This window comes from Nycticebus coucang, chromosome 7 (genome assembly GCF_027406575.1).
Source record: "Nycticebus coucang isolate mNycCou1 chromosome 7, mNycCou1.pri, whole genome shotgun sequence".
NCBI lineage: Eukaryota > Metazoa > Chordata > Mammalia > Primates > Lorisidae > Nycticebus > Nycticebus coucang.
This window is the reverse complement of record NC_069786.1, coordinates 131,564,454-131,708,632: the sequence shown is the minus strand read 5'-3', so window position 1 is coordinate 131,708,632 and position 144,179 is coordinate 131,564,454. Positions and strand designations below refer to the sequence as shown.

Below are 144,179 nucleotides of genomic sequence, written 5' to 3'. Positions count from 1 at the left end.
CCATGGGGCAGGGACGGGGCAGGGTGGGTGGGGAGGGCATGTGGGGAGGGCTGTGTGTATAGGAGGGGCACTGGTCAGGGCAGGGCAGGGCAGATCAGGGCTGAGACCTGTGGTGGAGGCCCCGGGGGGAGGAGGAGAAGGGGCAGAGGAGGGTGTGCCCAGGATGAGATTTCAGAACAAATGCTCCAGAAGGAGCTGGAGGTACCAGTTTGTAGCCTTGGGTGAGGAGCAGCCTCACAACAACCAGACTTGACCTTTTAGAGGTTTTCAGGAAAGTAAATCCATGAACACCTTGGGCTCACTTTGCCTCCTGGAGCTCAGAGCCCGTGGAGGGGAAGCCACAGGGTGGGCCTGAGCGGGTGCAGGGAGCCTCTGGCCATGGCTGCCTGGCAGGGGAGCCTAGGAGGCAAGTGGCTGCTAGATGTGCCCTTTTGGAAGACACGGTACTGTTCTTGTCCCAGGGTTTTGAAGAAAGGCAGGTAGAGAGGGACAGTTGGGTCTATGGCTTTCCCTGAAAACGAGAAGATGTGTCCATGTGAATGCAGATAGGTTTGTAAGATGCACCGTAGGGGGACACGGTGGACGTCTTAGCTCGACACCAGACACTCAATGTCTCTCTTATCTGAGACAACGCCTGGTCAGGCCGTAACCAGCAGAGACAAACTCCTAGGCTAGCAGCTGTGCCTCCCTCCCTCATGCAGAAGGAGAGGAAGTTTGCTCTGAAGAGGGAAGCTCATCTGGCCCTGAGTCACACTCCCTCTGGCTTCCTCACCGGCCAGTCTTGAAATTCTCCCTGCTCCCTGGGCATCTGTCTCCTGGCTATTGTGTTGTTTCCACTAGCAAATAAACCACACACGCACACGCACACACAAGCGACGGCACATACACGCTGAGCGGGCACTCCTCCGGCCACAGCCCTTACTTTCCTCTCTTTGTGCAGCTCAGCTCCCCACCTTCCCCACCCCTGCTCTCTCCCTCCATCAGACTCTCACTTTCTCAGCTCCGTTGGGTCTCACGGCCCCAGAGCTGGATCATCCAGTGTTGCTTCCAGAACTGCCCTGGAACAGCCCAAATTTGCTTTTTTACCTACTTAGTTATTTTTAACAGCAAGAAAAGTCTCTGTGGGAAACAAAATCTTGAACTTTGACAGTGACCTCTGTGTGTCCAGATGGCTCTCCTCCCCCTGAACCTTCCTGCCTCCTTCCCCCTGAGCCAGTTGTCACCTGAATCCTTCATTCCCTTGCTTGCCTCTGTAAACCGTTTTGTCACCTGGACGTGTGATAATGGTCATTTGCAGACTCTGTCTTTGCCCAGCGTGAGGCCATTGCCATGTTTTCACTCACGGCCACAGGGAACATTCTTCTGCGCGTCTCCTGTTGTGCCCAAAAGTGACATCTCCTAGGGTTCTCTCTCTTCTTTTTGAATTACTTTATCTGGAACCATTTTCAATGCACGTATGTTGAGTTTTTTTCAGGGAATACATATCACGGCATTTCTGACACTTCTCCTGTTTCTCTGCAGTGGTTTCCAGGGGTCACGTGCTCCATGACGTGGACGTAGCCACCTACCTGGGCCTTCACAGTATGAGTCATGGCTGGTGCAAAAGGTCCCACCAGGAGCATTGTCATGATGGATCTTCCTGCATTTGATTCATTTTTCCTTTCTTTCTATGTCATCACAGATAACTTACAACCAGAGTAAGTGAGGCCAACGGCTGAACGTGGATCCTCCGCCCACCTTCACTGTCTGTGCCCCTGTGGTTCTCTGGTTGGCAACTTTGTACAGACCTGCAGATGACGCATTATTGTTAAGAAACAATAAAAGATGCTTCTTTGGCTTTTCTAGAAGTGACTGGAGGAGGAGTTTAGAATTTCCCCCAACATAAAGAATCAGGTGAAAGAGAAGGAAAGATGAAAAATATTTTCCATCTGTGCAGAGGCCAAGGAGCAGAGCTTCCAAGCAGCGTTCTAGTTATTTTTTGCCACAGAACAGAATTCCCCAAAACTTTGAGGTGGAAAACAACAACCAGTCTATTATGCTCAAGGATTCTGTGAGTTGGGAACCAGGGCAAGGCACTGTCGAGACGGCTTGTCTCTGTTCCACAGTGTGGGAAATTTGCATGGCTGCTCACAAATCTGGGGTGTCTCCAAGGCTGGGCTAAGCTGGGGCTGCTGACCAGAGTGTTTCCTCATGGCCTCCCCGCATGGCTTGGGCTTCCTCACAGCATGGCTGCCTCAGAGTAATTGGACGTCTCAGATGGCAGTCAAGACTTCAAGAGCAACTGTTCCAGGGAATAATCAGAAGCCGCACGTGGCTTTTGTCCTGGCCTCAGAAGTCACATAGCATTACAGTTGGCCTGGAGGCTCCGACAGCTTGGTGCCCACAGTCTCGTCCCCACAGATCATGAGAGTGGGATTCTGCACCTCTAACCCAGCCGCACGTGGAGAATTGCTAAGTGGTGCGATGTTCTCTTTGCTCTCCCTCACTGACAGTCATCTGGGCTTGGCAGCTCCTCCTTGAGGAAGGGAAACTGATTTGGGAGGCACCTGGAATCCATTCTGATGGCTGACTATGATAAACGGTGCTTGGGACCCACTGGCTCCTTGGTTGGAGAGATGATAACAGCTTGGGGAGCTGGCAGAGGGTAGGCCAGAGTTGGGGGAGGCAGGAGGCCTTGACCAAGCTGTGGGACTGGGGGAGAGAGGAACTGGTGGTTTTTTAATCGCAAAAATAGGAACACAACAGCCTCTACAATGCTATTCCAAAAATAAAAATATTATGTGCATGATTAGCAGGAGAATGCTATCTTCTTCATTCTGCTCCCTTTTTAAGGTACAAACATTTCCTTTAGGGACCTTTCTGAGCAAGGTGTCTGGGATCCATGGCAGAGACAAAATTCTAGCTTGACAGCATTCCAATGTCACCGTTACCCCCCGCAGCACACATGCCTGGCGAAGCAGCTGTGATCAGGGACCTACCTAGCTGCAGGTTGTCCCTGGCCACTCAGCAGATGAAGAGGAACTGTGTGTGGGAATTCTCCTCAAATCCACAAATGACAAAATCTTATCAAAGACCACACCAAACTCTAAGAGGCGTCCCTGATCACTTCTTGCCCTAAGGGAGTCTCTGGGGAAGCCCTGCCAGGCCCCAGGAGGGCTGCAGGACAGATCCCCCCAGCTGCTCCAGTCTTTCTGCTCACATAATTCCTAACAGGATTTTCGACATATTCCGTGGAGACGGATACCAGGATTACTAACAAAATGTAAATATTTAAATATATATATATTGAAAGAATACTCCTTTGGTAGCACACTGTCCATACATCTCTGAAGGTTCAGACCTTGGTGACTTGCACAGTTTGGTCAGGGGCAGGGTTCCCCTGGGGGGCTCTCCTGCACTTGCAGTGTTCAGGTGGATCTGGGCAGGACTTTGTTGCTGGTCTGTAAGGCCTCTGGGCTGCCCCGACCAACCACACACTTGCTGAGCACCTTCCTGGGAAATAACTCACCCTGAGAGGGAGAGTAGCTGGGCACAGGGAGGCCGTGAGCCCGCTTTGATTATAGACAGTGCCGGCCTCTCCAGCTGCTCTGTGGCCCAGCACACACAGAGCCACACCCATGTCTTGGGAAGAGGTTCAGAGTGAGACAGAGTAAGGAAAGACTTCTCAGCAGGGAGCAGGAATCCAGGTCTGACATCACGCACTTCCCGTAGCTGGAATGTGAGCACAGCCCCTAGGAGCCGTGTACAGATGCTTTCTGCTTCAGACGGTCCACAGGCTGGCGGAGCTGGGCAAGCCAAGGACAGACACTGAAGGAGACCCAGCATGGAGGCCTGACCCCCAGGCAGTAAGCTGGATTATGGAGGGATCTCCAGGTGACAAGGACCTCGCAGACATTTACCGGCCAAAACAAATAAGCCCCACTTTCCAGCTATCAGGTTGGCAAAGATACTTTTAAATTATAAACCCAATGGACAGCTAAAAGCATTAGATGGGAAGTTGATGGGAAACTTCATAAGGCTGACAACATCTGCTTTCTCTCATCTATCTTGACGTCCCCCAAAGTGGGACAATGGGCATCATGTCCTTCTGACGCTCTGCACTGAAAAGTTCCCAGAGCTGCCTGGGAAGTATTGTCTAAAAATTGAACCTGAGCCTAATTAAGGCTGTAGCTCTGACTCTCCATACACAGGAAATGTGAGGGTTGGAAGAGAGCCCAAAGCGATTCCTCAATGACCCAGCTGGCTGGGTCCAGAGCGAGACATTCTGTAGGACGAATGACCTGGAAAACGAGCAGAGTGTTTCCAACAAATAACTGGCATGAAAAGTCCAGAGTGGGAGGTGGGACTGTCAGATTACAAGAGAATTAAGAGACATGCCTGCTAAAAGCAGTGACTGGAGCAATGAACTGTGAAAAGACACTTTTGAGAGACAATCAGGAGAAGTTGAAGGTAGATTGGTTATTCAACAATATTAAGACATTATTGCTACTCTTTTGGGTGTAATAATGGTATTGCATATGTGTTGAGCTATACTCACTTACTTGTTAGAGACAAATACTAGGATATTTATGAGTGAAATGATATTTGGGATTGGCATTTTAACGTTTTTTTTTAGAGACAGCCTCTTGCTCTGTTGCCCACGCTGGAGTACAGTGGAATGATCACAGCTCACTGCAGCCTCAAACTCCTGGGCTCAAGTGATCCTCCTGCCTCAGCCTCCCGAAGTGCTGCGCTCACAGGTGTGAGCCATGCTCTGGCCTGGATTGGTCCTAAGGGCTTCAGAAGAAAACCAAGACAGTTTCTAGAAGACAGAGGATACATGAACGGAGCCTGGGTAATTCACGGTTGGGGTGGGCGATGGTACTCACAGTTCATTACACTATTCTCTATACTTTTGTGTAGGCTTTAATTTTTTTGTAATAAATGTTTAAAGAATTGTCCCCTGGTTTGACAGAGTTATGGAAGGATTCATCTTCATTCAGTTGGGTGCAGCTCTTGCAGGTGGTGAGAAGCAGAGTCATGTGGGGTGGGGCATCAGGACGTGCCCCTAAAAGGGCTGGTGGGGGAGGGGAAGCAGGACCAGGGACAAGGGGCAGGTATCCAGAAAAGTCCCCCAAGGGGAATTTTGGCTCCCCACAGGAGAACCCTGGGGACAGGAGCACGCACACCTTTGAGTGGCCTCCGGCAGGGGCAGGGAGCTAGAGAGTGTATTTTTAATGGCTGCTGGTCAAGGTCATGCAGGTGCTAACACCACCAGGAAGTGCACTCCCTGGTGACCTGTCCTCTCTCAGTAAGGGAGGCACAGGTGGCTTTAAATTTTTATCTGTATACGTTTGCAAATTCTCTACAATTAAAGAAAAATAATGAAAGATACATGGTAGGGAATTTTTAAATTTCACAGAATGCCCCGCAAGCTGAGAGCAGGTGTGCCCGTGAAGCCACCCGTCCCCGACATGTGCACACACACCAGCTGCTTGGGCTGGAAGATGATATGTGACACAAGCTGAGCTATCAGATTCTCTTTCCTGGGAGTTTTAAGCGGCTCTGGGCACTGACTCCTGGGCTCCTGGAGTTTTTAAGTGGCTCCATTCAAGCATGGAGGTGGGTACCACCATGTAAGAGAGAAGATACCAGAAGCTCGTCCTGGTTGTGGTTTGGGCCCTTGGGTGAGTCCCGAGGCCCCTAATGTAAATGGGGGGCCCAAGGAGAAAAACAGATTTTAGAAGAAAAAAGTTCCATTTTGGACATAGATCCTTTAAAATGCCTATGAGTCTTCAAAACCACAAAGAGATACCACTTCACACCCAATAGGATGGCTAGAATAAAAGAGTCAGATAACAACAAGTGTTGGCAAGGATGTGGAGAAATAGAGCCCTGTGCACGGTCGGTGGGAATCTAAAATAGCAACAGGTGCTGTAGAAAACGGAACGGCAGCCAACAAAGCTGAAAACAGAATCACCATGTGGCTCAGTAATTCCACTTCTGAGTACATACCCCAAAGAACAGAATGCAGGGTCTCCCAAAGATATCTGCATGCCCAAGTTCATAGCAATAATAGCCAAAGGGTGGAAGCACCCAACCGTCCATCCAAGGATGAATGAATCAAGAAAGTGTAGTATATTGGGCGGCGCCTGTGGCTCAAGGAGTTGGGCGTCAACCCCATATGCTGGGAGTGGAGGGTTCAGGCCCAGCCCCGGCCAAAAACTGTGAAAGAAAGAAAGAAAGGGAGGGAGGGAGCGAGGGAGGGAGGGTAGTATTCAGCGTGGACATAAAGTTCGTGTGGAATTTAGAATAGTTTAACATAGTAAAGTGCACATGAACTTTATGTCCACCTTGAGTATGTACAACAGAGGGAATATTACTCAGCCTTAACTAGGGATGAAGAGCTGGCTCATCCTGCAACCTGGGTGACTCTCAGAAGCAAACATTATGCCAAGAGAGAGATGCCACTGACAGAAACTAAACCACACAGGACACGATTCCATTTAGATGAACCGTCCAGAGTATTTCTGTAGAGACCAAAAGCAGATTAGAGGTTGCCCAGGACAGTGGGGAGGGTGCTGGGAAGGCAGGTGTGATGGCTAAAGCTTACAGGGTTTCTCATTCAAGTGATGAAAAGTGTTCTAAAATTGACGATAGTGATAATTGTGCATATCTGTGCATGTACTAAAAATCACCTAATTGCTCACGTTAATGCATCTATTTTGTGATGATGCATAATAAACTGTTAAAAATATACATGATGAATAAACGGAAATGTTCTATGAGTCTCTCAGGAGGCAATGGAAATTCAGGATCAGACTGTGACGCGAATGTCAGTCCAGGACTTAGAAAGGCTTTACTCACCTCTCTGTCTTCAGAGACAGGGGCTTAATGCCCCGTGCGTGCACTTTTAGTGACATTAAATTTGAATTGCTCATTTTTCAGTAGTTAAGTATTTGCATAATCAATTGCACCATTAATGACCCAAACCACCAGCAGGGGCACGGTGGCGGCCAGTGACCCAACAGAGGCTGCCAGCAGCTGATGACATAGTGCAGGTACAAGGGAGGTAAACGAGAAATGCCCCTCGTCCTGCATGTTCCAAGCCCCCCCTCCCACACTCATTCTTGGAGAAACTGCCTTGCTGCGGCCCATTTGGACAAAACTCCATGTCCCCTGAAGCCACCCCCCTCCCACACACACCCCAGCTAACTGAACTAGATGGTGATACCTCATGCAAGCTGAACTTACCGGCTTCTCTTTCCTGGGATTTTTAAACTTGTGGCACCAAGACTAAACTATCAATTGGGGAACAAAGCAGAGATCTCCTGTTGACTTGGAGGTGGGTTGTGAATTTGAGGATGGCCACGGCAGCCACGTGCCAGTGAAGGGAAAACGAGAGGGATGGGCTCACGGGCAGCTGCTGTGGCTCCTGAGGCTTCCTACCTCCCGAGTCCTGACTTGCTTCTTGCTATAAGCCTCCCTCATAGTATGCCTGTGTGTGTGTTGTAAGCCTCCCTGACTAAGCTGCTCAGATGGGTTTCTCACTGGGGAAACCACATGCATTGCCGTGAAACACACATTCGGTCTTCCTCCCACCTTTCTGACACATGGCTCCCATATCCTGGGAGTTTCTGGAGTGACAAGAGTGTCCCTTGTATGCTAATGAGATGACTGGGTGGCTTCTTGATGGGGCTGGTCCCAAGAAAGAACACATGGGATTAGAGGCCTGAGATTCTCAGCCTCACCCCCAAACATCCGGGGTGCAGAGAGGGCCGAAGGTGGAGTTGATCACCAGGGGCCAGAGGTTTAATCATTCATGCCTAAGTAATAAAGTTTCCATTACAACTCAAAACGGACTGAGTTCAGGGAGCTTCCTGACAGCTGAGCACATTCCTGGAGAGTGGCGCACCACGGCGTGCTTGGACTCACACACACCTCGCCCTCCGAGTCTCTTCATTTGGCGACTCTCAGCATCCTATGTAATCATACGGTCACCTTTCATCATATGGTCACCAGGCACACAGCAAGGTTTCAGGCTGTGGTAGTCCACATACACAGCTGTGGCTCTGCGTGATGTTTGAACAGTGTCAAAATCTCCTGAAGATGAATTTCCCAGAACGTCTCCCCAGCCTATTCAATCAACAGGCAACTGTTTACTAGGAACCTTTCTGGTTGATGAAATTATTATTCTTCATGACTTGAAGCAAGAGTCCAAGTTATCATTTCTTAAAGAAGAGTCATTTCAATCAGGTGTTCCTCTGAGTTCTGTAAGCTGCTGCAGCAAATTAATTAAACCAGAGGAGGGAAATGCAGAAACCTCAATTAATAGTCAGTAGGTCTGAAGTACAAGTCATTACCTGGCCTTGCAATTGGCTTCAGAAGTGAGGGGTTGTCCTGTGGGATCGAGCCCTTGACCCGTGGGACTGACGCTATCTCCAGGTAGTGTTGGGACTGAACTGCAGCTGGTGTTCACTGCAGAACTGGACTCTGGTAGGATGAAAGTCCCACACATTTTAGTGGCTAAGGGTCTCAGCAGTATTCTGGGCCAATAGTGTGGTGGTGAGTGGATAGCAGGAGAGTCTGTGCTGTCCAGATCCCCACCAAGTGCCTCATGACGGAGACTGACCTGACTGTGGGGCTAACACACTCCAGGCAGACTGTGCTAGGCCCACAAGCCACTGTTTGGACAATCAGGAGAGGAAAGTGAGAATGAAAAAGAGCCTGGAACAAAACCCACACCATCCAGCAACCCCACTCCTGGGTATTTACCCAAGAAAGATGAACACATGTGTCCACGCAAAGACTTCCAGAAGCACTCACAGTAGCTTTGTTTGTGATAACCTCAAGACGGGTCTATTGGCCAGTAAGCAGATAAACAAATTGTAGTATTATCTGTGCAGAAAGATGAATAAAGAGGAATAAATAGGAAGGAATCAATAAAAAGGAATAAAAAGGAAAGAATGTGTCACATTCTGACACATGTGGCAACATGTATGAAGCTCAAAACCTTTATTCTGAGCAAAAATAATGATTCCTTTTCTATAAAATTTTAGAATGAGAATACTAAACCAAGTGGTGGCCTGGGTCTGGAGCTGGGAATTAACATTGATTTGGGGGGCTCTAAGGAAACTTTCTGGATGATGAAATTATTATTCTTCATGGCTTGAAGGGAAAATCCAACTTTATCATTTCTTTAAAAAAAAAAAAAAATACCAGGCAAAGAGCTTCTAGTAAATGAGCCAAAGCAGAAACGAAGTCTGACAAAAATTGAATCAGTGTTTTTCAGGCTGCATGAGGAATACCTCAGGGAAGAAATGACAATTACTCATTCTATTGTCTTATTTCTTTAGTGGTTATCTTTACAGGAAGAAAAACATGGAAAAATAGAAGGAAAGAAATAAACAATAAACAACAATAGGAAAGAGAATGAGTTTCTATCAGTTGGAGAGATTTTAAAGGAAATGCAATGTTTGGAGTGAATAATGAGCAAGTTAACTGACAAAAGAAAGCTAAAGCATCCTTCCTCCCTGTCCCTCCCAACAGTGACACTGGCGACATGGTCTGCCACCCACAAAGAGTCACGTCTGGATTCAGCACCTTGTACAACTGCGTCACTCATGATGTGCACGGCAGCCTTTGAATTTTCTCTAGGGTACTTGAGTGGAAAGGTGTTGGCATGAAACCACTTTTCAGAGTGTGACCTCAAAACAAATTAGCCTGTTCAAGAGCAGTGAACAGAGACAGCAAGGAGGGACAGCAAAATCCCAGATGCTTGTTTTTAGGAAACTTCTCGTCAGCTTTCTCTCTGAGCCCTCAGGTGCAGGGCCCAGCAGGCTTCCCTAGGAGCCAGGGAGTGGTCGGCCTGGCTGGAATCTGCTCTCTCAGGATAAAAGAGGGCTTGTTCTGGAAAGAAGCTCAGGCCACGAGGATGCTGCCCTTGCAGCCAGTGGCCACTGTGGAGTCACCACTGTGGACGTCACCATTTAGATATTGCATATGCCCTGCCACTGCAACGGAGCTGGCCTCATCACTATCTCCGCCCTGCCCACACCACACACTAAGCTGGCCTCCTCATCCCCCCCAACACATACACACACTGAGCTGGCCTCCTCACTCCCCCCAACAACACACTGAGATGGACTCCTCACCACCCCACCAACATATACTGAGCTGGCCTCCTCAATACCCTCCCCACTGAGCTGGATCCCTCACTCCTCCCACCAGACACTAAGCTGGCCTCCTCACTCCCCACCACCACACACTGAGCTGGCTTCCTCACTCCCCCCACTACACACTGAGCTGGCCTCCTCACTCCCCCCCACCACACACTGAGCTGTCCTCCTCACTCCCCCCCACCACACACTGAGCTGGCCTCCTCACTCCCCACCACCACACACTGAGCCGGCCTCCTCACTCCCCCCCACCACACACTGAGCCGGCCTCCTCACTCCCCCCACCACACACTGAGCTGTCCTCCTCACTCCCCCCACCACACACTGAGCTGGCCTCCTCACTCCCCCCACCACACACTGAGCTGGCCTCCTCACTCCCCCCACCACACACTGAGCTGTCCTCCTCACTCCCCCCACCACACACTGAGCTGGCCTCCTCACTCCCCCGAACATACACTGAGCTGGCCTCCTCACTCCCCCTAACCACACACTGAGCTGTCCTCCTCACTCCACCCACCACACACTGAGCTGGCCTCCTCACTCCCCCCCACCACACACTGAGCTGGCCTCCTCACTCCTCCCCACCACACACTGAGCTGGCCTCCTCACTCCCCCCCACCACACACTGAGCCGGCCTCCTCACTCCCCCCCACCACACACTGAGCCGACCTCCTCACTCCCCCCCACCACACACTGAGCTGGCCTCCTCACTCCCCCGAACATACACTGAGCTGGCCTCCTCACTCCCCCTACCACACACTGAGCCGGCCTCCTCACTCCCCCCCACCACACACTGAGCTGTCCTCCTCACTCCCCCTACCACACACTGAGCTGTCCCCCTCACTCCCCCCACCACACACTGAGCTGGCCTCCTCACTCCCCCCACCACACACTGAGCTGGCCTCCTCACTCCCCCGAACATACACTGAGCTGGCCTCATCACTCCCCCTACCACACACTGAGCCGGCCTCCTCACTCCCCCCACCACACACTGAGCTGGCCTCCTCACTCCCCCGAACATACACTGAGCTGGCCTCCTCACTCCCCCTACCACACACTGAGCTGTCCCCCTCACTCCCCCCACCACACACTGAGCTGGCCTCCTCACTCCCCCCACCACACACTGAGCTGGCCTCCTCACTCCCCCGAACATACACTGAGCTGGCCTCATCACTCCCCCTACCACACACTGAGCCGGCCTCCTCACTCCCCCCACCACACACTGAGCTGGCCTCCTCACTCCCCCGAACATACACTGAGCTGGCCTCCTCACTCCCCCTACCACACACTGAGCTGTCCTCCTCACTCCCCCGAACATACACTGAGCTGGCCTCCTCACTCCCCCTACCACACACTGAGCCGGCCTCCTCACTCCCCCCCACCACACACTGAGCTGTCCTCCTCACTCCCCCTACCACACACTGAGCTGTCCCCCTCACTCCCCCCACCACACACTGAGCTGTCCTCCTCACTCCCCCCACCACACACTGAGCTGGCCTCCTCACTCCCCCGAACATACACTGAGCTGTCCTCCTCACTCCCCCTACCACACACTGAGCTGGCCTCATCACTCCCCCTACCACACACTGAGCCGGCCTCCTCACTCCCCCCACCACACACTGAGCTGGCCTCCTCACTCCCCCGAACATACACTGAGCTGGCCTCCTCACTCCCCCTACCACACACTGAGCTGTCCTCCTCACTCCCCCGAACATACACTGAGCTGGCCTCCTCACTCCCCCTACCACACACTGAGCCGGCCTCCTCACTCCCCCCCACCACACACTGAGCTGTCCTCCTCACTCCCCCTACCACACACTGAGCTGTCCCCCTCACTCCCCCCACCACACACTGAGCTGTCCTCCTCACTCCCCCTACCACACACTGAGCTGTCCTCCTCACTCCCCCCGCCACACACTGAGCTGGCCTCCTCACTCCCCCTACCACACACTGAGCTGTCCTCCTCACTCCCCCCCACCACACACTGAGCTGTCCTCCTCACTCCCCCTACCACACACTGAGCTGTCCTCCTCACTCCCCCTACCACACACTGAGCTGTCCTCCTCACTCCCCCCCACCACACACTGAGCTGGCCTCCTCACTCCCCCCCACCACACACTGAGCTGTCCTCCTCACTCCCCCTACCACACACTGAGCTGTCCTCCTCACTCCCCCTACCACACACTGAGCTGGCCTCCTCACTCCCCCCCACCACACACTGAGCTGGCCTCCTCACTCCCCCTACCACACACTGAGCTGTCCTCCTCACTCCCCCCACCACACACTGAGCTGTCCTCCTCACTCCCCCTACCACACACTGAGCTGGCCTCCTCACTCCCCCCCACCACACACTGAGCTGTCCTCCTCACTCCCCCCACCACACACTGAGCTGTCCTCCTCACTCCCCCTACCACACACTGAGCTGTCCTCCTCACTCCCCCCCACCACACACTGAGCTGGCCTCCTCACTCCCCCCCACCACACACTGAGCTGGCCTCCTCACTCCCCCTACCACACACTGAGCTGTCCTCCTCACTCCCCCTACCACACACTGAGCTGGCCTCCTCACTCCCCCCACCACACACTGAGCTGGCCTCCTCACTCCCCCTACCACACACTGAGCTGGCCTCCTCACTCCCCCCCACCACACACTGAGCTGTCCTCCTCACTCCCCCCCACCACACACTGAGCTGGCCTCCTCACTCCCCCTACCACACACTGAGCTGTCCTCCTCACTCCCCCTACCACACACTGAGCTGTCCTCCTCACTCCCCCCCACCACACACTGAGCTGGCCTCCTCACTCCCCCCCACCACACACTGAGCTGTCCTCCTCACTCCCCCTACCACACACTGAGCTGTCCTCCTCACTCCCCCTACCACACACTGAGCTGGCCTCCTCACTCCCCCCCACCACACACTGAGCTGGCCTCCTCACTCCCCCTACCACACACTGAGCTGTCCTCCTCACTCCCCCCACCACACACTGAGCTGTCCTCCTCACTCCCCCTACCACACACTGAGCTGGCCTCCTCACTCCCCCCCACCACACACTGAGCTGTCCTCCTCACTCCCCCCACCACACACTGAGCTGTCCTCCTCACTCCCCCTACCACACACTGAGCTGTCCTCCTCACTCCCCCCCACCACACACTGAGCTGGCCTCCTCACTCCCCCCCACCACACACTGAGCTGGCCTCCTCACTCCCCCTACCACACACTGAGCTGTCCTCCTCACTCCCCCTACCACACACTGAGCTGGCCTCCTCACTCCCCCCACCACACACTGAGCTGGCCTCCTCACTCCCCCTACCACACACTGAGCTGGCCTCCTCACTCCCCCCCACCACACACTGAGCTGTCCTCCTCACTCCCCCCCACCACACACTGAGCTGGCCTCCTCACTCCCCCCCACCACACACTGAGCTGGCCTCCTCACTCCCCCCCACCACACACTGAGCTGGCCTCCTCACTCCCCCCCACCACACACTGAGCTGGCCTCCTCACTCCCCCCCACCACACACTGAGCTGGCCTCCTCACTCCCCCCCACCACACACTGAGCTGTCCTCCTCACTCCCCCCCACCACACACTGAGCTGTCCTCCTCACTCCCCCTACCACACACTGAGCTGTCCTCCTCACTCCCCCCCACCACACACTGAGCTGTCCTCCTCACTCCCCCCACCACACACTGAGCTGTCCTCCTCACTCCCCCTACCACACACTGAGCTGTCCTCCTCACTCCCCCCCACCACACACTGAGCTGTCCTCCTCACTCCCCCCACCACACACTGAGCTGTCCTCCTCACTCCCCCCCACCACACACTGAGCTGTCCTCCTCACTCCCCCCACCACACACTGAGCTGTCCTCCTCACTCCCCCTACCACACACTGAGCTGTCCTCCTCACTCCCCCTACCACACACTGAGCTGGCCTCCTCACTCCCCCCCACCACACACTGAGCTGGCCTCCTCACTCCCCCCACCACACACTGAGCTGTCCTCCTCACTCCCCCTACCACACACTGAGCTGTCCTCCTCACTCCCCCGAACATACACTGAGCTGGCCTCCTCACCCCCCACACTGCACACTGAGCTGGCCTGCTCACCTCCACCCCGCCCACCACACACTGAGCTGGCCTCCTCACCGGCTCTACTTGAAGCCCCAAGAATCAAATTCTTTCTCTTGACGTGAGAGAGACTCAGGTGGATTTCTCCAAGGTCAGACATGGTTTTGTCTTTCTTCATTTAACTCTGGACACTCATAAACAACTCAGGAAGGGAAAGTGGTGATGGGTCACATTTGTTGCAGAGCAAAATGTGGCAAATTTGGGAAAGGCCACAAGTTTTCTGAGAAGACTCAGAAAAGCTCCACTAGTCTCCTGCTGGTCCACGGCAGCCTCTCATTGCCAGCTGGGTTGTGAAGCCACAAGTGATGACATCGGAACCAGTTGCCGGCCAGCAGTGTCCAGCAAACTTCCACATACCCAGGTCTCTGTGTGTGAAATGGTTTTATAAAATATGGTGGCAGTTTTGTTCCCTTCAAGTGATTCTAAGCACCAGTAGAGGATGTGCCTTTAAGGCCACATCAAGAAAGCAGAATGACCCCAAGGAGCTGGCTGAGTCCTCCCAAGGGCGGAATTTCTTAGTTTAGTTTCTGCAAGGGCTGGCTGTTTGCATTTGGTTATAATCAGCAAAATAAATACTGTGCCCAGCTCGGTAGGGCTGTCGGCGCAGATTGCCTTATGGGAATTTGGATGACCCAGCCATAGAATCCTTTCTGCCTCTGTTTCCTGCCTCCTCTCACCTTCTCTTCCCTCCTTTTTTGCTATCACAATGTTTAGGCTGCCAACCCTTATCCTGACTACCAGGTTGCAGTGGCCAACACAGCCAACGGGGCACCTGCACCTCCCCTCTAGTGGGGCAGCAGCGTCAAGGAGATGGTCTTATGGGAGGGAGAGTAATTCTAAAGGGAGCTAGGCTCTCCTGGGGAAAAGGTCCTGGGGCTCTGGGGGCTTAGCAAAGAACCCCAACCAGGACCAGGGCCCGGCTCAGAGGGCATCCCTAAAGAAGGGATGGAGGAGCCACCCAGGGGAGGGGTGCAGGGGGAGTGACCCCATGGAGGGACCAGAGACCCAGGAGGGGTTCCCAGGGAACTGTGTGACCCATCAGTTCAGCTATTAATTGAAGAGGCCTCTGCTAAGGAAGTGACATCCAGGTAGGCAAGATGCTGTTTTGAGCCCTCCTGCATCCATCCAGAAAAGGGATTCTGGCTGCCTCCTATCAGAGGGACCAGGCCAGCCAGATCCCCAGGAAATGGCAGTGGGGTGACTTCAAGCACAGAGCTGACTGCTCCCTGCATCTTTTATTGAATGTCTCTTGAATTTTTTTGTGCCTCTCCTGCAGGGACATTTTAAAGATTTACAAGCTGTTGATAGATGCTTCAAGATATTCTGAAGACTCAGACTACATGAAACACACCTCTTTTAAAATATTTTAGAGAGCTGTGATTAAGAACATGCTAAAGAAATATGGATTTCAATTTATCCTTAGAACCTAATGAAAGGACAGATATTTTCCAAAATTACAGCTTTTGAATTGCCTTACAGCTATTCCTTGGGGTTTATAGAAAATATAAATCAAAAGTACTTTGTATGACTTAAAAAAATACCATCTTGTGTAACCATGAAAGAGAAGCTGTGATCTGAAATCACTCCCTAAATTTCTCAGAAAAGGCTCGGCAAGTATCCAGGTATTTGGGGCTTTCTCTTTTGGAAACTAAGGAAACTTCACTTTTATTTCTGAGACTGTGGGTATTTGCAAGGATTTACTCAATAATTTTTCCTTATATATTAAATTCTGATCTCCCTAATTCCCACCATGTTCAGGGCAACCATCATATTATATCGTAATAAACCAGAGGGAAAAATATGAAGACTATACTTGCAGTAGCATCTGTTTTAAATACAAAGTTCTTAGACTAAAATTTTGGAATTAATATAAAGAACAGGGAAGATTTTCAAAGAGAATGCTTTTAAGTTTATACTCATAATAGCTTCTGGTGAAATGTTTCTATCAATTAGTGAATTCTTGGCCTTTGAAGAAATATCATATTACAAATATTTGTTAGCTTCTCCCGAGGAAAGATAGCTTAAGCAGAGGGGCACACTGGCGGTTAGACTGGGGCGGTTAGGGCCCCCGGCGTTTTGGGTGCATCCGAGAGGGAGGAGGGTGTGGCCCCAGGAGGCCGGCTGGTACCCCAGCTGGAGAAGACTCTGGAGTTTGAGAAACTGATTGAGTTTATGCAGACGGAGACATACAGTCACTCTTTGCATACATGAAGATCTGCTTGGCTGCTGGGTTCGAGATGATCACTTCTGCTCTCTTTCTCCCCACCAACAACTGCACTTCTGACTGGGCTCACTCCCTGCTCCAGTCCCAGGCCCTGTTGTTCTGGTGTCTTGGGCAAAAGCCCAGAGGAGGGAATCCTTTTTCTTATGCACAGGGGTGTGGGTAGCACCTTGCATGTAGGCCCGGCTCCTGGACGTTTTCCGTGGACAGCAGAGGCGGAGAGAGAATCCATGCTCCATACCGGGGCTGTGGCTGCGTCTGCAGGTGACTCAGACACAGGGAGTTGTTTATTCGATGTCAGGTCATTTTATCCGATTTATCTGGGTACCTTGTTTTTATTAAAGTGAACTTTGCTTCCGTCAGGAATCCTTGATGCTATCCCAGCCATGTCATAACTTTTATCAGAAAGAAAATCATGTCACTACATTTATCTTTGATTCCAATGGCGCTAACGAGCACAGGTCACGAGTCGTCCCCTCTGGCTGCACTTCCACAATGGGGCTATCAGGAAGGAATAGCCAAGGAATCCCGACCAAGGAATCCACACTTGCCCGCTCAGGGTAACAGCCCTTGATGTGGCTTTAAAGCGGCATCCTCTACTGGTGCTTAGAATCGCTTGAAGGAACAAAACTGCCACCATATTTTATAAAACCATTTCACACACAGAGACCTGGGTATGTGGAAGGTCGCTGGACACTGCTGGCCGGCATCTGGTTCTGATGTCATCACTTGTGGTTTCACAGCCCAGCCGGCAATGAACAGGACTCCACTGGAGGCCAGCACCAGGATCCCTCTTGTTCCAGACTCGCAGGACCCCTAGTGGTTTATGGTGACATTGTAACCAGCTAGAGACCCTAAGTCTTCCTTGTAAGGGGGGGACGGCCACGTGGCACAGTTCTGGGGAAGGAAGCAAGCAGAATCCTACTTAGCACAGTTGCCAGCTGTTCTTGTTTCCCTTTTATGAAGAGACAGACTTAGCCACAGACCCTGACCTTTGCCCCCCGACCCTTCTTCCTGCCTAGAAAAAAATGGACCTGACGCCCAGAGGTGCCTCAGTCGTCTCAGCTGCGGGACAAAGCTACACCCTGAGGATGGCTGTGCAGGAGGCTGGTGTCCTGTGTCCTGAGCAACTGGCCTCGTACAGACCACTCATTCCCCCTCAGCCCCTGGCCAATGTGTTAGGTGAGAGGAAACCCCCCCTCTTCCTCAGGGCTGTTCTTGGTCAGGTGCGTGCAGCCTGCTGCAGCCCTGCAGATTGATAGAAGGATGCGTGTCATGGGTATGGTATGCCTGATGTGTATTTGCTAAAAACATCTGGGCAGGGGGATCCCAGGTCCATCATAGTCACTGTCTTGTGCTCGGGTCCCTGGAGACTCAGAGTCTTGCACTTCACCTTCATTTAGCTTTGGGTTTCAGCATCCCTCAATTACACTCAGCGAAACTCTGAAGGATGGAGTTTTTCGTGTTGACATCCTCTTTCCCCAGCCTCCAGACCAGTGGTTGTTAAACTTTTGTGGATCACAAATCTGCATAAGAAGTATTAAACACTCTGGGTCACCTCCTCAGAAGAGGCACAAGCCAAAATTAGTAAGGCACTTGTCACCATTGTGAGGGTTTCGCAGACCCCCTAAAGCCCACCCTGGGCCCTGGTGTGAAGGGTATGGCTGTAGGCACACACCAATCCATTCTGATTATCTGCCTGTATACGCCCACTTGGTTGATTAACAACATGTAAATTAGGTACTTATTTGATTTTTAATTTTGCAAATTAGGGTATTCACTCTATTCCTTGGGTACTTACAACCAATTCTAAATTGCTCTCATTTCATAAATTAATATCTGCAGCAAAAAGAACATGTAGAGTTATGAAAATAACATCAGCACAAGTTGATGCGCCAGGGAAATGCAGTCCTTCCCCAAATGCTGATCCACAGGCGCCAGCAAACCCGCGACCACGGTTCTTAGGTGTTATTCTACAAACGGTGTTTTTCCTTCTAATACAAGTAACTTTTTACTCACTGTTCTATTTGTTCTCCTTAATATATCCTGGAGATTCTTTCACACCAATAATGGCAGAGCTGGCTTTTTCCGTTTGATGGTGGGACAGTGAGGCACGGTCTGAACGCACTGCAGGCTTTTTAGCAGCCCCGTTGCTGATGGCCGTCTGCGTCATCATGGCAAGTTTTAACATCAATCTAGGAGTCCTGTGTGTGGTCTCCATGCCAGCCATTGGAGTATTTGGAGAGAATATAAACGAATTACAGCCGGTTGGCCAAAGGAAATTATAAACAAAAAGCCAGTGGCACATCCTTCCCCTCTACACATACTTCTAACCCCTCTCCCCAAGTAACATGTCATAAATTATAGTTTTTTCTGTTTAGTACTTTAACTTGTGCGATTTGTCATTTCCTTCTTTTGTTGGGATTTTTGACTCACAGAAAACCATCACCCTGGCAGGTGGGGACTAGGCAACAGCAAGGAGCTTGGAACCAGGTGCCTGGGGGGAGATCTATACTTCCTTGCTGTGTGACTTTGGCAAAGTTACTTAACCTCTCTGTGCCTCAAGTGCTCATCTGTAAAATGTAGACAGTGATTGTCCCTACCTCACGGGATGTTGCCAGGATCAAACATGTTTGAAATCTCAAAGTGCTTAGGACTGTGACGGGCACAGAGTATGTACTGAGGAAGTCCCGGTTGTCACTAGTGCAGGTGGTCTTGGGATAAAGCTGGGGGTGGCTTACTTCTGGTGTTGTCTGAGGTGAGGAGGGCTAGGAGGCAGGCCTGGCTCAGAATCCTCTTTCACGTGGGTGTAGACACATACGCACACACTCATGTACATAGGCACACGAGAATCCACGCCCCCCACGCACCTCCCAGCGACTGCAAACGCCTAGGAAGGTGCACTGTGCGCTGGATGGGCTCCGCATAGGCCTGAGGGCCAGCAGGATGCAAAGGGGACAACTGCCGGGCTGCCCCACAGCACCTTCCCTGGAGACCAGAGCCCAACAGCTATGAACATTAGTTCCTGCAAACACAGCCTTAAGTCCTGAGGCCGAGTTTCCGGCAGGGGATGTGAGCCACTTTCTGTGATGAATATAAGATTGGACAATTAAGTTCGAAAACTCATCCTAGAAAATGTGCTACCTACCTCACTGCTGACTGTCACTAAAGTGACTTCGAAGCTCCTCCCTTGGCCATCTAACGACCACATTGATATTCAGCAATGGAGTAAGTAGCACTTTTTCTAGGCTGAGTTCTTGAACTTAATTGTCTGACCTTGTGGACAGCCTGAGACAGACTCTGGGTAGAAAATGGTCACTCCCTTGCTAAGCTCCACTGGGCCCTTTATCTCTCTCAGCAGGGACAGCCCACCTAGCCCTCCCCCACCCCTCCACCCCCGTGACCTCATTTGCATTACAGAAAATGCCCGGAAAACCACCGCCTGGATTTTAATTAAAGTTCAGCAGGCGGTGACTACAGCTAGGACTATGGTTGGGAGCTAGGCCCTGCCGGGAGCAGTCTGGAGCTGCCGCTGAAAGATTTAGAAATCACAGAACAGAACCCACACTCGTCTCCTCCTGTCCGGAGATGGAATTCATTTGTTTCTTTTCTATCATGCTTTACGGTACAATTAAAAGCAGAGCTGGTCTCACAGAAGCTGGTACTTAAGAATCAGCTCGCTAAAATGCAGATTCGGCCCCCACAAGCATCAGATTCAAGAGGACAGAAGGCCTTGGACTCTGCATTGTAACGCATTTCCTCCCAGTGAGTTCTGCCCAGGTGGACTACATGTAAATAAACAGACAGGTGGTCACAGCAATGATATTAAATAGTTGAATTGTTTCATTTTGTCCAGATTATTAAATTGGTGCGCAGTCTACCTCCTCCCAGAGCTGAGTGTAAGAAAATATATGGGAATCCAAGATAATAATCATTTTTCAGCCAGAGCTCTGTTGTGATCTGATTTGTAAAATACCTAATTTAGACAGCTTTATACAAATTGTAATAATGTAAAGAAAACATTCTTTGAAGACATTCTGAAAATAAGGATACTAATAAGCCGCTCCGTTTGACATGAAGTATGAGTACAATACGTTTCTTTCATTGAGGGAGAGAAAATTGTCTGACTCTATCAAAGGTATCCAATAATATTTTAAGCAGAATTTTATAGTGGGTTCCATGCATGTCACAAACAGAAAATGCAGCCATTTTTATTTGGGCAGGAGCTCCTGAAAGCAACACAAATGCATTCCTGTTTTGATGGCTTGAGCTATCGTGCGTGTGGCATGGGACATCTGCCTTCAGTATACCTTGATGCATTTTGTACAAACCCAATATTTGAAAAATGATAGCTATCCCCCTGGTTGTGAGAAAAACACATAAATCTCCAGGGTCTGTGTGGATTATTTTTATCTAGGTCAAGTGCCCCAAGTCCCTGAACACACACTTTCATAGCCTTTTCTGTCATTACCATCTCAGCTCACCTATCAAACGGAGAATGTGATAATTAGGAGTATATAAAGGTGTTGTGCAGACTGCCTCGGAGAACTGTAATCTGATTTTCTGAAGTGATTTTTAATGCATAATTATGTTCTCATGAATTCACTGGCTGCACAAAGAATTCACCCAACACAGCCCTTCTGTGTATAGGCCCTGGGCTGAATTCATGTGTTTCAGCATTACAGGGTGTTATGCTGACCTACCAGCATGGGTTTTACCATAAAATTCCTCATTCTGTGTACGTGGGTTCTAAGCAAGCTCAGAATCAAAAATGAAAGTGACTCAATTCTCTAGATCTCTTCTCTCGTAGACAAGGAGGACTCTGTGATCTCAGAGTTGCCAGGCAACCGCCCTGTCCCTCCTCCTGCCTGGGCCGGGCTCAGGTGTCAGGGCCTCTGTCCAGAGAGACAGCGACACCCAGGCAGCTCATCCCATCCAGTGTCTCCACTCCTGCTATTCTCACCTTAGTGGGATCATCTACACCTTGGGTGTGAACTGATTTTGCACTTGGAGTGCGAAAAATAAAGTGTGGGTGTGTGAAAAATAAAGCAGGCACTTGTTATTCCAAAGTGTGAGCTTCGGCTGAGCTAAACATATGTAATATTATGGTTTCCCCACACGGCTTGATTTGTTTGACTAAGAAAGAAAAGATATCACAAGGCGCACACACAGCTGTTGAGGCACCACAGCTGCCCCAGGCCCAGGAGCTGCGCTGCAGTCCTCATTCAATTAGTCGTTCAGGTCATCCGGCTGTCCGAGAGTTTAGTGAGTGAGTTTGAATTTACCGAGTGTGCATCAGTCACTGCGACACCCTCCTGGCCCAGCTTACCGTGTGGGGGGCACAGCAAGCAAGCACGCAGCCGTGGCATAGAGGGAGTCAGAACTCCAGGTGCCCATTTGCGGGCAACAGAAAGTGGCTGGGGATGATTCTTCATAAAAGGGGCTTGTGAGTTTCCCAGAGGGTAGGGAGGGAGAAGCCCCAATGCTAAGCCGCCAGGAACAGCCTGGTGAGGAAGGTGCCACTGCAGGGGGCCTCCTGAGCACTAAGGTGAGCAGCGCAGCCACGTGTCTCCCAGGGATGCTCGGCTGGGCCAGGAGCTCACCCCAGGGACCACTACTGTCCTGACGGCAGACACCTCTGCTGCTCCCTCCTGTCCTGCGTGAATCACAGCCTGAATCAGGGGCTCCTGAAAGTGAAGGTCCCACGTCCTTCAAGACTCGCGAGAGCATTTTGGAGATGTTGAGACTCTGAACACGTGACCCCGCCCACTAAGACTTTCTTGGGCTGGTTTGATGGTTGTGCTTCAGTCTCCCTTGCATTTGGGGTATTTGCTCCTGGGTCTGATCTTTCTCATTGGCTATAAACTCCTGCAGGGCCAGGAACTAGCTCCTGTCTTCCTTGCTGTCCTGGGGCCTCTGAGTGCCTGTGACTGGCTGGGCCAGCACAGGTCAGATGGGCAGCTTGCTGGCCCCCACTGCACTGCCTGCGACTCGCTAATGGTTACACTGCACCCTTGGTTTGGGTGGCTGCCTTTTGCTGGACCCCCCCAATGAAAATTACATTGGAAGTTTTATATTTATGTGAGTATACAGATTTTGTTTTAAAAAAAACAAATCAATTGAAACAGAAAATTAAGAGATTTTAGACATTTAAAATTTCATAGGCACTTAATTAATTTCTTCAAGTTTTCCTTACCCTCCGTTAGGGTAATTACATCAGAGAAGCAAAGCTTTAAAAATGCCATTCGTGCTAGCCTGGAGCAGAAAATACTAATACAAGTGATTTTAAAACATGTTCGGCAAACCTGGATAACTTCAGTTCCGTAAGATGAGCTTTTTATTTTTAATAAATGGGAAAAATCACATCTTCATTTTCATTGACCTCTAGCTGAACATCAGCATTTCCTACAAGAATACACGTAGGCAAGAAAGCTCTAATATCAGAGGATCCTAGGATTTGTCAACAACCGAATCTCAGATTTTTTATATCCATAACATTCTTGCAGATACCTAAATGCTCGTCATTATTTTGAGTTTTTGATAGAAGACTCACTGCTAGCTTGTGTTATTTAATGCAAAGAATCACATAAGTTTTTAAAGATCTCTGGTAACTCCGTGTAAACATAATCGCTTTCATTTGTGCCCAGGTTTGTTTTTTTTTTAATTTTTTACATTTCCAATTCTGGAGAGTCTATAGCCTTTATCAAACTGCCAAAGGGATCAGTCATGGCACAAAAAGTTAAGTTGTTCATTTCATTCTATTTCACATAAAACCAAATTTTACTGCAGCATAAACCGTAGACTGAGCGGAAAATGAGTTAAGAAACGCACTTGTTCCCAGCACAGGCCCGAACCCCATGCCTGAGATGTTCCTCTTTAATCTCTGAAAAATGTAAGCTCTTTTTTCTTTCTTTGATGCATTTGCTGGTGGACAAGTCTTCACTTATTTCTTACGTTAGTTGTAACACAGCGCGAAGCCATTCTATCCACTGCCATAGCCAAAGTCTCCCAAAGCCTTCACACAACCAGCAGTGACTGCACCCAACTCGTGGGATTCAGAGATGAGTCAAGACACAGACGCTGTCCTCAAGGAGCCGGGTGTGTGACCCCGCCAGGCGGAGAAGGACGGAAAGAAGTCATAGCCATGAACAGCTTAGGCCAAGGCAGGGAGATCTGTGGAAGGGGCTGCTCAAGGAAGCCAGTGTGTGCAGGGCCCAGGGCTGACCACACAGCAGGACCAGGATGGGTTCTGGGGAAGGGGCCCAGTGCCCCACGGAGGGGGGAGTACTGAGGTGGTGGTAAGGCAAACTGGGGGAGGGTGTGGGAGTAGCCTGGCCAAAAAAAAGAGGAAGAGTGGGAAGAGAGAAATATCTTAGTCTGGTCATGGCACTAGGAAGGCTGGAGGCTGGGGTCTGCTGTCTGCCGTGGGGAGGGGTCATAGGACCAAACCCAAGTCTGGGTGCTGCCGCAGGCCAAAGGGAGAATGCTTGGGGCGGGGGGGGTCTGGAAGGTTATAGAATAAATGATTTGGCATGTGCCCTGTTTGATTTGATTGAACGATGGCTGAGTGAAGAAGGCCCAGGCAAGAATTTATCAGGGACAAAATTGCCCTTTTCTTGGGGCAATTGTAGTGCATCATTTTTCCCCAACTAAATCTTTTTTCCTGAATATCTGATCCTAAATACTGTACATTAATTGTCATTATCAATAAAGTCAAAGTCAAAATCAATACCAGTAAAAGACTGGAGGTTTAACTGAGCTTCATGGACAGGCCTAGAGAATGCTAGGGAGAAAAATCATTCCAACTCAGACTGGTCCCGACTGGTTCTGGACTTGGGTAGGCCCAGAAAAGCGTGGAAAGGTTATTTTACTCTTTATCTGAAATACTCCAGCTGCGGCAGGATGCTTCCCTGTCACCAGCTGTATGTCCTGTACCCGAGACAGCCGAGAGCAGCACCAGCTGCTGTCACATAACCCGAGATCCTTGGGCCCAATGACAGCGTTCTCCATTCTTCTGGTCACAGTGACAGACGCTGCTGGACAGAGCGCCTCCCAGGGGACCTGGGACCCTTTTGTGTGATCTTGCTTCACCTTCAGGTCCTTGGAGTTCCTTCTGCGCAGTTGGAAGAGCAGACTGCCTGGAAGTGGATGGTCCAGTGGGTTTGACAGTGGCCCATACCTGTATCATGTCAGCTCACGTCCCTGGGCCAGACTAGGTCGCACAGCCACACCTAACTGCAGGGTTGTGAATACAGACTGGTAGAGAGTGGGTCTTGGTGGAGCACAGCAGGGCTCCTCAAAGGGCTTTCTCCTTTTGGCAATGACTTCCCTCCACCCCTCTGGCTGTGTTGGGCAGAGGGGACCAGGAAAGCTCACACTGGGTTCCTTTAGCTGGACAGGGCAGGGTGCGGGATTGAACTGTGTCCCTCAGAAAGACATGCCGGAGTCCTACACCTCCTGCCTGTGAATGCGACCTTATTTATAAAGGTCCTTGCAGATGTCATTGAGTTAAGATGAGCTTGCTCTACAGTAGGTAGGCCCTGAATCTGCTGACTGGTGTCCTTACATGGAGAGATTCAGACGGAGGGAGGTGGCCATTTGACACCTTGATTTCAGACACCTGTTCTGCAGGACTATGAGAAAAAAATATATTTCTGTTGCCCTAACCCACCCAGTGTGTGGCACTTCATTACTGCAGCCCTGGGTTAAAATAAAATCCTTGCCTCTCCTATTAGCTGTGTAATTTATGGGACTACATGGATCCCCGTCCTCAACTGCAAAATGGATGTGAGGGGTGAGCTGGCAGGTGCAGGCAGGGCTAGCAGGGACACATGCTGAGGGTGGGAAGAGCTGAACCCCCAGGAAGGGCTCTTGCTCATTCCAAAGTTCTATAGCCCCTATAGCCTGTGTCAAAGTCACAGACACGCTGGGCCCCAGGTCTGGCCTGTCTGTGGTCCAGCTGGTTCCTACCCAGCCTTCAAACCTTGGATTAAGGTCACTTTCTCAAAGCTTTCCCTAAGGCAGGCTTTTTCTTCCTAAAGCACAGGCTGGGTCTGGCCTTGCTTGCTGCAATCCACATCTTGAGGCCTGGCACACAGACATGGCTCAATCCTGAACTTTGCATTGTGGGGCTGGGTTGTCAGCTGAGGGTGCCTGGGGCCGGGAGAAAGGCAAGCCGTCAGCGGGTTCCCCTTTGGGTGCTCTGTGAATCACGGGTTCCCGTCTGGGTTACCCAAATGCCAAGAGCAATTAAATTAGTAGGAGGACCACCGATACCCATTACCTCAACTGTCACACTCTCATCTGGTGGTGATTTGTGAGGGGAGGGAGCCACTAGTCTATGCACAGATACTTACACTAAGTTTTATTTCTGTTTTATTGAAAGTTTGGTGGGGTACAGAAAAAACACAAACACTTCACGGGTTAAAATATCCAAATAAAATTTACTGTGACTTTCGTAGAATTCAATTTGTGCTACAATACACGTTGCATAGGAAACTATTTAAAGCCCCTGAGGAAAAAGATCCATGGTTTTAAGGTGCAACTGGTTTTGTTTCTTCTTTGGGGACAAGGTGACAGAGAATCTCTGGGAGAAGTGATGGTGAGGATGCGGGAAGCAGAACGGATGGTCCTTTTGTGGGATGACTGGGGACTGTGCATCCTGGTTCTTGCAGCATAAAACACCTAGTGTTTGCTTTTTCAGTCAACTGGTGTTCGTATCTGAATCAGTAGCTATAGAACAATGTTCCGGCCCAGGAAGGGAGATTGCATCAATTAGACTAAGTAAGTAACACGTTTCAAGAAGCAGTTGGAGAATGAGATCAGAGAACCCCCAGTGGCCCAACTCCACTTCCAGCAAACACGGGGTGTGTCCCCCACATCCCTGGGAATAACTTCCCTCCACTGACCGGCCAGGTGCCAGTCCTGTCCCTGCTCCCCTCTGAGATGTCATCACCACTGTGCAATTGTAGAAGTGAGCACCGTGTGCCTGTACCCTTAAAGGTCATCTGTGTGACGCTTTGCCGACTTCCTGATTTTATATGAGAAATACTTTTCAGGTTTGGAAAATGTTCACCTTGCTCAAATGATCTTTATAATGTAAAAAAAAAAAAAAAAAAAAAAAATGGTTTCACCTATCTTATTTCTTTTCAAGGATATGTGGGTACACCTGGAAGGGTGAGAGGTTAAAACCCAGAAGAGTTTGGCAAGTGGCAGGTGGCACCTTTCCACATCAGCACACAGAGTTGCATTCAGGGCCAACCACTGTATTTGCAAAGGGCGTGAGAAGAGTCAATGGCCACTGTGGCTGATCTGGTGGCGAAGGTCTCTTCCTGCCCCCAGAAGAGACGCTTTGTAGGAGGCCCTCCCCGCCCCCAAGGGAGAAACAGCGAGGGCCAGCTCACTCTCAGCAGCACTGCCCTTGTGAGTGACTAACTGCACACTGGCGGGGGCCATGAAGGCCATCACCTCTCCGCTGCTTTCTACTGTCTTGGCAGAGACATCTCCTGGAGCCTAATTGCTAATGCGGGTTTTGAGTCCGCCTGCTAAAGCTCATAGTCTCACACGTTCTGTGGACAACCACGACCACGGCGCGAGACAGAAGAAGAAAGACAATAAATAAGAGCAGGACCTGGGGCGTCGGCACAAAGAAGGGGGTGGCCACACCCACTCAGCGGAGAGCCGCTTCTCCCATCCGATTTCTCTTTTGACAAGTAGAAGTGAAAAAGCCCAACAGGCAAACAGGCGTCCTCGGCGCTGAGTGCTGAAATGCAAAGTGTGTCTGGGAATCAGAAACGCCCCCAAGACCTTTAAATACCTATATACATCTGTAACATAATTTAAAACAGTCTTTAAACAACATAAAAACCTCACCAGCATCCGGCCCATTACGTTTGTTTTCTTAACCTGGATGGTCCATTAAAAATGACATACCACCTTTCTCCTGTCCCCCCCTCCTTTATAAAAGTGATTTTCAATTTAAATTGACTCTTAACAAACAGAAAGCTATTTGATTGGCAATAACCAGCAGTAGAAAATCCCTTTGTGCCTCTCCCACCACGGGAGAAAGAGTGGACTTGGCCGTGGGTGTGGGTCTGGCTGGCAGACCCTCCATCAGTCTGAGCAGCTGTCCTTCCTCCCTCCTGGGACCCAGGGTGACAGCAGAGTGATGGACGGGCCAGAGGAAGCCGGTGCTCCAGAACAACGGGAGGCGGGCGGGAATGTTCAGATCACAAAGTCATCATGGTCCACAGGGCTGAAGGCCGCTGCTCTCAGAATGTCCAGGGAGTTCACCAGGATCAGGGTCCCCGTGAGGTGCTTCCAGCGCTTGGTGATGGGGTTCTTCATCTTGTCCAGCCCCGTGTGCAGCTCCTGGATGACATCCCTGTAGCTGTCCCCGATCTGGTGGCTCCAGGTGAGCAGGAAGTCATAGGCAGGTTTCCACATGGCCTGGGGGGTGAAGTCATCAGAAAGCAAAGATTAGAGGACAGTGGGAGGTTCCGGCTCCTGGTGCTTGGTGCCGTTCTTTAGCCACTATTTACCACACTCTTCTAAGAGTGACAGAAGCCCACAGAAGGGACAGTGGCACGTGTCTGAGGCAGTCTCTGGGGCAGGCCCAGCAGGTTTCAGAGGAAGGACTGAACGTACTGAGCGTGCCAACCGACGTGTGCCAAACGGCGTCTGAGTAATCACAAAGGATTTTCTCTCTCCTTACACTGCTCCAGCACTTCCTATCTGTGCCATTCACGGAGACATTCATCATGCTAATACAGGACACCCAGTTGTTGGGGCTTTCTGCTCTGAGGGCTCACAAGCATGGAGGAGGCTCACATGTGACTGCCACAAACAGGGAGGGCACGAAGAGCCTCTGAGTACGACCAGCCACTGCGGCCACAGCTGCGTGACACCAGGTGCTGCCCGGCTCTGTGCTGCCCACTATCCATCTTCTTGAAGAACAAGTGGGGCACAGGCAACCCCACTGTGCTGCAGGGGAGCAGGGCCCTGGACAACACTCCCATGGGGTGCACCACGTGCTGGGCAGGCTCGCACCCTCCAACACATCTCGTCCTTGTGGGAACACCGTGTAGTAGACCTTTCATCACGGAGCCGTGCAGATCGAGGGACAGAGGGGCAGAGTGACCACGGAGCTCAGCTACCACTCACCTCACTGTCCACGACCCCGTTCCTGTCCCTGTGGGGAGACTCGTAGGCGTCCATCTGCTGCTTGGAGACCTTGGCCAGCTTCTCGGCCAGCTCCCGCCAGCGTTGCGCCACCTCCACAGCTGTGGTCAGGAGCACAAAGTCCTGGATGAGCCTGACCACCAGGCCCTGGCAGTCCATCTTCAGCAAGGCCTGCAAAGGAAGCACAGTGAGGCAGGGCAGGGCATGGGCTATGGCTCACGGGGACCCTGGTGCAGAGAGGTCTCGGGCCTGTCCTGGATGTCCAGTAGAGCTGGGAGTCACAGGAGGCAGGTGAGGGGCAGGGCTCTGCTAAAACCCACACCCATCCCACGGAACCCTGAAACGTGACCCTGCTTGGGAGGTCTAAGACCTTTGCAGGTGCAATTAGTTAAGATGAGGTCCTAGTGGAGTCGGGGGTCACCAACGACTGGTGTCTTTATGAGAAAAGGACAGAGACACTGAGACGGAGGGAAGGAGGCCAGGTGGGGACAGAGGCAGCCACCAGCAGCTGGGAGAGAGGCCTGGAACGGACACCCTGGAGCCCCCAGAGGAAACTGACCCTGAAGACACTTTGATTTTGGACGGGTGGCCTCCTGAACTGTGAGAGTGAATGTCTGTGACCCTCCTGCCCCAGGTGCAGTCACTTGTCTTGGTAGCTCTGGGAAACTAGGGAATGTAGATTACAGTTGTTCATCCTGCTCCCACTGCCACTGGGGACAGTGGAGAGGGGAGGGGAGGGGAGGGGAGGACTGCCAGCAGACAGACCACACCTGCTGAATGTGACGTGCTGGTGATACCGGTCAGGAGCTAGAAGAGCTCCGAGAAGGATAAGGAGGGCAGAGCGGCCCCAGCAGAGGTGGAGCGCGCACTGCCAAGAAAGGCAGGGAGCAGAAGATTCTTCCCGGGACTGAAACAGCAGGAAACATTTTCCACAACCAACCTGCCTCATCAATGCTGCAAGCATTTCCTAGTGTGCTTTAGGACAGAGACTGTAACTACAGAGGGACTTAGGCAAAGGAACGCCCCTCGCCGGGGAAGGAGGCAACAGGATGAGAGCTCTGCGGGCCAGTGCAGCTCCTAAAGCATGGGATGCACCTGTGCAACCCCAGGCGGGGGTCAAACTAACATTTCTAGCTTGAAAGAACAAAGCTTGGCTGGCCAGCCCCACAGTGGCAGGCTGAACCTCCTGCCCCGAGGCTGAGACCAGGCCGATGTTTGCAGAGGGTGTCCGCAGAAAGCTCTGGCTGACCCTAACGACAGAGGAGGCCAAGGTCGGTTAGTGCGGAGCTCCAAGGGGGTCCAACAGGAGCAGCCCCATCCTCACCCTAAAAGCCATCCAGCAATGGGAAAAGACGAGGCTTCCTGGGAGAACTGGGCTCCCAGGCATACCTAGATATGATTTCTGGTGGGGGTAAGACCACAGGGACGCTAAGATAGAAAAAAAGTCACCAGGCCTGGTGCCCTTCTCTCTGTGCTCTGCTTGAGCACCAAAGGTCATCATTTTAGAACTCTACAGAGAATGTGCTTTGAAAGAAACAAAATATTAACAACTCCACCCCACCCCCAAGTGACTCTCGGGCTGACCATGCTGGGCGTGAGGGCGGTCAGTCAGTCCCGAGCCAGTGTGCTGGGCTGCAGGACGCACAGCTAGTGGAAGCCAAGTGTCTAATGCACACTTTGTGTGCTTAGGGGGAGCCTAATGATACAGAGGAATGGCAAATTTTTTGAACTGGGTGAGTTAAAATCCTGCTGGACACCCAGCATCTCAATCAGTCTAGATTAACAAACAAACAAACAAACAAAAAAACCCCCACAAGTGCTATGGGTCAATCTGAGGCCTATGGATCAGAGAGGTGGGCCATTGGCTACCAACGTGGTTGGCCAGAAGGGTTTGTTTTTAATAAGCCACCATGAACCCCAGTTCTTAGCCACTCCTAAGAACCCCCAGGAAGCAGGTGCCGAGTCAGCCCACTGTACAGATGAAGCTGAGATGGGGGATGTGTGCTTTATAATTCCATAGCCAGTGACGTCGGAGCCAGAGCTCCCTGGGCCACCTACCCTAGGCTCCTCCCCACCCTGTGGTTTTACAGATAAGCAAGAGACACCGTGGCCTGTCCAGGGTCTCATGACTGGACATGACTGCAGAGGGCAGACACAGACTTCCTGGCCCTTGGCCAGTGGCCTTTCCAGCTCTGTGGGTACCATGTGGCATCAGGACTTGAACCAAATAAAACACCAGTCTGGATTAGATTTCAGGTCCCCTATGTATATAATCCAGAAAATGGTCTGTTTCAATTTGAATTTGGACATATTCAAAAGAAATTATGTTTAAAAAATTAAATGCTTACTAGATTTGTGTTTCAGAATTACACACAGCATACGCGCATGTATTCACACGTACAGGGAAGGAGTGTGATGAACCTGGAGGCTGCCAGATTCTAAGTTTTTTGGTGCTGTGGGAACCTCATCCTAAGAAGGTGTGTCAGCGGAACACAGGGTGTCGCATGTGTTTGTGCACCCTGCTGCCTGGCTCCAGAACAGCCTCATTTTCCAGGTAAGAGAACATGTCAAAGTCACCTGCTTCTGATCTGACTCATTTCTGGGCATGGCAGTCAAAGCCGCTCTGACCTCGGAGGCACCGGGCGCAGGATACAGAGGTCCTGAGAAAGGCAAGCTGCCCTCTGGCCCCTGACTGGCCCTAGCTGGGGAAGGATGTGCCCAGACCCTACCCAGGGAAGGCCCATGTTCCCTTTGCATGGAGCGCAACCAACGAGGAGGTGGGCATTTCCAACAGGGACGGAAGGCGTCTTTCATCCACGCGCCCCAGCTCTACTGTGCTGAACCCAGGGCTGGTTTGGTTTATTATAAAGCTGTCTGCATGATCAACACGGGATACATTTATGCATTTTTTAAAGGGCAAATTTGGGGTGCCAACTCAAGTCTTAGTAAGATAGAAATTTCACAGCAGGGGGATCCAGTTTTGAGAATGCTCTCGAGAGGCTTCCCCTTTAGTTTCTGCACACGTGGGGATGCTGGATGACACCCAGCAGGATGACGACAATGCTGATTGTCAATGACCACGACCCACTACGTAAGTCAGGATAACCAAACATTAGGTATATAAAGGGACCGACGGTGAATATTCTTGGCTTTGGCGGCCACAGGAGCTGAGCCAGTCTGACCCGAAGGCAGCCACAGGCAATAAGACACACACAGACAGGGGGCACATGGCCAGTGTTTGCCGACTTCTGTTTTAAGAAATACAGAGGGTGCCAAAACAAAAATACACACTTCAAGAAAGGACCAAACGCCATTAATACACTTGTAATACTCAAGTCATGCTTGGCTTCACCAATTACAAGAGGTTCTCAATGTGACTGTACTCATCTTTGGTTACCAGTATCTACTGAGCATCACAATTTTAATACATTTTTTCCTTTCTTAAAATGTAACATGTTTTTGACACCCTATATTCTTACTACAAAGGAGTACTACAGGGCGTTCACTGCACCTGCTTCTTACCCCAGATGTTTAAACCCTGGCAGGGAAGTCTTCTGCACCCACCAAGGACAGTGGGTCCACTGCTTCTCTCTCCATGGTTATAGACACATGAGTAGAGGCTCCGGCTCCGGGGCCACGCGTAAGGATCCCCTGGGTCCCTGAGACCCCATCTAAAGCTCAGCTGTCAGCTAACTGCCTCTTCTCTGGAGGACAAGGTGGGTTTTCTCCTAATCCAGACAACCCTCCACATCATTCTCTCTAGACCAGGGGTCCTCAAACTGCAGCCCGCGGGCCACATCCGGCCCTCCGGGTGTTTTTGCCACCGCTGCCTGCCCTGCTAGCTACAGTGCGTATGTGTGGAATGTGTGCGGCTCACTCTCCACTCCTCCTCTCAGTCTCGGGACTAACTGATACACACTTGCATCACTTGTTACGACTAGCAGTGACAAATATGGAAACAGACATTGACCATCTCATTAGCCAAAAGCAGGCCCATAGTTCCCATTGAAATACTGGTAAGTTTATTGATTTAACTTTAAGTTGTTCTTCATTTTAAATATTGTATTTGTTCCTGTTTTGTTTTTTTAATTCAAAATAAGATATGTGCAATGAACATAGGAATTTGTTCATAGTTTTTTTTTTTTAAACTATGGTCCGGCCCTCCAATGGTCTGAGGGACAGTGAACTGGCCCCCTGTTGAAAAAGTCTGAGGACCCCTGCTCCAGACCCTAATCTCCCTGCTCCCTCACCACCTCCTCTTTTCTAGTCTCTCTGGGTTTATCTCAGCCCTCATTACATTCCTGAAAACAACCCCCTTTCCTTGATTTGCATCTTGTAGTAACCCTTTATTTCCTTTTTTTTTTAAAACAGAATCTCACTCTGTTGTCCAAACTAGCGTGCCCTGGCCTGAGCCTAGCTCACACTCCTGGGCTCACACAATCCTCTTGCCTCAGCCTCCCAAGTGGCTGGGACTACAGTTGCCCACCACAATGCATGACTAATTTTTCCATTTTTAGTAGAGATGGGGGTCTCCCTCTTGCTCAGGCTGGTCTCAAACCCCTGAGCTCAAGGGATCCTTTTGCCTCGGCCTCCCAGAGTGCTGGGCTTACAGGTGTGAGCCACCGTGCACAGCCTTCTTTCCTTTTCTTTCTCATAGAAACTTATCCAGAGCCCATGAAATTTCCATTTTACTAATTACAAATTAATGGAAATGACCCCTGTGACGCCATCACCAGTGAGTGGCTCCTGGTTGCCAAGCCCAAGGGCTTCATTCCTGGTGGCGACTTGAGCACCGCTGTGACAGCCCTGGACCCTGTAGGAAAGGCTCCCGGGGCTTTTAAGCCGTGAGTGTTTTTCTCCATCTCGTCATCTCTGTTCCCTCCTTGCAAGAGGAAAAAGCCCAAGTGCCCATCGATCCATGATTGGATTAATAAATTGTGGTATATGTACACCGTGGAATATTATGCAGCCTTAGAGAAAGATGGAGACTTTACCTCTTTCATGTTTACATGGATGGAGCTGGAACATATTCTTGTTAGTAAAGTATCTCAAGAATGGAAGAAAAAGTATCCACTGTACTCAGCCCTACTATAGCTTTCACATGAAAGCTATAACCCAGATACAACCTAAGAATAGGGGGAAGGGGGAAAGGGAGGGGAGGGAGGGGGGATGTGGGAGGTGGGCAAAGGGAGGGAGGTTGGTGGGATTACACCTGCGGTGCATCTTACAAGGATATATGTGAAACTTTAGTAAATGTGGAATGTAAATGTCTTAGCACCATAACTAAGAAAATGCCAGGAAGGCTATGTTAACCAATGTGATGAAAATGTGTCAAAACGGTCTATAAAACCAGTGTATGGTGCCCCATGATTGCATTAATGTACACAGCTATGATTTAATAAAAAAAAAAAAAAAAAAAAAGAAAAAAGAGCTTCTGCATCTATTCACGGCAGTGCTCCCTCCAAAAACCAGGAACGGTCTCTCGTAGGAAGGCGTATTGTCAAATGAAAAACCTCCAGTGCTTAGAAGCTAGTCTCCAAGGGTTCTATCTGCCACCCACTTCGTCCAAGACACTCTCTCATGGGATGGCCGTCACCTGAATCTACAGGGGTGCATGTACGGCCTGAGCCAAACTGCTCTTCACTGTTTTCTTAACCCATAGCACAAACACACATCAATACACATGTTTTCACTTGGGCTGTAAACACAGAAAGCCCCTTCTAAGTACATTCAAACACAAATGACTTTAATGCCCGAAACAAAGAACATATTTTGAAGTAAGTTTCACCACTTTATAAAAACAACAAAGATCTTGGTTTGGAGCTTGTGGCTCAGCAGCTAGGGCGCCAGCCACATACATTAGAGCTGGCAGGTTCGAGCCCGGCCTGGGCCTGCCAAACAATGATAACTACAACCAAAAAATAGCCTGTATCAGGCGCCTGTAGTCCCAACTACTTGAGAGGCTGAAGCAAGAGAATAACGTAAGCCCAAGAGCTTGAGGTTGCTGTGAGTTGTGACACCACGGCACTCTATCGAGGGCGACATAGTGAGACTCTGTCTCAAAACAAAAACAAAATCAAAAACAAAGATCTCGACATCAAACCCAAGGTTGACAAAAGTGGAGATCATGCCCTCACCTGTGCAGCAGGACCAGACACTTCCGCGCCCTTCCTGCCACCAAGGGTGGGCTCCCCCTGATGTGACACGTGCGGCCATGTCTGGCTTTCGGAGTCTCTGGAGTGGACAGCAGCTCAGAGACACAGGACAAGGATGTGACCCACAGTGGGGACAGTAATGGTGAGAAGCCAAAGCCCACAGACCCTTTGCCAGCCTGAAAACCACTGTGCCTCCCCATAGCACAGGGCCGGGAGCCGCCGAGGCACACAAAGCAACCTCTGCATCCTTGTACTGGGAAAAGCCGATTAGGGATCAGCTTGCAGGGCAAATCCCACCGAAACCCATCAACAGCCGCAGCGTGCACTCGGGACACGGGTGGGCAGGACCTGCAGCTCTCTGCCTCAGCTCTGCAGACCGCACAGATGCTGCTTTTAGGAATAATCAACGAGGACTATTTTCATCCTGGGAAAAAAACCGAACCCGGGATGCGCCCAAGTCACTGTGCAAACCCAGAGACACCGAAGCCTTGGGCGCCCAGCTGGTGGGCCCAGCGCAGGAGCACACAGAACCACTGACGGCCCCACGTCTCATCTCGCCCCACCTGCCAGGATGCACCACGGCGCAGGGGCTGCCCGCTGCTGCCTGCCAGGTTTGCAATCAGACAGCGGGAAAGTGGCCGAGGGCTCCTGTGCCCAAGCTAGTCAGGCGTTCCCAAGCTGGCAGCCCCTGCATGTGACCTGTGCTTCTCACCTCTTTTTTTCTTTTTTCTATTTTCCCTGCCTTTGTTCCTCCCTCCCTCTCTTTTTATTAAATCATAATTGTGTACATTAACGCTCTCACCCCTCTCTTTGGCTAAAAATGAGTTGCCCGCTCATTCCCTGAGCAACAGAATCCAGGAACAAGGGATGAATATGAAGACTAGCCCCTCCTGCAGACCCCGGTGCTGTGTGTAAAAGACACTGGACACTGAGAGGCAGCAGGGCAGAGACGCCCCTGGCCTGGGAGGGACCCACCGACTCCCCATCACTCCCCTAGAGCCTGCAGACCCTCCTAATGCACCCGGGGTAAAAGCAGGCCTTACCCGGCCCAGGAGGCTTCATTCCACTGCACCCACTGCACCTTCCCTAATTCCCATGGGGGGGCTCCATCATGTCCTCCAGCCCCCCAGACCCAGAAGGCCCTTCTGGGGTCTGTCCTGAGGAGGTTGGCTACCATCTTCTGCAGGTGGAGGCCTGATCTCAGGAAGCTCCTCCAAAGGCCCTGCAGAGATGCTGACAGCTCCGTCCTGGTCTCCTGCACAATCAGCCTGTCTGGCCTCTGACAACAGAATATGACTTTGAAAGCTCTTAAATATGAGATGAGTGTCCCAGAGTCTCTCAGCCCGTGGGTTCCCTCAGCACAGAGGCCTTCCCTAGGTCAGTGCAGCTGTGCTCAACTTTCAGTAGGGTCTGGGGGTGTCCTCTGCCACCATGGACAGTCGTGGCCCTGATGGAGAGTGAGGTGGGCCCTGAATGCAGCCGTAACTGCCTGTGAAAAGGAGCAGAGGGGCCTGGAGACCCACACGGTTAAACCAGATGCCTAGCACAAGGGCCCCGTGAATAAAAACCAGATGCCTAGCACAAGGGCCCCGTGAACAAAAACAGGCTCTAAGACAAGGAAAGAGGGAAGGCGATCAGAGAAGGGAGCATAGCATGACCAGGAGGGAACGCACTCGGGAGGCGCCTGCGCACCATCCACTCATCTGTCCCTTTCTCACATAATGACCACGAGGGAACGCGCTCGGGAGGGGCCTGCGCACCATCCACTCATCCGTCCCTTTCTCACATAATGACCACGTGGGAACGCGCTCAGGAGGGGCCTGCGCACCATCCACTCATCTGTCCCTTTCTCACACATTCACTCATTCATTCATTTGGTCCATCGGGATATTCATTCATTCACTCCCATCAGATACTCATTCAGTGAACGTCTGAGGGTTCCCTAAGTGCCAGGGTCCTTCCTCTCGCGGAACAATGTCCAATTAGGGTAATAAAGACAAATAAGTAATAAACAAGACTCACTCTGACTCAAGAAACCTATGTGAAGACAATGACACGGTGGGGGGGGCACAGGGTTCCAGGAAAGGCCCCCTGCACTTAAGAAGGTGAGCAGCCAGCCCCGTAGACTGGGGAGAGATCTGGGCAGAGGACCAGCCCCATAAAGTTCCCAGCAGGGGCGGGGGATGGGAGGCAGAGAAGCAAGGAGGGGGTGGGGCCTGGGGCGAGGTGGGACAGGTGGATCTGATAGGGACTTGTGGTCAGGAGGGGGGGGAGCTGAGCAGCTTAGTTATAATTTGGCTCCTTTTCCTGCTTATTTCCCTGCAAACTGTCCCAAACCTTTACCTTCTCTAGTCCATTTAAACACTTGGTTTCCAAGCCAAGAGTTCTAACAACTAAAAGAAAGCACACCCACAAATAGGAAGGGGGGATGTGGGGAGTGGCCTGGCTGTGACTCGCCAAGGAGGGGCAGGTGAAGCAGTGGCAGTGGCTGTGGGGAACTCGACTGTTCAGTAGAAATAAAACACCTGGTTTGCAGACACTCCTCGTAGGGGCTGGAAGGAATCTGGCTGTGGTTTCTAGAAGCTCTGCCAATTGATGATGGAGGTAGGTGGGGGGCAGGGGGGACAGAGAGAACAGCAAAACCAGTTTTCCTTTCTTACCACAAAAGCTGACCTTGCCTCGGGGAGCTGTCCTGGCCAAGGGCAAGTCCCACTTCCTCCTCCTCCTGGGCCCATCTGTCCCTCACAGGAGCTGACCCAAGGAACCCACCCAGAACACCCTCTCTCCAGGTCTGCCAACTTAGATAAAAAGAGTTTGTTATTTTCCCACAGCTGGTGAGGCTGCTTAGGTTGTTGCCAGGCTCTGGGAGTGCACGTAGCTCCAAGATCAAGGGCGACGCCAGCCTGCAGGCTCTCGAGATGGAGGTGTGTCCTCCCTCCACTGTGCTGGGTCCACCCATGGAGGAGACTGGTCATAGGGTCTGGCACAGCTTCTGGAAGTTATCTCACAGGTGGGCTACATGTGCTCTGCACCACACATGGATGGTGGCTGAGGGTGGGATGTGCGTTAACCCTGAGGGTGCACCCCACCTGGGGCTGCCACATCCACTTTCTCTCGACTGACCTCTAACCACCGCTTACCAGCCCATCCCCCCACCCCGTGTCTGACTTTGCACATTATTGTGGGCAGCTGTCAGAGGATCTTCCTCATGCCCCGCTCTGTGGCCATGTCTTGGTGGGCCCATCCTCGTCTCCTTAGCTCAACTCAAGTAATCGAGAGATGGGTGTGCACAGGGTAGAGCTTCAGCCCCACACCTGCGTCGTCATGAGCATCCCCAGGCCCTCCCAGGCCCACCTGGTTCACAGGCTGCAGGCACTGGGTGGGGGAAGGGGAGCGGAGAGCTGGCAGCAAGGCGGGGCACCGAGAGTCCAGCCTAACAGAAGCCCCGAGGCAAGACAGGCTGGATGGGGCCAATGGAACGGGAAGTGTTTGCAAGGATTTTCCCACGGGAATCTAAAGTAGCAATGTGCCCCTCCGGGAGGACGGCCTGAATCTACTCCATCACAGAAAGACATCAGTGGAGGACGCTGACGGAAGGCGTCTGCCACAGACACAACTGGGGCTTCAAAGGACAGGGTGAACCCTGAGTAACATTTACTTCCCCCTTTTTATTTCTTATGATTCCCCTTTTTCAGCCCAATACAAAGGGGGCAGAGGAGGTGGTAACACACAAGTGTTGGAAGCTTCAAGCAAGAAAAGGTTCTGAAAACTTACATCGAAATAGGCTTTGGGGCTTTTAGAGTTTTTGAGTCACAGACCCCTCCCTCTCCCCAGGAATCTGATGAACCTGAGATCTGCTCCCATGAGACACAGGTCCTCTCTGCCCCTGAGCGCCTCCCACCCCCGACCGGATCCCTTCTGAGATTGCTGAGGAGCCCCCAGATACAGAGAGAAGATACACAGCAATGCTGTCCCCAACTCAGTGAATGTGGTCTGGGGCCTGCGGGAACCCATGTGGGTGCCCATCTCGCAGTGCACACTCCACACCCGCCTGTGTACATCAGGCAGCTGAACATCAGCCTCAGACCCCACCCCAGGCCCCGAGCCGAGCCCCGTCCCCAGCAGCCGCCAAGCACTCACCATCACGAGCTCCTTCTGGAACGACTTCCGCTCCTTGTTCCCGGCGTCGTTACAGTCCTCCTTCAGCTTCTCCAGAACAGACGCCACCCGCTCTGGCTCGCTGTCCAGCTCTGCCCGGCAGAAGAAGGTGAGCGGCAGGTGTGCGTAGCCCAGTGCGTCGGCGAAGGCGCGCCAGCTGCTGATGTTCTCCATGAGCAGGGTCCTCACGGAGGCGTAGATGTAGGTGAGGAACTTGCAGGGCCTGAGGATCTGCTCCAGCAGCACGGCGGTGCTCAGCTCCGGCCCCGAGAGCAGGCTGGGCCGGGCCTTCCCCACCACCAGCACGTTCTTGGCATGCACAAGGCCCACCCTGCCCTGGTAGTAGCCGATGTACCACTCCTTGGTCCACAGCTGCCCCTTGAGCCGGATGCGCTCCTCACTGAGCAGAGCGATGCCGTCGCCCTTCTTGTACTCCAGCAGGTAGTGGTTCTTGCTCTGCCTCACGACGCTCTTTAGCAGCTTCCCGAATTTGAGGCTGGACACTGGGCGGTCCTGGAAGGTTGGGTACCGGGTGGTGGCGGCGAAAGGGGACAGAATGATTTTCCCAACTTCATTCTTCTTGAGAAACCTCCTTTGCCCAGAGGGCTTGATGGCACTTTTTGGGGGAGGCTGGGGAGTCTGGACACAGAACTGGGTCAGGATGGCCTCCTGGTCATCCTTCACCTGCACCCGCAGCGTGAAGTCGGAGAGCTCGCTGGGGCTGTGGGAGGTGATGGGGAATATGAGGCGGCTCACCTTGCCCAGCTTCATCTGGAAGCCCCGCACGACTTTGGTCTGCTCACTGGCCTTCACTTCGTAATTTGTCATGTTGGAAAACATATAGACTTTGAGGTCCTGGGGCCTGGACAAGATGAAATGGTGCTTACCCCACAGCTGCAAGGCCACAGGGGCGGGGCTGGGGGCCTGGCGGGTGACCTCACTGACCAGGAGAGTCTTTGGGGCACAGTCATGCCCAAAAATGGTCACCACTGTCTTGAAGGATGGGTGGATGTGTTTGGGGCCGTACAGACCCACAGTGACTTTTTTATGGATGAAGTCCCACACGGTGGAGGGGTAGAGGATGTTCGGGCCGTAAGCAACGATGGCCAGGTACATGCAGGGCTCCAGGCTGTCCAGCTGGACTCGGATTGTGTCCCCGCAGCTATAGGCGAGTGGGATGGAGACGTATGGTCCTTCCTTCGAGTCACTCCTCAGGCACTGGATGCCCACTGTGCTTTTGCTAAAAAGGTCATTTTTTACCTCGGCGGAAACTTTCATTTCCAAGATGAGGAAGGTTTTTACTTCCAGGTTGCTGAGTTTGACTTCTAATACGGGGCTGATGCTGCTGGATTTGTCGTTGTTGAGCTCCAGCGGGGGGTCCAGCAGTGCTTTCATGGAGATCTGCTGCGTCTCCCCAGGGGACACATGGCCCTCCGGCACGTGGATGCTGATGCTGGTGTCGGGGAGCTGCACGGTGCCCCCGGAACTGTCCAGCTTGCACACAATGTTCGTCTCTACAGCCTGGGTCTGCCCCCAGCCAGGGCTTTGGCCAAGTAAGTCCAAGTCATGGCACGACCGGGCCAGCTTGCGGTGGGTCAGCCAGGCGGTTCGGAAATCCTCCCGGCTCTGAAACTGCTCTGGGGCAGGTGATTTCAGCCCCGTAAAGAAACTTGAGGATATGGGGGTGTCAGCCGTGGCCTGGAGGACGGAGAGCTCCGACAGGCTGTAGGAGCGCTTGCTCCTGAAGAAGGGGTTGTCTCGCTTGACCGGCTGCTCCGCCAGGAGTCCATTTGTGACCGGAAGCTCGTCGAAGATGTTGCCGGTGCTATTTGTGGTGGCCAAGCTGGATTCCGTAAATGAGGACGTGCCCGTATCAAAGAGCAGCAAATCCACAGTGCTTTTGGGGTTCAGCTCCCCCAAGCCGGGAGTCACAGGCACGCTCCCATTCAGAAATGGGTTCGTCTGGACCCCGTTCCAGAACGGGTTGTTACTATGAGTTCTCCCCAGCCCTTTCTTGTCATCCGGCCACTCCCCGAGCAGCTCTAACTCCGTGGCGACCTCGTCCGGGCTGTCCGGCAGGTTGTCGATGACCCCGCTGTCGCTCAGCGTCGAGTTCCGGTAGTTCAAGGGCTGCACGTAGGAGGAAGGGATGTATCCCATCTCAGTGGTGTTGTGGGCGTACCACCACTCGCCGCCCGATGTGTCCAAGACATACAGGTGGTCCCCCTTGGAGAACTTCAGGGTGGTGAAGTTGGTTGGGCAATAGTCCTTGATGGCAATCACCTCCTTCGCGTTTCCAAAAGGTATGGGGCTGTCTCCTAGCAAGGCACTGGGAGAAGGCACTGTGAAAAACAAAGAAATGGACGGTGAGGGGAGGGCCAGCGGGGGGCCAGGGGACAGCTCACAAAGGAGGGAGATAGGTGGTGTGAGAGACAGATGTGGACAGAAACCTGGCTGACAACAGCACGTAGAAACACGTCAACAAGACAACCACGAGAGGTTCTGGGTGATTCACAGGGCAGCGACCCGCTCATGGGACCGCCATCCCCACACCGTCACCTTCTAACTCGACAGATCAGAGTCTCCGCTCACCCACAGAAAGGCAAATCAGCCCAGTGTGATATGTAACACGCCCCTTCCTTCTACGCACCTCAGTCTAACCCAGTTTTTATTTATCTAACATAACAGAACTGCAACTAGGTACAAAGAGAAGCTGAATGAGACGCACTCCCAAAACCCAGGGATATTTTCAGTTAGGTGACTCACTGCCTTCACCGTGGAGCTGGAAATGAACAGTCTCAAAAATCTTTCGAGGATGTGTCTGAGCCGATCCCAAGTTCTGCCTTCAACACGGAAGACAGACTTTGGGGAAAGGTTCCTTGGACAATCGGGCACTGTTCTTCAACCTACTGCTTATAGCAACTAAACTGTTTTAGATAAAACATGATTTCTGGGAGCAATCTCTTTCAACTTAAGTGATCACTCAAAACCACCACATGCGAACAGACTGTCCATATACTTTGAAAATCAGGGTTTATGTCTGGTTCACAATACTATTAAACCAGTGTTTAAACAGTCTGACAAATTCCAACACTTTAAAAGGTGACGTCAATTTAATTACGGTTTTGGCATTAAATTACGTTATGTTACCAATGTGGACAGCGATTGAAATAGACAAAAAGAATCACCTTAATAGCTGGTGTGTGTTTGAAAAATAATGGATATGATTAAATACCCAAGGGTTTTCTCTGCCTCCCACATAGGTGAAAGTATTTGCAGGAAATTCTTTCTGACGAAAATAAGCCTAAACATTTCTTCCTAAGCCCCCCCCCCCAACAATTGCTTTTTTAAACAGAATTTGCTGATATTATTCAGGCTTCCTATAATAAACAATTGAAGGAAAGGGTACTTTTTAAAAAATTGTCTATGCAAATGAGCAAAGAAAAGACTAGATTTTTAGTTGAAATAACCTACATCTTCTCAATATGTAATTAAGTCAACAGTCATCCCATTCTATCAAGTGGGTCCTGCAAAGTAACGATCATCTGCCAATTTCCTTCCCCTTTGGAAAAAATAATGAAAATTAAATTATATCTCCTTGGCAAAGTCTTAGGAAATCAGACGAGAAGTTTCAACGAGGCTACAGACACACGCTTGGCGGAGAGCACGCTGGGTCTGGCAGCCTCACCTACACCTCCCGTACAACTACAGCGTCTATCTGGGGTGTTGCAGAGAACTTGGCCTTGGCATCACCAGACCTGGCCTTGCACTGAAGCCCTTAGAAGCCTTGTGTCTCTGGAGCCCGAGATTCTTCATAACAGGGAACAAGTGTTTTCCTTCCATGGGCTTCGGTGGGGATGAAAGGAGATGCTAAGGGCCGCGGTGCTAAGGACTGACCACATGTTATGTGAAAACAGACACCTCCACCCCACTCCTAACGTTATCTTTTCCGTAGCTCTGATCGCCACCTGAGGGGATTCAGAACATGTCGCCCCCCAAATATGAATATCTGAAGTTGAAGGAATTTGAGAAACAGCAGGTGCAGGGAGGACTCTCTGGCCCTCCCCCGAAGCAGGTCTGGAGACCTGCCTGGGAGAGGTGCCCGCCCTGCGCCCAGAATGCAGAGCATCCTCGTGGGCTCGGGGACCTGAACGCTCAGTCCTTGCCACCCCCCTTGTGCCCTAAACCACACTGGGCTCACCCTCTTGCTGTCCTATCACCTTTCTCCACAACTCTCCATACTTCATCAGACCTGGGATAAAAAACACCCAGGTCTTAGGCGGTGCCTGTGGCTTAAAGGAGTAGGGCGCTGGCCCCACATGTCGGAGGTGGCGGGTTCAAGCCGAGCCCCAGCCAAAAAACTGCAAAACAACAACAACAACAAAAAACACCAAAAAACAAAAAACCCACCCAGGTTTAACTGTCTCTCTGGGTCTTTGTTTCCTTACAATGGACTATACATGTAATATTCTTGTAATGCATGCACGTTATGTTAAGTGTCCATGCTTTTCTCTCATTCATCACTCTGTCTTTGTTGCAGGAGCCCAAGCCAAGAATCAGAGAGTAGAAGAAAAAGATGTTTTTCCCGTATTTGTTTTGACTTGGGGACGGTGGGATGTGGGGAGGGTCCCCAGGTCCCCATCAGGGTATAAGCGTCTAGAGAGCCTGTTTTGTTCGCTGTTGTATCCCTGGTGCCTCGTGCAGAGCCTGCCACGTGGTGTGGCCTCAATGACTATTTGTGGCATGAAAGGTCATGTGCACGTCTCACCACCAGAGAGGCCACGTCCATGTTCCTGGACCACGTCACTGTTGGCCAAAGCAAAGTCTGAACTCCCCTGGCTGTGCCCTTATGCTATGAAATCATGTCGTGACTTAGCATGGGATGGGAGGGAGCAAAAACGACGAGAGGAAAGGAATTCAATGGAGAGGCGAGGATGGGCCAGGGTCTGAGTTCTCCCAACTTGTCCTCACCCTCAGTGACAGGAACCGTTTTGTGTCCTTGACCCATCTACTGGAAATGCCACATGAAAACTAAAACCAAATGAAAATTAAAGCTTGCCAGCCATCAAAATCTCGTGAGAACCCTTCAAAACGTCTGTGTATCATTATGCTTGCCCAGAATAAATTCCTAACAGTGATATTTTCAAAATTAAAAACCAAAACAATTAAGCATGCTTTGTGGGTAGCCTAAAATCTATCAATGCAAATGATCGTTTGAGTTTTTATTTTTTTCTTTGTTCAACCAGACTAAAGACAAAGAAGGTTTTACTTAAAATTCCAAGCACTTTCCTTAGCAGAGAAGCAGTAATAGATTTCACTCGAGGGTCAGGGTCCTCCAAGGGGAAGCTGCCCCCCTTCCCTTCAGGACCCCCAGGGAGGCATGGGCTCCCGTCTAGAGGAGTCCCTCCATCTGTCAAGGCTACCAAGCTCACAGGACACCAGGGAAGGGCTTCCACTCCTCAAATGCCAGAAAAATCCCTTTGAATTCCAAGTTAATGAATTCTGGGGAGTGCTGCCCAGAGCCACAGCTACCTGGATTTTAATACAAAGAAACTCCCCAGGCATAAGGAAGTGAAGTGCCCTGAACAATATCCTTCCTATCTCTCTGACTCAGTTCTTATAAAAACATTCATCAGAGCACAAGCTCCCACAGCAGATATTTCAACTGGAATAAATTCCCACCTGGAAGTCTATCACTGGGATGTGATGCTGCCTGGACCCTGCAGCATCGAGTTCAGAGGGCCTGTGGACCAATCCTGTCAACCGCCATTCCCAAACGCCCTTCTTCCCAAGGACACCAGCCTGTCCTCACATTAAGGCCCCCTTGCATCTTCCTCCCTTAACTAAGGTATTCTTTTATAAATAGCCACAATCACCACCCAGATCATTACCATTATTATTACTTTTTTAAATTCTACTCTCTGCCCCTGGCTCTAAGACCCAAATTGCACAATTTATGCTCGTATCTCCTGGCTTTAACTCTGATTAGTGGGGCTATAAAGTAAGAAGGCACTGTGCAACGTGCATCACGGGAGTCTGAAAAACAAGTGCTTTGGTTATTTATAGCAATACCCAATAAGTCGTTACTATCTTACTAATAAAATCTCCTGGTTCCTTCTGTTGTCTTTTCTCTTAAAGAGCATTTACAGCAATGCCATGGATGCTGTGATGAAGGGGGTTACCGGGGAGCGTGCGGGAGGGCCTCAGGCCATGGCAGACTTCTGGGAAGAGAACCCTGAACCGGTATCCATCTCAGCATCCAAAAGTGAGGTCTTCCCATCAGTCCAACTTTATGAGGTGGCTGAAAGCATGGAGCCAGGAGGGTTATTAAACCCTGGGGCCACCTGCTGGATCCGGAGTTAGCAAACCACAGCGCCTGGGCCAAATGCTACCGACAGATTTTGTAAATAAAGTTGTCTTGCAACACAGCCATGTCCATTTGTCTGTTTCTAGAGCTGCACTGGCCCCCGAGACCAGAGTTGGATAGCTGTGACAGAGAGGGCCCGGCCTGCAAAACGTACACTATGCACTCTGTCCTGTCAGACCCTTCCCGGAGACAGTGCGCTGACTCCTCTGCGGTTCTCAGCATTTCACTACCCATCCCTCCCTCCTTCCCATAGGTTTCTGTACCTCAAGTAAAAAAACATTTTCTGTATTAAGAAGGAATTTCCTATTAAGGGAAACATTCAAAACCTCCTCCCAACACACCAAAGAACAAGACAAGTGACTACTGTTCCAGGGCCGAAACTCTAACATGATGGAGTGCAGGGAGCTAAAATTTAATTATCGGAAGGCCAAATAGGGAGCTTTAGAAAAGCAGGAAAGTTCGTGGGTCTGAGGATTCTATCTAATCCCAGTCTCCTCCCCAGCTGCAGTCCTGTTCCTTAGAAGCTCACCTTTGACATCGTTGAAGCTCGTCTCGGAAAACCCTCCGCTCAGGTCCATCAGGGTTCCCTCTGACTTGCATCTCGGGAGGCCGTTGGAGTTGACAGCTCGGATCCGCTGAGCCGCCATCTCGAAAGTCAACTCCTGGTGAAGCTGCTAAGACCTCATGTTTCTTCCTCCAGATGCCAAAGCTTCTGTCTCAAGCAAACAGGCTGCACGGTGGCATCAACGCAGAACGTGCTTCTTCCTGAAAGGAGGGAGGAAAACAGAATTTCCCTTGAGCAAGTGAAACACGGCTTCAGCAGCAATTTTAGGGGAAGTGAGAATCCTTTCTCTTCCAGGCAGCGGCAGCATAGACAGACCCACTTCCTCTCTCCTGGCCAGGGAGGGCAGAGTGGACGCGCCCCTGGCCTCTGTGCCCACTTTGTGCTCTCCTCATCCGTTCCCTGGGCACACGGCCGGGGCGCCGTTTCCCGGTCACCCTCTGCACCTGCTCCTCCTGGAAGCACAAGGGGGTTTGTGAAATCGGCTCCTGCACCTGCTCAGTCCATTCACTACCGTCAAAGGGGAAGACAAGACGGCTGAAGGCTCACACTGCTCATACCAGGGCACAGGAAAAGAGAACGCAGCCTCCGTCTGTCCAGAGGGGCTGGTTGCGGTGGGGAAGTGGTCATCGTGGTGACTGGGCACAATGGCTCCCATGCTCCAATGCAGTGGCCTGGAGGAGATGCACCTGCCTGCCCCTCCTGGAACCCTCCCAGGACCCCAAATAGACAATTGTAAATACAACATACAATGGCCACAAACTACTCTTGGTGTAAGTCCGGCAGGCTGATTTCAGCCAGGGGTCCCCAACAGCAAGTGCTATCTTGCTAAGCTGAGGCCCTGCAGGTCAGCTTTCCCACTCAGAAGAATCTGGAGGTCAGGAGAAAGAACTGGAGAGAAACATTTAAGAGTGACCAAGACCAAGAAGGTGGCGGGGGTGGGGGTGGGGGGTGTATGTGTGTGAAATCAAGGCCTGAGAGGCGGGCAGAGGAGTCCGTGGAATATCACACTGTGCTTTCTGGAGATGAATCATTGTCGGGGGAATAAAGCTGTTACCCGAGCTAGAGGCGAGGGAGAAAGCTAGAGCCTCAGCAGCTCTAGGAAGATCTGCAGTCCTTTTCCCCACAGAGGACAGCATTCGAGAAACAGATGCCCCTCGTTGTTACTGCCCTGCCCCTTCTCAGCCAGAGAGAAGCCAAGCACTGAAGCCCCGGCCTGGGGACCAGAGCGCAGCGCTCACCCAGGGCATCGATGCGCATTCACAGGAGGCCCCGCGGGGCAGGGGGCGTCTGTCCGTGGTCCTCAATGCTCTGCATAAATCCCAGAGTGACAGCGTTTCTTCTTCTGGCCCAGAGGGAGGCTGTCTTTGGATGGAGTCTGGATCCAATCAATGCATCCAGGTCAGAGCAAACAGAAACACAGCCATGCCACCCCCTGCTCACACATCTCCAGGTGGTGCTTGCTGCCTCTAAAAAAGCAGACTCCAACTTCTCGGCCCGGCCCGGGAATGCAAACCCTCCACTGCTAGGTTTCCACCTGTACCCCCAGGGTTATTCATCACTGACCTCAACACCCCCAATCCACCCCCGGCCAAGTTCAGACTTGCTGGGTCTGCCTTGTTCCTTCACCTGCTCCCTGGAGCAGCCTGACCCTCCCCTGTGCTTCCAGGATATGGCCTCGCCCTCCTGCCTCCCCCAGCTCCGCAAGCCCCCAGAGTGGCTCAGAGTGCTGGCCTGGGTTGGACCTGTGGGGCCCATGTCCTGGAGCCTCTGCTCCAACTCACCCGAGTGCAAGTACCACACCCATGAACCCTTCCTTGCTTTATTATAAATGTTGGGGTAGAGGGCAGAAGTTCCTGATTTCCTTTACAATGAGTTCAAGAAGGTTCATCATGCTACCTTCCCCATTTAGGTACATGCTTGAAAATGTGTGCAATAAAATGTTAGAAAAAAATAGAAAAGTAGTATCAGGAAGTGTGTGTTACCCGCCTTCCCAGGCATGTGCGAGGAATGAACATGAGCTTGAGTGTGGCTATCTCCCTGACCAGGAAACCCAACGGAGCCTCAACTAAGAGCTCCCATCAGGCCTGATGGGCACCTCAAACTTCCTGGGCCCAAAGCCAACCCTGAGGTTGGGCCCAAACCTCTGTCCTGCCATTTCAGCCAGGGCAGCTCTGCTCCACAGCCTCAAAGCCAGCTACCATTCCCCACCCTCCCTTTGCCACATCTCTCTCTCACAGGCATACATAAATGCACACACAGTCTGCACGTGCACACACCTCCATACACATACACCAGCACATGCCCACACCCCGCACAGGCACGCCCTACCCATGTACACACTGTGTACACACACCCTGTACACATGCACACACACACACACACACCCTGTATGAGCACATACCCTTCACATGTACACACCCTGTACACACACATCCTTCATACACACACCCTGCATACACGCTCCCTTCCCACGCACATATTCCTATATCAGCACATACTCTTCACATGTACACATCCAGTACACACACTCTGCATAGGCGCACACACCCTGCACATGCACTCACCCCTGTATACACACACCCTGTACGTGCATTCACCCCTATACACACACTCTGCATAGGCACACACCCCTGTATACACACACCCTGCACGTGCACACACACCTTGCTTAGCTCCACTGGCAGAGTATAACTCCCATCGGATCCCTTCTCAGCACCCCACACCATCATCTCTCAGCTCGATTACAGTAATCGGCTCTCCAGCAGGTCTGCCCACATCCACCCCTCAATTAGCAGCCAGAATGTTTTTTGAAAAGTCAGTCAGATTCCTTCAGGACTGTTCAAAATGCTCCAGAGGCTTCTGAGCTCTGGGGGGGGCTTCCAAACAAACGGATGAATGAATGAATTCTATTCTAATAAAGATGAAAGTTTCGGAGGAGTTTTGGTAGCTCTCTCTGAGATAATCTCTAAGAAGCCAAATGGCTGATGAGGCCTGATTTAGGCTAAATTTAGGAATTCTACTTTGTTCCTGAAATCTAAGATGCACATTCTCCCGATGCTGGTGGCTTTCCTGAGTGGGCACCCTGGACGTACCTGCCTGCCCTACCCCCCCGCCCTAGTGGCCACTCTCCAGGACAGCCAGAAGCATACCTGAGTATGCTGTCCCCTCCAAACCATACTGAGTGGGGCAGAGACGCCGCCCTCTGCTCCTCTTAGTGGGCATCAGGTCTAGGAAGACAGAAGGGCACTCACGCATACCTGCCTTACTCACAGCTGGTGAGTTTTTCCTGTGTAAAGGCTGATTCATTTAGAGGAACCTGGAGGTCAGTCTCTGGGTGTGCTACTGCTGTACACGGAATCACCAAGGGCTCCAGGGCAATCTTGGGGTCCTGTACGCCGCCCTTTGCCACAGCGGCAGCCTCCCCACTCTGGGATTCCAGAATCTCAGAGCATTCTTGTGGTGGCCTGGCTGCCAGCCATTTGCCTTGAGAAACAATTAAACAAACCAGCCCAGAGAAGACCACCCAACGTGAGCCCGGGATGAAGGCCCTGCGAGGCCCTCAGCGTGTGCACTGGGACGCTTCTCCGGCGCCGTGGCCGTGAACTTGTAGAAGGAAAGCGGAGGCCTGGGGGAGGAACTGGCACAAACCCTGCCCTGGGTCCTCCCTTGCCAATTCCACGCCTGCCTTAAGATGACTCGTTCTCCACAGTTCATTACGATTTCTGGAGTATCATGTTGATTTTATCCAGGTTTAGAAAAGAAAAAGCTTGAGCTTTGACTTGTTTCTGTGATTCCAGTCACCAGTGTGTCCCTCATCACCTCTGCCCACCTCCCTGCCTGAGCAACCAGGTGCTCTGAAGGACCCCAAGACCCAGATACCCCCAGCTGACTGCTCTTCCTGTAAGCAACTACCTGAAACCCAACTCCTGGGTTTTGGACCCAACTGTTGTATTGGGAAAGCTGTTGGGGACCGGGGACAGCATAGACAGCTGGTTTTCAAGGAGTCACTTTACAGGGTGATAAGGGGTCACTCTGATGACCACAGGCATGACATCCCAGCTCCTCCTCTGGCTCCAAGAACGAAGCCCTGGAAACTGGCCTGTAGATGTTGACCCAACTGGTCCGGGCAATAACCCAAGTAGAGAGTGGACACGTGACTGACGTCTCCAGCCAGGCACTGCTAGGAGTGGCTTGGCAGGGAACACACAGGCTCCTATTCTGGGAGAGGACCAGCCCTGCACGGTGAAATTCATACCGGGCCTGCCACATTGGCAGGGGTGTCCTCCGAGTTACAGAAACCCGATTGCCAGCGCCTCTCTTTATCCACCTGGAACATGAGAGAAACGTGCTGCCCATGGTCTCTGAGTGGGGAGGACAGAGGGTGGCCCACTGGGGGGCACAATGGGCATGTTGGGGAGTGGACTCTTACCAGTAACCCTCTGGGGTACATTTCCCGAAACAACTGACCCCAGGCCAGGAGTCAGGAGCAAGTTGGAGGCACAGGTGAGCCACGTGGGTGCAGAATGAGACCTGAGGCTGGACCTCATCCCAAGGCCAGGTCTGAGCAGGTGGCCTCTCCTTGGTACCACCTCTACCTTACTGAGTACCCACCCAGCACCCATCTCTAGGAACTAAGACTTGGCTCAATTGCCAGGACAGGAAGAAACCTAAGAGCTGGTTTTGAAGAACCCATGTTTGAAATGAACACTAGGGATAAAGACTCGGAGGGTACCTGGAGGGAAGGCTCCATGTGCCAGACACGGGCAGTAACCTACACACACTCATGGTGGAGACAGCCCGGCAGAGACCTGGGGAAGGGCTGGGGCAGTGACCTGGGCTGTTTCCACCAGTGACAGTGACAAAGTGAGGAAACCTGCATCTGGGGACTCTCCCAGGCAGGTGGCGAGGGGTGTGGCAGGCACATCCCTCTCCATGGTAGTTTCTTCTCCCCTGGAGGGACCACCTGGCCATGGGGTGCTCCCGGTGGGCTGCGCTAATCCCACCATTCCCCTGAGTTCAAAGCAGCAATCCAGGCCCTTCGGAGGCTGCCACAGTCTGCAGACACAACCCAAACTGTGTGGCTCCTGTTTCCCCATCTCCCTCCCTCCCCATGTCCTGCTCGCTGGCCAAATATACCTATTGTTTTCTTCAAAATGCTTCCTGACCTCTCGTACCTGTCCTCCTCCCCTCCTTACCTTGAAGACCCAAGTGAGCTCCCCGTTTCAGCTCCATTAAAGCCTGTTTGAGACTGGCCCCGAAACAGCGCCTTGGCAGACATAAGCCCACCTCTTTTCTGAGCTCTTCTGGGACGAACCAGGTCTTCCCTGGGCACACACTGCTTTTGTCCTGAGTGCTGCAGCTGTCACCTGCTGTTTTTCCTTAGTCACCGACTACACTGGCTGCCGGGCTGCCCTGTCTCTACCGTGTCCCAGCACCCAGCGCCGTGCACGGCCCAAACTAGTGCTTGGTGCAGTCTGCTTAATGGACGAATGTTTCCTTCAAATATTTGTTCAGCATCGATGCATTAGGAACCATCGAAACCACATGGGAAGGCAGGGCCTGGTCTCCTCCAGTGCTCGTCATTTAGGACAACACACCTGAAACTGACACCACGGGAGACAGGGCAGGGACGGCGGTGGGGTGGGGATGGGGGGCTGTCTTCTGGGCACCCTGAGACCACAGCCCACTGCCTCCCTTCTCGCTCTCTCTTGTGCACCAAGGTTGGCGCCTGAGTGACCCCTGCACATCGCCCACCGCTGACAACTGTGGAGACTCGCGACTAACCAGCCTGCAGCCTGCTGGTGCTCACCAAGCATGCGGCTCAGGAGGACGTGCATCACAAGGGGCCTGGTCTGCCTGCTGCATCACATGGGTTAGCCGACCCACCGGACGGGTCGCAGGCAGGCTGGCCGCAGACGGGCTGTGAAGTGGGACCTCGTGATCAGCCCAGACCAGAGATACTTCCAAGTTGTGGGCTTCATCCAGGGACCAGAAAGAAAAAGTGCCATTATGTCTGAAGATGAGCAGTCCATTCATGTGACTGGGCTGGCCAGGGGGCTGGACCCGGACTCCCGGCTCCCACCTGACAAATCAATCAGAGTTGCAAAGCTCTGCAGTGGAAGGTTCTGTGCTTCCGAACGCTCGGTACTGATTTACTACCTTCCTTAAAAAAGAAAAGCCTAAGACCATTCAATAATTCTCTCTAAATCGACTCACTTTTCATCACTTGTTTACTTTAAAGGAAGCTTTCTACCACTGCCTTAAATAGCCTTGCTATCTCTCTTGTAGTAACATCAACTTAAAAGAATTTTTTTAAGCGCTTCGCGCTTCCTGGATAGCACTCTAGGAAATGTAGTACTGGCTGGCCCCTCTCAGTTTACTGATGGGGAAAATGGGTTTGTTTTTTACTTAAAGAGGTTTTCCCTGAGGTTCCTCGGTGAGACTTGATTAAAATGCTGGATTCAGATCAGCCAGACGGGGGAGCAGCTTCCAGGGTCAATGCTGTTCCCAATTCTCCCGACACTCCTCAGTAGTGACACACACTACGTTTGAGGCTCATGCTCAAGACAGGAATTTAATGCGGTGACAACATGACAGGAGCCCCTGAAACCGAGCAGACATGCAGGTGTATGACAGCCCTTCCCCAACCCCACAGGCAGAGAGCCCGGCCAAGCTCATGGAGTGGCCTGCAGGGGCCCGACATAGAAATTTACCCCATGCAAACGGTCCACAGGCCTCCAGACTGCTTAGCAGAGAGGACTCTGCAAGGCCAGACCTTCAGCTACAAAGGAAGGGAACGATTTCAATTTCACCCACCAGTTTACGTAGGACCCGGCATCCTGCCCAATAAGCAATCAATAACGTGTGGAATGAATGAACGCATTTCTGAAGAGCTACCATGTCCATGAATTACTGATCAAGATACCTAGACCAATACACCAATTACAAATCCATACACTACCAATGAGAGGGGACAGAATTCTGGTCCCTCCTTCCACCCCACTGTCTCCTGGAATACACCTGTCCTTAGGAAATGAAAGATGCAGACAGCGTGTTTACAATGAGGGGGAGTAGAAGTAACATCATTATGCAACACGGGCTTGAGGGCACTGCTTCTCCGGGAAGGGCCGTGCAGCCATATAGATTTATTTTCTTAGACTAACTAACAGAATGTAAAATCCACAGATTTTATAATAAAATCTTCCTCCATTTTGTTTAAAAAATGTACATTTGAGCTGGGGAAGGTGGCATGTGCCTGTAGTCACACGTGTTTGGGAGGCCGAGGTGGGAACACAGGAGTTCAAGACCAGCCTGGACAATAATATCAAGAACTTTGTTTCTAAAAATAAATATATACACACATACACACATATTAATACATAAAAAACAAGTACACTCGTTAGAAAAAGAAGAGTAAATTTCACACTAAACGCCTGCATTATCTCTAGGTGACAAAAATTATTTTCTTTAACATTTTCTTCAGTTTCGTAAGTTTTCTATTTCTTTATAATTAAAAAAAAAAACCCACATGTTATAAATCAAACTCCCATTCTTAGTCTCAAACATCAAGCCTTGAATCCAGCAGGTTATCGGCAATGAATGCTGCAAGACCATTTTCTTAAAAGCAATGCCGTCTGAGCTGATTCTGAATGCTTTCGGGTACCCCACCGAGCACCCACGCGATGGTGCTCTGATCCTACATTCTGAGCGCTTTCGGGTACCTCACCAAGCACCCAAGTGATGGTGCTCTGATCCCACGGGACCTAAATCTGGGCTGCCCAGCACCAGTTCTGTGATTTGGGACAAGTCATTTTATCATTCCACGACCACGAAAGGTACTCTTGTTTCTCACGGCCTGATTATCCACTGACTAGGAGACAAGCTACCAGGTGGGGAAGGTGGGGAGGCCAAACCCTGGGCCTGCCCTGGACCTTACCCGCGGCTTTGCAAAGGGAGCATCCCCAGGCCTTGCTCCTCCCGCAGGCTTCCCAATTTCTGCTACTCTAAATGGCACAGTAATGACCATCTTTATACCTAACCTTACTCAACATCTGGGATTATTTTCTTAGGAGAACTTTCCAGCAGAGTATGAAGTGTGCCAAATGCTTTCCTGGAAGGTTGAGGCAATTTATACCCCAACAGCAGCAGGTGTTCACTTCCCAGCACTGTGCTGGCAGCTCTAGAAAAGCTCTGCTATTCTGACATGTGGGCAACAGACTAGCGAAGCTTGAATTCATATTTCTTAGTCAGAAAAATTTTAAATATCTACCATTTATTTCCTACCTTCTGGACAATAATTTTGCATCCTTTGCTCAATTACATTCTGAAATCTCATCAAATATCTGCAAAGATCTCCCCCACTCTGTCTCCCGCATTAATCCATTTGCTAACTTGATAAAGTCTCAATTATGTGACCACATCAATCTTTCCTTTGTGATTTCCTCTGGAAGCACAGCAAGGCCTCCCTTAATGAAAAATTTGATAAACATTCACATCTATTTTCCTTTACTTAAAAAATGGTTGTGTACGGACATTAATGTAAAAAGAATTTATTTTGCTTTCTCAGTGAGGAACGTTGCAAAATTAATTAGCAAACAGATAAGCAATTACTCCTGCATGAGTTCCTGAACAATTTGTCCTCTGACTGATGTGATGTCATCTTAATGCATTTTAAATGAGTACAGATACTAGGGTCTGAATTGGGGCTGTTCTGTCATCAGCCTCCTGTCTTTCTAACATTAACCCTTATTTAACTATAACATTTTTGCCACGTTTGCCTCCGTGGAAGGACTAGTTTCCATGCACCAGTCTATTTCCAAGTCCTACCAGTTATTAATATTTTTTGCCTATTTTTTTCTTCCAAATGAACTTCACAATAATTCAATAAAATGTCTCCCTACACCCTATTCCCTCAAAAAAGCAATCCTATTGGGATTTTGTTATTATATTTCTCAGAGCTGATATCTCTGCCATCTTTTAATCCAGAAACATGGTGGGTTTCCATTGATTTAGAAATGAGTCCCACAGAGTGAGGGGCAGAGGCTGCCAAAGGTTTGCTATTAAGGGACAGAGAGTGAGTTAGGCCTGGCGGTCATGCATTCTGTGTTGCAATGACTCAGCTCTGCCCTCTGGTCCTAAAGAATCCACAGACCATTCACACTGATGGCGTGACCGTGTTTTAATGAAACTTTACTGATTAAAAAGAAGCAGGTGGTGTGGTGGGCCATAGTCTGCCCCGCTTGAGTGTTGAGGTGATGGGCCTGGCCTCTGTCTGGAGTCTGGCCGACAGATTCAAGAGCTGGCAGCACCAGTCACCAGCTGGGTGGCTCAGGGCAAAAATCATTTGACCTTGAAAAGGTGCCCTCAATTGTACAGTGGAGACAATGAGGGCCATTATGAGGGCGAATGAAATGACACAGTTGGGAAAAGCTCTCAGCACAGGGCCTGGTGCGTAACCAGCACCTAGTGGATACTAACTCAGAGAAATGACAATGACGATCGCGTGACACGACCCCACCTCTGACAGCAGCTTCAGCTGTCCCAGCAGCAGCCAGAGCCACAGAGCCAGGAAGAGATGATGACGAGAGGCTCAAAGTGTTTTCCTACCAGAAAACATTTCCAGAAGATTAAAAAACTTCAAACGTGGGTTTTGATGTTGCTGTCCCTGTGAATGCCACCTCTCTTCCCTGTTAGATTCTGAGGAGATTTTTGTTAGAATAGAGAAGTCATTTACTTCTGTCTCTAGGCATCTTAAATTCAGTCACTAACATCTTGTTTTAAAGACACCTGCTCACGAACCTGCTTCCATCCTCTGTACGGCTCCGGGGCTGTCGGCACCACGGCCTCTCTGCCTCCTTCCTACTGTCGCAAATGAGAGGTTCCCCTTGAAAATCGTCCTCCTTATTCTTTTTCCCCTAATCTGGTCAATAATCAATTAAAAATATCATATACCACAACAATGTTTCCAAAAAGGATATTTACTCGTTTTTACTCTCGGTAAAAAATTCTATTCTTCAAAAGAAAAAAAAAAATCATCCTTTTGAAGACAGTCTGGGGACTCCGGCCTTGGATCTCTCATCTGGAAAAGGCAGAGCTGAGTGGCACAATCCCAAGACTGTCCATCTCTGTACATTGGAGAACTGGCCTCTTTCTGGCAGGAGATGGCAGCGGCCACAGAGAGAGGTACCGTGAACCCCGTGTTCTCACGCAAGAGATGATTTTCCCTGGACCCTCCTTTCCTTCTGCGCCCAGATCCAGCCAGTCAATCCAGTGGGCACCATATGCAGTGGACCAGGCTGGCCTAGTCTCTCGACCACCTGCTCCCAGCTAAGCACCGTCTCTGCCCTGGACTCTCCCCAGCAGCCTCTCACCTGGCCTGGCTCGCTCACTCCACCTCCCAAACAATTCTTGCAGCAGCCAGAGTCTTAACAAGCTGAGTCTCTCTCCAGGGCCCTTGGCCACCCCGCGATCTTTCCTCCTCCATGGTGCACAGTTTACCTCTTTCCCGGCACTGACCCCTGGCACTGGCCGTCCCCTGTGGCAGGCAAGCCCTGTGCCCCACGGAACTTCACTTGGCTGACTTGCCACTCAGCTCTCTGACCTGTGGCCCATCTGACCACTCACCAGTGCAGCAACACACACCTTGTTTTGCTTTTTTCTTTCTGAGACTTGACTTTACCTCAATCACCTCTACCTTTCCGTCTTGTCTATTTCCCGGCTCCCTCTAGGGAGGCTCCATCAACACACTCTGCCTGTTCCCAGATGTGTGCCAGGTTAGTCAAGGAGGAAAATGGCTTAAAAGAGGAATCAAAATCTGAAGGGCACCTCCCATACCAAGGGCGTCTCCAGAACATCTCCCTTCTCCCAGAAGCACTTCACTGTGGAAACTACTAAAAGTCACATAAATTAGCCAGATTAGTGTCTTTTTTTCCTTAAAAGTTTCCGGAAGGTGTTCTTGCCTGAATCATGAATGGGTGGAGAAATGATTTTCCTATTCAGTAAAGGAGATGTGCTAACACCAAGACCTCACTAGATGCTCTGGTACGTGGGTCCCTGTGGAAGTTTTGCGACAGACTGTGTTATGATCCATTATTTCACCTCCAAGAAACACAGTCAACAGTGTTCTCTCTGCTTCACCTGTGCAAGTTCCAACTTGCTTGGCTTATTGGTGGTGCTGGGAGGGCTTCCTCTGTTTCCATCCGTGCAGATTCTATGTTTCTTGATTTTTGTGTATCTCAAAACTTTCATAATGACCTACTTCAGTTTGTAAGAGGAAGAAGACTGCTCTTTGCTCCATCTGCCAGAGGCTGACCTGGGAAGAACAGCCTGTGCTGTTCCCATCACACTGGAATGGACGCAGGGGGGCTGTTATTTGTCGTTGATTTAATCCCGTCACTCCAGTTTCTAGATCACACCTCATTCACAGGCACTGAATTCTCAGGGAATGAACTCATGGACATGACCTGATCGAAATTACAGGAAAAGAACCACTTCATCTGGCCTCTCCACCTTCCCCGACTATCCAGGTGTGTGAAGCAGGTGACCTGTAAGCACCCCTGTGTCCCCTCGCCCCGAGATCTGAGCCCAGCATTCGGCCCTGCAGCTCACTCCCGCACAGGAATCTTCCACACAGCTGGTTCTGACAGGACCCACGAGGCAAGGCGGCTACAGTGCTTTCTGCTCATGGGGACCCCACCGAGTGTGTCACGGCGGTAATTCAGAAAGCACCAAAAAACCTGGCTGAATACTGGAATACTGGCAATTTGCTTTACTGGCAATTTACCGGCATAAAACCTGCATTTTAAAATCGTTCACTCCAGGCCTGTTCATCAATGAGGTGCTTCCTGTAATCTCCTGGGAGGGATTTCAGAGCAGGGAGCAGAAAGGGAGGGGAAGGGCCTGGCACGTGGCCCCTGCACTTCCACGTGGGGAGTGGATGGCCACGGGCCTTACAGAAGAGCAAGGGCCATGGGCCACCTACAGAAATATCGATGCCCTCCTGTCCTGACAAAGCCGTTCACACGGAGCATTCATCCCTGGGAGAAGAATCTGTGGGAAGAGTCACACACAGATGCCGGGATGCCCCAGCACAGGTGAGAACAGGCTGATCAATTCCCATCTGTGCATGACAGGCCCCAAACAGCCGAGTACAGACCTTAAGAGAGGATTTTAAAACACAGATGTGAATGTAGTAAGGCTAGTATTTTACCAACAACACAACAGCAGGGTTTCGATTTCCTTCTTGCACACGAGAATATACACAGGTACAGCCCCCCAGAGGCAAACCGAAACCTGCTCTGGGAAGTGAGATCTGGGTGATTTAGACTGTTACTTGTAAATTTTTTTCTGTTTTCCCCAAATCTTCCAAAATTAATGTGTTTTACTTTGGGGGGAAAGGTCAGGTGGCATCTTCTCCCCACCCCCACCCCATAGACAGAAACCATATCTCCGTGCTAGATCTGAAGGAATGACCCGAGGGAGGGATGGAAGGACGATGATGGAGGGTGGTGCTGGGCGTGGCCGGCTCCCCAGGTCCTGTCTGGCTTCCAGCCTCACGAGTCACCTCTGCTCACAGGGGGAGGTGCTCCCTGTCCAAACACAACACATTTCACTGCAGCTAAGTGTGGGGCTCAAACAACCTACAGGAACTCTGCTTGGCCTTCCAAATTTCTTCTCCTGCACAGAAGCAGCAAAAATGAGGGCCTGTCTTATTTTCTTTTCTTGGATGCACTGCAGATTTCAGCCCAGCGCTCTGTCTGTGGGGTTACGTCCATCATGGCAAACTCCCCAGGCCCAGCACAGAGGCCACGTCACCTGGCCCCGCCTCCATCCCCTAGGTATGACGACCTCACCAAACGTTCCTGGGGGCAGGGACACCCCCAGACAAATGTGTGCCCCCCTCCCCAAATTCCTACAACGTGCCCTCCACGACTGACCCTGACCAGCACAGGGACCCCCCCCTGGGCCCTGTACCTTTCCTGCTCCTTCCCAGCTCAGCCACTCTCAGAGTCAGACTGTGTTTCTCTCGGGCAATGGTGTTATGTGTGACGATACCTGAGGGAGCGCTGCCTGAGCGAGGCGTCTCCTGAGGCAGGATGGCCTTCCTGACAGTGTGCACCTTCCTCTGCTCTCAGCCTACCCCTACTTCCTGGCCCCACCACTTGGGTCCCCAAGAAGCTGCCCCCCCCACCCAGTTCTTCTTGCCACGCCTCCTCAACCCACCAAGGAGGATGCAGGTTCCCGCAGCGTGCACAGTGCCCGCCACAGTCACCGACAACACTCTTGCTGCCAGGCCTTGAGGCTGCTGCTGGACTCAAACCACCCTTGCATTCCCCTCAGTGCCCTGCACAGGAACCAGACTGGAACCCAGAGGAGCTGCGGAGCCCGGCCGCCAGGCTGTCCGGAGCTGGGGCCGGCGCAGCAGCGAACGGCTCTGCCTCACTGTCTCAATCCACCAGAGGGACACAGCAGCTGCTGGGCTCCTGTGTGAGATCACAGGGCACAGTGCTAGGACTGGGACCTACTATGCGGATGTCGGAGTTAAGCTGTTCACTGTGACCTGGCTCACACACAGCCCCACAGTTTTCCTCAGCTCTAAGTGCTCTGAGTCTAACCCTTGTTGTTACATGACCTTTCTGCTTCCTAAGTGCGCCACTGCGGTCTGGAATGAAATGAAGTAAACCAGATTGGGTTAGGTCTATAGGAGCTTCATGACACAGACAGCAGATTCCTTTATAAACTACGGATCACGTCATAATCTTGCCTCTGCTATTAGTTATGACAACCATGGACGAGCTGTATGTCATGAAGGTTCACTGCCTTTCTTGGTCCCTAATACCTGTGAACAGGAGCTTATGTGGAAATGGGGCCTTTGCCAATGTCAGGGTGAAGTGAGTAGGGTAGTCCTACCCCAAGATAACTGGCATCTTTATTTATAACAAGCAGAAATGAGGATGCAGAGAGACTTGTACAGAGGGTGAGTGACGTAAGGACTCAGAGAGGTGGCTAACCACACACGGTGTGTGTGTGTGTGCAGGGGTGGGGGTGGGTGGGAAGTGCATGGGAACCAGCAGCTTGGAGAGAAGGGTGGGACAGGGCCAGAAGGAGAGATGTTTGCTGACACCCGATTGTGGATTTCTGGCCTCTGCCAGAGTGTGTGAGGTTAGGACACCCCAGTTTGTGGTACTTTGTACGGCAGCCCCAGGAAGCTAATGTGTAGAGGCTACGACAGACACACATTTGACAGAGGTCCACCCTCTCAGAACCTCACCCCTGACCCAGTGCACCGCGGCCCCCACCCCAGCAAGCCTGTCCCTGCTGTGCTGGGTCACATCGAATACAACAGGGCCTCCTTGCAGCCTCCAAAAGACAAGTTTGAGAAACACAGGGACAACTGCCCCCCGCTGCCGGCCAGATTCACCTGCCTGCACACCGCTGAACACACTTTCCTGAGACCACAGGATCTCCACCCACCACCTATCCTGCTCATGGCACATTCTGGAAGTATGAGTCTGAGGTCGGCAGGCAACGGTAATGACGCTCTGTATCCACAGTGTGATTTGCAGAGCCTTGCTAAGCCCGCCCAAGAGCCATGCAGACACATTTCCAAACAACGGGGGCACTCAAGCAAGCTTTCCTGAGGATACTGCCCACGGGGTGACACTCCGGTCTCTGGAAGGAAGAGCCCTCCCTTACGATGCAGAGGATATGGCTCCTGCTCTGACACAGGCATGACTGATTGAGGTAGGCCCCTCATGTACGGCAACATGGCAGCTGCGGTTTATGAATCTTTACAGAGCACGCTGGTAAGTCTCACCTTCTCAACTGTGTAGATGCGGCCTGTCAGCGTGACCTGCCTGTGGGCTCCAGGCCCTGGTCATCACTGAGGCTGCCAGTCACTGAGCTGTGTGTCCTCTGTGCAGAGGTCCAGGACCTTTCTGCCCCAGTTACTGTCCAGCTGACCTTAGAGTACTCTGAGCCGCCACTGGCACCACTGGACACCAGGCTGTGGTGGAGGGAAGCTGCCAGAATTCACAGGACATCCAGCATCTTCAAACAAACAGCCCACTCCCTGAGTGGATGGAGAGTCTTGGTCATACACTTGGTCCCATAGGAGGACCTGAGCTCTTCACTGTGACCTCTTACTGCGCTGGGCATCCCTCAGCTGCACCGTGAGCTCTGGGTCGGCAGAGCTGTGATCCGCATCCTCAGCACCCACTGCAGTTCATCCCAGGAGGGCTGAGCGGTGGCTCCTGGCCTGCTGTGTATGAATGAGGCTGCTTCTTGAAAGCAAGACCCATGTTCACAGCCTCCTTCACTTCTGTCTGGAGCAGATTTATGTCCTGAAACCTAAGGGTTATCAGAAGTGGAGTCTTCCTTAATTTCAGGGAGGATGCAACATATTCATTAGACACGGGTATGGAGCCTGTGCCAGCAACAAGCTCACTGCTGCTGCTCTCACAGGAAGGGCGAATGCACGTGGGAACTGTAACACAGACCACAGCCACGGCTGGGGCGGAACTTTGTCCCCCAGAAAGATATGTCAAAGTCCAAACTCCTGGTACCTGCTAATTTGACCTTATTTGAAAACAGCGTCTTTGCAGATGTGATTAAGTTAAGACGAGGTTACAGTGGCTTGGTCTGGGCCCTCCAGTCATCAGTGTGCTTACAAGAAGAGAGAAGTGTGAACACAGCACAGAGGCAGAGAGGGCAGCCGGCCGTGTCACCACGGAGGCAGAAACCCGAGGTGGACAAGGTGCCGAGGGCTCTCCCTGGAGACCCTGACCACATCGTGATGTCAGGTTCTGGCCTCCAGATGGAAAGACAACAGATGTGTCTGGGGCCACGTGGGTCATGGTAGCTGGTCACAGCAACTGCACCCAGCCAGCACATCCAGCGTTTCTTGGACCCAGGGCGGGTGTGAGGCACCCCTCCACGAGCTCTCCTTGTGTGTTAATTTATACGTCGCAGTGCCCTGTGAGACAGACGCAGTTATTACCTCTGCAGTGCAGAGAAGCCGAGTGACTTGTCCAAGCCCAGCACAGGGAGGTCAGTGCCCGAGGACTCAGGTGGCTGGGTGGAGATGGGGGAGGGCGGGCCCAAGGAGGGAGCAAGGGCGAGCCCACAGGACTACCATGTCTCCGGGTGAGGAGGCTGCTCGCCTCAAGATTTAGAGAGACAAGGGGTTGGGGGTTGTGTGTATCCCAGGAGGGGTCTCTAATCTGCACATCTGCTGCCAGATGCAGAGCTCAGGGGGACGTAACAGAGGAGAGGAGACCCCCAAACAAACAGGGATGCCGTGAACTGGGATCTCCAGGTAAGCTAAACGTGATGGCACGGGGCCAAAGGCAAGTGGTGGTTTTCCTGAACATGCCAGCCTGGGGGCATCCACACACTTTGGCAGCGAGAGGTAAACTCTGCCTACGTCTGGAGAAGACCACTTGGGAGGGATCCACAGAGAAGGGGGGTCAGATGGAGACACAGGGCAGAGGTACGGGTCATGGGTCACAGGCAATACCCCAGAGGACAGGTCCCATCAACGGCTGGGCCAACTAGCAAAGAGCAGAGACAGACGTGGAGAAGGGACAAGAGAGAGGCCGAGAAGTGACAGTGACAGTGACCAAGCCAGGAGCTGCACCCTCCACGGCCCTCTCCTCGGGATTCTCTGCCTCTGGCTGGCGCAGAGACTCAGGCATCCCTTCAACAAGGCCACCACGTTGCCACTGCGGTAAGCCTCGGGGCTTGAAGGGAGTGAAGTGGAGACAAGAGTCTCTGCAGATGGAGGTTGGGCAGATGGGACACAGACACGTACCCTCACACAGGGATGTCTTGCACAGAGCTGGGGAGTGGGACAGAGCACAACAGGGCATGTGCAACCCTAAGGACCAGTCTCTTGTGCCCAGGAGGCAGGGACACTGCAGATGGAACCATTTGTACAGAAACAAACCCAGCAGTGGTCAGCTGTGAAGATGAAGCTCTTGGGAAACATTCTCATGCAAATCAGCCGATATCTAGACAACCCCAGAGACCACAGGCTGGCTTTCCACCTGCTTCCCTTGGCAAAGCAGAGCCGGGTCCCAGGGCTGTGCTGTGTGGCACAGCTAAGAGGACATTAAGACAAAACCCGGCAGCCATGGCCCCCCAATTTTCTTTTTTTTAAATCAAAGCATAAATAAGCAGACCCTGTGTGGGTCACTTTGTTTTTCACAAGGGCCCCTGCTGTGCATCCACACTGGAGGTAAACACAACACATCTATCCAACAGGGTCCCTGCAGGAGCGAGGTCGGGGAGAATTCCCAGCTGATTTTCCTTGGAGTTATTACAGTGACAAAAGAAGAGTAGCTTGTGACCAGCATCAGGGGACACGGCCAGAATCCAGGGCAGCTCAGAGAAGCTTCTCTCTCGTCGCCAATGAAAAAGCCCCAAAAGAGAAAGAGGGCCAGGGGGAGAACAAGTGGCACAAGGAGATGTCCCAGAGGCGCCACCTGCACCGTCCCTGTCCCCTGCTTTATCCTCATGGTCCCGGCATCTCCTATCTGGCCCTCCAGGTCTCCTGCAGGAAGGCCGCAGGGCACAGTGTCCCTGAGATGACCATGGCACCCACAGCGCTGCAGCCTCCTTCCCACAGAAGTGCTGCCCAGCCCAGGGCTGCGTACTGGCTGGCCTGCAGGGGAGGCCACGGCTCACAGGTCCTCCTCACCTTCCCAGCTGCCCTCCTCTGCCCACTCTGCTGGGCCCCTCACTGGGCATTCTCCTGGGGGCCTGAGTCACAGCCAAGGCCACCCCAGGGATAGGGTAAAGGCCACCTAATCTCTGTCAATGAGACTCTGTCAAACCTGAGTCTCTGTCCCATCCCCTCAGCACAATACTCCTAACAACTGTCCCCCACACCTGCTCTGATGGCCACAGCCTTTCAAGCGTCTGCCTAGCCTCCTCTTCCCCACACTAGAAACTGTCACATCCTAAACTCCTGCCTTCCCCCAAACCAGATAATCAATTCTTCAGAGTCTGCCTTTGCTGTGGGCTGTCCTGCGTCCTGCATATCCCAAGATGTTCAGCAGCGTCCCTGGCTCTACCCACCAGATGCCTGCTGGATTCCCCTTTGCCCCCAAGTCGTGACAGATGTCCCCCGACACTGCTGGGGGACTGGGAGGAACACAGCCCCAGGGAGAAGCCTGCGAAAGCAGCAGAGAGTGACCCCTGGGGCTGGGCCACTTGATCTCACCTGCATACTGAAGGAAGTGGCAGCACCTGGCCTCCACTGGCCATCTCTCCATCTGGCCAGCTTTTGGACCCCCACTCCCAGTGACCTCCCATCAGCCCCTCCACTTGTTTTACTGCGGCCAGGCCACGTACCAAATGCTTTCCCTGCTAATTTAAGTCTCCGAGGCAGGTGTGGTTAGTAAAGATGTGGACGTGGACAGCTCCCTGTCTGAGGAGTACTGACCACACTGACCAGAGTACTACCCTGGCCACACCACTGTGGTCACTGCACCACCCATTGGCCCCACAGAAATCCAACAGGCAAAGCAGAGCAGGGCTCTGCACATCCTGTGATCCTGCTGGCCTTAAGTTGCCGGCCTCCTTTCTAGAATGTGTTTGTATCACAGCTAAAAATCCATGAGAAATCAAAACCAATATGCTCTGTTTCCCTTAAAATCTACCCTACAGACTTCTGATCCATCTGCTCCTTACCAGACCCACAAAGTCTGGCATGATTCGGCCCAGCAGCAAGCAGCCCTTCTGAGGTCTGCTTAAGACACAATTTCCAGCCCAAAGGAAGAGAAGAGGAAGAGAGAGAAAATGACCCCCTGCTAGGACAGGGCAATTGGGGAGGGACAAGAGACCAGGCCTCTCCCCATCCCTCCTGCTGTCCCCTCTCCACCTGGCCACCATGAGCGCTGAGGCCTGTCTCCAGTCCCTACACTCAGCCAGAACTAGTGGCTGAAGCCACAGGGTTGCGACTGGACAGCTGCAGGGGCGAGGCCACCCACCCACACGGGAACCAAGCCTCCCTGTGGTGCTCCCCATGCCAGGAAGCCAGGCCAGCAGTCCAACTGCAGGAGTTAAAACAGTGCTTGGATACGGCCACAGAGGGCAGGACACACTGTTACACACTGCCACACGGACGGACCTCGCTGCACGGCCACAGAGGGCATGACACACTGTTACACGATGCCACACGGACGGACCTCCCTGCATGGCCACAGAGGGCACGACACCCTGTTACACGCTGCCACACGGACAGACCTCCCTGCACGGCCACAGAGGGCACGACACGCCGTTACACGCTGCCACACGGACGGACCTCCCTGCACGGCCACAGAGGGCACGACATGCCTTTACACGCTGCCACACGGATGGATCTCCCTGCACAGCCACAGAGGGCATGACACGCTTTACACGCTGCCACACGGACGGACCTCCCTGCATGGCCACAGAGGGCACGGCACCCTGTTACACGCTGCCACACGGACAGACCTCCCTGCACGGCCACAGAGGGCACGACACGCCGTTACACGCTGCCACACGGATGGATCTCCCTGCACAGCCACAGAGGGCATGACACGCTTTACACGCTGCCACACGGATGGATCTCCCTGCATGGCCACAGAGGGCACGACACGCTGTTACACGCTGCCACACGGACGGACCTCCCTGCACAGCCACAGAGGGCATGACATGCTTTACATGCTGCCACACGGACGGACCTCCCTGCACAGCCACAGAGGGCATGACACGCTTTACACGCTGCCACACGGACGGACCTCCCTGCACAGCCACAGAGGGCATGACACGCTTTACATGCTTTACACGGACGGACCTCCCTGCACAGCCACAGAGGGCACGACACGCTGTTACACGCTGCCACACGGATGGATCTCCCTGCACGGCCACAGAGGGCATGACATGCTGTTACATGCTGAGACATGGACGGACCTCCCTGCACAGCCACGGAGGGTACGACACGCTGTTACAAGCTGCCACATGGAATGGACCTTAAGCGTTATGCTCAGGTAGGAAGTCAGTCACACAAGGCCACACAGGGAATGATCCTATCTATATGAAACGCAGGGAAGGATCCAGAGACAGAAACGGATCAGTGGCGTTGGGAGTTGGGAAGGGGGTGTGGAGCGGCTGCTACCCTAGGCGCTTCTGTTTAGGCTGATAAAGCGTTTTACAAGTAGAGGTGATGGCTGCTCATCTTCATGAATATACTAAATACCACTGAATGTGACGTTTTAAAAGGGCTAATTCTTACACATGGTTATGTGACCTTCACGTCAATACAATTTTTTTATAAAATAATGAAACCTTGTAAAGGAGCAAAGTGGCCCTACAGAGAACAGTGCCACCGAGGCCGCTCGGGCAGTGACAGGCCTAACTTCAGAACATGCCCGTGAGAAACATTTAGGGCTAAAATATTATCCACACACACTGAGAACACTGGAAAGATGCGTCATGAAGAAAATTGTGCGTGCTGAGAGGGCACTTCTGTCACCAGGAGGGACAGATGACTGAAGGATGGAGTGGGGTGGCCAGGCACAGGAGAAACAAGAGAAATAAACGGAGAAGTGGAGGCAAACTCCACCCATGTTAATACCTGGGAAGCAGCAGGCACCAACGGGGCCCTGGAGCCCCAGCTCCACCCGTGTAATACCTGGGAAGCAGCAGGCACCAACAGGGCCCCGGAGCCCCAACTCCACCAGTGTAATACCTGGGAAGCAGCAGGCACTAACGGGCCTCGGAGCCCCAACTCTATCAGTGTAGTATCTGGAGAGCAGGAGGCACCAACGGGGACCTCAGAGCCCTGTGCTTGGGGGGAGGGAGTAATGCATCTGCCCAGGGACAGGGACTGGTGCCATTTCACGTGGGTTTTAGGACTCTAAAAACCTAACTGAAACCAGATTGGGGTCTCCAAAATCAACTCCAGGGCTACTTCTTTGCAGACAAGCCACAGCCCCCGCATCCAGCCCCATGGTCACCGACATTGGCTTCCTCACACTGCACATGGGAGTGACTGGGCAGCTCTACACGACGGACATTGTAGCTTCACGTTCCCACTTCCCAGACAAGCAAACGATAGCATAACAGCGCTCAGGCAGCTGCGGTCAGTCATCAAGATTCCACCCCAGAGGACGGTTTAGCTCCAGAGTCCAGGCTGCACCTCGTCAGCACCGCACAGGTGAAATGGGAAGAAAAGGGGGTCTTCTCAGCAGACCACAAACAGGTGTTCCAGCCTGCTAACACCCTCTTTTTGCTCAAGCGCCCACCCATCTGTAGTGAGGAGGCACCATCTGTACCCCCGAGTATTCTCTTCTTGTCAAATTAATAAATCGGGGGTGCCCGGTCCCTGTGGCCTGGGTTTGTGGGGTCTAAGTTCCCCCCTGGAACCCAGCGTTTGAGGCCCAGACCCTGGCCTGAGGAGCCTTCTCCTGGGCCACACTGGTCCTCGCCCTTGGGCTGTGCCTCCTGGACAACATCCTAGCTGGCCCCGCTGCCCAGCCGTGTCCTTTCCAGGGCAGCCCTGGCTACCACAATCTGGAGCCTCGAAGGATTTCTACGGGAATTGGGCGTCCCAAGTTGGGCGAACTATTGCACGGTGACTTAGGCACTGACCTGCCTCCTGGAAGATGTTTATGGCCCTGACAGATAGATGGAGGCCAGGTTCAAGTTACATCCAGTCCTTCTAAAATCAAGATATCAAAATGGACCAGAGGGCAACCTGGTTATTGGCATTCCTGCCAGAGCTTCATCCAGGCCCTCCTTGACTCTGCCACTGCCCTCTGCCAGGCAGTTCTAGAACCTCGCCTGGCTCTCTATCATCTGAGCCCAGCACATCTGCATTGGGGACCCAGAGCGATGCTGCCAGAACCAGGAAGGTTCTATTTGGGCCGGTTCCTGCCAAGCGTCTGGCCTTGGTTTAATCATTGTTCAGCCTCTCCGAGGCCCAGCTTCCTCATCTGCTTACTGATGAACACCAGCTGACCCCTGTCCTTGAGAAGATGACGCAAGGTAACAAGCCTAAGGGGGCTTTGCAAACTGCAAACTGCTGCACAGAACTTCAATATAAAACCAACCTACGGAGCAGCTCACCACACACCATACAGTGACCATTTTCTCCCTGAAGCTGCTTCTTTGCCAAATCTAAGTACGGCCCCAGATCGGCATGATTTAAAAGCCCACCTCCTTTGAGAGCTGATTCATGAATCCTCTGCGAAGGCAGAGGAAGTACTAAGGCCTGAGTGCTGAGCAGCCAGAACAACCACGAGGACAATGCTTTCCAGCCACAGTCCAGAGACTACCTGGACATTGCGCCTTAGCCTGGACCTGGTTTCTATTAACCATCTAAAGAACCCTTTCAACTTCCAGGTGTTGTACAGAGTAAAGACCAACTTTGACGAAAATCTAAAAATAATTTTCATAAGCCAGGACTTCCCTACTCTGTAACTGAGAAAACAGCTGGACTTAATGACAATCAAAATAAATAAAAATACATAAAGGAAGAAGAGTTTTGCACTGGTTTTTGTCAAGTGTCATGTGGGTTTCAGCTGAGCACTCTGAGACACTCAGTCACCCCTAGATCCCACCCCCCAGCCTATCTTATCTCCAGTTAGATAAGCTTATCTCAGGCCCTTCTCCAAGTCAGAGGTTGTGAACATTTTTGAGGGTGCAAAACTTTTGAGCAATCTGGTAAAGGCTCCGGGCTCTCTCTTTAGAAAACCACCTCTACCTGTAGAGTTCTGCATATAATTTCTCAAAGGAAATTACAGGGGACCCCACAGGGGCCACGAGCCCGAGATATGCACACCTCTTTTGCTGTTGGTGACAATGACTGTCTCTCTCAGACCGAAGGCCAGACCAGAGCTCGTGGTGCTTCAGCAGAGGTCACCCCAGGTCAACCTGCAGCCTGTCAACACTGTTTATAATTAATTTCATCACAAACTAAAGACAGACAGAGGCTCTACAATACAACTCACACACAGAGAATAAGCCACGTGTAAACAGCTTCACGGGTGATGACAAAGAAAGAAGGCAGAGAATCGAGCTGGACATACAAGGAGCAAAGCCCAGGGCTGCCCAAGGGTGTGGAGAAAGAAAGTGTCAGAACAAGGAACCCTGCCCTCAGCCAGGGAGACGGGGACATAGCACCAGTGTGGGCAAGACAGAATGTGTGTGGAGCAGGCAGCCGGGGAGCGGACCCTGGTCTGGGGCACCAGACAGCGGTGGCTACAGGACAGACAAGGCCCCCAGCCTTACGTCTCTGCTTCTTCCCGGCCAGATGCACAGCTGGGCTCTGAGGCCTTTCAAGTCCCTAGAGCAGAGTGGAAAGGGGGTCCCAGGCATACCGCACGTGGGACTCCAGGCCCCCCTCTCCCCCATGGGGACCTGAGCATCGCGGCTTGATGTCCTACCTGTCAGCAGTTCAAAGACAAAACACCATCAGACCCAGGTCTGCCCCTTCCCACCAAGCCTTCTGCTTACCTCCAGGAAAGAGGGGCCCCAAGTTATTGACTCAGGTCAGTGGATGAGGCTCACCACTCCTCTGACCCTTGTGACCCTTGGAGCCAGAGGACAGCCTCAGACCAGAAGGGCACCCAGCATGAGAAACAGCAGTAATGAATGTCAGGGGCAGAATGGCCCCCTGGTCACATGGATGACATGCTCACAAAGGAGCCACACGCTGACCCTCGGGGCCCCTCACCAAATGAGCACAGGGAGGTCCAGGGCAGCTAAAGGACTTGCTGGAAGTGACGGGTTGGGGAGAGGGAGCTCCAAGATGTTTGCACGCCACCTCCTCCATCTCAGTGGGTAGTGGGGGTCCAATGGCTGCTCGGCCCAGGCACAAGCCCCAGCCTGTATGCCCCTGTGGGCCTGGCTCCCCACCCATGGCTCAACAATCAGGCCAGGTACGGGTGACCAAACCACAGCTGATCTGGCGCCTGAGGATTGGCTCAGAAAAGTGAGTAGGTGACCCCACCAGCTGCTTCTGAGAACTGGAAGCCGGAAACTCACAAGTGGCCCTGGGGCAGGTCCTGCCAAGGGCTGCTGTGCACCTGCAGGTGGCTGTTTCTGGGCCAGGTGTGCACTGGTGAGCAGCAGAGGCCAGTGACAGGTGCACAGGTGAGGGGGCCACACAGTTTCTAAAGAGCAGCTTCGTCTCGGAGTCTGAGAGGACCCTCAGAGCACTTTCTCTGGGCCTTTTCAACAGTCCTGCCCTTTCTCCTAAGGGCGGATCTGGTTCCTTTTTAGTCTCTGAGAACCTTCAGAGACACTGGTTCCATTTTTTACAGATGAGAAAACTGAGGTCCAGGGAAATTGATTTACTCGACATGCTGTTATGCCCATAACTGAAATTTGTCTATACTCAGGAAAGAAGTTTAAAGTCACGAGCTCTTTGAGTAGGTATTTTTTCTGCATGGAGCAGTGGTTCTCAACCTTCCTAACGCTGCGGCCCTTTAATACACACTTCCTAGGGGTCGCGACCCACAGGCTGAGAACCGCTGGACTGGAGAATGAACTGCCTCCTCGTGTCCCCCCCCAAACTGCAGTCTGCTCAGTCAACATTGAATAATCAACTAACAAACCCAGGGCTTTTCTGATTACACTGGAAGGGTCTTTAGAGAGTCAAACAGGTTTCAGCAAGGGATTAGAAGGTTCTTGAAATAACAATGGGGGACTCTTTCTTCCACTGACACCTTTTATCCTTCAGGTATGTTATAAATCCCTCCTGTGTCCTCTGACTGGCCTGCCTGAAGGAGAGTGAAAGGCAGGCTAGTGACGGGGCTCAGAGGCCAAACCTTTTTAGAAAGCAGATGTTGGCTTGGTGCCTGTAGCTCTGCATTGGGGACCCAGTGCGATGGTGCCAGAACCAGGAAGGGTAGGGCGCCCGCCACATACACTGAGACAAGGGTTCAAGCCTGGCCAGGGCCTGCTAAACAACGACAACTGCAACAACAACAAAATAGTCGGACGCTGTGGCGGGCACCTGTAGTCCCAGCTACTTGGGAGGCTGAGGCAAGAGAATCGCTTAAGCCCAAGAGTCTGAGGTTGCTGTGAGTTGTGCCACTACAGCACTCCACTGAGGAGGAGATAGTGAGACTCTGTCTCAAAACAAACAAACAAAAAAACAATAGAAGGTAGATGTCAATTTCAGTCTGACGTGTTGCTGGGAGCAAAGCTCCGATTTCAGCCTCCTCTGCCCAGACTCCCAGACTCCCCTCACAGCTGATGACCTCCCAGACCCACCTGTGCCCTGGATTTACGGAGGCAGCATTGACTTTGTGGGCATCTGAAAACAAAGGTTCTGAGAGGTGTGAGCACAGCATCCTTACCCGACCATCTGCTGAGAGCTGAGGACACTGGGCATAGGTGCTCTGTCCAAGGACATTTGAGATCTAAGATCTCTGCCTCAGATGTGAGGCCCCAGGACTTGACCCAAGGCAAACCCAGTAAAGCAATTAGTGGTTGCCCGGGGGTGGGGGCGGGGCAACAGGAGCCGTGACTTAGTGAGGACTCCAGGAAGGGTGAGGAAACTGCTTGGAAACTAGACAGGGTGGTTGTTACCTAACCCCAAGAACACCCAATGCCATGGCCCTGAGCATATTTAAATGGTTAGCTGGATGTTACATATATTTCACCTCAAAATCAAAACGAACAAAACCCAACCAAACTCGCACCCACAATCAGAAAAGTCTGGGGACCCTCAATCTGAAAAGTGACGCCTGGCGACTTCCCCCACAAGTGCATAGTCAGCCCAGGCACTCCGGCAGAGGGCAGTGACCGCAGCTGGCGGGCACCCTCCAAGTATCCAAGTCATTTCTCAGTTGTATCCTGAACTTTTCATGTAAATTTGCAGCACTAAAAAAAAAAAAAAAAAAACGATTTCATATTTGTGGTTCACAGTTGATTCCTGCTGGCTGGCTGGTGCAGAGGACACAGCACTTGCCTGTGTGGCTGACCTGTCATTCCAGGCATGGGCTACTTTAGGGGAACAAAGAAGTCACTGGGGGGTGGTGGGGGTGCACGCGAGCCTGGGTGGACGACAGGCCTGGGCTTTGCTACTTCTTAACAGCAACAGCCCGCTGCACTTGACCCTGAAGGAGGTACCCGCTGAGTCTTACGTTCTTGTCTGTACTGGGCAGGGAGTACAGTGTTCCCTGGTGCGAGCAGATATGACACACAGTAGGTGGTCACCGCACTACTGTGGGCTGGAGCTCACCCGTCACAGAGGGCAGAACCATGGGACACTGGCGAGGGTGACACCGGCCAGGGCAGCCCTTCCAGGCCTCGTCTCCCTACCTTGGTTGACACTGTCTCCGAGGAGCTACAGTCTGGGTTCTGTCATCTGCCTCTGGGACGAAGGTCACTGGACCCAAAGAGAACTGGGATCCTTCTAGTTCCCTCCATAACCTTGGATAGCGATGACCATCAGCATGGGAATGAACCATCTCTGAGGTTCGTAACAGTGGTGCCAGGAGGAGGTTCACTAACACCTTAACCCCGTGTTGTGGGACCTGCACGCAAATCACAGAACGAGGCACCTGCACAGCTCTAGGCCCACAAGCTGAAATCCTGGGATGCTCTGCCTCGTGTGACCCTGAGGAAGTCAGACTGGAGGTCTCGAGAAGCACCAAAAAAACACTACATTTAGGTTTCGAGATAAAAAGCTAAAATAAGAATTGGCCCGACGTGTTAACAGCCAGTGGACAACCTCTGTGTGCTGTGACGGTCGCGTCCACCCCGACGTCCCCCAGAGCTGCGTCCCCTTGCCCTCTCCAAGGTGAGTCTGGGTGAGCCTCCCTCACCTGTAAGGCCCCCTCCTTGCAGATGGGCAGGCCCTACTGGGGTTCATCTTGGAAGGCAGAGCCTGTCCCACACTCCTGTGCCTTCCTGCAGTCTTCTTGTGCCCCAGTAATCCTGGTACAGCGCATGAAAAAGCAAACCACATATGTGCCATCCAGGGAACCGCTGGAGCCAGGGAGCCCCCCCTCCAGTAACTTCCTCCTGCCATGCCCAGGAGTGGGTCTCCTCTGGCCTAGCTGTACCCCAACAAGGTACGACCATGACAGGCCCACAGCCAGCCATGCTGCATAGAGGTTTATTTAGAGAAGAACCAAGCCACAGGGCTTGCCATCTGATCTCAGAAACCCAGTCTTTCTGTGGGGCCAAAAAGAATGCGAGGAATGCGGATGCCTTTCAGTAGGTTTCACTGAACATAAACACGCAGAGCCTCCAGGGCCAGGGGCTGCACTTATAAGGCAAAGAAGGCCGGACAGGGGCCTCCTGCCAGAAGCAGTCAAGGCTCTGAGGCCTCCGTGGGTGGAACCCTGACCCCGGGACCAGGCAGCTCCTGAATCCTCACCGTACCACGTGTGAGCCCGGAGTCTCAGCCTGCACACACCCAGCCCTTCTCTCCATCCCAAAGCACATGCAGATTCCGGAAAAACAGAGATTCTGAACAGGAGGGGTGTGAGGACAAGAAAAACAAAAGCCAATCAGCTATCCTCAGCGTAAAGACTGAAATAAAACCTGAAATAATTCAACCAGGTTTTGTCTGCTTTGATTTTTTTAGAATTCAAACCCAACCCTGAAAGGAAGCCTGGTCTGCTGTGGCTTCTCCACGCCCCTCCTGGACCCTGCCTGACTACAGCCCATCCTCCCACTTGGTAGGGGAGGACTCTCTGGTGTTTTTAAACACATGAAGGCTGTACCAGGTGAGGGGACGATCCCAGCTGGCTGGGTTGACAGGATAACATTTCTCCGGATGCAGCCAAGACAACATCCCGGAGCATTTACCAGAATGCCACTTAATCCCGGTCTCCCTCAAACACCAGCCAGCACTTCCTTTTCTGCCATCAAGTTCCAGGGACCATGTGCTCCCGAGTCCTGGTGGAGGTGACCTGCTGCCATGAGGCCGGGCACACTGTCTGTGCCCCACCTCGCCGCTGGCCACCTCTTCCCTCAGAACAGTGGCTCCTTTGTGCCCACACGCAGGGACAACCAACCAGGTTCTGTCCCACGGCTGTCAGGGGAGCGAGGACAAGCTGCCAGGCTGGTTTCTCAGCAGAGTCAGAACTTTCCATTGGTGACAACAGAAAAGGAATTCACTGAAAACAAACAGGGACAAGGAACTGCTCTGGGAACAGGCCAGTGCCAGGCTTCTGAGCCGTCACGTTGATGGCAGCTGACCTTGAGCCAGGTGACGTGTGGGCTGATGAGGATGTGCACAGAGAGCCTTGAGGGAGGTGTCTGCAGCGTGTGTAAAGGTCAAGAAATGTCACTGAAAGCTTTGGAAGCTACTTGGCCCCCCTACACCTGCTCTACATGTGTTTGGGGCCTGCACACCCCTTGCAACACAGCGGCTGCTGCAAAGCAGGCCAGGCATGGAAACCCATTCAAACAGCACACGTATGCCCACCTGGCACCGCCTGGCTCTCCATTGCAGAGGGAGAGAGAGCCCAAGACCCAGCCTTCCACCAGGACAAGCAGGAAACACAAGCAAGGGTCAGAGTCTCACTCAGCGAAGGCTCACGACACTACCTTCCGAGCAGTGGCTCGCTTCCATGGCAGGTGACACTGGCAAGAGACGCTGCCACATAGTCCAGAGGCACCTTCTCCTGAAGTTGCATCGGCCCACTTCCTGGGCCAGCTGCCCCCATGACCAAGCCTGTGACCATTCTGAAGGGCCAGCCCAGGCCAGCACTCCTGTGGGGATAGTGATGACTTGTGTAAAGCAGTAGCCCAGCCCCGCCCTGCCCAACCCTCCTGCCCGCTCCCCAACAAACCTCAACCTGTGACAACAGCTCACTGAGCCCCCAAACCTGAGCCTTCCCTTAGCCACTGTCACCTCTGCTGCAAAAACGGCTGTATCGGTGCAACAGACGATGACATAGGCTGGATCCCAAAGACGGGCTATGGACTCACTGCAGTGGGGGTGGGGGGATCTCTATCTCTGTCCTATGGTGAGGACACCACTATAGGGCCCCAGTCTGTGACAGCAAGAATGACCAACAAGGACGAGTGGCTGGCATGACAGAAGGTGCCACTGCATCAGGATGACTTTCTAGATGGAGTGACAGAAACACTCTGGGCCTGGGAAGGGTACCCTACACTTTGTCGGGCTGTGCAAGAGGGTGGGGAGGAGTTCCTCCTGGATGTCGTCCCCGATTAAGGCCACTTAGCCCCCCCGGGACAGAGCCCAGAAGAGACCTGAACTCGTGTGAACATTTAACACGCAATTAAAAGGAACACCAGAGCCACCCAGAAGACCAGAATCACTCCCTGTGATGCTGCGACAGCTGCCTGGTTTTCGGGACAGTTTCCCCTTTAGGGCTTCAACTCTTATCCAAGGGTCAGATGAACTCCAGCCCCGTGAAGGAGCGTGCAGGGGAGAGAGGCAGGGAAGGAACGCGCCTTGGGAATGAGAGGGACCTGCTACACGGATGAGCAGAGTGGAAGCTCCACTAAAATTAACACACACCGTGAAAAGGGCCACCACATCCACAAATGGCCAGAAAGACAAAAATGAGAGGTGGAGAAAGGACGGGCAGGGCGCAGAAAGCAAGACGCCACCCGCGCCCACCAGCTACTGAGACGGACGCTCTGTCGCCCTCACTCGGAGGAAGACACGCTGCTACGGAGTCCTGCAGGTGCCTGTGGCACCTGTGCACGTCCACAGAGCAGCGGAGGACCTCACTGTGGCCCTGGGAAAGGCCTGCAGGAAGTGGACCCGGGAAGGAGGGCGGCCCCGAGAAGCAGGTTCATGGGCACGTGATGTGCTTCTTCAGACTTCCCAACTTTTCCATTTTCTTCCACAGTGAGTGTGTGTTTCTCCCTTATCCTTTCTGATTTTTATTCTCCTTGGGTTCCCTTCTATCTTTTCTATTCTAACCACCCTAGCCTAGGTCTCTACCCCAAATTCTGAGCAGGTGGAAACACTGCTGGCCCCTTCCTCAGCACTGGGCCAGCCGCGGGCTCCTCGCAGAGCACCGGCAAAGGACGACAGCCTCAACAGGGTCCTGTCACAAGTGGCCGTGGTTACTACTGCGACAGAGTGGAAACTGGGGGCGGCCAGCACGTCCAGTGGAGAGAGACGCTCATCCCCAAGGACTGTTCTCCCCACCATGCAGTCCTAGTATCAGCTCTAGAGGGACCTGGGAAGCGGCCCACTGGGCCCGTGTTGGCAGCCTCCTCTACCCAGGGTGTGACAGTAGGTGTCATGTCCCTGCTCCATCAAGCACGCCCGGAAAGGACGCAGCTGCCTCCCCACAGGCACTGGCCAGCCTTCCCTGGCAGTGGGCAGCAGGGCTTAGGCCACAGCCTGCTCAAATGCCAGGTCCAGGCCCAGAGCCCACATGGCAAAAATGTCTGTCCCTAGGAGGCAGAGGGTGCTCGCCGTGGGCACCGACCAAGCCATGGAGCTCCCAGAGAGCAGCTGAGGGAAGCTTAGAGAGATGAGCACAGGTGGCCGGCAGCCTGTCACTGCTCACCCCTCCCTGGGCTGCCCAATCCCAGCCCTAGGCACAAAGTAAGTGTTTGCTGAATACCTTGTCTCAACTCCAAAAAGCTGCCAGGAAGAGAGAGGCTGCAGCATTTCTAGTAACCTTATTATTCCCCCTGTTCTGAGTAAAGGCCTGCAGGCCCCTTCATTCGTGCAGGTTCTTTGGGTGGACAGACTTTACTTACAGCCCAAGGGTCATGATGCTGACTTGTTCTTCATCCTCACCACATAAATCCCTGCAGGGTCCCTGGACAGGGAGACCGGGTAACTCACACCTCACACCCACACGGAGGAGGAGCCCAGTGCTGCCAAGCTGGGCTGAGTCACAGACCTCTGGACCTCGGAACACACAGGTGCAACTCAGCACCATCAACCAGTGGCATGGAGTGTAGGGGAGGGAAGAGACCTGGCTGTGACTGTCATGTGGGGCGGTCAGGGATGGCTGGATTAGGGCCACAGGACTGCTGGCCCTTTCCTACCTCCCTAACTCCCACCCTTCCAAAAGCCCAAGGTCTCCAGACAAGCTCTGGCTTTCCTGAGGAGAGAGGGGAGGGGCTTGACCTTTTGGCCAAGTACTGTTCTCCCACGGGAATTGCCACACCAGTTTGGGCCTGTTGGTCCTCATGTCCCTCAAAAGAGGACAACGCAATGGAGTGTGGGTGGATCAAGTTAGCATAAAGTCTAGAAAATGCTTAATTCTCTGGTTGTTTATTTCAAGAAATATCAATGTTGTTATCAGCCAGAATTTGTGGGAAATCTCCATAAACCCTAATGCCAAGAAGAATCCGTCATCTTCTGGAGGATCCGTCATCTTCATCAACACAAGTGTCCTCTCTCATGGTCCAGGGAGAACAGCATTGATGTCCCTGACGTGCACCTGTTTTGGTGACAGCTTACAATCTCAGCAGATGACAAAACTATAGAGTTTACCCCTCCTGGGAAGGCCTGGAAGGCTGACAGATCAGTGGTGGGAGGCTCAGGGTTTGCACCCTACCAAGTTTAGACAGGACACTGCATTCACACACAGAGATGACAACTCCGTCCTAAATCCTCATTCCAGGACAATCATCAACAGGACACTCAGCTGTTTCCTCCACTTCCCATATGTTACAGATTGAACTGTGTCCCCCAAATTCACATGTTGACACCTTAACCCCCAATACTGCAGAATAGGCCTAAGCCTATTTGGAGATAGAGTCTTTAAGGGGGTAATCATATTAGGTCATTGGGGAGCCCAATCCAGTTATGACTAAGTGACTATAAAAAAGGGGACTTTGGAGACAGGTGCGCACACAAGGAGAGGCCAGGTCGACAGAGATGGGGTGCTGCTTCTACAAGCTGGACGCCTGAAGAAAGGCCTAGAACAGCTTCTCCCTCACAGCCTCAAGGAGCTGGCAGACCCTCAGTCTTGGACTTCTAGCCCCCCAAACTGCGACATGATAAACTTCCACTGTTCAAGCAGCCCAGCAGTTCAGGGTTCTTTGACGACAGCCCGATCAAACTAGTGCGTCATATCTTAGATCTGTGTCATACTGTAGATCCTGTCTCTGCAAAATGAAGAACACACGGCCTGGCCCTGTCCACCCCAGAGGGGTCTGAAATGCCCTGTGTACTCCTCACTCACCTCCAGCTACAGCACCAAGAGCTGGTCCACACCACAGGCCCAAGCAGGCCCCCCGGGGCAAGACATGCTGGCTTCCTGATCTCAACAGAGCACACAAGATGTTCTTTGTACAGACCACCTCGGTACGGGCTCAACAGTCTGACCCCATAGTTAGGTCCAAAACATAGTTAGGATGGCTTTGGGAAAACTGGAAAACTCATAAGCCTATTCCTTAGGCGGCTAAGATACCAGAGTAGATGTCTACATGTCCCCTGGCCAAAGAACTCTCTGCATCCTACACCTGCTGGGGCCAGATGGGATCCAGTCTCTCCCACCCCTACACAAGTGCCCAAGGAGCAGAACTAGATACAGGCTGAGTGTCATTTACCCAAAATGCTGGAGGCTGGAAGTGCTTAGGACTTTGGAATATTTGCATACGCACGATGAGGTATCATGGGGCTCAGACACAAGTCTAAACACGATATATATTTATGCTTGCTATACACATAGCCTGAAAGTAATTTTATAGCATATTTTTAATAATTTTGTGTATGAAGGAAAGTTTTGACTATAACCTGTCACATGAGTTTGGGTATGGAATTTTCTACATATAGGTGGCTCAAAATGTTTTGGGTTTGGGAGCATTTTGGGTTTTGGACTTTCAGATTAGGAATGCTCAACCTGTGAATTTCTGTCCTGTACCAGAGGCTAACTTCAGCCACCTACCTTCCAGTGACCCCTGAACAAAGGAGGTCTTTATGTTTTTAAATAGTTGGGAGGGGAGAATCAAAAGAAGTCTTTTTTTCATGAGGTGAAAATTATATGAAATTTAAGTCTCAGCATCACCATGCGCAGCCCCACCCATTTTATCAAGGTGCTCTTGTGGTGCCACGACAGAGCAGCTTGGACAGAGAGACCTTATGGCCCACAGAGCCGAAAATGCTTCCTCTCCGGCTTTTCACAGAAAAAAGTTTGCCACCCCCTGTTCTCTACCAGTCCTACTGATGCAGCAGGCAAAGGGCCGGGCGGGATGACGGCTCAGGCCGGGGGAAGTGGGCAGTCACCTGGGTGCGAGGCTGGATGCCAGCACTGTTTGCCAAGAGGGCAGCTAGGGCGAGAAATGGCAAGGGGAAGGAAAGAAAACCGGTCAGAGAGGGAGAAAGACTGGGCCCAAGAACAGTCTCGAGTTTTTTTCTAGAGCTGGCTCCAGTCTCAAAAGAAGGGAGGCGCTGCGGCTCCTCCAACAGCACGGTGACGCCCATGTCCTCTGGTGGCTGATGAGCTCAATCGGTTCTCACGCAAGTGACACCAAGACTGTGCTGGGATTTCATGGCCTAGCATGAGCTTAACCCCAGGTTTTTCACTGTTTATGGGGGAAGATGATTCTACTCTGAAAAAACCAATTTAAAAAACTGAAAAAACAACACTCTGGTAGACAGAGAAAGGCCTTTCTATAGAATGCTCTCAAAATCAACACTGTGAAAACTGTCGACAGAGGCTGGACCAGTCAGTCCCCAGGCAAGCACGGACGGTGCAGCTGAGCGTCTGAAACGCTACCTGATGTGTGCGTCAGATTTTCTCACCCAGAATGTGGAACGTACCTTTCTAATGATTATATGAAATTTCAAATTTTACAGAGAAAGCGATAAGGAACATGATACACCTTCTTTCTCCTGTATTAGAGAAAGAAACTGAACACTAAGCACAAAAATCGGGGAGCAGTGTCAAGACGGGTGACAGCCAAGTGTCCACCAGGATTCCGTTTGCGTGTTTATCCATTCATGCCACTCACGGTGCGGTGCCTACCTGGGACCCGTGGAGCACCGAGTCGGTGACCTAGCTGACACTGAGCAGCCACCTTCTCTGAACATCCTTCCTCTACAGCATGGTGGCAAAGGAGGTGGAGGCCTCCATTTGCCTCTGGAATGAAGACAGGACGGTGAGACACAGGGCCTGCCACACCTGTGGCTGGACGGCTGCCCGCTCCTCCCCCCCCCCAGCTTCTGTCTCATTGAATGGACTTGGTGGTCTTTGCTAAAACACTTTTTCATGTTTAATTATTACATAAATAGTGACACCTGGACATTAGCCTAGGCAGAGAATTTATGACTAAGACTTTAAAAGCAGAGATAGCAAACACCAAAAATAGACAAATAGGACTTAATTAGCCTAAAACGATTCTGTACAGCAAAAGAAATGATCAGAGTGAAGAGACAACCTATACAATGGGAGGACGTTTTTCAAACCACCCATGCAGCTGGGGACGGAGGTCCAGAAAACACAAGGAACTCAAACAATGACAACAACAACAAAAAACAAATCGTCCCATTAAAAAGTGGGCAACGGACCCAAACAGGCACTTTTCAAAAGAAAGACAAAGAAACGGTCAACAGGTATATGAAAAAATGCTCAATATTTCTAATCACCAAAAAAAAAAAAACAAATTAAAAACCACCATGAGGCATTACCTTCTTGCTGTCAGGATGGCTATTACTAAAATGACAAAAAATGACAGATGGTGGCCAGGCAGGATGCAGAGACAAGAGAATTCTTACGAACTGCTGGTGGGAATATAAATCAGTACAACCTCTACGGAAAACAGTGTGGCGATTTCTCACCCAGCAATCCCACTCCTGGGCATCCCCCCAAAGGAAGAGAAACCGATACGCTGATGGGTTCAGACGTTCATCACAGCATGACCTGCAGTACGTCACAGAAGTAACCTGAGTGTCTGCTGGTAGACAAACAAAGAACGTGATACTTTTACACCATGGAATACGATTCAGCCATGAAAAAGGATGAAATCATGTTTTTTCTAGAAACCCAGTAGGAATTAGAGATCATTATGTTTACTGAAAAAGGCCAGGCGTAGCGGTCAAATATCCCATGTGGTTACTTACATGTGGACACTAAATAATGTGTACACACAGAAAAATGCTCACTATTTCTAAGAGTGGAATAACACACAACGGAGACTCAGAAGGGCATAAGGGTAGGGTTGGTGTGAGGGGTGGGCGATGAGACATTCAAGAGGCAGATATCCTGCAGCCCCGACTTGACCACTGCACAATCTATTCGTGTAACAAAACCACATAGGTACAAATAAATCATCACACAAATAAATGGCCGTGAGTGAGACAAAAGCAGCTCCAAGACAATTCAAGTGGAAGTGGAATTTTTAAAAAAGCCTCCATAAAGGTGAATCACTTCAAAAAAGCTGCTGGCAAAGTAGATAACATTAAACATTTGATGAAATACAGCAGAACTCTAGAACTCAGGACGCGGACTGCAGGTGTTGGAAATGCACGAGGCTGCGGCTGCGTCTGAGGTCCACAGAGAAACACCCTGTTGCACCAACATCCTGAAAAGACCTCCCCCGATAGTCAGCCTGAAGATACATGCACACATGGCATTTTCCAGTTTTCAGTTATTCCTCTAGGCCTTGACTAACTTTTTCAACTTGCTGATCAATTTACTCACAGACCTTCAGAGTCTGCCCCAGTTCACAGTGTTGGTCTCCTTCCTCGAGTCCTCACCCCAGCACCTCCCACCTTAGCAACAGTGAAGAGGCAAGAGGGAAAATCGCAGCCCTTCACACTGGTCCCAATTACCCTCCACCTCTGACTCACCGCAGACGAAACCTTCTTGAATATTCAGCTTTGAAAGAAGGTCAGCGACTGCCTCCTTACTGCTGAACTGTTCGAAAGCACAGGCAAGGCTCAGCACGGTGGGTAGAATACTCACTTTATCAGAGCATCACATGACTTGTCACTCATTAATCTGAAGGCCCATCCGAGACCACCCCATTTGGATAACAAGCCCTGCCCTCAAAGCAAGCAGAGATACTGAGTCAGACAGGGAACTGCTGGCGCGGCTGCTGAAGCCCAAGACAGACTCTAGTACAGATATAAGACCATTCTGCATTTGAACAGATTTCCCCAAAATGTATACTCAGCTTCGAAACCTCCACACAGAGAGTGGTGTGGCGTGTTATCCAGAAATGCAAGACAGCTCCCAATCTCAGGGGACATCTTATTTCAATAAAAGGTTGTTTTTTTTTCAATTTTTAAATGCAAACTTGAAAAAGCCAGATCGATGGCTGGCTGCCTGCTGTGGTGGCTGCACTTTGGGAGATGTTTCAGTTGGTGGTCACAGGACTGGGCGCCCACAAGCAGACCTAGCAAAGGGCACAGCTACACGGAAACTCATTTTCCTTAGCGATGCCACAACCTCCTGGCTTCAGCTCAGGTCCCAGTGAGAACACACCAGACCATGCAGTTACTGGGGACCCGAAGCAGGTCCTGCCTACCATCCTGAGTCTCCAGCACAGCCATTCGAGCCTCCTGGAGCAGGCTTTCCACCCAGGGCCTGCTCTGGGTGTTTATTTATTCTTCCCTTCATCATCAGGAACCATAAACTAGGTGTGAAAGGTTAACACAACTGTAAACACAGCGTCAGGTCTCACGGCTGGTTGCTTATTTAGCTCAAAGGGACAAGAGATTAAACAATGTCAGCCCATCACTCTGTCATCTCGCAAATCCTCATCCTTGTATGGTGCAGAGACTGCTGAGATAAATAAGAACGTTGAGTCCTGTACTCAATTTAGAAGTTGGACAAAACAGGTACCAGAATATAAGACAGAATAGAAAACGGAAGATGGCGAGACACCAAGCTGTCCATGTGCGTGGAGAACCAGATGGAGGGAAGTGGCTCACGTGCAGAGAAGGGGCCACCTGGGCCGGCCAGGGTCGGGGGGACATGCATGTTATCCGTGCTCCCCTCTATTCTCCACAGATTTTGACTTTTCCTGATGTTCTTCTAAGCACCTGATGGTTCGTGCTCAGGAAGGCAGACCGCAGTAGCTGTCCCAACTCTTGTAGATGGAGCTGAAACATTCACCTTTGACGAGGAGCACAAAGTGAGGCCTTATAGAAGGCCACGACGCAGTGGACCCTCACGCAATCAGCCTCTCTCTCGCTGTCAAGATATTCTCCAAGTGGTGGGTGTCACCTGCTGGGAGCCCTGACTCGGTCTGCATGACAGAGGTCGGGCTGCGGAGAAACATCTGCTAGGGCAGTCCTAGGATTCAATGGCCCAGCCAGCCCATAGCCAGAGGGACAGTTCTAAGCCATGTTCCCGTGGTCCTCAAGAGGGTTCTCAGCATGATGGAGCCCCAGTGGCTGGTCACAGTCCCTCTGCTCAGCAGCTCACCCTGGGTCTGCCCGTCCTCTTCCCTCATCTCACCCTCCCTGTGCCCCATTCCTGCTTGGTGGGATCCATCAGTCACCATCCTGAAAATATTAGCACCCAAGTCCCAGTCTCAGGCTCTGCTTTGGGAGGTCATCAATATAGATCTACCCCAGGACTGTTGGGCCTTTCGGCCGGGACACAAACATTTGGCTGAGTGAGAAACACACACAGTGCCATTGAGTTCTGGTCACAGCAGGCAAGCTGTTCCGGATTATCAGAAACTCCCAATTTAGAAAGCCAAGCAAGTATTTCATTTCATTTCATTAATATGAGACATTTATACTCAAGCTAAATATGGAGAAAAGCAAAGGTTATTTATACCCAATTGCAATTTTTACATTGAAAATATATAAATTCACTGTGGGTCACCTTCCAGGGGAGAGTCACAGCCAAGGCTCATGGTTCCCAAAGATTCCTGATCCTTCGCTCGGCCGGGATCTGAGCTCAGACTCAGTGGCCCAGCCCACATGGCAGCATCAGCAGGAAGCCCACGCTGACACGTGTCAGAGGCTCTGCGCCAACGTCACCTCCTCGTGACCCCCCTTCAGCCAGTGGTCCCCCTTATCTGAGGTTTTCCTCCCCACATCAACAGTGATCCAAAAATAATCAAAAATCCCAGAAATAAAAGACACAGGGAGAGAGATCATACTCACATAACTTTTATTACAGTATGTTGTTACACAAATAAGTATTCTATCTTATTATTAGTTATTGTTGGTAATCTCTTACTGTGCCTAATAATTCAACTTTACCATAGATATGTACATACAGGCAAATTCAGTTTGCATAGGGTCTGTAACGCATCTCCCAAAGACGAGGAGGAGCTAGTGTCCTGCCTTCTTATCGCTGCTGTAGCAAATTACCATAACTTTGGTGGCTTAAAACACATTTTTCTCCCTTACAGTTCTGGAGGCCAGCAATCTGAAATCTGTCAAGTATTGGCAGAGCTGGTTCCTTCTGGTCCCTTCTGGAGGCTCTGAGGGGAGCATCTGCCTCCTTGCCCTTTTTAGCTTTGGTAGGCACCAGCATTCCTGCCTCCCACCCCACCCCCATCTTCACAGCCTGTCCCTCCAGCCATCTCTGCCTCTCTCTGACAAAGACACTTGTGCATTTAGGGCCCATCTAGATAACCCAGGGTAATCTCACCATCTCATCTGCAAAGTCCCCTTTGCCAATAAGGTACCACTCACGGGTTCTAGAGATTAGGCTACCAATTTATCTTTTTTGGGAAGATGGATGAGGGGTTACTCAGCGATCACTCACTGCATTATAAACAGCATACCTTTTCCACCTCATTCCCCCACCCGCCACTCGTCCGCCACTCTTGACGTTCTTTTATCTGTCATTTCTTTTCTCTCCCACTACAATAAATGCTCCATGAAGACAGGGATGTTGTCCTGTTCACCTGAGCACCCGGAACCCCCTGGGATATAGCAGGCTCGGTAAATGTGTTGAATTAATAACTTCTAGAGTCTCCACTAAGTACAGGTGCAAATGCAGATAAAAAGAGGCACTCGGGTTCTCAAACACCAGTGTGCGGACAAGAACGAGAAGCACCTGGAAGGGGTTGCTCTGGACCAGCGGTTCTCAGCCTGTGGGTCGCAACCCCTTTGTAACAATGAAAATGCACGGTGGTGTTAGGAAGGTTTAGGACCCCCAAGGCATCAGCGTCCCACTGTCCAACAAGCTGACCCTGGGGTCTGAGGGGCAGGAAGCCACCCTGCTGCTCCCTCACTGTCCCCAGCCTTGAGGCCTGCACCCAGCACAGAGTGACATGCTGCTTAATAGTTCCTGCTGCCTCAACAGAAAAGAAAGCTTCCCAGGCACCTGTGAGCTGCAGCCTGGTTTGGGATCCTCGCATCCTCTGCCTCCCAGCTGGTCTCAGTTATATCCCTCCACCAAATGTGCGGTGCCGTGACCTCACCTCCAGCAGTAAACCAGCTTACGCACACCAACCCACCTGCTCCTTCCTGCCCATCCCTTCTGGAGCCCGGCTTTCCCTGCCCCATTTGGGGTTTTCCTCAGTTTGGCCATGCCCCTTGAGTCCAGCCTCCTCAGTGTCCACTGGCAACTCCCTTACCCTGGCCGGGTCAGCTGCCCTACCCTGAAACTCTCCTGCACACATACCACCCCTCCTGTTTTTCCTACTAAGGGGGGAGCCTCCTTAACCCCCTCCCTGGCTCTCCTTTGGAGACCAGGTCACCAGAGGGCTTTGAGCCCCTGTTCCTGGGTCTTAGCCACAGTCCCCTCCCAGACATGCTCAGACCCAGGCCACATCCTCCTGTGGGAAGGTATCTGACAATCACCTTTGCTCTCCAGGGAAGATAAGGGCTCCATTTCTCCTGCGCCCTCCAGCTCCTGAGCTCTGATTCCTACAGACCAAGAGCCTGGACCAGCTGCATGTACTGGACAGACTGCTAACCCTCCACGCCCCTCAATCCCCCATCCGTAAATGGGCACATTGCCATCCACGACCACCCGACAGCCCCAGCACCAGGAAGCGTGCCCTCGGGAACGTGAACAAACCCAGAAGCCACAGCCAGCCAACAGCAGGTGACACCCCCCACCTGGGAGACCTCAGGAGCCACCCGAGACCAGGAGGGAGGACAGCATAGTATAGCCAGGGGCCTCCAAATAAGATCCAGGACATTCCATTAAATATGAATTTCAGGTACACAACAAATAATATTTTAGTTTATTTTTTAGACACCCGAAGACTGTTGGGTGTCTTGCACTTTTTTTTTTTTTTTTTTTTTTATTGTTGGGGATTCATTGAGGGTACAATAAGCCAGGTTACACTGATTGCAATTGTTAGGTAAAGTCCCTCTTGCAATCATGTCTTGCACTTTTATCTGCTAAACCTGGCCCCCCTCTTGGCTGTGCCAGTCAGACGGGCCTTCGCGAGAAGTCAGCCTCACAAAGCGTGGGATGAGACCAGCGGCCACACCCGCAAAGGTCGCCCTCAGAGAGATGGTCTCCATAATATTTGCTTCCCCTTAAAGAATTGCTCTCTAACATTAATGAATAAAATAAAAGTGTTCTAACTACCATTTTCCATTGCAGTCTAATTCTGCAAGAACTAAGAAACAAAGTGGTGACTCCCACAACAGGGATCACCACGGTGACAGCTCACCTCCAGGCCCCCAACATGACTTCACCTCACATTCCACCAGAAACCAGCTATAGATTGTGACCCAAGAATCCTTGTGCAAACAAATCCCAGCCAACTGTGACTGAATGGCAGGAAATGTAGCAGCTTTTTCTAATTTTAACTTTTCCAGGGAATGCATTCCCCCAAACACGGGGCCCTCGCGTCCCCAGACCCCCACAGACCACGCATTCCTTTGCAGTCAAGCAACCACCTCCAGAGTCCAGAACAAGACACAGATTTCACAGCTGGCTGGCCTGGCTGTGAGGGGTCCCTGGGCTCTGTGTCCTGTGCTGACTCACCACGCGATGTTCCACAGTGACTAAGAGGCTGGAATGAGCTATCGGAACAGGAAGTGCTCCCAGACCCGCTCCAGACCCGCGGGCGAGCCACCGGGAGTCTCCACTTCAGGACGGCAGAGCCAAGTACCAAGGAGAAACTGGAGCCCAGGCCCAAGGACACACAGGCCAGCACTGTGAAGGCCTGGAAAGCCCAACCCTGCAAATTATCCCCAGGAACAGAGGACTCAGAATGCGCCCCCTTTGATTTTAAAAGTGGGGGAGGCAGGGGGAGGGATGGGGCGCCAAGAAACAAAGTGGGAGGCAATATTTGCAATGCTCATGACTAAGAAAGGCTACTTTCCAGAAAACTCAAAGCACTTCTATAACCCAGTAAGAAAAATGGGCAAAAACCATGAAAAGGTGGGAAGAAACCAGAATAGCCATGTTAATCATCAGAAGAACATAAATTAAAGGAGAAACCAAACACCATCTCACTCCCACCAGGCTACCCCCTCATTAAAGACAGCAGACCACCTTGAGTGAGGGGAGGATGTGGGGGCAGCTGGGTGAACTTGAACATTGCTGTGGGAACCCAGGTGTGCTCCCCAGTGAACAGGTGGGTGGGGGCACACACAAAGATCTTCACAGCAAGAGTGGTTTGTGATAATAAAGGGCTGTTAACAACCTGCTGCCCTCAGGAGAAGGAAGGAGTAACTAGGCCATTAGCATCCAGCAGCCCCCACCCAGGTGTCTGTGGTTTCAGTTGTCCTCAGTGACCTTCAGTCCAAGAGCAGGTGAGTATGCCAAGGACATTCTCAGAGAAAGAGAGAGAAGCACATTCATATAACTCTTGTCACGATGTGTTGTTAAAACTCTTCTATTACTGATTACTGCTGTTAATCTCTTACTGGGCTAATTTATAAATTAAACTATCATAGGGATGCACGTTTAGGAAAAAGCGGAGTAGATATAAGTAGGGTTCACTATCATCAGAAGTTTCAGGCATCCCCTGGGAGTCTTGGAAGGTATCACCCTCAGGTAAGGGGGCCTTACAATGGGAAACCACACAGTAGTGACCTGGGTGAACTATAACCCATCAATACAGATGAACTGCAAGGACATATTATTCAGCCAAGAAGGAACTCTTGGAAGAACGTACATTAGCTACCTAGTGCTGTGTAACAAATCGTCCCAAACGGGAGTTTATTACTTCAGTTTCTTCTGGTCAGGAATCTGGGTGCAACCCTCTTCTTTAGGGCTGCCAAGAGGGTCTCAGTGGAGGCTGCAGCTCCATCTCAAGGCTCAACTGGGGAGAGAGCCTCCAAGCTCACCCAGGGGCACATGTCCAGTTCCCTCAGCTCCACACTGGCTGCTGGTGGGAGGACCCCCTCAGTCCATGCCACCTGGGCCCCTCTCCATGGCTGCTTGTCCCACTGAGGCCAGCAAGGGAGACAGTCTGTTGTCAAGGAAGAAGTCATAATCTCATGTAGCCTAATCACAGCAGGGGCATCATCACATTTGATGAATTCTATTATTTAATAGTTATTAATAGAGGCAGGCTGCAGCCCAGCTTACACCCAAGGGAGAGATCAGACAGGGTGTGAACACCAGGAGGTGTGGACCACTGAGGGCCACAAAGGAATGCTGTATGGTTCCATTTATGCAAAATCTAAAACAAAAAACAAAGGATGTTGCTAAGGAACACAATCCTATGTGATAAAACAGGGGCTAGCAACCACCAGGTTCAGGACCATGCACTTTAAATGCTTCAGATGTCGCTGATAAACACTCTGGATGAGAAGAAGCCGAGATGGACCGAGAGTGAAGTGACAGTGTGCATGTCAACGCAAAGGACCAAGTCCCAATTCTTGGCCTAGGTAGTGGCTACACAAATCTTTACAAATGTTTGTTGTTTAGGTGATTAATCACCTCCAAATATTTTCAAATATTATTTATAGCTTGGCCCCTGGGTACCCCATGGATAGTGAGAACAAGTGCTCTGTCCTGCAGAACTCCTCTGGGGCACCCCTGCCTCCTGTCCCCGTTGTCTTGCAGAGAAACAGACCAGCTCCCATGCAGAAGTAGGTACACACCCCACCCCCCGCAAATTCTGCTTGCCCTCCTAGCCAAACTGGATTGAAAGGCCACCAGCCTTACCCAGTGCTAGGTCCTACGGTTCCTCCAGGCTCCTCCAAGCTGGGGACTGGCTCCAGGAGCTGCCCCACCTCTGCCCTGCAGTGTCAAGCACAGGCCATAAAAGCTCTGGAACCAGGGCTCCCCTCCAGGACCTTGAAGTGCTCTATTGTTGGGGGTGGGGGGGGGTGAGTTCTGTTCTGTGCCTTCTCCAGGCCACTGAAAACAACAACAATCGATTGCTGGAAGTTGGGAGTCGCCCAGAGCCACATCCTGTTTGGCCATGGCAGTGATTTAATCATGCCAATGTGGCCCAGACAAAAGAACTTTCTACGCAGGCTTAAAGGAGAGACATGACGGCTGCAGCAAGGAAGGAGCCCAGCCAGAGTCTGCTGCACGGTCAGGGAGCCGAGTGCTGGATGGGTGACCGGCAGGGAGGGCAGCGGCAGGGACCCTGCATTTTCAGCCAGTCCCTTGCACCCGCACAACCACTGCGCAGGCTGCCAGGTACTTGTTGAATAAATGAATGACTGTAGCCCTTCTCCAGACAGGGTTAGGGAATGCCAGAACACAGAGACAGCCCCTCTGAGCGAGACAGAGCTGCCACTGCAGCAGCAGGGCCAAACCCTGGTGACACCTTCTCCCCAAAGGTTAGAAAGTCAAGCGCAGAGACCCTATGTGTGCACATGTGCACACACATGTTTAGTTACTCTCTGCATGTGGGGTTCACTCTGTGCCCTAACTCTCCGTGCAGAAACAACCAACAAAGCAGCTCCCTCTGTGTGTTGGGAACATTCATCCGGCTTTAATCAGCCATCTTTGGAGGAGAGACAATCTCATCCTGTTTTCCAGCAGCCAGCCCCTAAGCTGCTAAGGGGATTAGTGGGGGCCTCGGCTATAGGTCTGACACCTGCCAGTCACTCCAAGCCTGCTGCTTTGGGCTCTGAATTTCAGAGCAGGTTAATAATGTGCCATTGTCCCTGCATTCTCAGGTTCACTCAGCCAAAAAAGACGATCCGTGTCTGCTTAGAAGCTGCTCACAGGCCAGGAGAGCAGCGCTTCTCTAAATGTCTGGGCCAGAAAGAACAAAGGACGCACTGCTGGGAAGAGGGGCCTCAGCAGGGCTCAGAGAGGGCTGCGGCCTTACCAAATGAGGCTGCGTAGCAAAGGGCAGGTGCTGGTCAGGGCATGGGGACCCTGGGCTCCTCCCTGGCACAGGGGCTGGGTGTTGCCCGAGGCATAGACAGGTACTAAGTTCAGGACACGAGCCACGGACACAGCATGTGAGGCAGACACAGCACAGAGGGCCAGGCCCCAGCTCCCCATGAGCCTCTTAAATGGGGGATGATAATACGTCTGTCAGAATTGATGTCAACGTGCTATCATCAAAGAATAAAGCCCATTCTTGATCTGATCACCTTAATTTCTCCCTAAGGTCCTTTTCTCTGTTCCAGGATCCCATCCTGGGAATGACACGTGACATTTCCTTGTCCTGTCTTTTTAGGCTCCTCTTGGCTGTGACATTCCCACAGGAATCTCTTGTTTTTGATGACCTTGACAGTTGTGAGGACTGGTTAGGTGCACTGTAAGATACTGCTCGGTCTAATGCTCTTTTGCAGGGAGTCTGGGGCCATGTGTTATTCAGAGGGAAACCACAGAGGGGACATGCCCTTCTCACCACCTCCTACCCCCAACCCGATTTAGCACCATGACGCAGACTGTGGTCACCAGGCCCAGCCTCCCTTCTCTAGGCCCCTGGCTCCCTCCTGCTGAGAGACTCCCCGAGGCTCACTGCCCACCTATCACAGAGGCAGCAGCCCGGGCTCCCCTGCAGGCAGCTGCGGGCACTCCAGCCCTGTCTCTCCACAAGGACTGAAGTTTGCTAGTGCAAAGTACCAGCTGACTATAAGCTCAACACGAGTTCAAAATTGGAGTGATCAAATAAGTAGAGGAGAGAACCTGGCCTGTGTGTATAAAAGGTCATTTCTAGGTGGGCTGGCGCTGGGTGGCCTTGGCCTCAGCAGGGGATGCTCTTTGTGGGGTGTGTGGGGCCTGTGATGAAGGCTGGGCCCCCGTGTCCAGAGGATACAGCCCCACACTCACCATCCTGCAGACCCTGTACCGGGTCATCCTTCACTCTGGAGAGCTCGGTTTCTGCAGGGACTTGGAAACACCGGGCTGGCACACAGGACGATGAGGCCCGAGGAAAATCCTCTCTTAGCGGAGAAGCAGGGAAGCCGCTGGGGGTGGGGGAGTTAAGATGGAATACTCTGGATCAAACTACTTTTGTTCACTTTTTGACTCCCAGAGCTCAGGTGAACTGGCCAATGCCTCAGTTTCCCTATAGGCTAAATGAAGAGGCTCTTCAAGTAGGATTCTAGAATTAGGCATGAGTTCTCAAAATGGGGGGGGACCGCATTAGACAATGGGGTTCAGACACAGGAGGTGAGGGACAGCATGCTCAGGTACAGGCAGAAGAGTGGGGTTCAGACACAGGATGTGAGTGACAGCGAGCTCAGGTACAGGCAGAAGACTGGGGTTCAGACACAGGAGGTAAGGGACAGCATGCTCAGGTACAGGCAGACTCTGGGGTTCAGACACAGGAAGTGAGGACAGGGAGCTCAGGTACAGGCAGAAGACTGGGGTTCAGACACAGGATGTGAGTGACAGCGAGCTCAGATACAGGCAGACTCCGGGGTTCAGACACAGGAAGTGAGGGACAGGGAGCTCAGGTACAGGCAGAAGAGTGGGGTTCAGACACAGGAGGTGAGTGACAGCGAGCTCAGGTACAGGCAGACTCCTGGAGACAGCGGCAGTGCAGCTGAGCTCAGGGCAGCCACGTGCACCTCTGCCAGGCTACTCCATCACTGTTTCAGAGGCAGGAAACCAATTCATCTGGGATAACAACCCAACCAACAAAAGCATGCCTGTCCCCCTACTCTCAGGAGCTCCCCACCTGCTCGACTCTGCTGGGAATATTCAATTCCTGCAGAAACTAATTCAGACAAATTTACTCCATGCTAACCTTCCCCTTCCTAGTTCCTGAAACTCGCTGGGTGGAGAGGCCACTGCTTGCTGCCGGATCACGGCCCGCTCCTGCGGACAGGCAGAGGCGTGTGCTGGACACACTTCACATGTGTCTCGAATCAGGCTGGGTCGTATCATGATCCCCATTACAAATCGCCACTCGTCATAGGCAGGCAGGGCCTGCCATGCTGAGCAGGGATCACAACACCCTGGTGGGAACTCACTGACTGGCTCAGAGCCCCTCCCCTTCTCCCACACTTGGCCAAAAAGCACCTAGCCACTGCCACCAGCCAGGGGACAGGGATCAGTCAGGTCAAGCAGGGGACGGAGGGAGCAGAGGGGAACTGGCAAGGGATCGCTGGCTTTTTCTGAGCTAAGGAAGATTGTGGATGCCCTGGGCTGCGGTTGAGTCTAGTCCTTACCACAAAATGCAGCCGGGAGGCCTTCCAGTCTCACTGACACACAAAGCCAAGGACTGTGCCATGCCTGATGCTTCCCTGGCTTCCAAGAGGGCTTGACACACCCAGAAGTGAGATTTGGAGTATTGCTATTGGCTCCAGTGGGCCCACAGGATGATTACCCCCCACCCCCCAACTCCACCCAGCACAGCAACTTCGGAGGCAGCAACATGGGATGGATGGAGCTCACATCCGGCAGCTGATAGAGGAGCTGATGTCAGTTCTGGAAGCTTCTCCCTGCCCTGACAGATCTAGAGAAGCACCTGGAGATTGGCTTTCATTCCATGTTGGCTGCCCAGCCTTGCAACAACCCCCTCTCCCTCCTGCCACCACCAAAATCAGGCTTCAGAAAGGACAGAAGGGGTTCCAGGAGCCTGCGGCTGAGCAGGCACTCACAGCTGTTCATGGGGGGACGTGGTACAGGACTCCCCCAGACGGTTGGGCGGCAATGACATTGGAGCCTCCCACAGAAGAGGTGGTCCCCAGAGACGTGATTTCAGGCCCAAGTGCTGGAACTACATCTGCAAAGTAAAGCTGTATGTGTAGCTTAGAGATGCTGCTAAAATTCCAATCTTGGAAGAGACGATTAAATGGAAATGCTATCGCTGGGCGTGTACAGGACAGGTGGACCAGTGCCTTGCATCAGGAGGGCTCAAGAGTGCACTGGAAGCAATCCCCCGCCCCGCCCCGGACCACCGAGGGGAGGGTGCCAGCCAGATGGGGGAAAAGCGCATGGTGCGTGGAATGCCCGGCGGTGGAGGCAGCAGAACCGAGCACAAATGGCCACATTGTAAAAATAGTGCTGTTGATTTATCCCAGGTAAGGGAGTTACATGCGGTCACAGATTCTTATTTGTGCACGGGCTGTGTTTCCTATGTCTTCTGTGTATGCGCATGCATGGCTCAGAAACAAACAAAATGACAAGCATTGAGCAGGCGTTAGTCTCCAGAGGCTTCCAGTCTCAGACTTCCTAGGACTTCACTTATGTCTTTCGTGTGTTACCCATCACAGCACACTTCAGGTGGACTCTCTCTGAACCATTCACAGTGGTGCTGGTGGCGCTGGGCTGGGAGCAACATCTCCTTGCTTGAGGTCTATTCAAATTAAGCTCCCCGAGCAAATGAGCAGAGAAAACCTACAGTATCTAAAAGAATTCACTTGAGTTTTCATTTTTTATCATAAGTAGTTTTCTGTACCTGTAAATAAAAAAGCCCAGTAGAAAAACCTTACAGAAAGTTGAAGCTAATAAACACTGTTTAAGAAGGGAGGCCGATGATGAGCATATACAGAAGGTGCCAAAAAAAAGTATACACAGTTCAAGAAAGGAAAACAGTGTATAAAAATCATAGTACTCAATATATACCTATAATAAAAGATGAATTCAACTCTGGTTGAACATGTTATTTTGTTTTGTTTTGTTTTATGGAGACAAGAGTCTCACTCCGTTGGCCAGGTTAGAGTGCCGTGGCATCAACTCCTGGTTCAAATGATCCTCCTGCCTCAATCTGAGTAGCTGGGACTAGAGGTGCCCCCCACAATGCCCAGCTAGTTTTTCTATTTTCAGCATAGATGGGGTCTTGCTCTTGCTCAGGCTGGTCTTGAACTACTGAGCTTAGGTGATCCACCTGCCTTGGCGAACCACCACACCTGGCCCCTATGAGCATCTCTTAAATTCGCAAAGGTCAAAAATGACTTATGCATCACAAGTTTAAAACCGTTTTTTCCCCTTTTCTTAAAATACACATACTTTTGGCCCCCTCTGTAGCTACTCAGCACCACTCATCATTAGAGACGCAAATCACACCTCAAGGAGACGCCACCCTACTGCCATGACAGAAAGGACAAACGCTGGTGAGGATGGGGAGATACTAGAACCTTGTGCCCTGCTGGAGGAAACGTAAGGTGCAGTGACCACTGTGGAGAACAGTAAAACCAGATTTGCCGTACAACCCAATAATTCCAGCTCTGGGTACATTTTCAAAAGAATTGAGAGCAGGGTGTGGAAGGGATGATTTGCACACGCGCGTTCATAGTGGCATCACTCACAACAGCCAAGAGGCAAAACCCAACACTCCTGGACAGATAAATGTGTAAACAAAATGACATATGCACACAATGGAATATTATTCAGGATTAAAGAACGAAACATCACAGGCCACAACATGATGAACCTTGGGGACACTGTACTACGAAACATGCCGGTCACAAAAAGACAGATGCCCTATGATTCCACTGCCAGGAAGTGCCCGGAGTAGCCAAATTCAGAGACAGAAAGTGGAACAGGGGTTCCTGGGAGCAGGGGCACAGGGACAGGGTTGAGAGTTTCAGTGCTGTGGGATGAAAATGTTCTGTTACACGACACACTACTTGCTTAAAGATGGTGAAGACGGTAAAATCTGTATTATATGCCTCTCGCCACAGTTAAACTTTGTGTTTTTTTTTTGGGATACAGAGCCTCAAGCTGTCACCTTGGGTAGAGGGCCGTGGCATCACAACTCACAGCAACCTCCAACTCTTGGGCTCAAGCGATTCTCCTGCCTACGTCTCCCAAGTAGCTGGGACTACAGGCGCCTGCCACAACGCCCAGCTATTTTTTGGTTGCAGCCATCATTGTTGTTTGGCAGGCCCCAGCTGGATACGAACCTGCCAGCTCAGGTGTTATGTGCCTGGCGCCCCTGCCGCTTGAGCCACAGGCGCCGAGCCCACAGTTAAACATTTTAAAGAATAAAGTTAAAAAAGGAGCTATGCCCATTAGCCGACTTTGTTTCCTTCACGTTGTTTCAGAAGGAATCTGCGCCTGGCAGCCCTCCCCATAGCTGGGCTCACATCCCCGTCCTTTCAGCTCCAGACTGATAACCCACAACACAGCTCTAAAGCAGTTAAGGGGCAGAAAACGTCAAGCCCCTCTTTGTTTGCTTTCTGAGGCAAAAAGTGTTCCTGATCTCCAGAGCTAACAAACAAAAGAGAAAGCAGGACCAAGTCCCACATGGGACACACACACAGAAACCTAAGGGACAGAAGTCAGCAGAATGCCCATCAGATGAAATTAGCCCCAGGAATTCCAGGTCGGCTGAAGGACGGCGGCCCTTGTGAGGGCTCACTTTCCACTTCCTGCCATCTGCAATGTTTGTCACTTATAATACAAAGGCACTTATTACCTGACAATAAAAAAGCTGAAACCCAACTCTGGGAGGCTGAGGTGCACAGGCTGCCTAAGCTCTTCAGTTCTAGACCAGCCTGAGCAAGAGTGAGACCTCGTCTCTGCTAAAAATAGAAAAACTGAGGCAAGAGGATCGCTTGAGCCCAAGATTTTGAGGTTGCTGTGAGTTATGACACCACAGCACTCTACCCAGGTAGACAGAGTGAGACATGGGCTCAAAAAAAAAAAAAAAAGATTGAAGCCCACACAAAGTTTTCAAAACTGGGATCTCAGAAATGACATCACTCAAGACACGAGGGGAGAAACTCTGAACTGGTCATTTTCAATCTTAGTTGGGCACAGAGTCACCTAACGATGCTCTGGAAATTAAAAAGCTGGGCCCAGAGCCCCAGGCCAATGGAAATCTCTAGAGAAGGGACTAGTGGGAGGATTTTACCCCTCACAGGTGCTTCTGACACATGCAGAGAGGGAGAGGAAGTCAGGACAAGAGACAGGACAAGGAGTCCCTTAAAGACACCTGGGCCCGTCCTTCAGCAGGAGCATTCCCAGGTGTGCTGAGTTTTGCCCAGTGCAGCTACAACTAAAGCAGAAACTTCAGGAACAGAGGGGAGCAACTAGGGAGGGAAAAGGACACGTGTGCCATGACATGTACCCTGAGCTGGGGGTGAGGGTCCTGCCAGGCAGAGGAGCAGGGAGGCCTGGGCCCACGAGGAGCCCCCGGGAAGCTGCAGGGCAGGAAAAAGCATGATCAGATCCGTGTTTCCAGTTCTAGAAAAGAGCAGAAGCCCCGGTGGAGCCTGTCTGGCATGCTGAGGGCTCTGTGCACGTGTTCGAGGAGGGACACGGTGGACAGCAGGATTGAGGCTGGGGCCACCTCCCAGACACAGCCACACCACCAGTGCCTCTGCAAACACGCGGGGCCGGCCCACCACGGCCGCGAGCACACAGGGTAAGCTTCAGAGGAAGGGGCTCTGCACCCTCTCCACGCCCCGAGCCACCCACAGATCAGAGCATTCAACACAAAATCAAAATCACAACAACAAAACAAAAGTCCAACAAATTTGAAACCCTGAACAACACGGAAACGCCTACCAAGACTGGCTGCTTCAACAACACAAAACTGAAACTCCTCAAGGACACTCCTGGGGAGACGAGGAAGTGACGCTGGCCGAGATAAGCTGGAATGTGAAGTTGAACTTCCAAATCATAAAGGAGGAAAGTTGGACAAGGAGGCGTGAAAAGCCAAGTCTCCAGGCAAGAGGGCAGCGAGGAAAGCAACGGCTTGAGTTATTACACCCAACGTGGAAACCTAGAAAGGGGCGCACCCACTGGGCAGGACCACCGACCCTACACACAGCAGCATGAAATACAACTGTAAGGGGAGCCAGGAAGGCAGCAGTGCAGGGGTATCAGGAAAGTAACAGGCGGGACCCTAGACATTAAATGCACAAGAGGACTTCACACTGACAAAAGCGTTAAATGCACAAAACACCCAATGATCGTGCTGAAAGAGCAACTGAAACTTCAGACAACCATCAGCATGGGTCCAGAGGAAAAAACGAGACAGCAGCAGGCACCAGGGAGGCACAGCCATCGCTGAGGGGTGACAGTCCAGCAGAGAAGACACATGGCCCAGGACGGGGAAGACATGAAAGGCGACAGAACCAGGGGCTGGATTCCGTCATCGACATCACACTCCACGTCCTGCAGAAATACAACTGCTTTTGCAAATATCCAGGGAGTAATTCTTGGCCAATAAACTCCCCAAAGTGGAAAATTGTACAGGACAACACCCAGCCCCCAAAGCAATCCTGGGAGTTAAGTAGAAAATAAAAGGAACAAAAAATTAAAAATTGAATAACCTCCTGAATTAAAGAGGACATTAAAACAAAAACTCCTTAGAACAGCAGTTTTCAACCTGAGGGTTGCGACCCACAGGAAGTGTATTAAAGGGCCATGGGAGGGAGCGTTTCCAGGCAGTTTCCACTGCCTTTTAAGGTACCACAAGGAGACCTCAGGGTCATGGGAGCACCAGGTGACCTGTCTTTCCCTTGCCCCATCGTGGAGACGACCCCTCCGCCCACCACCCCAGGGTTCTCCCTGTGAGTATAGACTAAACTTTCAGAGAGGAAAGCACAGCTCCACAGTCCTCCTGTTACCACCGAGCTGACCTCTCCCTGACCACCTGCCTACGGCCTAGACAGTCCCCACTGTTCACTCCATCAGGCAAACCTGGAAGAGGTTGCCTCTCCAGTCAGGGGAGGAGTGGGTATCCCCACAGTGGGGCAGGAAGTTCAGCAGATGTCCTGGACTGGTGAGCTTGTGGTCAGCACTCAGTCCCTACGGAACATAGAAAGGGTAGTCAGAACAGTGGCAGCAGCTAAGGGCAGGCTTCTGAGTGTGCAGATTTATCACTCAAGCACCTGCCACTCTGTGACTCTGATAATCCCAACCAAATTACACCAAGGAAAGGAAGGCTCAACATCACCGGGTCTCTGGACTTTAGTGACACCTCCCCAGTGAGAGATGTGTGGGAGGATGTGGGGCTGCAGGAAGGTTGTTACCGGACTCTTTGCTACAAAGAGGGCAGCTTTCACAAACACTAGTGCTAAGGAGCAAGTGCAGAGATGTACAAGGACGGGGCAGAGGTTACAGGGCTAGAAGGAGGGTCAGTGGCTGCAGTGGGGGTGCCCACGGAGGCAGAGAAGGCAGACGGGTACCTGAGTGCCAGGGTGCAGTGGGGGAAAAGGCGGAGGCCTCTGCTTCACACCCTTGCAGCGCTGGGGTCTCAACACGTCCTCCGCCCCATCCTTGCCTACACAACTGGCCTTCACCCACCTGCCCTCACATCCTACCTGAGACCTCCACTCCTAGCCTCCCCACAGCGCCGCCCCATGATGCTGCAAGGCCTGGTTCCAGTAAGCACCCTGACTGCCCTGAAGTCTGGGGACCTGCACCTGGTGTGGGGCAGGACAGAGGAACGGTTAAGGCTGCCTGGACTGACATCCTTGTCGGCACTTTTTGGCTCAGACAAGTCTCTTCCACTCAGCAATGCCTCAGTTTCCCAATCTGTTAAACAGAGACAGTAAGAGTCCCTCCCCTCCTGTGCATGGACAGGAGGGAGAGTTTCCAGGCAAAGTGCTGGAGACACTGTAACCATTACTGGTGGACAGATGCGTGTGATGCAAACCGCTGAACGAGAATCTGGAGAGAGAGAGCACATAAACACAGTCCCTGAGCAAAGCTGGTTACACACATTATAAAATTTCTGCCATCAACTACATTAGTTTAATTACGCAAAGCTTTTATACATTCTCTGCCAGACAGGCAGTGTTCACGGTAGTTTGAGAAAGAGGACTATTTGCCCTGGTATCCATTTCTGAAGTTTGTGAGGACCCTTATAATTCAGAGGAAGATAAGAGAGTCAAATGGTATCAAAGGCCCAGGCATCCTCAGATGTCCAATGACGAATAGACTCAGCATAAAATTAAATCCAACATGCCAGCACCTTCTGTCCACAAGCCCCTCGGGGTACCACAGACCTCCGTACTACACACGACCACCTCCTTCCTGTATTCCAGACACCTGCTGTATACACAGACACGTCAATTATCCTCTCAGCTTTAGTTTCATCATCATAAAATGTGAACAACGCCACTTAACCTACTGGCTTTTCCTGATGATTAAAGAAGGAGAAGAATCTAGTACAGTGACCGCCTGTGGGCGTTAGGAACACTAGCTGCCCTTCCCCTCCTCCTCTTCTCCCCTAAAGTATTTAAATTTACGGTTTGTTGTTTCCCTAAAGACAATGGGAGGCGGGGCTGGGGTGGGCAAGAGACAGCCTCACCTGCCAACTCTCAACCCAAACAACGACTGTTATTTTAGTACATTCCTTTCCAGGCCCTATTTGCAAAGCTCTACCAAGCTGCCTATTTGCAATTTCCAACAGCATGATCTGAAGTCATAGGACAGCCACAAACAACCCGGCATATTCAAAGTTACACATGGCATGTTTTTCCCCAAATGCCTAATTGACAATCATCTTCTGAGTAGTAAATGGGCATTTTGTCCTGAATGTGTTACTCACCGTTCCAGGCCTCTGACACGGCCTGGGAATCACCTCTAGGTTCCCATTTCCCAGCTCATCAAAATAACCCCTCTCCTTCCCACAGTAATGATCAAACGCCCAATTTAGCAAGCAGCAAATTTCTAGACTATTTCACTAATGACAACCCCACCCCCACCCAGCCAGAAGCTTATGACATCATTTTCCACCTTTTCACTATGTCCTTTTAACCTTGAAAAAAATTATGGCTTTCCTCAGAGTGTGCTGGGGACAGCTGTTTTTCCCGTTACAGCAGCATCCTCAGAGTGCGCTGGGGACAGCTGGTTTTCCCATTACAGCAGCAGGTTGCACTCAGGTTTTCCCAGTAGTAGAGACAGGATTAGCTGGGTTAATGTGGGTTAAACAGAAATCTCTCTGGATGGACGGTAAGCTGCAACTTCTCAGCAGTTCAGTGGGGCGCAGTGAAGGTGGTCATCAGAGGGGCACTGACCACCCAGCCTGGTGCATTTCAGAAACAGACAATTAAAGCCAGGGCACATCCTGACTGCTGACCTCCAACACGGGATGGACATGTCCCAAGGAGTGTGGAGGGCTCAGCTGTGCAGGGCGGGCTGCTCTGATGCAGTTTCAATTGCAGAATCTCCACTTTTCCAGTCCTTTTCTTTCTGAGATATAAAAATGCTGGGATGCCTCTAATTATCCAACTGTTGGCTTCATTTCCGAAGTGTCCTTTTGGGTAATAAAAGCAACTTTTAAAAACTGTACAGGACAGTCCTTTAATCAGGAGATGATTCTGTAAGAACTTTGCAATGGGCCTGGAGGGAGAAGCACCACATGTATGTCACACATGTGGGGTCATGGGGGCACCAGGTAGGAGCTCAGGTCAGCCACATAGGTGCTAGGCCATGAGGAAGGTGACCCATCCAGGGTGGGATGTGGCGTGCTGGGTCACCTTCCTGGATGAGTCACCCCCCTGACAGGTTACCCTCCTGGCCCCTTGCAAATCTCGCTCACACACCTGAGCGTCTTCCCAGTGCCCTTAGATATAAGTTCAAAGTTGATGGAAGCCCAGAAGGACCCGTCAAATCCCGCCACTGGCCTCTGGCTTCCCTCTCAGGTGCTCCCAGGCAATTTTCACTGTGTCCCTCTTTTGATGGCTTGGACTTATCAAGCCACCCTGACCAGAACTTAACCCCCGCCACCCCCAAAATCCCCACAGATGCCCACAGAGCTCCTGACTTGCTCTTTCCTTTAGGTCCTTCTGCTCACTGGAGATTCTTGGGGGAGCCTGCCTCAACTTCCATACAACCTAGTGAACCCTGAATTCTCCCTTGTAAAACTCCCTGGTGGGGTCGTCCCCATCCTCTCTACCTGGCACACAGAGGGGCTCAGTTTTGAGTCAGAGAACAAACGAGTTAAACAAGAGTTAACAAGCAGAAGGGGACGACAACCAGGACAAGGTCCCTGAGAGCTACAGAGGTCAGCTCTCAGATCTGCCTCATCCGCCAACCCCCAGCCCCCTACCCCCCGTCCTGTGCCTAAGTGCCTGGCTCTTGGAACAAATACCCAAACTCACAAACAGGGCCTGGAGCAGGCAGCACCCAGCACTTCAGGGATGCCAGCCAGTCCCACACCTGCCCTGCTGGGGTTTCACAAGGCCCCCAAAGTGCTGCCTCATGTCACTATTAGGTGGATGACTCACAATACTGCAGTGCCAAGAGCAGAGAGGAGGCCAGGCCCCTTTGCAAAACCACACTCAGGAGAAGGGCCAGAAAACATTCTGCCCAGGAATTAGCTTTCCTCCCTTGGCAGAATGAAGAAGGCCTGTGACACTGACCGCAACTGGAGATCAAAATTACAGCCTCACCGTCAGCAGACCGCATGACGAACTTTCTCCTCGTTATGAACCCTGGGTCCTGAAAACCCAGCCTGAGCTTTGCCGAGTGCCAGCCCCCAGCAGTCCATCCCATCACAGCTAATCAGGGACACAGGCCCACAAATCGCCTTGATGACAAGACCCTGGAGAAGGTCACAATTGTCAAACTGGAACACGCAGAAAGCAATGTTCACCCCCTTTTAAGGGGAGCGGGCTCTGAAGACCTCCTGGGTTCTGGACACCCTGTTTGGCCCAGGTGGTGATGTGTGTTAGGCTGGTGTGTACGGTGCAGCCTGAATTTGAAGAATGCAGGTGATGTGGAACCCAAAATGCACAGAATGCAAAGCACCTGAGGGTCTGGACAAATAGAAATCAATCCCCCCAAAACAGGTGGCAGCAAGGAAGGCTGACCTGAAAGGTCAGCAGGTTGCAGACAACAGACTTACAAACTCTTCCCAATGTTGTTCTTTTTGAGGAGCTTTTCTGAGAGGTAATTATACATTCACCCAACAATTAATATAACCAGAAGTCCTCTACAGATTTAAACACAATGAAAGAGTTACTCCAAGGAGGAACATCATGTGTATTGAAAGATCTATGCACCAAAGGTATTCACCACGGTGCTGTTTATAACTTCAAAATAACGGGGAACACAAGGGAACAGGGTGAGGATCTATAAAACCAGACATTAAAGGTAAGAATGCAAATGTGTAGTTATTGATCTAAAAGTACCAGCAATTTTAGATAAAAAGCTTTTTTAAGAAGACATAGTATTTGAGAAGTACTTATTGAAGAATCACTATGTGCCCGGCGCACCGTGCTTGCTGCTTCGTCCTGGTTTTGCTGGGACGCTCTATGATCACCTAGTAGATATCTAGAAAACACACACACACGGGCGCACTGGTCACCCTGAGTGGGAGAATCCCACCCACGTGAACTTTTTCTAGTGTTTCCAAAATGAACATGGAATTAAATGAATAATTTTTTAAAAGTTAAGCAAAAAGGGTCTTTTTTAAAAAAGAAGAAAAATCACAAGGAACTAGTCCCATTTATCTATGAAGTACTTACGAACAAAAGATGCTTCTCACTCCCTACCTCCCCCAAGGGCAGGTAAGGACCTCTTGCAAATAAAGACACAGGGTACAAATAAAGGTACAATACCCGATATTTTACAAGAACATGATCGACGCTTTGTCACTAAATTCTTGCTAAGGACTTTGCGCAAATCATGCTGTTTCCTATTACTCCCATACTACCAGCCAGAGCCACACTGGCCTCCACGGGTGCAGACTGGGACTCATCACACACCTCCGCCCACCCCTATCCTGCCCCCAGCCCTGAGGAATGGGGCAAAGTCAGCACAGCAGGCCCTGGACCTTATTCCAACACCTAGGATGGCATCATTCCTCTTGGCCTTTCAGAGTGAGCGCCTGAAAATATCAAACCCCCCCACTCCGTTCAGTTCAGACCGTGAACATCACGACTCTCCACTCTCTCAGTATTTAAGAATAAACTACGGCACATGCACTCAGGGCTCAAAGGAGGCCTAAGTGGTGAAGACACCACACCGGTAAGTCCAGCCCCAAACACCACGGGCACAGCAACACAGCCAGTCCCCAGGGGCCCTTTCTGTGCTCATGTTTAATCTCCCAGCTCCAGGAGGCAGGCTCTGGGATCTCCACCTTACAGGTCAGAAAGCTACACCTCAGAGAAGTCCAACAATTTGCCCAAGGTCAAAACAGGAAGTCAAGGAAGGCAGCGACTGGGGCAGACAGGTGACAGGTGTGCTCTTTCCCACTGAGAAGCCCCAAAACGAAACCAGTCCCAACAGAGAGCCCAGAGAGCCGTGGGAGAAGCCGCCACAGAAAGCAACTGCTCATATTGCAGGCTGTGAAAACGTCATTTCAGCTATTGTTCCCCTGACAATGGCTTGGGTACAAAAACAGTGTGTTAGAAGAACGTGGTGGATCGTGATAGACAGACGCTCAGTCACTGCATTCTCACTGAGGATCTCCCCCACACCATCGCTCTCCATCGTGACCATCAGGCTGTTTCATATTTGACCACAAAGAAACTGCTGCTTCCAGAAAAGTCACGGTGCCTGCCACAGAGAGAAAACCCCAGCACAGGGACAATCTGAAACCCGGAGACATTCCCATGTGAGAAAGTACAACTGAGCACCGAAAGAGGGCTGTGGGGCGCATGCAAGTGTGTCCCCAAACAACAGGCATGCGTCCCCCTAATGAAACAGTTCTGAACCACAGGTGGTTCCAATAAAATACATGCATGAGCAAAAAAATGTGAACTAAGTAAACCCCCAGGACTCCATTTTTAATGACTAGCCAGCAGCTGATCTCTGGATGTCGCCCAGGGTCAGTACCCTCTGACACGGGCCTGAAATGGGACCAAAATATGGGACTGTGTCAGCTTCCTAGTCCCACACCGTCAGGGTGAAATGCCCAGAGCCAGCTTGTCAGTAGGAGACGGGAGCAGAGCGCTTCACTGTAAGCATCTGAAATCTCGATTTCTGAAATCACAAGACAAAAACAAAAACTCAACTTTTTCAAGGGGACATTTGGGACAGGAATCAGGAGGAAGAAAGTGAGGCCAGATTACAGCCACTGAGAACCACACTGTTTTCATTCATCACACCGTTCACACCAGCTACGAGAGTTATGTAAGGTAGAAGTATTATTTCCATTTAGATTTAAACACAGGACACAAATAAATATTTGATGTCACTTGTCCATCAAGACTAGGATTCTGAGAGTCATTTTTTAAATGTTTAAATGCGCACACATTTCAGGTTTTTCCATTTACCTCTTTGTATTCTAAATCTATTAAAAATTTAAATCCTTTTGCAAAGGGCAATAGTGTAAAATGGGTAAACAAAGGTGAGGTAAGCCTCTTTGATTTAGAAATTGAACTGCACCAAACTATGGCGGTGTCCACTGGACAGTATTTGTACGTAAGCTGACTATCAAACAGGCCAGATTTTTAAAGCCAGAAATTACTTCTGCCACATGTTGTAGGTTTTAAACTGCCCTAATGTCTAAGGAGAGAACATTAGAGGTGTCACTATATGTTATGAGAAGTCACCACCCTAAACTAAGTTTTCGCCTTGGCCTGCCCCTCTGCTAATTCACGGGCCGTCATCTTGGAGGCCTCCTGTGTGTGGAGGACGCGGGATAATAAAGCACAAGCTGTCCCCCCTCCCCATAGCACCCTGGAGAGTGGGACAACAGACCCATGAGGACCCTTGGGCAGAGCTGCAATACAGGGCCAGCTCCTGGCCTCTGGAAGTCAGGGGAGTTTGAGCACGGTACAACAGAGCCTGGAAGGGCAAGTGAGTCCTATAACTGCGGCCTCTGGACAAGTGGGTCCCCCAGCAGCCCCCCCACAAAGGCTGGTGGGAAGAAGCTGTCACCAGCTTTCAGGTGTCCAACCTGAAAGGCATCTGGGGAAGTTCTCCTAACCAGCTGCTCTGCAGGTCGGCTATTCACACCGTCCCCCTGCCAGCCCTGTGGCCAGCAACCAGCATGTGGCCAGCAACCAACACTTGGGCCTCCCTGCCCACGGAGCCCCAGCCCAGCTCACTCTGCCAGCCCCAAATCTTATTACTAACATGCTTCTCAGGAGCCTCCTCTGTATTATTTCTTCTAGAAGTTTCCCTGCTATAATCACATGGCTCTTGGGAGGCACTCGGGCTCAGTGGTTAGGGCGCTGGCCACATGCTCCAGGCCTGGTGAGTTTGATCCTGGCCTGTGTCTGCTAAACAAACAAACAAACAAACAAAAAACAGCTGGGCATTGTGGTGGGCACCTGTAGTCCCAGCTACTAGGGAGGCAGAGGCAAGAGAATCGCTTGAGCCCAAGAGTTTAAGGTTGCTGTGAGCTGTAATGCTACAGCGCTCTACAGAGGGTGACAAAGGAAAACTCTGTCTCAATTAAAAAAAAAAAAATCACATGGCTCTTATCAGCCAAACCCAGAAGCCTCCAGTCCTCCATCCAGTTCTTGGGCGTCTGTGCATGTGCTCCCCAGGACTATTCAGTTTACCAGTGGCTCTCGGCAAGGGCAGGAATAGCACTGGTCCCCCATCTCGGCTGCTCCTTCACACTCCCCCAGCCTTCCTCCCCATCATAGGTGACCCAGAAGCCTGATCCTGCCCCTCTTCTCTTGCCTCCCACTGTGAGCTCTTCACACTCAGGTTGTGGCCCAACTCCAAGGACAAGCAGCAAGCCTGCCCTCTGGCCAATGGCCCCTCTTAGGCCCAGCAGAGGGACCCTGCAGGCCCCCCTGAGAGCTGAGGACCAGCACTTCCCTCAGTCCTGCCCCAGAGCCCTCCCCTGACGCTCCCCAACCCCACCCTGGCCAACCCAACTGGCTCTGAAGTTGAGTGATGCTCCCTCCCACATGCTGCCCGCCTCCAAAGAAAGCTCTCACGTTTTAAAATAATTTTACTGCTAATTATGACGGAGAAAAAAATAATCGGCTTATGTGCACACTCAAGTACAAGGACTTACAGAGTCCTCAGACATGGTCCTTGAGCAGGAGGGCTTTCTCTTTTCTTCCTGTGAGTGGTCCCAGGATGCCCTTCTGGATTCCTGCCCTCGGCTTGAACATTGGAGGGCAGTTCATCACACTCACCCACCTGCCCGGCTTTGTCCCAGCCCATCTTCCTTCCATGCAGACCCTTCTCCTTTCTAGACCAGCAGAAGCAACCCAACCAAACAAGGTTAAGTGGACCACCATCTGAAAGAAGGGAGACACCGCCTGCCTTTCCCAGGAGCCCTCACATTCTCAGAACCTTCTGTGCAAAACATTCCCGTGCTGTGCAAGGGAATAGTGGAAGCTTCTTGGCCTCAAAGCTTCTGCCACGCCGGCCCCGAAGTGCCTCCCAACACTGCTCACACACAAACACCACTGTATCTGTGGTGTCCAACCTGGACGTACATCAGAATCACCCAGAGAGCTTTAAAAACCTACAGAGGCCTGGGCCCCACACTCAGGAGATTCTGATTCAACTGAAGGGTGCACCAGAAAGTGCATGTTTCTATTTTTATTTTCTTTAAAGCTCCCAGATGATTTTAATGTGTAATCTGAGTTCTGACACACTCTATTCTAGCTGGTCAAGTTAGGTTACTCAATGATGTCCACAGCCACCTAGACAGACACAACCCAGGCAGAAGCTAGGCAACTATTTCATCCATTCTGTAAGGGGGGGGGGGGGTCACTGGTGTCAATGTGGAACTAGTTCTTATCCGTGCAAAGATTATTAAGTATTGAGTAATGCTGCCAGCCCAAACGGTAGCATGATGGGAGTATTTACACCACAGCAATCAACAAATGCTACAACCTAGGCTCTGCTTTATCCTCAGGGAGCAGGTTTATCAGCACAATACAAGCTTGGGGTACTCCTACACTGGAGAGGCTAGAAAGATCGGGGCAGGGTTTTCTCAGCTCTGAGGATGTGGGTGGAGATTTAATAAGAACTGGGAACCATAAAATCCTTTCAAACAATGTATTCTTTTCAATCTGTTCAGAAGAAATGAGCTAACAAGATTCAGCAAACAGAATACCCAAGAGACAGCTTTTATTGAACAAATAAGGACAATCTCATTAGTAAATCATTTATTTGATTGTAAAAAGGAAGGTGGAACCCTTATCTTAGATTTATTTAACAGTCTTCCTATTCTAGTGACCTCATCTGCCCACAGTTCCCTTTTCTTGGGACAAGGACAGACTTCACGGCAGGCAGATTCTGTTCGAGTTATCCTAACTCCAAAATCATAATCTTGCAAATACATCAAGCTTTACCCTGCAGACAGGGTGAGTGGCCTCAGGATCCAAGGTGCTAACTGCTTGCCTTACATTTAGGCAGAGAAGTTTTCACAGGTTTTAAAGATTTCATCACCTTCAGAGTACAAGTTATTTTATATTGTGTAAGCGAGGCTGGCACCCTGCTATTTTCATGCCTGTGTTAATGCTCCCAAAATGTGTGACCAAGAGCTGCTTGTTCCTTTAATTTCAGCACACTAGGAGATGTGATTAAGAGCTCTGGACAGATCCAGGTTCAAATCCAAACTCAAGCACTCATTAAACTATTAAGTTGGCGGAATTACTTGTATTCTTGTAGCTTGCCTATAAAATGAACCCCCTTGTAGTTTTGGGGGTTCAAAAAATCTATGCACATGGGTAGTGGAATGATGATACATATTTTTACCCCCATCAAAGTACCCCAAATCTCCACTTTAACTAGAAAAACTCAGTCCCCATTCTCCTCCCTCAAATCCACATGCTGGCTGATGATTTAAGGAGGCACAGTTTACCTGGCAGATGGGACAGCTGTGGTGTGCTATATGGGATTTCACCCTTCGCTCCCTAAAACACAGCACATACACCCCTTATTTCTAAGACACTTTCTGCATTCCTTTGTCTTTTGAGGATCGTTGCCACCCCTTCCACTTAGAGCCCAACTGCCACTTGAGGGCCTTAGGTGCTGAGTTATGTTAACACACAGATGTCCCAGGGGCCCACTGAGTAGCTGGTTTGGGTTTCCTGGAGAACGTGGAATAAAATAGCTGGATTGTTCCCTGGGAGTTCTGGCCCTTGGTGAACTATTTTCCTGTCACTCATCCGTAGTGGGAGGTGGCCGAATGTGGGGCTTCTATTGTGTAAATAGCAAGGGAGCCCAGAGACCCAGCCCTGCTCCCTAAAAGCTGAGTATAAACAGAAGATGCCGGAGGCTCCCTCCTCACCAGGGACCTTTCCCAATTCCTGGTTGACAGGCAGACACTTCGGGGAAAGCAGCCCTGGTGCCCATCTCCAAGGGCATTGGGAAACGTCCCAGGGGCCTGACTTCAATTCTCAGGGAAAAAAAAAAAAATCACAGCACAGCCCAATTCAGGTGTCCAATTTGAAAATAACAAAGCTAAGGGAACCCCACCCGGCCAGCCACTTGCAAAACAGCAGCTTCCACATAGTCAAAACAAGGTTGGCACCTCCAACAAGGTGCTAGGGGAATTTGCCCAGAGCCAGGGTGAGGTCAACAGGGCTGTACTCAATGGCTCCCAGCCTCGTTCGGGTCAAGGGCTCCAGTAAGAAGTCCCCAGGAAGAGAAAGCACACACACCTGTTGCAAATTTCAGGGACACCAAGGGCTCTTTAACAGGCCAGGATCCAAGGACTTAAAACCAGGAGCACCTCTCAGGATCCCAGGGCATAAACCCACCTTCACTGTTTGCATATCTTATTATCATACTAGAGACCAGCATTAGAATAAGAAGAAAGCGTATTCAAACAGCCCCAAGGGAAATAATTCCAGGCTGCGGGTTAAGCAAACAAAACCAAAGGAGAAAAATCCAGAAAATCCTCCCCCTTCCTCCCTCCACCTGGAAAACCAAGAGCACAGCCTAGGAACACACAAAGCACCGGGTTAAGGACACTTGCTTAGCAATTTATCTATCCCACATTCCTGGTCCTTCCAAATGCCCTCCTCCCCATCTGAACCACCACTATCTGCAGCTAGACTTCAGTGAGGCCAAAGTATCGGTGGGAGCGACAACTAAAAAATGAAACTATCAAATGACAACTGGCAGAGCCCAGGAAACCAATTAGAGCAAGGATCTTCCAACCCAGGTTGCTTGGGGAGGGGCTATTCGGGGACAAAAGACAACCTGTGTGGCACCTCTCCTCGCTTGTGCTTTTGGTACCAGGAATTGACAGATGGCATGGGTCCCTGTTAATTGTTTTATAAGGTCACTGAAGTGTAGTGCCTGACTCTTGGGACAACAGGAAAAAAAAAAATTAAAGCTTCTCAGGCTTTTCTACAGCTGGTCATTGTTCATTTAATAAACAAGTGAGCCATAAAACAAACCCCTAGGAAGCCAGGTTTTGTTCTCTTTAAGTGTCCTCCCAGAACTAACTGTTCCCTCCCAGAGCAGCACAGCCTCAGCATTCCACAGACCCACAGACCTCAGGCAACGTACAACGCAGAGCTGCCCTAACATTAGTGCCCCCTTGCTTTTGGCCACCTGCCCATCAGCAGAAAGCAGAGGTGGGGAAAAGGGGTTTCAGAATGCTGGCCTCCTCCAAGCTCCCCACTTTGAGGAATTTGGCCTGGACCAGTCTCCATTAAGAACAGACAACCAGGAATAGTCACCTCCAAGCTCCACTGTCCACTCTTGGAATCTGTTTCCTAGGCAGTATAACCAGGTGAGAGGTGGCCTGTTATCCTAGATGACCACAGTAATATGGACTGGCAAAATGCTCCCCAGCACCTTAAAGTACAGCTGCTGTCCACACACGGATGTCCAAACGCTCTGCAAACCACCCATTAATTTTTATGGTGGCCTGGGAAGCAGATTGAGAATCATTACCTTTGTGTTTACAAGGCAGGCAACCAAACCACACAAGGAGCAAAGGCTCCCGGCCTCTCTCATCAACCCATCTGGGCCACAGACGTCAGGCAGAACCCCAGCCCATGGGGAAGGGAACTGCACAGGGAGCCAGGGCAAAAACCCAAACTTTGGGGCTAGGGGAGGATTAAGGGCTGCATAAAGGAACTGCTCCCGTTTGGGCAAGAATGGCTCCAGTTCTAACTTAAAGACTGAATCTGCATGACTAGGACAGGCTGGAAGGAAACGTGGGGTGAGGCATGGTTTCTGGTTTGCTGTTTATATTCTCTTTATTTCCACACTTTGGCTCTGAGCATATATTGTTTTTGTAATTATAACAAAAGTTATGCTAACTTTATTATTACTGCTGATAAACAATATAGTACCAGTCTGCCGCACTAACTTGCTAAGAACGAACACGAGTAAAATCCAGTACAATCCTTTCCAAACCTCCCTGCTCAGTGAGGTTCCACAATCCTCTCCCACTCCGAGCGCCCAGCGGCGCTCCCGCGACTCCTCCCGCGCGGCCCGTCCAGGCGCCCAGCACCGGGAAGGCCAGCGCCCGCCCGTCCCCCGCTGCATGTCCAGCCCCGGGCCAGGAGCTGCGGGACCCAACGCCGGGCCGATCAGACGTCCGCGGCACCGCAGAGCCGGCTTCGGAGAGAGCGCCGTGCCCGTCCCCACCCGCCGGCCGCCGTTGCTGTCACCTCGCGGCAGCTGGGGCACCCGACTACCGAACAAGAAACCGGACTTTTCAATTCCATCCTTAAACGAGGGATCTTTGAAGAAGTTGAAATATGCATTGTCACCAACAAGTTTAACTGGGAACCGCGCGCCCTTCCCTCCTCCCCAGAGCCGCGCGAGGGGGGTGCCCCTACGGACCCCACGGGCGGAGCGCGACCCCCATTCATTCCTAGAGGAGGCGCCTGGTCGCCTTGGGAGCCACCACAGCACCGCCCGCAGGGAGCGGGGTGCTCGGCCGGAGCGCACGCCCAGGGCTCCGAGAGCAGAGAACCCGGCGCCCAGAACCCGGCCCCCGCCCGCCAGTCCTGGGGAGACCCGCACGCCAGGGGGAGCGGCGAGGAGCGCGCGAGGCTCCCCGGAAACCACCCCGCGCCAGCGGCGCCAGGCACACCCGCAGCCCCGAACTCGGGCGGCAGGGGAACGAGCGACCGAGCGAGGCTACGGGGCTGGGGGCCCGTAAGGGCTCGGGTCACGACGCCGCCTGCTTACCTGGCTCGCATGGCGTCCCCGCCGGCTCCCGCGGCTCTGCTCGTCGTCCGGCAGCTCGGCCCAGCCGGGGGCGCGCGCGGCTCCGCGGGAATCACCGCGGCGGTGGCGGCGGAAGCGGTGGCGGCGGCGGCAGCAGCAGCAGCAGCAGCGAGGGTCCGGGACCGCCGAGAGTGCCGGGACCGCGCGGCCCCCGCCTCGCCGGCAGAGGGGCGGTCCCACGCGGGGCGGGGCCTGGCGGCGGGGCGGGGCCTGACGGCGGGGGCGGGCCCCAAGCGGAGGCCGCGGGAGGCGCGGGAGGCGCGGCAGGCGGGGGCGCGGGCTCCGGCGCAGGGTGGACCCCGCGCGGGGGAGGGGCGGGGCCGGCCCGGAGTGGCGGGGCGGGGCGGGGCCTGGGCAGGGCGGCCTGACGGGCGGGGGCCCGGGCAGCCTCTCCCCGCCCGGCGGGGATCCGGTCCCGGCGCCTCTACTTCTTCCCGCTCTTCCTCCTCCCGGTGCCCGCCCGGCTAGCGGAATTCTGGCTTCCCCGTGTGGCGCGGCTCTTGATCCGCGGTACCGAGCGAATCCGGGTGCAGGGCGCGCTCCTGTGGCCCGCACGCCCATGCTCCCCCCGCTTCTGCGGGAACCCAGCGAGGCCCCTAGGGCGTCTCCGCCGGCGGGAGGCGTTGGCTGGACGCGGACGGCCGCGCCTTCTCCCGAGACTGCTTCTTCCTACTCGCTTGCGAGGCGAGCGCAGAAGTTAAAAAGTAGGAACAAGACAAAGGCAGTCACGCAGAAAATCACAAAGGGAGGCGAGCTTCTGCTAAGCAAGATGCAAGCTGCATGCACCGGGTTGGAATCACTTAGGGAAACTTTGACCTGGCACCCCGGGTCTCCAGCCTCCAGACAAGCCTGGCACGTAGTAGACGCCCTGTAAGTGCCAGTGAACGAATGCACCGCTTAACTGTGGGGCAAGCACTTTCCATGGTCTGACATGCTTAATCCTCGAAAAATCCCAAATTTGGCTACTCTCTTTAGGCCTTTCATATACGAGAAAAAGAAGCAAAGAAGGTTGATTTGCCACAGCAGGGGGCGGGAGCAGAGCCAGGATTGGAACCAAGGCGACTCCAGGACCTGGGCTCTGACCAGGGTGCTAGTGCCAAGGCCCCCCTGAGGACTGGGTCTTCGCATCTCTTCCCGCAATCCGGAGCCCAGGAGAAAGCTCAGGTCTTTAGGGGAGAAGATGCTAAGGTTTGTTCTGGGACCAGAGCGAGACGCATAAAGAGTCAGTGCTCACCTTTGTCCCTGAGGCAGATACTGTCAGTGCCATTTTATACATTCATGACTGTAGACATGAATGCCCTGTATCAGGATCACTGAGAGTTGGGGGTGGAGGGAGGACTTCGCAGGTATGCGGAGACGTGAATCTAGGGCTCAGGAAAAGGGTGGGGATAGATGTTATGACTTTGGTGTCACCTGTGTGTAGATAACCGAATAACTGAAAATGGATACAATTACCTCTAAAATTATACTCCAGATTTGTATTGTATTGTATTCTATTCTACCCTGTTTCCCTGAAAATAAGACAGTGTCTTATTTTAAGGTGTGCTCCCAAAGATGCACTAGGTCTTATTTTCAGGGGACGTCTTCTCTTTCCTGTACGTAGGTCTTATTTTCAGAGGATGTCTTATTTTCGAGGAAACAGGGTATTCTGTTCTATTCATTCATTCATTTTTTGGAGGCAGTGACCTGAAAGGGACAGCGGAGGAAGCAGAGAAGCCTCTGAGGGGAGCAGAGTTCCTAGGGGGCAGCCTTCTGTGCTTGAATCTCTGCCAAGTTGTTTTGCCTCTATGTGACTCAGTTTCCTAAATGAGTATGAAAATTAAATGCAGCATGAAAGTGCTCGGCAGAGCGCCTGGCACAGAGTAGCTTTCAGTACTTTTAGCTGCCATTATTACTACTATCCCAGATGACTGCTGTCCACAGTGTATTAAAAAATTTCTACAAAACAGTGAAAAAGACACACCAGTCGACAATGGACAAAAGGTATGAAAACAATACCCCAAACACCACCAACAGCCGAAAGCATGGTTAGCTTGTTAGCTACGCCAAGGAGAGAGCTAGGGGCAGACATACCTAAGAAGTCAAAGTCCGCTCCAGGCAAAGCTCAGCCACTGAGCAGTGAGGGAGGGGATGCTAAAAATCGGAGAGCAAATGTGTGCGGGTGCAGGAGTGATGTGAATAAACGAAGATCTACACATCTAGGTGGGGGAGGAGCATGTGTTCACAGTACCGTCATGCCACCAGCATTTTCCAACCAGCTGCATCCTAAGAAAGGAATTTACAGAGATCAGAATGTTTGAAGAAAATGGCAAGTTAAAAAAAGAACACATTATCTTATATTCTTACTATGATAACTTGAGTGATACTTTGGCTTATATGAGCTGATGAGGTAACATTCCAAGTTCAGGTGTAAGATGTCTGTGAGCTGATTTCTCTTTTGTGTCCTGGAAGGCAAGGAGATTTCTAGATACTTCCTGGTGAATTTATCCCTTCTCACTTCACCAGGTTTTGTGACTTGCCCTTCTAAAGATCTTTAAGAGAAAAGAAAAAACGGGAGCTATTCGTAACATTCAATTATTCAATAAACATGTCCAGTGGGAACACATACAGCAAAATCGATAACTTGTTTTTTTAGTACAAAAATAAGACATGTTTGTTTGAAAGGATTAAAATGATTAGAGAAATGTATAGGGTAAAAATAAGCATTGATCCTGCTTTCTTCTCTTCTCCCACATTCCATGGTTAATAGTGAATTGTATGTCGGTCCGGAAGCTTTTCCCAAGCATGTGTGTTAATGAGCATGCCATGTATATATGATACATATGTGTGTCATGTGAGCGTGTGTGTGCATATACACGGATATGCACCCACATATGTAAAGAGTGTCGTGGGTTCCAATATCAGGCTGCTCAACTTGCAACACTCTCTCCACCACTAAACAGCTGGGTAACATAGGGCAAAGCTATACTGTGCCTGTTTCCTCACCTTAAAATGGGTACAGTGCTTGCAAGGACAGATTGAGGTAACATGTGGAAGTTACTTAGCATAGAGCTGGGAACACAGCACATCATGGACAAATATAACCTATTATCCTCTTTATTTATACCCATATATAAGCAAAGTTACTCTTTGCTTCACATAAAACCTAAGAGAATGATCCTAATTTTAAAATAAACTCCAAAGAGTAATATTTTTTTCATTAGGCTGTCCACACTGTTTGCAGGAGAAAGGGTTGATGAGACAGTCCAAGATGGTGAAGTTCAGACTCCACTACCGGCCCCTACCCAGAGTGTCTTCCCGAGGGCAGAGACTCCTCTGTGTGGGTGTGTACTTGGCGTACAGTAAAGATCAGATTAAGAAATCTCCCGCGTCTAGGACAGTAAGATGCACAGAGGAGACGTGTGGAGGAAGTGGGGCAGGTTGGACTGTCAACACAACATGTCTGTAATGAAACCAGGGACTGATATACACCGACCACCAAAGAGTCATTCTAGGGGCTTCTCAGAATTCACACAGCACTCCCTGGAACAGCAACTCGGGTGAGAATAACTCCCAACTGATGTACTCTATCCTGACCGCTGCAAAACCTCTCCAATGCATTGTAACATTCTGGCCACCTATAAAACACACTTTCCTTAGGAAATAACTACTCAGAAATTGCATGTGGGCCCATCCTGAAAATATCTCTCTGTGTACAAGGACATCCTCACCAGTGAAATAAAAAGAATAATGTTCCTTTGGTGAAGGGAAATCGATAATCATCAAAATGCTCGTGTCAGGGGGGAAATAGAATAAAAATGTACAAAACACAGCCAAGGGAGCAAAGAAGAGCTAAAGGCTTACAATATTTTTCAACGGGAATCTATAGCAATAGAAATTGAGTAGTCAATGTGGGTGGGTGGAGTTTCCAGTTTGTTGTCTCTGAGAATACTCCGGGGGGATCTGTCGCCAAAACTCCAGCCTGGTTATCTACCCTCTGCGGTTTAAATTGAGGGGAAGGTGTTCCTCACATGAGTCACAAGCCTACAGAATGGGATGCATTTGCTCCAGAAATATTTATTGAATATTTACTACGTGCTAACCCCTGGGTGTGGCCCCAAGGGTAGGAGGCTGGCAAGACAGACATCCCAGTGTGAGGTCAGGCAGGGCTGCCGCAAGCCTGCAGGTGCAGACAAGTGCCCTAAAAGGGGGGCTGTGAGAAATGACAAAGGAGGCGTGGGAGGGCTGCAGAAGGCAAGGTGACATTAGGCCCAAAGGGAAAGGCGTGTGAGGGCCGTGCCAGGCAAGGGAACAGCACGTGGGAAGACTCTGAGGCTCACCAGAGTGTGGCACCCTCAGGGAATTGAAATGACACTAGTGAGGTTTGAGGGGAAAGAGCGAGTGCAGAAAGAGGAGAGGTAAAGAGAGACTCAAAGGACAATGTGTTGCAAACGGGAAATCCTGAGCCAGCTAGATGCTGCCCCATCCTATGTGCCTTCCCTGGCTTCCCTGGCAGCTCAGAAAACACATTCAAAAAGACACTAGCCAGCAGGGAGAGAGTTCTTCTTAGCCAAAAAGTATTGGGTGATCTGTTTGCCATTCTGGGAAGCCTCTATCCAATTCCGAAATATTTTGCCAGGGAGCCCCTAATCCCTGCTGGCGGTCCTTACTGAGTTCAAATGCCCTGGGGCATTCCCAGGGCATCAAAGGAGTGTGCAGAATCCAGAAGGGACACAGAGGTAAATGATCTGCTAAAGGAGGTTCTGTGGCCTTAAGGAAACTTCTGGAAATACTGCTAAATAAAACTTCATCACCTTGCTCATTTATTCACTTACACACTGAACATCTATGTCTGGAGTGTTTACAATGTGCCTGGCAGTGCGCCGGGAACTGAGGATAGAAAGTTCAATATGTTCTAGGTTCTTCTACCTAAGGAGTACTTAGCTGTGGGAACCAGCAGTTACTGTGTCGAATGATAAGTGGTTGGACAGGTGCCAGGGTGCACAGCAGAAGGCCACCGGGACCTAGCCTGGATGCAGGTGGGTGTGGGTGTCCTCAGGCCCGGATGATGGAGGGTGACTATGATTTGCTAGTAGGTTTAAAAACAGAGAGGGCAGATAAGTAGCCTGGTAGACTCTGCAAGCACAGAGTTCGGAGAGTTGAGGGTGTTCTGGGGAAGGAGCAAAGAGCTTGCTGTCTTGGATCAGGAGTGCGGGGTATGTGTTTGGGGCCAAGGAAACCTAGGCCAGACAGGTGAGCTAGCCTGAATCCTAGGAAATGGAATGCATAGGACCCTAATTGTGCAACTCCAGTCCTCTCCATGGTTAATATTTCAGTATCAAACTATGGGAATTTAATAAAGGCATTGAGGTCAGTTGGGAATTTGGGGAAGAAGAGACACTTCTGGACCCAGGTTTGGGATTAGGAAACAGCATGAAAAGCAAAAAGTTCTGCTCGAGGCCTAAGGTCTACCCAGACTTTTCCCTCTTACTTGCACATGGCTTTCCACCATCTGCCAACTGGGCCTGGGCCAAGTTGCTTTTTTCTTTTATATAAAAAGTCAGTTACTACTAGTTATGTCAACGTGGGTTTAATTTGGGTTTAAACATAGGTTTAAATTGGTATTTCCCATGTACACCAAAAAAGAACAAAAAAACTCAAAGAAATAACATTATGCTTCAAAAAAACTGAAAAAGAAAAACAAACTATGCTGATGTTAATAGATAAAAAAAGATATAATAAAGATCAGGGCAGAAAGATGATGAAAAAAACTAAAAAAATACAAAAGATCAAGAAAACCAAGAACCAGTTTTTGAAAGGTTCAAAAACAAAATTGACAAACCTTTAGCTAGACTAAGAAGAAAAAAGACTGCAAAAAATCAGAAATGAAAGAGGCACTATTACAACAGATACCACAGAAATACACAGGCTCATGAGAGACCCGGTGTCCTCACTGCCGAATTTTAGCAAGTATTTAAAGAACTAATACCAGTCCTTCACAAACTGCTCTGAAAAACTGAAGAGGAGGGAACACTTCCAATCTCCTTTTACGAGGTTGACATTATCCTGATACTGAAGCCAGACAAGGACATCAAGAGAAAAACACAGGTCCATGTCCTTAATGAACATCCTCTGCAAAATACTAGCAAACCGAAGTCAACAGCTCTCTAAAAAGACATTCACCAAGGCAGGATTTATCCCTAGGATGCAAGGATAGTTTAACATAGGCAAATCTATAAACGATGTACACTTAATCAATAAGATGAAGGACAAAAACCATACGATCATTTCATTAGGTGCAGAGAACGCATTTGACAAAATTGAACATCCTTTTGTGATACAGACTCTCAGCAAATTCGATGCAGAAGGAATGTACCTCAACACAATAAAGACCACATGGGATAAGCCCACAGCTAACCAGTACTAAAAGGTGAAAATTAGAAACCCTTTCCTCAAAGATCCCGAACAAGACAAGAATGCCTATTCTGTCCACTTCTGTTCAGCATAGTTGGAAGTCCTGGCCAGAGCAATTAGGAAAGAGAAAGAAATAAAGGGCATTCAATTGGAAAGGAAAGACTGAAATTATTGCTGTTTGCTGTAGACGTGATCCTAAATATAGAAAATCTTAACCATTCCACAAGGAAACTATTAGAACTAATAAATGAACATAGTAGAGTGACAGAATATGAAATCAACACACAAAAATCAGTACATTTCTATAAACTTGTTAACACTAATAATAGGCTTTCTGAAAAAGAAATCAAGAGAACAATCTCATTATAATGGCATCAAAAAATAAATGTAATATCTGGGGAAAGATTTAACCCAGGAGGTGAAAGACCTGAAAAATATAAAACATTGATGAGAGAAAGTGAAGAAGACACAAATAAATGGAAAAGTGTCCCATGTTCATGGATTGGAACAATTAATTTTGTTGAATGTTCATATCACCAAAAGCCACCTATAGATCCAATGCAATTTCTTCCAAATTCCAAAGATATGTTTCATAGAAATAGCCACAACAAGCCTAAAACTCGTGCAACTGCACACACAAAAAAACCAAATAGCCAAGACAATTATGAACAAAAAGACCAAAGCATCACACTACCTGATTTCAAGCTATGTTACAAATTGATAGCAATTAAAACAACGTGGTACTTGCATAAAAACAGATGGACATTGGCTGATGCAACAAAATACAGAGCCCATAGATGAAGCCAGGCATGTTTTGTCAACTAATTTTTGATAAAGGACCATGAATGCACATTGGGAAAAGGACAGTCTCTTTTAAACATGGTGCTGAGAAAATTGGACATTCATGTGCAGAAGAAGGAAACTGGACCCTTATTTCACACCATATACAAAAATGAACTCAGAATGAATTAAGGCTTAAACATAACAGTTGAAACTGTAAAACTACTAAAAGAAAACATAGAGGAAAGTTACACAACATTGATTGGGCAAGGATCTTTTAGTTTTGATTCTAAAAGTGGAGGTAACAAAAACAAAAATAGATGAACGAGATAACATCAAACCAAAAACATTCTGTACAGCAAAAGAAACGATTAACACAGTGGTGAGTCCACCTGCGGATTGAGAGAAAATATTTGCAAGCCACATACCTAGCGAGGGGTTAATATCCAAAATATAAAATTAAAAAAGGAATAAGGGACCTGAATAGATATTTCCCAAAAGAAGACTTACAAAAGATGGACAGATATATGAAAAAATGCTCAACAGCACTAATCACTAGGGAATTACAAACCATGGAGGTACATCGACTCACACCTGTTAGACTGGCTATTATTGAAAAGATGAAAGATAAGTTTTGGCCAGCGTATTGAGAAAAGAGAACTCTCTCACACTGTTGATAGGAATGGAAACTGGTTCCTCCAAAGCCTAAGAATAGAATTACCTTATGATCCAGCAATCCCACTTCTGGATTTCTACCCTAACGGTTTGAAATCAGTATGTTGAAGAGATGGGTGCACTGCATGTTCATTGCAGCACCATTCACAACAGCGAGAATGTGGACGCAACCTGAGTGTCCATCAACAGATGAATGGATTAAAAAGTGTGTTAGGTAAACACGATGAAACACTACTTGGCCTTAAAAAAGAAAGAAATTCTATCATTTTTGACAAAATGGCTGGAATTGGAGAACATTATGCTAAGTGAAATAAGCTAGGCACGGAGGGACAAAAACGACATGTTTTTACTTAGATGTGGAATCACAAACGATCAGTCATTGAAGTCCAGAGGTGGAGGGTGGGGGACACGGGGGTGGGTGATGTGAAAGGGTACAAAGCCTCCATTAGGTGAGGGAATATTTTTCCTTTGACATTTACAGCATGGTGTGGTAAGTAGAGTGAGTAGCAGTATATGGCACATTTCAAAATCACTGAGAGAGTAAAAGTTCAGGTGTTCTCAACACAAAAGGTGATAAGCATTTGAGGTAATGGATATGTTGAAAGCTTGATCTAATTATTTCAAGTCGTATGCATGAATCATAATATCACTTTGTACCCCTTAAATACCTATATACAACTATAATTTGTCAACTTGCAAAAATATGATAATTAGGTATGACTGGGAAAAAATTGGTGTTTTCAAGAATGTCAGTGGGGGGTGGCTCCTGTGGCTCAGGGAGTGGGGTGCTGGCCCCGTATATCAGAGGTGGTGGGTTCAAACCTTGCCCCAGCCAATACTGCAAAAAAAAAAAAAAAAAAAAAAAAAGAATGTCAGTGGGGTGTAGACACAGATTCTGTAGCAAAACTGGCAAGTTGTCCCTCTTTTGCTGTTTTGTCTTCTGGTGGGAGGAGCCTCTCTCTCTCTCTTCTTCTCTCTTCCCCCATCTCCCCTCCCCTCCCTTCCTTCATTTTTCTCTACCTTTTTTGTGGCAAGAAGCTTTGTTTACTTCTTAGCCACCTTAGTTGCCTGTCTGTCCTCCTCCTTTTGGGAGTCAGAGAGAAGACTGTTGCTATTTAAACAGCTTGTTTCTTTCTCCCTGGGGAGAAGCAGCATTCTTGTGCACATGTGATTTTTTTGTTTGTTTTTGTTTACATATAAAAAGTTAACAAGGGACCTCTGTTTACTGGCTTCTGGGGTGCTCTGCATTGCCTGGCCTGCGGCCTGGGCCCCTCCTTTGTGCACCACACCCCAGTTTTCTTTTAGGGAGTCAGTTGCTTCTGGTGGGACCAACAGCCTGACTCCAGGTCCAGACAATCAGAACTTCCAAACCTTAAGGACAGTCACCCCTACTCAAGTCAGGCCAATGAGACACAAGCCTCGGATATTTTCTGGAAACCTGCTGATATCTTATCATTTCCCAGAGAGGCCCACCTGAGCCCATAGTGGGGAAAGAGGAGCCTGGGCTGGAAGGAGGATCATGATCCTGACAATACTAAGTGCCACCATTACCAGCTTTGTGCCAGGTGTCTTGGGTGAGTGACTGCACTCAATGCCCCATCGCTCCCACTGTAAAGGTGTGGAAGCCAAGGCTCAGGGAATCCTCAGGACTCTCGTACCATCACAGCCAGAACAGACAGAATTTGATACCAGGTCTGCCAGCCACTGCTGAGGTTATCTGGGGAATGCAGGCAGGAGACTATGTCAATTTCTTATTTCCATCTCATTTTGGTCATGAAAGTGAAAAGGAGGAAATGATTTTCTTATTAATGTTTGCTGGTGCATCAGGTACCTTCGAGAGATACCCTGTTTCCCCGAAAATAAGACAGTGTCTTATTTTAAGGTGTTCTCCCAAAGATGTGCTAGGTCTTATTTTCAGGGGACGTCTTATCTTTCCTGTAAGTAGGTCTTATTTTCGGAGGACGTCTTATTTTGGGGGAAACAGGGTAATTCAAAAAGAAAAAAAAATGTAAGAGCCCAGGTGGGGATGCTTGTTTTGCATGGGACCCATCTGTTCAGCCCAAAAGTGTACAGAAGAGCTCACACTTATTGGGACCCTGACAGCCTTTGGCCTGGACCTCACTGTTCATTCAACCCCGGCACAAACTTGCCTGAGAGCGGACAGCCCAGTCCTGCAGGGGGACTCTGGTCAGCAGATAGCAGAGCAGCAGCTGGAGCCATCCCTGCAGCGGGCAGGCAGGGCCGGGAGGTGGCTGCTGGCCGGCTCAGCTGTGGGACGGTTTGTGCCCAGGGGCCTCCCTTGGAGCTGATAGTTTTGTGTGTCAGCCACTTTTTCCAGAGGTTGTGGGAGTGGGGAGGGTGGCCAGCAGTTGAACTAAGAAGGGAACCTTTCTTCCTCTCCAGGTAACTAGCATGTTGAGGGTCACCACTGGGCGGTGCTCAGATAGCCTTTCTGTCCAGACTTGCTGGAATGAAGGGGAAGGGGCTTCCTTCCTTCCCCCCTTGAGCATCAGAATCTCAACTCTCATAGCTGGGGGTGGGCAGGGGGTCACTGCTCTCTGAAATCTAACGTGAAAAGTTCTTTTAGGCACCAAGAAAAGAACTGGTTCTCAAAGATCCGTAACATATTAAAAATGCATAGTTATAAACTGCACACTAAAAGTCCCTCCTCCCCAGGTTTCTGGTATCAATTTCCAGTTCCTCCTCACAGAGGCAGGGGTGTGAAACTTAAGCAAACGGGATGCTGGATTCTGGGCCGATTCTTAGTCCTTTGAAACCTCATCTATCTCACCTGCATGAGGACCTGGGACCCGAGTCACTGGATGAGGCCTCCCAGGCCTGCTGACGGGCACTCTGTTTGTACACTTGGTTCCAAGTCTTTGTCCATTGTCTCCCAAGAAGCCCCTCCTGGCATTTATTTCAGTCTGTACCTTGCAGGGGAATCCCCCTGCCTGGGCCCGTGGGTGCTCTGACCCCTAACCTTTGGGTGCGGCTGCAGAGTCAGGCCCAGGCCCAGCCTGTCGGTTATTTCAGGATCCCCATGCATAAGTCCTGGGGCAGCACCTTCCCCAGAAGCGCTGAGTTCACTTGAACTAACAGCCTTGAGTGCTCCCTGAGAGGTTCTTTGCCCGAGATCATACATGGCTGGAAAGGGCTGGAAAGAGACTAGAACCCGGGTCTCTCTAGCATCAAATATTCTTCACCAGCAACTCTCGCTTTTGTTACCACTTCCCATAGGCGACATGAGATAGTCCTCTGTGTCCCCACAGCTCCCCATGTGAGCCTGGACACGTCTCTTTTCTTCTGTAAGTTTGGGTCAAATGAGCAGATGGGCTGGATCATCTCTGAAGCCCACCCCCAACCCCAAGAGTCCAGATTTACTATACCGGTAATGATGTTTAAGCACCCTCTACGTGCAGGGGTCGTTGCAGAGGGCAAGCCCTCCCAGAATTAATGTCAAGTAGGGAACATAGACAATAAATAACCCCTTGAAAAAGTCTAGCCTCTTTCCTTTTCCTTCCCCTAAACATGGAAATCATCACAAAAGACACTCAGCGAGAGTTCCCAGGGAAAGAAGAGCAGTGTAGGAGGAGGGAGCCTGTTGCCATGGACAGGGACTCCCTGGGCTTTGGGCACAGGCCGGTGGCTGGACGGCTTATGAGTATTTTTACCCGTGTGTCTCCAGAAGACAGGCAGTTTACAGTAAATAATACAAAGTCCACAAAGCCATTAGGAAGAGAAAAATGTCTCAGAGCCTTGTAATATGAACTAAGGATGGAAGGGGCTTTTTATCCTCACAAATCTTGGCTGAAGACAATGCCTGTAACTGAGCATAGATTTAACTCTTAGCTCCCGAGCAACCACAGAAAAGGTGGTTGCTTTAGGAAGAAACCTATTATCTACTGACAAGAATTTTATCACTTCTCGTGATAAATACGTTAGGAAGAAACTTATTATCTACTGACAAGAATTTTATCACTTCATTCAGAGAGAGACCATTTTTTCCACATTTATTGTGCAGAGCCCATATTTATATATTTTTCCTCTCTGAATGCCTTTAGAAATTTCTCTTTGTTCCCAGCATTGTGAAATGTCTTGAGATGCTTCTTGGGGTCTGTTTTCATCTATTGTGATTTGTGACGGACAATTTAACAGCCTTTCCACTAACATGAGCAGTGTGTTTAAATTGCAGGAGATTTTTTAAAAAATAAATTGAGTCCCTCTTTGAGTTTTCCTGGGACTCACATTTTTCTGATGCTTGACCTCCTGGGCTGATGTCTCGTCTGCACTGTATTTTTTTCTCATCTATTTTCTCTTTGTCTTTTTGCTCCACATTTTTTGAGATACTGCCTCCATTTTATTTTCTGAATTTCCCACTGAATTTTTCCACTGTGACGTCTCTAACAGTCTATTATTTCTTTACACAAACACGAGCCTTGCACACACACTAGACTGTACTTTGCTTTCTGCACAAACAGAACGTCCTGGACTCAGACTGAAGCAACAGGCAGAGTGACACGCCTCTTGTCTTTAGTGGACACGGAGCGCCTGGTGGCATGTGCCAGAGGGCATCGCCAAGTTGGGCTGCGCTGTGAGGGGTGAAGGCTCATTCTGAGGGAAGGGGCTCAGGCAGCCCAGGTGGAAGAATGACACTGTGGGAGACTGAGGGATGTGGGACAGCCAGGGACATGGCAAGGACCGAGCAGGTGCCTTCAGTGGGGCGGAGGAGCGTGTGTATGTGTGAAGACTATGATCCAAGACGCAGATGAAAGACAACCCACTTTTCCTGAGGGATTTTGAGCAAACGCTAGATATACAGCAGAGATGAACGTGATGACCTTGATTCTTCAAAAATCCCCTCTGCCTGAAATGTAGGGGAGAGACAGAAGGGAACAAGGCTTGGGCAAAGGGGGCAGTGAAACGATTATCGCATGAAGTGGTAAGCACTGGGACTAGGGCAGCGGCAGGGCCCAGACGGAAACGCTGGCCATGACAGAAGTCAGGGTCCTCCAGTCTGCAGCCACACGGAGGAAGCAGGGGAAAGGAAGTCTGGGGCGACTCCTCAGCGTGAGCCTGGCTGACTTAGTGGGCACTGCCCCCTTTCACAGGATGGGAGTCATTCTAGGAGAAATGGCCAGGTCAGGTTGGGACCTGGGGAGGCTGAAATATTTACGGGACATCCAAGCAGAGATGTCTCACCCTCTAGGTTAGGAATCTTGATGGAGAGTGTGGACTGACATTGTAGATTCATCAGGACCGTGGTGGAAATTGTCATTTGCTCCTGGGCAATTTGGCTTTCACCCTCTGTCCCCTCCTTCCTCCACCAGCCCTGCCCTGGGGGCTCTGAGCTTGCTGCCCTACCTGGCAGGTGCCCCCCACGGGCCTTCACACAGAACCCCCCAGTGTCACTCGGTCTCGTAAGGCAGCAATCAGAGGCCTTTCCAGACCGACCCCCGTAGCCTCAGCTTTGCCTTGGTCCCACTTGCTGCCCTGTTCTTATTGGCATCTGACATTGTGGCCGTACTGATTCCTTTGTCACTCGTCCTGTGCTCTTCCGCCCCTCTACCCCACGTTGGAACGTCAGTGGGAGAGACTATCATCACTATTGTGTCTGCAGGGCCTGGGACACTTCCTGGCAAACTGGAGTGAAGGAATGAGCGTCGGAGAGAGGCAGGGAAGACTAAGGGGGAGCTCAGAGAGGCAGGCAGGAAGTCAGGGTGGCTGGGAGAACGGACTTCAGAAGGACAGAGGGCAGCTGTGCCTGCTTCCACCGAGGTGACAGAGGAGGGAAGAGCTCAGAAGGCTCTGGCAGCCACAGTAGGATGATCCCAGGCCACATTAGCAGAGGGCAGAGGGCAGACCCCGGGGCTGGGAGGTGAATGAGGACCACCAAGAAATTGGCTGTGTGTGGTCAGGACAGGACAGTCGCTAGAGGGGACCATAGTGTATTAGTATGAGGCACAACAGCAGTCAGGGGCCCCTTCAGAGGCATCCGGGAGGGCGTCCAGAGCCAGAGCTCGGCCGTGAAGGGGCCGGAGGGTGGCCCCCAGTGGCTGTGCCTCTCTCTGCCTTCCGGATTCAGCCATTCCCCCGTCCGGGTCTCCCTCTACTTCTCCTGAGTTTCCTCAAACAGATTCTGATGAAATCAGCCTCCGCCGGGATCTCTTTTCATGTATTATATGTGTGTATATGTGATTATTTGCTAGTAGGCTCACGTTTGAGGGAAGCAGGAGGGGTGCCTCTTGTCATAATTCTGCGTGGTGTGAAGTCCCCATCTTGGCCAGATGACCACGGCTTTGCCTTCCTCTGGCAACATCTGTGCTCTGTCTGTTGTGACTTTCAGGATAGGGACACCCCTGCCCCAAAGCCTGCTCTTCTGGCAAGCAGGAGCAGTAGAGGTGAAGAGACAGTCTGGGAGCCAGGAGGCCGGGACACATGGTCCCTTCTCATCATGAAGGGGGCTGCCAGATGAGACGGTGCAGTGAGCACAGACGTGGCCTCCCTCATCCCTGTCTGTTCTCAGAATCATCTGAGCACTCAGAACAGAGATCAATGTCGGCTCAGGGAGGGGACGCAGGCATGCAGCCCTCAGGCTGCAAAACTCAGGCCAGTGCTGCTGGGAACAAAGAGAAGGGCCCCAGTGTGTCCTGTCATAGAGGAAGAAGCAGGTGTGGATGGTGCGGAAAAGGGCCTGAGGAGGGCCTGAGCAAGGCTGAGACCCGTCTTTACGAAAATCAGGAAAATAGCTGGGCATGGTGGCCAGCACCAGTAGTCCCAGCCACTCAGAGGCTGAGGCTGAAGATTGCCTGAGCCCAGGTGTTTGAGGTTGCTGTGAGCTATGATGTCATAGCACTCTACCCAGGACCACAAAGTGAGACTGTGTCTCAAAAAAACAGAAAAACAGGACAGCTCTAAGGATGATCATTAAAATCCTATTTGAGAAGAAGAGTCTGCAATGGAGAAGGAGCAAAACCAATAATAAAAGAAAAATTGTGGAATAAGCTACGAATCAGCCTGTACTAGAGGAAACTGGCTGGAAACAGCAGGTGGCGAGAAGAGTTAAATACACCAAGATAAAGACTTATAATTTTTAAAACACTATTGACGTTGTTGAAAGAAATGATTTGCAGGGTAAGATGAAAATGATGGTGTTTATAGGACCAGATGAATCTGTCATAGACTGTGGGGTTGGAGCACAGGAGTAGGAGAAAAGTCTCCAAATCTGCCCTTCTTGTAAAAGGATCTTACAAGATTGGCTTCAAGAGCTTGTCTGAGTTTAAGAGTGCATTCTATATTCTTCGACGTAACGATTATTAGATTAAAAGAGTATTTGCCTTGCAAATCACTACTAAAGTTTATACAACAAAAGGAAAAGGGGAGAAAGAAAACCGGGCTCAAAACAAAGCAAAATAGGACAGAGAGGAAGCAACCAGCAAACAAACAAACAAAAAAAGAGTCTGAAACAAGATGACAGCCACAAAAACAAGTGGAAATAATGTGTGCAAATGAGTAGCTCTGTAAGTAAGAGGAAAACATTGAATTAGAAACGCAAAATTCAGTGCGAGGTGGTTTACAAGCCAGACCTTCAACATGAGGAGAAAGGGAGAGATAATTCAAGGCACACGTAGCATCAGGCAGAGGAGAACCAAGGGGGAGTGAGGGAGGAGGTGTTAGTGTCCGCTGAGGGCTCAACGTGAAAAGCATCCCTGGAAGGGAGGCCAGGCAGCCGACAGCCGCTCCCCCCAGCCCCGTGTGGTCCCATCCACACATCCAGGTTGATTATCACCTGCATGCTAAGGACCCCCATTCACGTCGCAGGCCCAGGTCCAACCTGCCACCTCCATCCGGTGGCTGTTCACCACCCTTCCTACCCGAGGGTTCCTGCCAGAGTGACTGACTGTCCCTGTCTGTCTGTCTGTCCAGGACTGAAGGAGTTCCAGGGGCCTGGGATGTTCAGTGCTAATCTGGGACAGTCCCAGGAAGATCAGATGGTGGTCAGCCTGAGTCCCTCTTGTCCAGAGAAGGGGTCCCTCTGTTGCTTTGCTCCCAGCTTCTGGGCACAGGTTGCAATTCCAGGCTCACGTCTGTTTCCTTTGTCTCAAAGTGCAGGGATGGTGAGAACTGTTCTTGGGATCATGTGCCTTTGCATCCCACCTTTGCCCCACGGGGTCTGACACTGAGTATCAGTAAAAGAAGGAAAAGAAGAAATGAAGGCTGCCGTAATTGTCCAGACCCTTCAGGTGCTACAAAACAGACTGGGAACAGGCAAGGCAACTTCCAAATAATCTGCACATCTAAATACATTTAGAAACAGCGTAAAACAACAAGACAGAACTCTCTGTGTGTGCGTTCCGTTTGGCAGCTTCTCTGTAAGGATCTTTGGGGGATGCCCCCATCCCCCCAAAACCCTGTGCGGGCTTTCAGTGGTCTGCAAACATTTTTTTGCTTCATAAAACGTTACATTTTACAGTCCATTTTAGTTCTTCGAGATCTTGATTTTGGAATTTCTTCAACTTTGCTGAGCACGTTTGGATCCTGAAAAAAGCGAATTAAAATAGCTTCACCATTTATCACCAAGTAAAAACGTTTTTCTTCTTGACACAGGAATCGCTCATCTTGAAACCATTTACAGAAACACTTTCTTTCCCCTAAACATTTATTAATGAAATATTTTTATTGCCAAACATGCCTTCTAAATATTTACTTTTTAGGGGCTCTTCTGCAAAGTTCTGTTTATAACATTATCAGGAGAAAGTGAGAGTGACTCTCCCTCACAGGACCAGGGTCATTTTCACGACGGCGCTGAAAGCTTGTTTGGCTGTGCTGCAGAATGATAGATTTGGTTCGGCCGTGTTTTGTGTGGTCCTAATGTTGAAAACACTTATCCAAAAATAGACACACACAATTTTCTGCTCTCCAAACAGAAGTGTGAAACCTGAGAATCAGGGCAGAGACCCCTACCTTGGGGTCACAGCAGGGGAAAGCAGAAGGACGTACACCCCTGCCTGCCTCCCAGGCCCCAGGGCGTGCGCACACTCTTCCCTCTTGAACGTCCAGGACAAGCCCCTGGGTTCCTCTCCCCCTCACCAGAGCTTTGTCCATCCTTCACTGTCCACCTTTGTCCCCATTTTACAGAAGCATAGTTGCTGTGCCATGGAACAGCCACAACACCCCCCTGACTTTTATATATCATCTATAAATATTTAGGCAGTTTTCCGACTGCAGGTAGCAGATTTGTCGTAACCCTTGGCTACGAAAATATGATCTAGCATCACTGGCTCTTTTCAGCACTTTGCTTGGTCCGAAAAAATGGGTTTTCCCGAGGAAGTTTACATGCAAATCTCTGAGGAGAGGTGGACTCAAGTTTCGAGTATGCAGAATAAATGCCACCCTTTTTTGCCAGGGGTGGGAGGCAGGGACTGTGTTATCTAAAAGGGTGGGGTTATTTTATTATACGTTTATGCCAGCTCTTCTTGGTTTGTGTGTGTGTGTGTGGGGGGGGTGTGCACACAGGTGTCTTCCACATGGTTGGTGTATTACTCTAAGTGATTTTATTTTTTTTAGATAACAGATTTATTTATTTATTTATATATTTATTTTGGAGGTGGGATTTTTTTTTTATTAAATCATAGCTGTGTACATTAATGTGATCATGGGGCACCCTACACTGGTTTTATAGACCGTTTGACACATTTTCATCACACTGGTTAACATAGCCTTCCTGGCATTTTCTTAGTTATTGTGTTAAGACATTTACATTCTACATTTACTAAGTTTCATGTATACCCTTGTAAGATGCACTGCAGGTGTAATTCCACCAACCACCCTCCCTCCGCCCCCCTCCCCCCTCCCTTTTCCTCCTTTCCTCCTTCCCCCTATTCTTAAGTTATAATTGGGTTATAACTATATGAAAGTTACACATTCGTTTCATAGTAGGGCTGAGTACATTGGGTACTTTTTCTTCCATTCTTGAGATACTTTGCTAAGAAGAATATGTTCCAGCTCTAAGTGATTTTAAAACAAATTAGAACCATGACCTTCCTGATGGCGTCCTTACTTGGGTGCATCTGTGTGGCTTGCTGGATGAAGGAGGAGGTTTGGAGTGACAAACCGCAGGCAGGAGTTTGCCCCTGTGTCCAGGCCACCCTCCTGGGCCCGTGTCCCACCTATGAAGGTCATCTTGTTCATGTGACTTGGGAGCCTCCTGCATTATGCCACTTGTATTCCCAAAACACTTCCAGCTCTTTCCTCTCTCTCTGAAAGAGGCAGTTCTGAGGAAGGTGAGCTGTGTCTGATTGGAAATGGAAACCTTTAAGCAGAGATAAAGGAAGTGGTTGATTACAGCATTTGCGTGCTCCGTGTTGCCTAAGAGCTCTGATGTACTTTATACAACTAAATTATTTGTGCGAACAGAGGAGGTAATGAGAAGAGAAGGGAAAACAGGCCCACAACCTAATGGTCTTATTTGTAGCTTTGGAGTGTGTCTCCAACCAGTCACCCCGTCCGGTTCTATTTTCTTAGGCTAGCCATACACTGAGCACACACGTTTGTGGTGAGAGAACCCCAGTTAATCACAGGAAATCTCTCCCAAATGGCTTAAAAGAAAGGCTAGAACTTAGTATTTATTGTCACAATACACAAATCAGATAATCTACCTGCCCTCTGTTGAGTGTTGGTTAAAAACAAACAAACAAACAAAACAACACTGTGTCCAGGTGAGCAGAAGTGTAGTAATCTCCCAAGGTATTAATAAGAATAGATGTCACCACAATTTAGTGAAACTGACCACCTAACAGATTGGTCCTCATTACTCGAAAATGTGTTCCCAAGATGTCTGTGGGAATCTAAGATCCAGTTTTCTTCAAATAGCATTTTTTATCTTTAAAATTCATGTAGCAATTATTCTTCAACTGCTATGTGATACCCACCCCGTCATCACCATTAACAATTACTAACAATTTTAATGGTTCTGCTTTTGCCATCCATGGTTTCCATCTTTTCCACTACAGCGACTGTATCTTTTACTATCTGGAGCCCTCCAGTGCGCTGAAAACATGGTCCACCTAGAGGTCAGTTCAGTAAAAGGCAATTTGATTTGCCGCCAACAGAACAGACTTCAAGAACCCTTGGAGGTCGCCTGCGGCAGCACCCTCTGAGGCTAAGTCCCGTATCCCACCTCCTTGGCCAGCCTCTGCTCTCACCTCTGGGAGGTGAAAAGTGGTCTGGGCACATCAGAGGCAGCTGTTACCAGGTGTGAGCAGAAGTGCACCACTCTGAGAGCCCTAGGCGTACACAAAACCATGACCTTCTTCTGACGAGAGTTGGAAGGGAGGCCGTGCCCCTCCTCCACATCCTGGCTGTCCTGGGCTCTCCAGGGACCAAGTGGTCTTGCTTGTCTCATGTGAAATTATTCCAAGTCCCTTGTTCTGTGGCTGCAGTGGGTGGAAGTTTCTCTAACTGGTTTAGTTTGGCTGCCCAGTGCTGGAAGCTCCTCTCTATATTTGAGGACTATCCCAGTTTATGGATATATTTTGGAGAATGAGCCCACTTTTCACAGAAGCTGAACCAGGGCAAGTGGAGCTGCTTTCAACCCTCTAAGTCAGGGGTTCTCAGCCTGTGGGTTGCAACCCGCAGGAACTGTATCAGGAAGGTTGAGAACCACTGCTCTAAACCAACTCTCATGTTCTCTCCTGGAAACCAGCATCTGAGGGTGTAATGCAGGCACCTCCAACCCAGGGGCCAGCTCAGGCTTTGAGCTGAGAATGACCTTCAGGACCTTAGGTTGAGAATGACCTTTAGGACCGATGCTCTTATCAGACAGTGAGGGGGGTGCTTGTGGAGGTTTGGGTCCTGGGCTCAGCGGCGGTGGCAGTCCTGTCCCCTCTGGGTGATCCAGGCCATTGGTCCCAGCTCTGTGGCCTCTGGCCAGCTCTCCTGATGATTCCCCATGTTCTTCTGTAAATGACTTTTCTGTTTAAATCAGCCAAAGTACGTTTCTGTTGCCAGCAGGCAGGAAGCTTGTCTAATCATACATAGTCTAGTGTGGTGGTTAAGCGCTCTGGTGGGAAGCCTGATCTGGGGGCTCCCCACCACCTGGATCCCCACCTGGCCTCAGGTATTAGCTTCTTCTAGGGAGAATGGGCCAACAGTAGTAATCCTACCTTCGCTACATAAATTAATTCATCAGGTAATTAAATGTTGCATTAATTTGTTAGGGCTGCCTTAACACATACCACAAACTGGGTGGTCTAATCAAAAGAACTTTGTTTTGTAATAATTCTGGAGACTCAGAGCCTGAGATCAAGGTATTGGCTGGGTTATTTTCTTGGAGGTCTCTCTCCTTGGCTTATAGTGTATGTGGCCTTCATGATCTTCTCCCTGTGTCTTTTAATTTCTTTTTGTAAAGAGATGGGGGTCTTGCTATGCTGCCCAGGTGGGTCTCACAAGCTTGGGCTCAAGTAATCTTTATGCCTCGGCCTCTCAAAGGGGCACTTCACCCTGGTGCCCTGGCCATCTCTGTGCTTTTGTCCTGGTCTTCTCTTTTAAAATTACACAGGTTTTCTTTTTGGAAAGAAGTTTGGAGAACACTCAAGGAACTAAAATTAGACCTACCATTTGATACTGCAATTTCTCTACTAGGTATATACCCAGATGATCAAAAATTATTTTACAACAAAAACATTTGCACCAGAATGTTTATTGCAGCCCAATTCGTAATAGCCAAGACATGGAAACAGCCCAAGTGCCCATCGACCCATGAATGGATTAACAAATTATGGTATATGTAGACCGTGGAATACTATGCAGCCATAAAAAAGGATGGAGACTTCACATCTTTTATGTTTACCTGGATGGAGCCGGAACATATTCTTGGTAAAGTATCTCGAGAATGGAAAAAAAGTATCGAATGTACTCAATACTACTATGAAATCAATATATAACCACCTACACACTCATACAAATGGCAAAACATAACTATAGTCCAGAAAGTAGAAGGGAAGAGGAGAGAGAGGGGAGGGAAGGGGGACATGGGAGGAGGTAGGGTATTTGCGGGGACCTCACCAAAGGTACATGATGCAATGGTACATTTCAAAACTATTAAGAAATGAGTCTAAAAAAAAAAAAAAAGAAATGAGTCTAATTGTGATGGATGTGTTATTAGTTCAATGTAAGCATTTCATATTGTATATTGAAGCAGTACCCTGAACCCCATAAATGCATCAATGTATAAAGTTATGACTTAATAAAAATAATTAAAAAATAAATATCACCTGGATACCTTAATCATGATACTCAAGATAATGTGAAAATATATTAAAAATGAAAGTAAAAAGTGACATTTCTATTGATGGTCTAAGTATTTCACAATTTTATCTTTACAGTGCTAAAAATAGTTCAACCACTATATTTGCCTCTTTTCAAAACTAAAATTGAATAATCTTATCCACACGTTTCATAGGTATAAATTTTGAGGCATGTTGATAGTAGTTATTATTTTGATCAGTAGCAGATTTTATCCACATAGCATTTTTAAGATCTGAATAATTATTTTCATGTGTTGGGGTTAGGATGTCTTTATGAAGAAGCTACTTGTTGTATAGTATAATACTATAGTCTTTGTATTTTTGTGAAAAGAAAATTAAACTTAAACATGCTCCTTATACTTTAAAAAAAAAAAAGTACACAGGTCATACTGAATTAGTGCCCAACCTGTGACCTCATTTTAATGAAATTCCCTCTTTTTAAAGACCCTAACTCCAAATACAGTCACATTATGAGGTACTGAGGATAAGGAATTTTGAGGGGACAAAATTCTGCCCACAATAAAGGTCATAACAAATGTGAAGAGCATGTCTGGTGTAGTGCCTGACACACTGGAACCATTCCATGGACATTAAGTACTGTCATTATCCTTATGTGGCTGGGACTCATCTCCTCAAAGTGGTTTTCATGAAGCATCATCTCCTGAGTGTGGGAGCACCTGCAGGAGTGTGCTTGGTTGATGGAAATACATTGTTGCTGTCATCATTATCCTTCCTTTCAGCTTTGGCTGCTTTCCTGATGGTGCAGAAGAATCTGGATGTGCCTCCATTCAAGTCTAGCAGATTAATGGCAGGTTGACTCCCAGGCAGGAGTGCCCAGCCTTTCTTTTTTCTGCTATACATTGGAAGAGTCAGACTTGTCTTGGGCCACATATTCAATACACAAACACTAACAAAAGCTGATGGGCAAAAAAACAAGGTCTGTGCATGATTTTTGAAATATCTGACACTACAGACAATCAAAGTAGGCCTCAAACCATCCCCAGGAGGCCCATGGGCCTCAGGCTGGACATCCCCAGTAGAGCTTGGTTCCTTGCTGGCTCACTCTTAAAAACAAGGCAAAGCAGCTAAGTTATTTTTCTTCGTCGGTTTGCTCTGAATGATTGGGAGCCATGGAGGTACATGGTAAATCACACTGCTGGCTGCGTATCCGAGATCTGCTATGTCCAGGCTGGGCTGTGGCAACTTTCAGTCACGTGCACTGGTGGACACATTGGTTTCTCCTGAGTTGGTGCCTTGGGGGCTTCACCCTGCCCCGAGATTCATAGGAGGGTCTTCAGAGAAGGGAGATAACACTGGGCGTGCCATTTATGCCAGAATGACCTCCCAAATCAGGCCTGGGTATCAGGGGGCACATCCCCAGCTCAGGCCTGGAGAACTAGCTCAAGAACTTGGGAGGCCTATCCCAGGTGCTGGAGACCCGAGCTTTGTGCTTTTTCTTTTCTCCTTTGTAATCCTCCAGTGACAAAAGTCATCCAGAGGAACACATTTTCTACAGAAAGGGAAAGCAAAGCAGGAGCAAACTGCAAAATGCTTGTGATTCCTCTTCCTTCCTTTCCTGAAATAGGCTGAATAGGAATCTAAGTACACTGGAGTCTGGCTGTTCTAGTAACAGGCTCTCTGATTTGGGATTGTGATTAGGAACAAGTTTTAAATGTGAGTCCTTCTGGTATTTCCAGGAATCTGCCCCATGAAGTAGACTCAGAGACCCATGCTGCTTATGGCCAGGACTGTGCTGAGTGAGCCCTGGAAAGCACCGACTCTGTCTTCCTGTTTTCTGAATATTCAGCATCACACAAGTGCGTTTGATGTGCCATCTGAATGCACAGCCCTTTGAGTTACACTGTAAAGTGTGTGTTGAGATGACAGGTTATTCACTCAGCTGTGTATTGAGGAAGTCATAGTCCAACTATCGGGGACTCCAGAACAAGTCAGGTGTGGCTGGAGATAGTACATCACCACACAAACGAGAAAGCAAAATGATTCATGTCGTATTATCCTAGAATGCTGAAAATGTGGTGTTCTTAAGGAATATCTCTATCTACCCACCCATCTGTCTCATCTATGTCCCAATCGAATCTCTCTCATCTCCCGTCTATGTAAGAAGGTATGAATTTTATTAGCTTATGACTAGTACCAGAAGGATTCTTAGGGAGGACATCGCTGTGTTTGTTTTTTTATTTTTTTTTATTTATTTATTTATTTTTTTTTGTAGAGACAGAGTCTCACTGTACCGCCCTCGGGTAGAGTGCCGTGGCGTCACACGGCTCACAGCAACCTCTAACTCCTGGGCTTCCGCGATTCTCTTGCCTCAGCCTCCCTAGTAGCTGGGACTACAGGCGCCCGCCACAACGCCCGGCTATTTTTTTTTGTTGTTGTTGTTGTTGCAGTTTGACCGGGGCTGGGTTTGAACCCGCCACCCTCGGCATGTGGGGCCGGCGCCCTACTCGCTGAGCCACAGGCGGAAGAAAATACTTTGATAAGCTATTTGGTGAAAATCTAAAACCCTAGGGGTGTGTGTTGGATGGTAAGGTACAAAAAGAGCTAATGGGCTTTATTGCAGAGAAATGGATGTGACAATGGGGTGACAGGTGTTGAGATGAGAAACACAGAGCCATGTTGCTAGAGTGTAGTTGTGGAGATAGACGAAGGACTTCTAAGAACTGCAATGTTGCCATATATTGTGAAATACAACATGCATATAGGAAAGAGCATAAAACATGCATATGAGGTTGACAATTAAGTTCATGAACTTACTACCCTGCACTTATGTTAGCAGCACTGTACAAACAACTCCGTAAAGTTTCACACCCTTGGTGTGGTAGTATCCGAGGCTACGCTCGTGTCAATAGCAGTGGTGTCTGGCTGAGTGGCGTTCATTATTGTTGTGGGGTGTGGTTTTTTTGTGCCATTACAAGAATGTCAGAGCTTAAATTAGAGCAATGAACAAACATGACATTTCTTTTTAAATTTGGTAAGAGTGGAAGTGAAATCAGGGACATGTTAGTCCAAGTTTATGGGGATAATGCCATGAAGAAAATGGCAGTGTACAAATGGCTTAAACGTTTCTCTGAGGGGAGCGAGAGTGTCACAGATGAAGAGAGGTCAGCGTGGCCAGTGACAAGTGGAACTGATGAAAACATTGCAAAAATTCGTCGAATGGTGCGTCAAAATCATTGGCGGATGGTGAGAAGCATTGATAGATAAACAGGGAAAACTTCAGTGAAAATACTGGCATGAAAAAGGTGTGTGCAAAAATCACTGTACTCCAGCCGGAGGCAGGGAGCAAGAGCCTTTCTCAAAACACAAAGACACAGACACAGATATGGGATCATAATCCTCCTAGGAGGCCACCTTTGGATACATGGCTGTTGTCCAAACGCTGTTACACCTTGGATGCTGCAGATACTTAGTTTAATTCCAAGTCCTGGTGATCATGAATAACCAGGGCACAAGGGAGTGTGAACATTTCAACACATACTGATTTCATTTCCTTTAGGTATGTCCCCAGCAGAGGAGTTTTAGGTACAAAGTAAGTTTTGTCACGGAGATAATAATGAACACATGCCAGAACGCTAACGTTCGCTCTTCAACATACTTTGAAGTTCACAAAGTATGACACCTAAAATTAGAGACAGAACAACATCAGAAGAAGTAGAAACACACAAATGAAGGGGACACCTCGGAAGTCAAGGCCGGCTTCTCCTGGATGTGGCTGGAGACTCCCTGGAGAGAAACTTGGAAAGAGAGCTCCTGAGTTAGGAAGACGGGCATCAGTTGAAATGGGAATACGCCCGCTGCCAGGCAGGAGAAAATGAGACCCATCTGCTGGGTAGCATTCTTCTGGTTGAAGATGCCTCGTTTAAAGAAGATTTAGGAAATCCGTTAACAAGAAGCAGGTCATAAAAAACAGGCTTGAGGATCAGGATTTTCACAGCTATAGGGACAATTCAAACTTATGACAGTGAACTTTCCTGGCTAAAATGTGATTTTCCCCAGGTTACTGAATAGGGTGCTATTGTGACTTTCTCTAAGGAGTTGTTTCAAGATATATTTCATGTTGGTTGATTCATGAAGCAAAGTGAGAGGAATAAAAATATCTAGTCATCTTGTTGGAACCAGGAATATGCAAATGATTAGACATTTTTCTCACAGGAAAAAAAAGAAGATAGTAAATTAAGCCAAAATAGAATTATACACAAAAGTCGCAGAAACTTCATGTGTATTTGGGACTCATTCACGCCCCTTTCACATCTGTGTGCTCACCTTGGTTTCTGAGCAGTGTCCCCTGCAGTGAGGGAATCCAGGTCACCCCTGCATCACTGTCACCATAGAGACCCATTGAGCCAGGAGAGGGACCTGGGAGTGTCCTGTCTCACACCTGCTCCCCATCTCACCTATGGCATCCGTCTCTTTTCTCATGTCCCTGGACCTCCCTGTTGTCACTGAGGAGTGAGTGACATATGGGTCCTACCAGGTTCATGCCCCAAAGTTCAGGGCATTTGGGCTGTGATGAGTGAGATTTAACCAACAGGGGACGGAAGCTGGAGCATCTGTTCTGCTCCTGACTCCTCTCTGGGCAGACAGTCGAGATCTGTAGCTGCTTCTGATTTCTTAGGGTCTCCAAAGCTGTCCTGTAAGACAGCAGTCAACTTGTCCCAAAGCTGTGGCCAGCAATGGGCCCATTCACTCACTCCTCTCCCTGCCCAGTTAAATCTAGGTGACTATAAATCATCAACAAAGATTTGCAAATGAATAATTTTAAAAAAATTCATAGATACACTGGGCAAGGTGGCTCATGCCTGTAATCTCAGAACTCTGGGTGGCCCAGGCAGGTGGATTACTTGAACTCAGGAGTTTGAGATGAGCCTGAGCAAGATCAAGACCCCTGTCTCTAAAAATAGCTGGGTGTTATGGTGGACACCTGTAGTCCCAGCATAGCCCATACTTGGGAGGCTAAGGCAAGAGGATAGCTTGTGCCCAAGAGTTTGAGGTTGCTGTGAGCTATGAGGTCATAGCACTGTACCGAGGGTGACAAAATGAGACTGTCTAAAAAAAAAAAATTAAGTTAAATTAAAATTTAAAAAAATCATACATGTTAGGAACATGTCACAGGGAAATACATATATGAATACATCTATTTTAAATGCATGCATCTACACATATACCTACATTTATATACATAAATTCAAAATTAATGGACTTTAGTTTGTCAATTCCGTTATCCTCTCTTCTTTTTTGCAAATTAGAATCCACAAAACTGCCCTGTATGTTGATTATTCAATTGACTACAGGTAATTTGGGGGTCAGGATGGTTGTTCTTCCTCCTGTAGACTAATTTCATTCCAACCTTTCTGGGGACCACATTGCACTGACAGCAGGTGAAGCCGGGCCTGGGCCTGTGGGCACTGCCGGTGCCGCCCACCAGCCACGGCCTCCTTCCCACGCACGCCTCATACATGACCAGCATCCGACAGCCCTTCCTGGCAGGCTTCACCTTCAGGGACACTGTCACTCAAGAGCACCAAGGCTGGAGTGTGTAAGGGTGTGGAGCACCCCACTCACATTTAGTGATGGGTAAACAGAGATGTTTGCTCTTTACTTAGGAAGCTGTGTATTTCAACTCAGTTTTTAATATTTTGGGTTCATGCTTTAAGATAGGACAGGATTCTTCATTTGCATCAAGGATGTCCAACCTTTTTTTTTTTTTTTCTTTTTTTGTAGAGACAGAGTCTCACTTTGTCACCCTGGGTAGAGTGCCGTGGCCTCACACAGCTCACAGCAACCTCCAACTCCTGGGCTTAGGCGATTCTCCTGCCTCAGCCTCCTGAGCAGCTGGGACTACAGGCGCCCGCCACAACGCCCGGCTATGTTTTTGTTGCAGTTTGGCCGGGGCTGGGTTTGAATCTGCTACCCTCCGTATATGGGGCCAGCACCCTAGCCATTGAGGCGCCACCCCCAACCTTTTTTCTTTTCTGCTATACATTAGAAGAAGATTCATCTTGGGCACAATTAAATACACAAATGCTAAGGACAGCTGATGAGCAAGAAATAAAAAGGTCTGTGCATAATTTTTGTGCTATCTGACCCCACAGATAAGCAAAACATGCTCAAATAATCAGCACATGGCCCACAGGCTGCAGGTTGCACACCCCCATTAGATTATAAACCCCATGTTCTAAGACAAATCTATTGGAATTTGACGGTGTGGAACCACCGGAATCAGAGCCATTGTGGTTCACCTTCACTTCTCCAGAAGGGGAAATGGAGTCCGAGCGGGGTGCAGACTTCCCATGGCTGCCCACCTGGCCACTGCCAGCACTGGGACTGAACCGCTCTTCCAGGCAGATCACGATTCTTCTGTCATAAGGCTGCCTCTTTTGACATTAGCTGTGTTCTGGGACACTTAATTACAACCTTAACCTCTTGCCAGTTGATGAATATTCACTACCCTTCTGTCGTGTTAAAAGACAATCTTTAAAAAGAAGCTTCCGTCATGATTCTCCTACTGACAATGAAATGAACACATGTCCAAGATTTTCTTTCATTCATTAATGAATGAGGGAACCAGTAAGATGTTACAACTCGTTCAAAGGAGTATTCAAAGTGCTGCCCATATAAAGGCAGATAAGGGGTGTGGAAATGATCGTCCCAGTACAGCGGACTCTTGAACACCGTAAGACTGACCTGTGCGAGTCCACTCACATGCAGCTTTTGTCAATAAATATATCAGAAAGTTATTTCGGAGATTTTTGACAATTTGAAAAACTTAAAGATGAATAGTGTAGCCAAGAAATACAGAAAAAATTAAGAAAAACCCAGGTATGTTATAAACACTTAAAATCTAAGTGGATACTAGTCTATTTTATCATTTACTGCCATAGAATGTATACACGAATCTATTAGTAAAAGTTAAAATTTATCAAAACTTACACAAACATGCATCATACACGGCACCATTCCCAGATGAGAAAATTGTAAACAAGTGTCAAGATGCAGTGTTAACTCAGAACTGTGTAGGGCAGCACCTGTGGCTCAAGGAATAGGGCGCCGGCCCCATATTCCAGAGGTGGTGGGTTCAAACCACGCCCTGGCCAAAAATTGCAAAAAAAAAAAAATGTATAAGGTTAACGGTGGCACACACCGTCACTACCATAATGATTTTGCGGCCACCTCCTATTGCGTCTGTGGGGAGTTCAGTGCTGGGAGTTTCCATAAGCTACTACGTGAGGCTAATCGTCTCCAAGTGAGCAGATCATCTGTCCAGCAAACTGCATAACACAGAAAAAAGTGCTCTCTTGAGGTTCGTATGTATTTTTCATCCTATTGAGCTCAACGCCATAAGCACTGAGTAATACCAAGGGACTCAAAGTGCCACTAGCAATGTGGAATTGCTCGGAAAAAGTAAAGAAAAGCCATGACATTGTAATAAGAAGTTGAATTTCTTGATACTGCAGATGGAGGTCTGCAGCTGCAGCTGCCTGATGTTTTAGATGATTCATCTCACAGACAGAGGAAGTAAGCTTAAGATATCAATAAATGCAGCGCAGTGCTGTAAATGTGTTTGCTTTCCTTTATGACAGCGGTTCTCAACCTGTGGGTCACGACCCCCGGGAATTGTATTAAAGGGCTGCAGCATTAGGAAGGTTGAGAACCACTGCTTTCTGATTTTCTTGATAATGTTTTCTTTTCTGCAAAAAACAGGATATGACCTGTATATAAAATATGTGTCAGTCAATTATGTTACTGGCACATCTGCTCAACAGTAGGCTGCTAACATTTAAATCTTGGAGGAGTCAGAAGTTACACTTGGATTTTCACTGCAAGGGGGCGTCGAGGCCCCTAACCAGCACTGTTCCTGGTCTGCTAAATGCAACATGGGTCAGTAATCACTTGCATTCCGCTAGACACACAGACTTGCATTTGTATGGGCAAAAATAATTTGTATTAGTATCCGTTTTCTACTTACGGAGTTGTGAAATGGCTCAAAGAGTGCTAATGGGGCTCCCCAAAAAGGACACGGAATAATCCTTTATTATTATTATTTTTTCCAGTTTTTGCTCATTAACGAGTCTTAACACAATTTTTTGTAGGAGTAGTAGGAAGTGAGAGCTGTGATATAAGAAGTGAGAATCTTTGAGGTCACAGTTTTTTACACGGACGTTTCTCCTGGTATACACACTATTTGCTTGCTTGCTAGAGATCTGACTTAAGAAGCCATCAAGTTTTCACCATAGGGATTTTTTTTTTTTTTTTTTTTGGAGACAGTGTCTCACAATGTTGCCCTTGGCAGAGTGCTGTGGTGTCACAGCTCACAACAAACTCCAACTCTTGGGCTTCAGTGATTCTCTTGCTTCAGCCTCCCAAGTAGCTGGGACTACAGGCACCTGCCACAACCCCCGGCTGTTTTTTGTTGCAGTTGTTATTGTTGTTTAGTTGACCCAGGCTGGGTTTGAACCTGCCAGCTTTGGTGTATGTGGCTGGCACCATAACCACCATGTTACGGGCACTGAGCCCACCATAGGGATTTAAAAAAAATTATGTTAGGTCAAATTAAATGATTGTATAGCCTTGGTGGAATGACTTTATACTAATCATAATTATCTATGTCAGTTCCTACCTGAAAAGCAGCCCAGCCTCAGCATCCCTCCTGCCTTTGGCTGGGACCACAGGGGCCTTCCTTTCTTCTTTTCCCTCCTTTAGAGATATTTGTTTAAACTTGTCCAGACCAACACTGAGAAGCTTAGCTATGTTTCCCCTTTGCACCTAGCCCGATTCTGACAAGGTGGTTTGTAATAAATGAATTGTGCTTTATTTCTGAGCAGGTCCAAGCAATTCTACCTGCAGGTGGCCTTGGTCCTTGTTCTTATTTCTGTACTGGGTCTGCTGTCTATCCCAGGGTCACTCACCCCGCCTTGCTGGGACTGGGTGTCTCCAGTCCAGGGGAACCAAATCGGACAAATCTGTGCCCCCTCCCTCCCCTGACCAGTTAACTTTCTTCATGACGTCAACAAGCCCTGCACGGTCTTGCCTTACATTTCTGAGCCACGTCCAGGTATCGATGCCCCCTTTGGACAGGGTGGTCTCACCGGATGGAGCATCTCTGTTACTTGCCTACTGCTTTGCCTTGGTGAGGAGCCTACGAGTGCCAAGTCAATCCTCTTTTCTGCACTAGCCGGCATTCCTGCCAGCAGCCCGAGGCTGGGAGTTGAATCACAACAACATGGAAGGTCAGTTAACAGTTCAAGATCTCACAAATCTACTGTTCTGCAGGAGCAGTCACAAGAACAAAGTAGTCTCAGTGAACACGCCAAGTGTCTGAGTGACTATGTGCCTGCACATGAGGCTGAGCCCCCTTCACACTTAGATAACTCTGGAAGTGTTGGGTGTGATATGAATTCAGACCAATACCATACCAGCAGTATGACTCAAGGTGAGGCAGCATCTCAGGATTCTGTTAAAATTAGTACAATTAAAATTTATTGATTCGTCTATGTCAGGGGTTCTCAACCTGTGGGTCGTGACCCACAGGAACTGTATTAAAGGGCTGTGGCATTAGGAAGGTTGAAAACTATTGGTCCATGTGTATTAGTAGTCTGGCAACTCCCTTCAACATTGATCATTCTAGATCGGTGGCACAACAGCAAAATGACAACAATATTAGTAATGAAACCTTGAGAAGGGTCGTTAGAGAATAGCAGTGGGGAGGTGGAAGGGGGTCTTCCTAAGGCCCTGAGTCTATAGAGCTTGCAATGGCCACAGGGGGCATTCAATGCTCCACCTGTGATGCTCTGGGAAGTGACATTGGCCTGAGTTGGTCGGTCCATGGCGAGCCATACCAGACTCAAGGAGGGTATGAATTTGTACCCTTCCTGCTACTTTAGATAGAGCTTTTTTAGCAAAATCAGATGCAATTTCAGAGAGCACTCTCAAAGGCGGCAGGTGGTTAATGCCTTTGGAGAGTTCCTCTGGGAAGTAGAGGGTCACCTGCAGGTGGGAGGCCCAGGAAGAGCAGCTCATAATAATCCAGGCATCAATGGAGAACAGCAGTTTTTTTTTTTTTCTAAAATGCTAAAATGGAGCATTGTAATTATTTCAGTTTAGTTAAATCTAGGATAAAATTAGTGCCACCTACTTTAGCAGAGTATTCCAATGAGAATGTATGTGTCAAAAGAATGACTTAGAAAAGTGTTGTAATTTTATCTGAACGGTTTCCGGATTTTGGCTCCTATAATATTTCCTTGGAATAATGACTTATAAAGCCTTTTGTTAAATGGAAAGGTGCTTAGTGAGTTAATGGCAAATAAAAATAAGTTATTGTTAGACTCACTGTCTATCTGGAAATTCTACTTGAAAGCTTATTACTAGTTTAAGCTAGGAATGGCAACAGAAAACTTTTAGCTATGTGTTTTGTAAAAGAATAAATGATGTAGCCAGGCGTGGTGGCTCACGCCTGTAATCCCAGCACTTGGGAGGCCTAGGTGGGTGGATTGCCTGAGCTCACAGGTTCAAGACCAGCCTGAGCCACAGCAAGACCCCATCTCTTAAAAAAAAAAAAAAAGAATAAATGATGTTTCAGAGCTCAATATATTTAAGAAAAAACTGGTGATCTTGCTAATGTCTGTGCTCGTAGAGGAGATGGTTAATAAAAATAGCTTTGAGTCTCCGATTGTGGAGTGATTATTGAATCTACTTTTGGCCAAGGCTTCATTTTAGTGGGTTGGCTCTTCAAAGGTCACCGGCAAATGAGAAAAAGTCTGTCAGGTCCCACAGAGAGGCTCCTGAAGGTGTCTTGGTGGCCAAAATAGAGTGAGCCCCAGAGCAACAGGTGTTGAAGCCCCCTTGCTGAAGGCCCGGCCTCTCTTGTCCTTCCTCCCCCCGCTTCCAAGGTGAATGGGCAGGTCCCTCCCTGCCGGATCCCCCCGTGGCATTAGCAGTGGCTCCGGGCCCCGTGCTGCTTCCTCAAAGGGTGTCAGTGTCATGGTGCCCTTGGCCCCTCAACCCTCCCCCCATGGGTCCCCTTCTTGCCTCTCCTGAGCCTGCAAACCCTGGGCCTTCAGCTCCATGTCCGGCCCCAGGCCCTTTACCTGGAAGGCAAGTTTGACCCAAGTCATTGGGAGGATTTTTGAGTGGCCATCTGTAGTTTTTCTTTTGTGAATTGTTTGGTGTCATTATCTTTACACACTTTCTTTGGAGGCACTTATAAAAATACTTGGCTTTCTTTTACATAGCAATCATACCACAATTTTTATTTTTGGTTTGTGATATGCGCTGCAAATGCATTTTTGCTTTTTAATTTTATTCATGGAATTTTCTATTTTGTTTTGTTTGTTTTATAAAAAAGTGATTTTTGAAAAAAGTGTTCAAAACCAGTGCTGTCTTTGGGATAGAGTGTGCCTGATCCTGGTACCGTGGGGTCCATATCCTACATGGCAGCTGTTCTGAGTAAGGCTGTTCAGGTTCCTGGACAAAATTTCCCACCTCTCCCCCCCACCCCAATTCCCACTCCCTGTCCTTGAAACAAAAGCCGGTCATGTCCCGGCGCCAGGACAGTGTCTGTGTTGCGCTGGTGCTGAGCCGGAGAAGACACACTGCTCTCAGATAGGGACAGCTGGAACAGAGGCACTCCAGTGAGAGGAAAGAGCTTGTGGACCTGGGCAGTGCAGTCTCTGAGGGCATGAGCTCAAAACCTTCTTGCATATTAAAGTACAAGTTCGTGGTTGGGCGGAGGGTCCATTTTCTTGCTCCTTTGCTGGTTCAGATCTTTGAATCAGGAAATCGTTTTAGATGAATGTGATATTCTCAATTGCAATGGCAGCCAGGGGACATCTATAAAGGATTAAAATAAATTATGTGCATATGATATTTTACACACACATCACTGTCTCTGTAGAATTAATGTCATTA

At 50.2% G+C, this 144,179-nt stretch overlaps 1 protein-coding gene across 1 annotated transcript; it reads right to left on the bottom strand.

Annotated features, from left to right (window-relative positions):
* Window positions 1-26,037: 26,037 nt before the first annotated feature.
* SH3BP4 (SH3 domain binding protein 4) lies at window positions 26,038-111,206 on the bottom strand. The gene is made up of 5 exons (XM_053597848.1): window positions 111,064-111,206; window positions 45,896-46,131; window positions 38,982-41,341; window positions 28,669-28,857; window positions 26,038-27,954 (listed from the first exon to the last, which is right to left on the bottom strand). Exons 2-5 carry the CDS (start codon window positions 46,011-46,013, stop codon window positions 27,730-27,732), a joined length of 2,892 nt encoding a protein of 963 aa, XP_053453823.1. The 5' UTR covers window positions 46,014-46,131; window positions 111,064-111,206; the 3' UTR covers window positions 26,038-27,729.
* Between the last annotated feature and the right edge of the window lie 32,973 nt (window positions 111,207-144,179).

What these genes read in the sequence shown, in the direction of transcription:
- SH3BP4 (XM_053597848.1), bottom strand. Translation starts at nt 46,013, where the DNA reads ATGGCGGCTCAGCGGATCCGAGCTGTCAACTCCAACGGCCTCCCGAGA. An exon ending in GAGCTTCAACGATGTCAAAG is followed by an intron (nt 41,342 to 45,895) that starts GTGAGCTTCTAA and finishes TGTTTTTCACAG; the next exon opens with TGCCTTCTCCCAGTGCCTTG. An exon ending in TCCAGAAGGAGCTCGTGATG is followed by an intron (nt 28,858 to 38,981) that starts GTGAGTGCTTGG and finishes CTTCCTTTGCAG; the next exon opens with GCCTTGCTGAAGATGGACTG.